Source organism: Oryzias latipes, chromosome 1 (genome assembly GCF_002234675.1).
Source record: "Oryzias latipes chromosome 1, ASM223467v1".
Lineage (NCBI taxonomy): Eukaryota > Metazoa > Chordata > Actinopteri > Beloniformes > Adrianichthyidae > Oryzias > Oryzias latipes.
In genome coordinates, this window is record NC_019859.2 from 9,454,156 (window position 1) to 9,598,334 (window position 144,179).

The window sequence follows — 144,179 nt, forward strand, 5'->3', positions numbered from 1 at the left end:
TGAATTACTTATCGCGTGAGTTGGTTTGTATTTGTTTGTATCATTATTATTTAATAGAAACTGTTTAATAGAAAAGTTTTTTATTTTTACATTTCTATAATTTGGATAAAGTTTTGCGCATATGTATAATGGAAATACAGCTAATGACATTTGAAAAATTATTTCTTTAACCTAAATTTCACAGAAAGAACAAATTAACAACTTCTTATTTGCTTTTTTAGGAGAGTAAGTCCAAGAGAACACATAATGGATGATGTGTATTAAGAAGAAAAAGAGATCCAATTCCACACTATCAGAATCGTGATAATTATAATCTTCATTCCCGTCAATTTGCATCTTTTTTTATTCTCCTCCTATTCCCCTCTTCTTACGTCTAAGAAATCAATTTTTATTTTTTTTATGTACACTATGAGCGGGCACATACTCCCACGCATACATGCATCACAGCTTCACTCTCTTTGTAACTCATAGTCTAACATAGGGAACATGCAGCTTAATATTATTAAATGTTAGCTCAGCCAGCTAATATTTAATTTAGGGAGGCAATGTGCTCCTGCATACACGGGGCTCACACAGTCTGTTGTGGGGTTTGGCTCTGTTGGTGCCATTCTGAGTATGGGGTGCTTGGTGGCATGGGGTGATTAGCCCCCTGGACTTCCCACTTAGACCCACATGGGTCTACTCCTTCAGGCACCTCAGAATGGTTGAGGCTCAACCTTAACTCTCTTTGGAGGCTCTTGGTTGAGGGGTGGGGCTCCGTCTGCTGATGAGGTGATGGTACTACCCCATTTTAGCTGCTTCCATTCACAGATAATTGTTACTTTTACTCTTGTTACTAAATGATTCGCTTCAAAGACATTTTTTTTCTGACCTGTGCAATAATAGAACCCAAGGTCCAATTATCAATTAACATTTTTTGAATGAAATATATGATATATTTTGTAATTTTATTTTTTTAATTGTAAATATTGTATTCCTTTGTTCCCCTATTTAAGTGTAATGCTTCAACATGGAACATTCCTAATATGGGAGCAAACAAAGGGTTATCCTGTCTTCACTTATCTTCAGAAAGTGAACAAGAGTACATTGCAGCAGCTTTGAGAAAGTCCTAGTATTAACCTTTATGTGTTTCCATCAGCTTGACGATCACCTTCTTGTTTGTGTAGGTCACTTTACGTGTCTTGCAGATATCAAACAAACATTAAGAAGAAATATCGAACTGCGAGAATGAGATTTATTCAAACATGATATGTGGTTTTTCTTGTGGTTGCATCAACTGAAGTTTTTTGACACTTTTCTTCTTTATATGTATTCTTTTCTTCTGGGTTGCAGACCTGTTTTTTATTCATTTTCTGAACTTTTATTATAAGTCTACTTGTGCAATTAAAAAAGTAAAAAAAAAAAAGTAATTACATGTAGCATGAGTTTAGAGTGAATATTTATCAATTTACTGAATATATTTTAAGTTTTGGCATTCATTATTTAACAAGGTGAAAACCCGATGAATGTTGTTTCCTGTCCACCACCAGGGGGCGGCATTTGACAACAACCAGTCAGTTGTTTGGAACTGTCAGTTCCCTTTTACAGAAAACAAAATCACAGAATCGCTGGAAAAAACGTTAAACTAAAACATTAATGTTTAATAATAATAATAATAATAATAATAATAATAATAATAATAATAATAATAATAATAATAATAATAATAATAATAATAATAATAATAATAATTTAAAAAATGTAACACCTTAATCATATTATCACTTGTGATTTTTTTAAACGGAATCGGATAAAAAAGTAAAAATAAAAAACAGGCCTGAATTTGAAAAGTTTTGAAAAAATGTGATCACATAATGCGTCCTCTAATTAGTATCAGGTGTTTTTAAACTTGTAATCAGTGCCTCTTTAACTCTGAAAATAACGTGTTTGGTGACTTAGTGACTGGTGAATATAGACTGCCAAAAGAGGACATTGATCTCTTAGAAATTAGAAAAATGAATCAATGGATGAGCATATTAAAGGTAAATTTTAGTCGCTTTGATTTTCTTTTTTTTGGGGGGGGGGGGCATTACTCATGTTTTTTCACTGACTGTTGTGGGTTTTCTTATATCAGACATATATCAGAAGTTGTTTTTTTATTTTATTTTTTTACCAGAAATAAAGCAAATTCTGTAGTAAGAAGTGACTGGAAATGTATTTTACTAATAAAACTTTTAAAAAGGATAAATTAATACTTTAAAATTTTTATTTTAGATTCCTGTTTATTTTGTAAACCGCAGTTTAAACACACAGTATTTTCAAATTTTTCTTCTTGTTTGATATTGAATGCGTCATTTGGATTCACAGCTGAGAGTTTGTCTTTGGATGATTTGGCCGCTGTAAGACAATTAAGGACATTCCAACACCAGAAACATTAATTTATTTTGCAATCATAAATGCTGAATATTTTAAATGAATTCTTGCATTCAAATTCCAGCAGTTTGCATATGAATTCTGGCTTCTTTTTTTTTCAATAGCTGCCAAACCAGGTGACCCAACGATATGAAATGTGTGCTGAAAAGTGTCACTGGCATCCCAACACCAAACACTAGATGACACACGTTTTATTTTAATTTTTATATTTAGATTTCAGAGGTCTGCACATGAATTCTGGCATTTCTTTTAAATAACTTCCAAACCAGGTGACCCAATGAATCCAACTGTGTCCCGAATTGTGGCACTGACACCCCAACATCAGACACACCACTTTATTTTGCAATCTAAATGATACAAATTTCATCTGAATTTTTGTTTTAAATTTCCAGAGGTTCCCACCTGAATTCTGGCCATTTTTTTCTTCAATAGCTCCCAACCATCTGACCCAACAAGTCCAAATGCATCTCATTGATCAAGAGTGAGATTTGACTGAAGAAAACCATAAAATCTGAATGACACTATTTTGTGTTTCTTTCCTCCAGCTATTTGCCAGAAATTGCAGCTCTTATGTTTCTGACCTTTTTGGGAGCACCCCATCTTTGTCAATATTGGGACAACCCACTTTGATACATAACCTAAGGATGAGACAAATGAGCTAAGTTATCTACAAGCTGTTCGTCGTGTATGATTGCAAAATAAAGCAATGTGTCTGATGTTGGGATGTCAGTGCACAATTTGTTGGGTCACATGGTAAATGGTAAATGGCGTATACTTGGATACATTTTCCACCTTTTTCAAAGGCCCAAAGCGCTTTACAGTCATAGTCCCATTCACCCATGCACATTCACACACTTGGTGGCGGCTCCGCTGCCAAACACTGGCGCCAACCTCCCACCAGAGGCAAGGTGGGGTTCAGTGTCTTGCCCAAGGACACTTTGACACAAGGGCGTGCAAGGCAGGAATCGAACCTGCAATCTTACGTTCGACCGCCCCACTGGTTTGAGAGTTATTAAAAAATAATTGCCAGAATTTGTCTGCGATACAATCCTAAAATGTTCAGCATATATGATTGCAAAATATTGTGCATGGTGTTGGTATGCCGGGGCCATAATTCTGCATATATTTGGAATCCTAAGGTCACATGGTCACATGAAAAAAATTACAAAATAAATAAGATCATTCAAACACAACCTCAGGAAATGTTTCATTATAATTATTTCTTTTTGCAAATCATTTAGCCAAGGCTTTGATCTAGAATCTTCGCCATCCTCTGCACTTCTTCATTTGTTGATGGTCCCTTAGTGTAACCACTGGGCATCCGCGCTGAATGTAGGATATCCAACCTAACTCCAACTTCACCGCAGTCTTTACGTTATGCATTTCGCATCGGAAAATTGTGTATGTGCTGTTGTGTTTGTAGGTAAGACCTTATTTTATTTTGTTTTAAACCAGTATTGCATGTTTTGTTTGGTTTTCAGAAGTTTATAGTGGTTAAAAAAACTCACATTGAACGCGGCATTTTATTTTTATTGGAAAGGTAGGCAATAAAACAGGCATCCAACCTCTGGATAGCCCATCTGGCCACCTCCTCCGTGCGTAAAAGCGCGTCATCGGCGCGCTGCACACGCCCCCTTCACGAGCTCACATTTTTCTCCTTGCAGTCTCACATCCTCGAAATCTTTAGCATCCCTGCAAAGTGCACATCACTGAGCCCGACTGACTTCTGGGCTCCTCTCTGCTCTCACAGGAAACAACTGCGCAAGAAGAAAGGAGGGAAGGGCAGAAAACCTGATCCAAGTTTCACCTGAGGACCAAAGGCTGACAGCTGAGAGAAGCGGATCGGCGGCAAAGCCAGAGCATGATGAAGAAGACGATGAATTCGGGTATAGCTCCTTTTTAAAAAAGTTTTGAGAGAAACGTTTTTTTTTTTTTTTAATTATTATTTTGTTGGATGAGAAACGTTCAGAAAAATCATTAAGTTAAATTTAAAAAGGAAAAATAGGATCTAAAAATATTGCTTTTCAGCATAATGTTCTATAGCTTGTTAATCAGTACCAATAATTAGTATTCTATCGCACAGCCTGAGCAGGCACGTCTTTTATCTATTAGAACAAACCAAGTCCAGTCTTTTTTACTTTGAAGAAATTAACCTGGATGAATGAGAATCCACACAGACATCTGTTATAACACGTTTCCATATGCAAATGAAACTCTGTCCATCCTTGAGCTGACTTTTTGTGGTTCGCTACCTTGTCAGACTCACTCAGACTTCATCACCTCTATAGTTTAGCCTCGTGTTTCTTGGGGGAGCTCTCAGCCCCTGAGGGGAGCATCTCAGGCTCTGCTGGGCTGATGTGCATCGTCTTGCCCTTCCCCACCTGACCTTCAGTTGGGCTCCGCCGGCCCCTTTGGGCTGTGTTGCGTGTGTTGACTCACTATTTCGCATGTTTGTGCAAAGATATGGTCCATATGCAGTTTGTGAACATTTGGCAATATTATTTGCTTGTATCAGATCACGAGATCTCTTATATTCTAACTAACTGGTGTCTAAAATGTTTTGCTGCGAAAACACAGCCTTTTGCATTTCTGACCCTCAAAATGAATGTAAAAAATATTACTTTACATATCATTTGAAAAATGCAGTAAACATCCACTACTGTATTTAATGAACGCTTATAAATTTATCTTACTTTAATTCTCTAAATTTCATCTAAATATACGTGGGCTGGTGTTATAAGAACAGTGACAGAGGTTTTGATGAAGAGAACAGACACAGAAGTCTTTGGAAATGTTTTAATACACCAGAACAATTAAGCTTTTTTAGATTATGACCACTTTGCAAATACAAGAATATATGTAAATAACTTTTATTGTTGAAGCTTAAAGTTAACAAACAAGTCAAACACCTTTTAGATGCAATAAGATGTTAGGGATAATCGATGATGCACTCGTTAATAAGAAGTAACTGCAGGTGAGATCAATTTGTTTACGGTCAGTGCTACTTGTAGATTAGCCTTGTTTTCATATTTTTCATTGATAAATCTAAACCGATATTACATTTTTCCCCAAAATTAATAAAGACGTGTTTTGGTCAAACAAAAAGTAAACTAAACACATTAACTGTTTAAATAAAAAGGGGAAAAAATATTTATCATAAGATTTTTTTTGTTTCCTCTTTTGAAGAAAATGTTTTACCTGAAGGATAATGTATAGATGTTGACATCAAAGTCAAGGTTTGAGATTTAGATATTTAGCCAAAAAGGGTCTAAAAACCTTTTAAAATTTGTTCAGGCTGTTGTAATAAAAATGAATTGATAAAGACATGTAAGAAAAGTCAAATTTTGACATCCACAGAGTTTCTGCTTTTGGGGGAAAAAAAGACTGTTGATGTTAGACTTGAAAATGTTACAGAAGCATTTCCAAAGTCTGAACTCCACCCGTCCTTGTTTGAGTTCAGATTAACCAATGCACAGCTTTAGGACTCTGACATTCTATGTCCTTTGTGGCGACATCTTTCAAGATGCTAAGTCTTTTTATGGTTCAACATTTAAAACAAGCAAACAAAAAAAAGGTGTACCAGGACTGAAAAAGCATTTTTCTTGGATAAATAAATGAACAGATTACAGCTTATACACTTTACACTTGTAAGTAAAATTGCATTGGTTCAAAGAGCTTGATTGCATGCAAACCAGTTCTGTTTGCTTCTCTTTGTTTTTCTTTTTCCAACACATTAGTTTCCCGACATGCCCCACCCTCATTGAGGCTAAGTGTCTTCTGATTGGATGCAACCACTACTGAACTGGTTGGGATGAAACCATTCCAAAAACAAACTTGCATCCAAAGAAACAATAAAACTGCAGTTTTGAATTGGGCTGTATGAAATTTAGTATGACATTTTATGGGTTTGTCTTCAATGTAGAACAGTATGTAACCCTTGTGCTATCCTGGGCACTTTAACATTGCTAGTTGGGTCATCTAGACCCACTAGACAGTGCTCTGAACCTTTTTTCTTCAATAATTTGTGATCTTCACTGTTTTCTATGGATTACATGAAATCTTTCCACCTTTATCCACCTTTGTCGTGGTAGGGAGAACACGTCAATGTAAGGGTGGGGTCATCTAAGATAGCACAAGGGTTAAAACACACTAGCTTCAAAGCCCTGCTTTAAATTTTACTTAGAAATGCCACAAGCCGGCAAAATACACACGATTCTTCCCACAGATAGCAAACAGAAATTGAACGTTCACAGCGGCTGGTATAAATAATCATAGGTAACAAAAAAATTACTGTCATCATTCACAGCCAAAAATGTATTTAGCACCTTGGTAAACCCATACATTTGTAGTTTCTTTGCATAACGGCAAATACTCTTGTCAATTTCACTGGCTGATTGTAGGTGATTGACACTTAACCCCGCTCCTGTCTGTCTTTTCATGGACAACTCTGTTTCTTATAGGCTAAGATTTATTGACATCAAGAGTTTAAAACGTCTTCCTTGAAGAACATTTTTAAATAAAACAAGAATTTCTGGGGTTTGTTGTAAAAGCTGTTATACAGTCAATCTCATAAATTTGGCAATTCAGATGTTTGTTTGTTTTTTAGCAAGTCTGTTCTGAAAATGTAACCTAAGTGATAGTCCAACAGAAATTTGATTATGACAGATCTGTAAACAGAATTTAAATGACTTTTTTTAGATTCAAGGCCAAATTCCTGACATTAGATCAACAAATGTTTGGCATTAACTTGTTTACAGTATCTTTTCTTCCTTAAACACTGTCATCTTTGGCTGCAGCCACACAGTTACTTATCGCAATCATTGTGTACTTTGTGTACCAATTGTCCAAGATTTGTTGACGGTCACCGCTGGTTGGCATGGTGTGGGCGGAAAGCTGCTTTCAATGAGGTTTTCCAGACAGAAAGTCCAGTTACAAATTAGCTTTCAAGGAATTTTGGTATCACTTCTGAGAGAACAAAGCAAATATTTGAACTTAAATCTCTTTTCTACTCTTTGATCATTACTGTGTCTGATCTTTCTACTGTAGAAAGATAAGCAAAACAACCTATAGTAACCACATGTCTCAATCCTGCTTTTTCTCTGCACTTTTGAGACCTGAAGGTGTCTGATTATGTAAGGAATGAAAATGTTATGGTTGAGCTGAAACTGAAAATGTTGTTCCTTAATTTGGTAACCTTTCAGGGGTTGGTTTTACGTTTAGTTGTCTCCCGGTGTGATAATGTAGGAGTTTGTAGATGTCTAAAGTTAAAAAACCAGTGGTGTGAAATTCCCTTTTGAACGGCAAATCCGTTTTGACTTCAAGAACCATCATCATGTGGGCTCTCATTTAGTGGCGTTCCAGTGGGACCTGAAGCTTGTTGGGCTCAATGAACTGGATGTGCTCATGTTGTTCCGCAGATTTGTGTAATGTGACCCTGAATGAGCAGAGAGACCCAGAGGAGTAAATGTGTCCTGTTATTCTTCTCTCCCCCCACATTTTTATTTCTCTGTTCTCTTTCTATGCATGAGAGATCCCAGTCAGATGGGATCGGCAGCGCAACAAGAATTTGATAAAAGCTTGTAGTATAAATATACCAAAATAGGTTTTAAGGCTACTACTGATTAAATTTTGTGTAAACGCAGTCTCACAGCAGAAAAAAAAAAAAAGATCTTACAAAAATATTTATATGGGTAGAAGGAAAAATGGATAAAATTTAAGTATAATGTTTGCAATTATTTCTAAAAGTTTTCTTTTCAGTTCATGAATTCATCTTCTGCTGTAATTTTCAGTTGTATCTTTTTTTTAATATTTGGATTAATCTGGGTTGAGTCAGGCTGTATCTAAGGCCAAAACGTGTGTCATGTGGTAATCATAGTGGGAGCAGCAAAACATTCTGCCCTTAAAAAAAGATGAAGCTGTCAATCATCTGATCCCCAAGAATCTTTGTAAATATGCCCCTATTTAAAAAAAAAAAAAATAATACACTCATTTACTCTTGCAAATACAATTTAACTGCTCCAATGAAAAAATCTCCTCACAATTTGTTGTATTTGTTCCAGTTTATTTATGGCGTATTCATATGAATGGTCTCTTTTTTTTTCTCTCTCTCTCTCTTTCATCGTTGCTCTTGTATGGTTTAAAAATGCTAATAAATGACAACATTGTTGTTCACCTTTTGGCTTATCCCTTCAGCGTTCGCCTCAGTGAATCAGCTTTCACTGATGCACATAGGTGGTTTGGCAGAGATTTTTACGCCTGATGCCCTACTTGGCACAACCCTGTATTATAGGCCGGTTTGCCGGCACCCATACTTGGGCTATATAGTTGGGCAGTAACATGAAGGGTCTTGCCCAAAGACCCACACTGGATGAAGCTTATCACGCCCCTTGGGAAACGAACCCTGGTTTCCCATGTGTCAGTCCTGCATGCAGCCAACAGAACCATCCAGTTGCTTAGTAAATAATTAAGTATTTATGGTTGTTTACTACATGTTGAACAGACTTGACCACATGAGTGTAGCCTCTGGTGTGGCAAATTACAGATTGGCATCTTGGAGTTTGTAACTTTGTAGGTTTTAATATAACGTAGACATAAAATAACCTAAAATGTAATGCGTTCATTTTAATATAGTAATCTTCCTAAATTTTAACCTGAAATTTTGGGTTCAAACTGCATTTCTGACATAATTGGGCTCTACTTTAAACAAATATTTAACATTATAGAAATTACCCTGTCAGAACACTAGTAGATTGTACAACTCTCTTGTCTAATCAAAGCCAGGTGTTTTTTTTTCTTTGAGTAGTTCGTGCCCCTTACTGTACTAAAGGATCTGCATAGTTTCTTAGAAAAAAAACAGCTGCATCAATCAGTCCATCCATCCTCCCACTAAACCCCATCAGTAGGTCCCACAGAGAGAAAAGTCGAGAGAAGTCAATACTGCTCTTTATTCCTCCTTAACAATGGACCTTCAATGACAGCTAAGCTGGATTCCCCTCAGTCTGAGTCATACTTTGGCCTGGATTGCCAACGCTTATGCTACAACTCCCTGTGATAATGAAAGTCCTCAGAGGTGGTTCTATTCTGATACTGTTTAATCCACTGTCTTAAAGTTGAGCCGCCAAACTGGAATTCTTTGTCAAACTAAAACCCTACTTAAAAATTGGACCACCTTTATCAGCGTTGATAGCCAAGTAGGAAAACTCTTATCTCTCAAAGCTGCATTAAATAAAAGTTCAACCAAACTTTCTGTGTTTGAACTTTTTCCTCCTCAGATAAATCTTCCTAGAGCTGAACGGCTAACTCTTTACCTCCCATTATGAGAGAAAACGATGTATAGTCTTTGTTCTGTCTCCAGGTTTTCTATCAGTTTTTTTCCTTCTGTAATTTCAGTCTTGATTAAATAAGTGAGATGCTGAGCCATGCCTGAGATGCTCTACTCACACAAAAGGGACTTTTCTCTCACTGAACAGTTCCATAGTTGTTCTGATTTTAGGCGTGCAGTCAAAGCACACGAGTATGACATCATCTGCTACCCTGTGAGGATAAAAATAGTGAGGGTTGACGGTGACGTCTCGGCTTAACAAAGCCCCCCAGTGAATAACAGAAGGGCAAAAATGGGCCACTGACGCTTTTCATGGTGATCAGTCAGCCATTTTGAAATGATTCGTCTGTTTGTAAAAAAAAACACCTGATGTTATGACCAGATGCTCACAAAATCAGGGCTTGATGCTAATGACTTTGTTAGACAGTTGTCAAGGTCAATGTGTGTTCCCTGTACCATCCATCTGTGAGTTTTAAACAATTCATTGCCAAAGACTTTACTCCAAATAAAATACTTAAATTTATTCATCTATTATTGCTACTGGGCCTCAACAAATTGATGTGGCACTTGTCCTTGGCTACTGTTTGCCTAAAGATCCACGTTTTTAATGTTTTTTTCTTTCTTTCTTTTATCATATTCTTGAAGACTTTTTTTTTCTCATAAGGACATAAAAGAAAAAAAAAAGATTAAAACTGCATTTCTAAGTATTTATTGAAATTGTTGTGAGCAGAGGAAAAAATGCAGTTTAAAAAAGCTTTTTGTTGTTGTAAAAATCTACAATTGGCAGGCCAGAAGTTCCCTGTTCTGCTCCATTCTGATGCATCCACTTGCAGGTATTTGTAGCTATATTTCAGATTTTATTTTTATTTTTTATTCTATGTATGAAATTGTAATTGTAGAAAAATAACATTTAACCCTAAGTTTTTGGAACTTTGAGATGTGAACTGCATAAAGTACTATGCAGGGCTTGGCACTAAACACAAGACTATGTTTTGTTTTTATGATAAAAAGCCCTCTATTCTAAACCAAAATATAAATGAAGAGAGATTACTGAGGTGTCAAATGACATTGACTTTGTGTGCAGTTGTTGCTCTCCTCTGAGCATGTGTGTGCTCTCAGTTTTGGGTTTCGGCATCAGCAGCTTGGCATGCTGATTATAGAGGTCCGAAGCAATAACGAACCACTGGAACTTTCTCCTGTTTCTTTTTCTAGCATCATCCCTCCATCAGCTCAGGACTACTTTGCAGATATTTTTTTGGAAAGCAAACTTTTGAGACAGGAAAAAAAGAACAATTTTAGGATTTTAATTTTCCCCATCCTTACTTTTCTACTTGCCGTGCAGTTCAGGTTGTGGAATCAAATGAAATGAGACGGCGAGAAATGTTAGAAGGGTTTTTTCTTTTTTTGGGTTATCCAATGTCCTCGCATTTATCAACTACTGAAACCGGCCTCTTATAAAAAACTTCAAGGATATTCCATTTTATATCAAATGCTGCCAATCCCCACTCATGTTTAATGATTACCTTATGCTGAGGAGGAAATAACCAGTTGTGTTACCGCGGTCGTGTAGGAAAAGGCAGAAACAAAGACTGCACTACTTGCACTTTTACAGCCTCTGACAGCCCAAATGACCTGAGAATGGGATTTAAATTGCTAGAGGACTGGAAGAAGAGAGCCTGTGTGAGTTATTCCTCAGACGAATTGGGATTTCTGCAAACTGGCTTTGAACGATGTGTTCCTCATATGTGTTTGAGTTTGCTCAGTGTGTGTTATTGTAAAGGGGTCATGTGTTATTTATTGCAGTCATTTTGCTGTTGGAGTGTTGGTCCAATGGGTGTCAGCACTTTGTATCAGTTTCTCGCTCAGGATCACCTCTGACTTTGGCAATGAGTTCAGCTCTGTGTTTGGACTAGTGATTTTATGAGCTGTGAAACATCTCCTGTGGTTGAGGATTTGTGATCAACTGTGAGTAATTATAAAGGTCAGTGCTTCTGTGTGTGGATTTTCCATTTACGTTTTGGTCTGTTTGTTTTCCTCCGCTTTAGTTTCTACTTTTGATGCTCTACTACAGAAAGTACTCGCTGTCCTTGGTAACTTCTGCAAGCTTTTACCTTCAACTTGGATTAATCAAATGATTCACTACTATCCCGTAAATTCAGGTTACTGGTTTGAATCCCAGCTAGGACTTTAAGATGTTAATTTTTTTATGCAGTTTGTGTTCCCTCCTTTTCCCTAAACCCAAATGACAAGTTTCTGTAACTTTTACAATACATAAAAGGAGCAAATGGACGAAACTACAGGTTTGAAAGCATCAATTTTTTATTTATTTTTTATTCCTTTTACAGGATAAAAATAATTGTAATGTGTTTTTCATGTTTGATACATGCAGAAGTTAATTTCCTTAAGCCTTACTCCCATGAACCTGTAGGGTGTTTTTGGGTTGTCCGGGCACGTAGAGGGTTGTAGACGGGAGGGGCTACATCGTAAGGGAAGCACAGGTTGGTAAGGAGAAGGAAGGACATGGTCAGAGGGACCGTAGGCACGAACTGGCAGCCATGCCCCTACCATTACCAAGTATGAATGAAGAATGAACTTTGAGTGCCTGGAAAAGCGCAGATAAATCCAATCCATTATTATTAAAGGGTCCATACCATGCAAAATACTACATTTTTATTTTTTATTTTTTTGCTTTTAAGTACATTTCATTCTTCAGAAAAAGGAACCCCAAAAGCGGTATTTTGATCCATCCATTTATGCATATCAGAGAATTCCTCTAAAAACCTGCTCTCTAAGCACCAGCCCCTCCCAACCCATGAAAACAAGCGGGTTCTCACATGCTGACTTAGACCAGTGAGAACAGCCCCTTCCAGGAAGAGCCTGCACTGCCAGCGCCACCTAATGCACATCTATTTTTGCAAAAATATTGATGTCATGATGATGTCATGAAATAGGTGGCACCCACACGGAGGGAAAGGTGGTGCCTCAGATCAAGTTGTTTTACTTCCAGTGTAAGAAGAGTTTGGTATAGGCCCTTTTAAGGGAGGTCATGAAAACGGAACGTACGTGTGTTGTGAAGTATTTGTAAAAATAATGCTCTAAAATCTAACATTTCGGGAGGGCCACCTGCATACACCATATAGATTTGCCTTTTTTTTTTTGCCCTCAAACAGGCTGTATCCACCCTTAAGGGTAGTTGTGACTTGGGCAATGTCCGAGTTTCCTCCCTACTCCCTAACAACTTAAAAAAAACATATAGTGCGGGACTATAGGGCCCTGAATTTTTAAAAGTAATTCGGACACCATGCTCACTTATTCATTTTGTTTATTTATTTTTTATTGGTAAATATGACCTCACAGATTTCACAAATTAAAAACCTAATAAATACGAGCATTTGAAGTCTGCTTATGAATCCACTATGTTCTGATTATGAAAATGTTGTTTTATTAAAATACATTAGAAACCCCATTTATTTATTTTTCACAAAAATTGTTCAGGCGCATTGCATTGTAGACTTTATTCCCCAGTCTAGCGAGCATCAATGCACACTAGTTTTTTTTTTAGAGACTTCTGGGAAATTTCTTGTGCACTCTAATTTGGAAATTGTAGATCTGGACAGCCCTATAAAATGGTGAATAGACTATATAGAGCACTGCAGAGTAAAGAAATCCGGACACAACCTACGGGATTAGACAGTTCACTTTATTTGGGCACCGTCTACAACGGATTACCTGATCTCTGATGTAGATCAGAGTGTCTTAGTAGAGTTGCAAGTCAACCATCTGAGGTTTGGGAACATAATGAATGCAGATTGACATTCTAGGGAAGGAATGCTTGTAAAATTATAAACAAATGTTTTAAAATGTAAATGGGGGCACATTGGGTCAATCTGAAAAAGCAATAATCCAAAATAAAATCTTCTGTAAAAAGGGAGTAGTTAGGAGATGAGTATGCTTCTCAATATTAACAGACTATTAAATGAGTTTTTCTGGGCCTTTTTTTCTTTTCTTGCCCTTTGAAGTTCATTTCACCCTAAACGAGCAGCTGAAGAGCCCTATGGGTCATTTTTGAACCTTCCATTAAAAGTTAAACATTATTTTTTAGAAGTTACTTTCACTCATTTCATATTTGTTAGCATTTTAAACCTTTCAAAGCAGGATTGTCTGACTTCACGTCTGTGTTTGCTTCAACAAATCACATACATTATAGTAAAATCTCCCAGAAGAAAGTATTTTCAGATCTTTTATTTAAAAATATTTTCATCCAAAGATTACATAATCGCCCAACATCCAGTTTGGCTTTGCTTCTGCAGATGATGTGATGTGATGAGTTGTGTCTTCTCTGTACACGCCCCAGGTTTGATCCTGTTAGCTGGAGAAGGGATGGAGTCAGACTTGCATGACAACAAGCTGATCCCTTTCTACCCCTCATGTGGGATTGGGTCGTTAAGCCCATGTATCTCTGAGGCAATTTGCCTCACGGCACCAGATCATAAGCTAAGCGTTACTTTTATGTCACTGTCAAGTCCAGTTTATTTTTTATTTTTTTAGCAGCTTGTTTCTATACTTGTGCAGTGAAAGTAGAAGTGGCAATCTCCTTTATTTATTGTTTTTACTCTTATTTTGTATTCCTTTCTCCAACAGGCTTCCGAAATGATGCTGTCTTTTCCTCTCCATCTAGATCTTCAAAAAACAAACAAAAGCAGGATTTTTAGTGCTGAAGTACTGAATTCTGTATTAAAAATGTGCTTAGATTTTCTTATATCTCTATTGTTAGATTCAAAAGTTTGTGCTCATATTGCTTAACAAGTCCTTATCCTCTCTGTAGAGAAGCTCTGACAAAGTCATACAAAAAGACAAGGAAAGCAATGAATATTGAAAAAGTAGAAGGGCCAGGATGAGAGAACCTTTGCATAACTGCTTCAAAGTGAAAACATTTGATTTGATTCTATTTATGGGTTTATTTCAAGCATTAACTGCAGATAATGTAACAGTAAAATCATAAAGATATACAAAATTCATTAAAATTTATAAGGAAATGCATTGATTAAAAAAATAAACAAAAATAAACTAATGTAAGATGCCCTTTTCTTAACTTTAGTTACTTTAACTATGGATATTTTTGAAGTGACGCATACAATACACACTTGGGTCATATTAGTTTCCTTACATACAATAATTATGAACTAAAGTCAAGTAGAGAGTTTTATTTTTTAAAAAGGAGGGGAAATAAGCGAACTTGCATAACCTTATATACATTCTCACATAATACAAAAACAATTGCCACAAATTGCAGATCAAATAAAGTAAATTGATGGCTTATTGATTGTCATTAAAAAACACACACATTGTTTCAGTAAACATTACATCACAAGCTAATTAAAAAAAATGTAGTGCTCATAGGTTGTAAAAAATTTTTTTTTTACAGTATTCACACATCCACTTATATAGAATTTGTTTTAAATTCCCGTTTTTAATATCTCTCATCTTCATATTGTGACACTAGTCACAAAACAATAGTTTTAAAAAAAATATATTTTTATTTATAGATATTTGAAAATGTTAAAATGAAGAGCAAAATGCAAGTATGTGCCTTTTTTTTTTAGAACTAAATACATTTTCAGTTTTGTTTCATTTCCAACATTTTAAACACTTTTATAGCTCCACTGTAGTCCTTTTCAGTTTTTGTATGAAGAATTGCTTTAAGAAAATACAGTAATATAAGTTAACAGACATATACTTTCATAAAAATCTTAAGTTAGCCCAATATCTGCAAAAATCAAACTAAGTTTAAGCTTTAATTTCTCAAAGGGCAGGATTCCGTTTCAGCTCTGGGTTGGAGAGTAAATCCACAGAAGAGGCAAAGATGTGAGATCATGTCTTCAGATTAGCATTCTCTTTTCTCTCCTGCAGCAAAAGAAGCTTTCAATCCATTTACCTCTTTCTCCTCCTCTTCTTTTCATCTTCCTCGTACTTGTTCTTTCCCCATCATTGTGCATCGCTGACCCTCCGGCATCCCTTTAGTGCTGGCTGGCATGAACTGGTGAGTTCTCTGCCTGACCGTAATTTAACTAAATTTAGCTCGTTTGAGTCACGTGTTTGGTCCTAGGTCGTGCTCTGAAATGACAGTTTACATTAATGGACACCCTGAGGCTCAACATCCTCTCTTAGTCACCGTAAGAAAAGATATTTAATTTTTTTGCTTTGCTCTGTATGGGGGCTGTGTTTTTCTTGCATGAGTGATCCAGCGCACGTGCCTGTGTTCGCCTCCGACCATCTGCATCATCGAATATAAATATAGACTACATGTGTAAAGAGTGTGTGTACGAGAGACTTTCAGCTTCTGTTTCAGTGTGTGCATGTATGTTAAAATAGGGGTAAAGGTTGTGCCTGCCTTAAAACTTTGCATGAAGAATAGTAGAATAAGCAAAAGGTGTTAGCGGGGGAACACCCTCATTTCTTCTTTTGGAGGCATCTCTGCCCAGAATTATGTGGCAGGCTCTAAATACACAGCTTTTGTCATTTCTGCACAAGAACACGTTTATATTAATCAATACTGTATAAAGCAGGGATGTGCACTTGAGTAGTGGCTAGCACTCTCGCCTCATGGTAAGAAGGCCCTGCCTCAACTCCCTGCTGGGACACCCCCCCCATGTGGAGCCTGCACACTGCAAAAAATGAATTTTAAGAAGGTAAAAAGATCCTCGTTTCAAGAAAGATTGTCATATTTTCTTACTTACAAATAATGTTGCCCCATTAGCAGAATTCTTTTATCTTTTATTTTTTGGTGTTAACATTTTCATGTGGTATCTTTCTCCATGATGGGGGACATATATTCAGAACATTTAAGATTAAATTTGCATTTCTGAGAATTTCAACTAATTGTTAAATGCTGCTGGAAAAGCTTGTAGGAGTGACATAGAACCTACAAGCGAAAGACACAAGGTCCCTGCTCCGTTCCACTGTGATGAATCCTCTTGTAGATGACTAGATCCAGCTGTGTCGTCATTTTCCTCGTCTGAGCTGGCGTTTGGATCAAAACTTTACAGCTGGATAGCTCCAAATATTGCTAGCTGTTTTTGTTGCACTGCTACGTTAGGTTGAGGTTGTGAGGAGGTTAAGGCTAATGAGAGATTGCAAACAGAGGGGGGGCGGGGAAAGGGGGCGGACTTACCCTGCCCAAACAGTTCTGCCCACTAGCGAATTTCTAATGAGCTCCTGCTGGTCTGTAGAAACTGTTCTAGAAAACACTGGTTTTCTGATAGGGTAAAAAATTAAAAAAGCATAATCATAATAAACAAAACAAAAGTTAAAATGGATCAAATGTTTATCGGCGTGAAGCTTTTTTAAAGATTTAATTTATTTTTAACTTTTTTGGAGTGCATGTTCTCCTTGTGCATGCGTAGGTTTTCTCCGGAAACTCCAGGTTCCTCCCACCGTCCAAAAACATGATTCATAGGTTAAATGATAATTCTCGATTGTCCCTATAGGGTGATTAGATGACTGTGCATGTGTTTTCCTGCAACAGCCTGGGGACCTGTCCAGGGCAGCACAGGCCCCAACAGCCCATGATTCCAAAAGGGATTCTGTGGGTTCTGAATATCCCTTGTGCTATCTTAGATGACCCCACCCTGACATTAACGTGTTCTCCCTACCATGACAAAGGTGGATAAAGGTGGAAAGATTTCATGTAATCCATGGACACCAGTGAAGATCACAAATCATTGAAGAAAAAAGGTTCAGCGCACTGTTTTGTGGGTCTAGTTGACCCAACTCCCAATGTCAAAGTGCCTAGGATAGCACAAGGGTTACGGATGAATATTTAATAAAAGGGGTTTCACATTTCTGCCAGCTTAGCTGCATCATTACCATGAGACGCCAATTTTTATGAAAGTGTAAGTTACTAACCACAGTTGGAAGGAAATCCCCCTATGAAATGTGTGCAGAGGGTTTGTGTTCTTGGTTTAAATGACGGGATCCAGTGGAAAAAACATTCTAATTTAATCAATCTCATCAATGATATTTTAGAGCACTTTAATATATGCTCCTGAGGTTTGTACATTCTCTAGACGCTCCACTTTTTTTTAACCACATAAAACTTTTCACAAATCTTCATGTCTCCTCTGTTAATATTACTCAGACATGAATCTTATTCTTTAAGTGTTTAAGGAAGGAACTAATTTTTCATGAAGCCCACTTGATGAGGTAAGCAGCTTTAAGAGGCTAAAACCGCTTCTGCTCTGCATCAGTTTGAAGCTCTCGATTTCACCCGAAGCCTCTGCAGACACTTTTACCTTTCTTAGTTTTATGTCTGGGATGAGTGCAGATTTGTCTGGGTGCCCTCAGAGCAGTTATTTTTGTGGATTGCTTTACGTGCTGTGTGACGGCTTTCCCGATGCTTCTGTAAGCTCTCTTGTCGTCACTCTCGCATCAGCGGGCGCCCAAACGGTTTTCTCCCTGCAGCTGCTTCTTCACCAAACACACACAAAAACAGATGCACTGACCCACTTTGCCCACATGCATACACCAACGTGGACTATTTTTCACAGTTGACTATATCTTTTGAAATACCTTGACCAGCACGTCATTTGGTGTGTTTATGTGTATTATTTTGTGATCACTCATAGAAGCTTATGAGCGGCAATTTTTCTGGAGAAATTCTGCTGCTTTAGCTGGCGTCCATGGAATTGTTCCTTTTATATTTAATTAAAATAAAAAAACCAAAAGCTCCAGATATCAAAAAGGTTTCTGCTTTCTTTCGCAATATGAAAGCATTAAAATCAAAACCAGTGCTGGACTTAAATGTGATGCAATTTCATAATCAGACAGATGTTTCTCTGAAAAAGTGGAAGTCTGTTGTCATTCCACTTTTTTTTCTTTCTGAAAAGTGAGTAAAATGCAAATGTTTCCTTGTTTCTGCATCTGACCTTAACGCCACTGACTGACGAGTGGAAAACTATGTACACGCCAGGCATGTGACACATGGACAAAACACATGTACATTTAGGAGGGGTGGGCGGATCGACCTGAGGATCGAAGGCGAAGCGTTGATATTAGCGTGATGAGATGTTTTTCTTTAATAGAAATTACAAGCTATTTACTTATGGAGTTCATGCAAGCATAGTGGTGTTGCCAGATTGGTAAAAAAAACAAGCCCAATCTGACAACACTGTCTTTCTACGTAAACAACCCCCTCCACGCTGCTGCTCAGACCTTGCCCCTCCCATTGCTGTATCGGGAAGCGGAGAGATTCATTAAAGAGCCACATATTTGCACTTTTCGCTATGTTCTTTGCAATCTGTACTTAAACCACCAAATGGTTTCTGACCTGCTATGTCTGCAGCTCATTGCTCCATCAGGGGAGGGGTCAAACATTTCACACACCTGATGTGACAATTAATGGGACTTTAAGTAAACAGTGTTGCTTTTGACTTTTTTTTTAGTAGTGACTTTATGATTTTATTTCTGATTTTATTTTTAAAATATTTGTGGTGCTGTTTTTTATTTTCATTTTTGTAATAGCTTTTTAAAAACTTTGCTCTCGTTACCGTTGCTTTAATATTGTGTTACGCCATTATTAGTGTACTTGTTCTATATTTGATGCATGTTCAGTACAGATTGTTATAATTGGTTAACATTTTTATTTACCGAAAATTCTCATTCCTGTGTTTTGTTATACACTTAATTGGAAAAAAAATCACATATTTTCAAAAATGTTTGTAATGTCTTATCTAAGTAATCAAACACTTTAAGAAAAAGTATCTGTATCGACATTGATGCCCTATAATTTCTTGGTATTGGATTGATACCCAAACTCCAAGTATTGCCCACCCCTAACATTTAGCCCATGGAGTTCACACTGGACAAGCAGGTAGGGGCTTCTTCTTCTTTTTCTTTTCCTACTGTTAACTAGCGCATGTCCGCCACCTACAGTTGGAAAAAGTTTGGTGCGAAATGTCAAAGTGGTGCAAATCTCACAAATCTTGTTCCAGGCCTTTTCTTTTTCACGGCTCTATTCCAATTTATGACTTGATGTCATATAATTCCAGCTGGGCACAAACTGCAACTATTAATTTCTCCTTCATGATCAAGTTTCAAACGGTTGGCACTTGTGTGAATTAAAAGGGACGCCATCCATATGTCACTACAAAATCAGAGTCCCTGATTGGTCAAAGTTCAACCTGGTTTAACTTTAACACATGTTCAATGACCATGCTTAAAAGCGGTCTTCAAAATGTGCGTAGGCCCGAAAGGTGCATTTGTGCGCACTTACATTGACTTTTCGTTGGGAGGGGCTGCTTGACCGTGGGTTGCTGGTCTACAAGAGGTCGACAAGCTTTTGAAGCAGGATCTTATTGTGGTCTTCTGAAGAGGCCTTTTAATTGATGCACCAGCACTGACGACTGAGGTGGTTTTGGGCAGAAAGTTCAAACATCTCCTGTAAAACCTGGTTCTGTTGGTCCAGGGATGATGGCATGAGTGAGGAAGTTTGCGGTGAACCAGTTACTCCCTGTTGGCAAAAGGACTTATAAAAACACGGCAGCACTTCAGTTTCACCAGAGCTGGCATGAAGAAAGCTTTAACATCAAGGGGACAGAAAATGCTAGTAGGAAGAAAAAAAAGACGGAAGATCTGGTGGACTTTGGATAAGAGTCCCCTTAAGAGACCGAGAGCGGAGCAGCGCTCCAGATGACCTGCACATGGCTGTGGGTGTCTGCTCCGCTCTCCTCTTTATTCTGACAGACTGAAGACATTAAAAGTTGGAGGAAGTACGAGCTGGAGAGACAGAGGGAGGAAAAGGAGGGAGGGTTAGAAGAGAGGAACAGGGTGACTAAGTCTGCAGAAAAGGGGAAGTCTCCGCACAGGAAAAAAAGGGGAGGGAAGGAAAGGAGAGAAAATCAAGAGGTTACATGTGGTTCCTTGAGGTAGCTGTTGAGGTATGGAGCGAGACAGAATAGCTGGTAAGTTGCAGCACTTTCAAACCTTTTTCACTCCTTTCTTTGTGAGGCTGCAGAGGAGGCACCCTGCTTGCATTTGGTTTTATTTGGGAGCACCCATTTGGAAACGTAAGCTCAGGTCAACCTAACCTTTGTGATTTGTTGTTATGCGTCATCAGAACTACAAAGCATTTGAAATTTTCCTGTTGGTTGAACTGAAAGTTGTGGCAAACTCCTAAAAAGAGTTTTGAATGTGTCTGACTCAGTGAACCTCATGTGATGAGCTGCAGTAGAGGACTTTGCTGAGCGACAAAGCCAAATCTCCGAGGGCGAAGTGCCTCTGTAATTGGCGAGCTTGGATACTGATTTACTGCTGACCCATTTACAAAACAGTAATCCATTGATAGACGGACACAGATTAATCTTAATTCTGCCATCAAGCTTTGCTGCCTGAAGATACGACCTGTCAGATTAAGTTTGACAGACACTGTTGGTTTATTTTAGGCTGCGCTCGATCCAGCGAGGAGCTCACGTCTTCTGATGCGATTTCATTTAAGTTAAGGAAGCATCACACTAGACGAGCTCTTCTGGCGTTCCTCTGGACTGCAGTTGCTCTTCATGAAATATTTCAAAAGAATGTCTTTAACGAACTCTCTGGTCTCTTTTTGGACAGAAACTGACAACATAGAATTTACCTCATGTTCTTTCCACTTGATGGCACTGTTGCAGCTAATTTGACCATTTTCAAAGCGGCCACCATTTCCCTTCATTCTGTAAAATGTTTCAGGTGCAGCACTTGAGCACAGAGTAATAACTGGTTTGAGGTATGCGGGGGAATGCTGTGGACTGATAACGGATGGGGGGGGGGGGTTGGGGCAGAAAGCTTACTTTGCAAAAGATCACTTTTTTGCCATCCCGACTAAGCAGTTTGTCCGAGAGAGAAAATACTTCCTCAAATGAGAGGAGCAAAGTCAGCCTGGTCAGTTGCTGCTTCCTGGTTTTCAACTTGCTCTTTCAAATTTGTGTTTGAACCCGTTGCCTTGACAGCAACAGGCCCATTCTCAACCCCACCCCTTGATCTTCTCTGCTATGACAGATGAAACACTGAACGAGGTTCTTTGACCCCTTTTATCGTTCAAACATGTGTCACTCTTACCAACACGATTCATCAGCATCCACATTCTCATCTGCTTAGGATCCGAATAATAATTTCAACATGGCACTCCATCTGTCATGTGGACACCACATTGTCTTGCTCCATTCAAGTGTTGATGCGTTTCTTTTCAAGAGAGAGATCAGGCATTTTTCCAGCTTTGAGTTTGCTGAACTAGTAATGAATAAGGGATTTGTGTGGTCTGCTTAACACTGGTTTGGCCAAAAATAAGAAGAAAGAAATTTAGTTGTTGGCTTTAAATGTTATTTTTGAGCATGTACTTAAAAGCAGGAACCACAGAGGACATGGTTTCATGATTTTAAGCCACACTTTCACATGATGACAAGTTTTTTTTTGTTTGTTTTTTTGGTTCTGTTTTTATAATTAATTTTTAATTTTTGTTTGTTAAAACAAAAAAACAACAATGCTACTAGTCAACATACTTGGACTGATGATTCATTGTTCCCACATCTCTCTCTGTACTTGCACAAGGACCACAGACCAACCAGATGGTCTGCTCCAAAACAAAAAAGTCAACATGATGGGCCACATATGGAAGATTATATAAGGGATGTCTAAATAAAAATCTGCCTCCAATACAAATTCATTTCCGTGCAAAATCATCAAACGTTTGAATAAAACAAACATGGTTTCATCTCATTTAAAACCTTACTCTTTTCACTTGATGATATTTCTTTTAAATTGAGCTATTTTAATTGGCTTTCTTCTTCTTAATTTAAATAAACTTTTTTTAAAGCAATAATTCATTTTTGTACAATAAAATGCAGTAGAAGACTTTCTTAAATTCATTTCATTTTCTGGAATTCAGCCTGTTAACCCCTTTCGATAAATTTAAACTAGAGGGAAAAAAACGTTGATCTGTGTGACATTTGTTCTATATTCTGTTGAAAGTGAAACCATGACATGCGGATATTTAGGTTCCAGTTTATTCATTTTTATTCATCCATTTTTTAATGGAATTTTGACCTGCATTGAGTGTCTATTGTTTTTTATTTCCCCTCAAATCCTGACTTTGGTTCATTAACTGTACAAGAGACATGGACTGAGTGACCCCCCCCCCCCCCCCCCCCCCCCCCCCTGCATTCCAAACAGGAAGTACCTGCTGGCTCCAAGAAGGCAAAATCCCAAAGACTTCCATAGAGAAATAAACAGCTATTACTCAGTCATTAGATTTGTTAGAATAGCCATTCTTGCTCTATTACCTTTTTTTTTCTTCATGTTCTTGATAATAACAGTTATTTTGTGATACTTTATTGCAAGTTCTTCAAGTTATAAACTGGCCAATCAGAAGGTTAAATTAAAGGATGCGGTCTCATGTCAAACATTCAAAACATTTAATTGATGGATTCTCCCAAACCCCCTTTCAAGTAATAGGTATGTGGACTTTCAACAAGCTCACTTCTATTTGGAGACGGTGGTTGCCACAGAAACAATAACTTGGATCAATCACTGCTTACTGACGATTTCTGGTTCCAACATGGCATCATGAACTAACAACTGAGTTGACTTCATTTTGTTGGAACCCAACAAAACTGGATCCCCTCTGTTCAGTTGGTTTTGTTACTGTACCAAACCTGGTGGTTCTGTGACTGATCTAGGCATTGTACAGGTTTCCCAGCCACATATTTACCTTTTCCGTGTTTGGATGTGTGTTTTTTTTGTCTTTTCTTCTTTTTTTGTTTAAACATTTAATTGGTCAACTTGTGTTTCCTTCTATGGCTAATTTGCTTTTGTTTTTATCGTCCCATTTCTTAGTATGTCGCATCCCAATTTAAATGTTTTTCTTACGTATTTGTTCTCTTTTGTCCAAGCGTTGTTGCACTTTGGTTACATTTCATTTGAAATTTGCCATTTCCCACCTTGCAGAAATTAGGAATTTGTGTCACATTTTTTTCCTTCTTAGTTCTGTTTCTCTCCTCCTTCACTATAATTTGACAGTTTTATTTAAAAACAAAATACAGAACAAACAGAAGGACATGATAGGAAAAGTATATGGCGTGGAACTAAGTTTAAGTTCCTGCTTTCTCCTTAACTTCACTCCTGTGTGTCATAGGTGCTGGTATGATGCAACCACCCTGAGCCCTTTACACTCCCATCATAAAGTATGCAACCCAGCCAACTTCCACAAATACACAAATCCTGATCCAGAGGAAATTAAGGAAATCGCTCAGCTCCCCATGTTCCATAAAAGAAGTGTACAGGATATCCTCAATGAGTGAACGCCTTCTTAGTTCCCCTCCCTGAATCTCACCTCATATTGTTACTCAGATTATTATGTTGTAATGACAGATGAGGCAGCAATGAAAGCAGCCACCAAAGGGAGTAAAGGAAACTGACCAAAGCCCCTCCTGCCATCCCCAGAGGGAGGATTTCTGACGGGTAATGTTACTGAAGATGATTGAAAGCCAGGTCAGTCAGGGGTAACATTGCAAGGATAGACGGGCTCCTCTGTGACGATATCGCCCACAAATGCCTTTGCTCTGTAAGTAAAGTGCAAAAAGCAAATTGACTTGTGTCAAAAACATAAAAATTCCCTCGACTGCAAAGCTTTCCATAACTAAGAAAAAAACACCAAAGTCCATACTTTGGAGTCAAACAACAAAACTGCAGGAATTGTTTTATCGGTTTCATGATGTATTTTCCAAACAAATCAACATTTAAAGGTGTTTTCACTGAGACACCACACATTAGGTGTGAACACTTCTAAACAAAAATGACCACAAAAAAAAAAAAAAAAACAAAGGGGGAAAGAAAAAAACCTCCAAACTACCAAGAAATTATTGTGATTTGTTTTTAATTTGTTTTCACAGCACATTGATGGAGCACCAAGTGTCACATCTGATAACTCAGAAATCGATGAAGAAGTCAGATTTAGTTCCTTTAAAAAATAAATTTAAAAAAGGCTTGAAAGGTAGCATTTTTCTTTCATCAAGTCCTCAAATAATTTCCCTGAGAATCAATATGCTAAAATGAATTTCTTTTATATTCAGCCTATTACCTCTATATTGATACCAACCAGTAAAAAACGGTGTTTGCCCCACAACCCTTCATGCTCCCTCATGGTGTATTCTAATGTCATTTGACTTTATTTAGTCATGCATGTACAGCTGATTTTTTGTCTTCTGTTTTTTTTTTTGCATGCATTTTTTTCTACAAATCTTAGTGTGCAGTCAATTTTTTGCATCTACTTTCAAGGAACTTTTTTGGCGCAGTTTAGCATAAGCAGAAAGAGTGAATGCTGACTTTTCTTTTTTCAGGCATTGATGTGATCTGACGGTTTCCCTTTTTTGCATAGGAAAAAGTGTGCTTTTAGAAACTGTTTGGTTACATTAGGAGGTAGGGCTGACACTTCGCCTAATTCAAAAACTATTACAGAAAATACTAAATGAATTTGAAATGTTCAATTTTTTTGAGAGGCAAACTGTACAAACAGTGGCCTCTTTTTGCAAAAGGACATGTAGAACACCAGACCTTTACATTAAGACCCACTCCAATGAAAATTGTGTTTTTGGTGTTTTTAACATGTTCATGTAGCATTTTTCTGATGGAGGACACATAAAAAGAAAATTAAGCTCAAACTTTTTAATTCTGTGTTTCTAAATCAAATAGTTGTAAATCGGGAGCAGACAAAAGAATGCAGTTGGAAAAAGAGCATATCTGTGATGAAGAAAATATGCTGGGCCTGCCAATTTCCCTGCTCCACTCCACTCTGATGTATCCACTTGCAGACAAATGGATCCATGTACGTCCTTGTTTTCCTTGTCTGTACTGGCATCTGGTTCAGAACTGTACAGCTGGATAGCTCCGATCTGGTTGCCATTTTTGTTGCACCCCTAATGTTAGGTTGGTGGTGTGAGTGGCTATAACCGGCAGAGGATGTAAACGAAGGACTCTCTGTTATAGGCACCATGCCAAAAGTCCTACTAAAACCTCAGATGTAGAATTCTGATAAACTATTGCCGCTCTGTAGATAGCATGTCCCTAAAAAAATGACAAAAGGATTTTGATTTTGGCCTAAAACATCAAAATCGTAGTTAAAAGACAACTGGGAACACTTTTGCAATAGATCAAAAGGTGATGGGAGTGGGACTTTTAGGGAAATTAGCAAAGATTGAAAAATCTGTCAAGTCGAGAAAAGCTAAAGTGGCTTTTTTTGTCTAAACGTGGTTTAAAAAAAAAGGTGACAAAATGGTGCAAAAGCAAAGCAAACAGATTTGCCTGAATCACAGCTTTAACAGCAACTTTCCTTTCTGTGACATTTTTAAACAGATTGTCTTTCTATGAGTGATTTTTACTTTTTTTTTTTTTGGTCATTGCACCATTTATTCCAATAAATCCAGGTTAATATTAGTATGGTATTTTTCCAAATAATTTAGCATGTTTAGTGTAGCTTATATAGCACAAATTCTAGAATTGATAGACATTATATAGCAAATGCAGCTGTAATTTTGCATTTATTTAAATATTGTCACCTTCAGCGGGTTTACCTGAAAATTTGGCATTTAAACGATAAATAACTAACTTATTTTGCTAATTGAGAAATAAAAACCAAGAAATACTAGACTAGTCTGGTTTTTAGTGCTCATTTTTTACAGTTGCTGACTGTTTCTTGATTTATTTTACAGGCGAGCCACACATTTACTGGTACCTGTGAGACATAGACAGTAGCTCAGACAGACAAATTGCCTTTTTGGATCATGCATAAAGCTCCACTGAGTTTGAAGGCACTTTAAATTGAGAAATTCTTTTCGAGCCCAATAAGTTTTGTTGGTATCAAAGCTTTAAGACTTAAGTTGTCTCAATTTACCCCCAGAAGAACATTTTAAATGCGTAACAGTTTCAGCTACCAGCCTCTAGTGGTTCTAGAGGGTCAGATTGCTGTAAAATTCATTATTGCTATTAAAAGCATTCGGCTCTGGTCTTCGTCAAGACTCACTTTTACTGCAGTTGTATTGAGTCTGCATTTGTAGGCACACAGTGTTTATTCTGTTTCCAAAGCCCCTTCAGGTGTTAGGGTTAGGGGCCACTGGGCGTGCCTGGAATCCTGTTAGCTCCCCCTCATGTACACTTTTTACTCAAAGCTGCGCAGAGTGGCCTGAAAGCCTCTGTTTTCGCCAGATGTTGTTTGGTGCCTTTTTTTAAAACTTTATTTCAGCTAAAAAAACGAAAAAGTGCGATTTGATATATGACATCTGACATGCTACACTTCAGCCGTGCAGAAATGGAAATATAAACTCCCTGTAGTGCATATTTAAGAGCTACATTTCCTTTGAGTGTTTTGTGGGGATCAGCTTTTACCTTCACTTGCACGACCTTCACTATTAGTACGGAAATGGTGACAGAAACCTGGAATCAGGGTTTATTAGTCATAAATGTCACTGGCAGTCATGAGTGGCTGCAAACGGGAGGCTGCAAACTGCTGCTCACTGGAGACCAATCAGCGTTTACAGTGATGGTATCATGGTGTCACTGTTTCTGAGGTTGTGTTGCACATCCCAGTGGTGGAGAAACTTTAACGTTTCATCACATTAATTGACTTTATCAACATCTATCATCAATGTTCCTTTGTGAATGCTTACATCCCTCACTACAGTGGCCAAACGGGCTTTAAAAACGACATTTGAGGCTAGCTTTTAACAGGATTCCAGCTAATATTCCATGCTTCTTCCTAACATTGGACTAAAACGTGTGGGTTGATGAGATGACCGGTTGATTGCACAGAAATGGTGCATCACTGTTTAAACCTTCATCCAGCTTATTTCCTGTTATAGCCTTGTTATGATGGCCTTATTCTTCATCATGCACACTTGTGGCGTCAAATACGGTGTGATGACATGAAGGTATTAAAACTGGCAGCATGGCCTGCTGTGGAATTTCCTCCTTCAGAGAAGGAAATCAGACCTGAAAGCCACTCCAGTTGAAGTGTGGAGAACAGTGACAGTGTCTGCTTTTTACACAAATGCACATACAGGAGTGGGGAGGGCAGGGACACGTGCACAAATGTATACACACACAGGCCATTAGAGGAAGGGTGTGTGTGTGTTAACTATAGGGAGGAGTAGAGGGGAGGAGGCTCAGCTTTTGCCTAACTCTACAGTCTGAATGCAGCAAAACAGGGAGGTTAGTGGCAAACCAGTGAAAATAAGTTGCTCTTCTCAGAAAGTTGTGGCTCACACTTTTTGCCTCGGGTCTATTTTGGAGTTTGTTTAGAATTAACAGGAAACTGCTTCGAATAAAGACATTTTGTGAAATTCAAGGCCAGGAAAAAATGTCAGAGTCTGGAGTCAATCCACATTTGGAGGGGATTATTTCTGATTTTGAAGGTTGGTCTTTCACTTTCTACCTGATATCTAGCTTTTGTTCAAAATATCATCTGCTGTTATTGAACTGTTCCACTTCTAATTGTTTCTGTATGCTGTGAGGATATTGTATGCTATCCTACGTGCTTTCACTTATACTGGTGTGCCTGTCATCTGTTCCTGATTATGAAGCAGCTCTGTCTGTAACAGAAACAAACACCGCTCAATTCCAGCACCTGACAGCGGAACCGTCATAAAGCTGGGATGGAAACTTCACATCTGAGATGCAACATCTGTGTGATTTCACATAAAATCATTGCTAGATCTGTTTTGTTTTTCAAGGCTGAGAGGAACTTGCATCAACTTCTTTTGTCCTCCTCTTCCTCCATGACTGTATCTGTCTTCCTTCCTCACTCTGTCCCTTCCCGATCCTCCTCCCTGCACTGGTTTCTCCAGCTGTTATCCAGCCTGCTGCTTTCTGTTAGTCATCACAAGCACCTACTAGGAACTGAGGTCACTACAACTGACTAAAAGTAATCAGATTTACGTTGAATTCTTTATTTTCTTTTTGTAATTTTTTTCTCACATTCACAGCAAATCTTCAGTGCTTACGTCAAACCAGCAATGTAAATATCTTCAGGAAAAAATAAAACCTATCTGAAACCAGGGTTAGATTTAGGTCAAACATATGTGTCTTTGTTGGCCAAAGTTTGGCAATGAACAGAAAATCAACAAAGCTTGTTTTATCCCAAAAACGCTGTTCTTGGTGCTGAATTTTGGAACAAACTATTTCTATCTGGCAGCTGAACAAAAAAATCCAGTTTTTTATACATTTATTAAACACATTTGTTTTAATATAAAACTAAAAGTTGTTTTTCTGCCGCTTGCCTCTTTCCATCAGCTTCTTGTTTTATTATTTTTTTATTATTATTATTTTTTTCAGAATTCAATTTAAGCTGTTATTATTGTTTGAATCATTATGACATGACACCACCCTAAATTTCTGAGTTACTACATGTCCACACCCCCACAAGAGCACTGAGGTCAGCCACACAGATGCTGGCGTCCAGTTGTGGCGCTGAAGCTGTGGAATAAGCTGCATGATTGAGCAGCACTTGATCATTTCGAATCCCAGTTGAAGACAATTCTTTATTCACTGGTTTTCGGCTAACTTCTGATGTTAACCAATTGATTTTCTGTATATTTATTTTAAATTTGATCTATTTTAATTGTTTTTATGCTTGGGTGTGGCTCTTTTTTGGGTGGGTGGGTGGATTGTTCAGGTCCAAATTAACTAATTATTTTTTTTTCATCCCTTCCTTAAAGATTTGGGTTCTGATTGACTCAGTGATCAAGAACAAACCCAGGCCATAATTTCTGCATTACCGTGCTTTAGAATAGGTGTTTGTGCTGATTTGATTTCTCATGTTAACTTTGGTCTTGGGCTGTTGTTACCTCAGAATATAAATAAAGAACTTTGTCTAAACAGATTTCATATTGGAGATCTTGGAGATGAGGTCAGAGGCCAGACTGAGATTGTTTGGACACGTCCAGATGAGAGATGGTGAATATATTGATGTAAGGATGATGAGTGTAGAGCTGCCAGGCAAGAGATCTGGAGGAAAACCAAAGAGGAGGTTTAGAGAAGGAGGGTCTAAGGGCAGGGATGTCCAGGGTCTGTCTTGTTTAGCAATTAGCTTTTGTTCATATTTTATGACTGTTTTTATAAAATGATTGAAGTGAAGCCTGTTAAGACAACTGCATTGTAATATTAATAATGTATTTAATCGATTTATGGATGAAGAGAACAAAGACATGAAGGTAGCTGGTGTTAGAGTAGATTCACTGTGGCAACCCCTGAAGGGAAAAGCCAAAAGGAAAAGAAGAATTATTATATCAAGCATGACTTATGGGAAATGACGGAATATATTGCGACATTTTTATGTAATCGTAACAAAGGTGCTGCTTCAATAATGGGAAGAAATTTCTTATCTAAACACACGCATTTGAGGTTTTACAGTTCCTATTTGTTCCTAGACCTTTGTCTATTTTGTCTATATATCCAATTGAAGAAAAAACATATCTTTGGTTTTAAGGACATCTCAAAACTTAACTGATCACAGGTCTTTTAAATGGGCCAGAACAGTCTTAAAAGTGTAGGCAGGGAATAGTCCCACCTGTTGGGTGCAGTGTAATATGACATCAATAGTGTCAAAGCAGAAAACAGTCACAGCTCCATCAAAAAAGTCTGAAAGCAATGATTAACTGTAAATGCTCCTGTAACTTCAATTAGATCAGAAGAAGGTTATTTATCCAAAAAACAGTTAAGAAATGCACTAAATGTTATTTAGTCATAAATAACATTTATAGTAAACACGTCATAGAAGACGTGTTTACTTCAAAAACAAGTATTTGGTCAGAGATCAGACTTGGTCAACTTAGGCTTTTAAATAAGAACTTATGATATTTGGTTACATAATTTAAAATATGTATAGCTGTTGTGGAATTTAAATGTAATTTGAAGTTTTAGGTTAATGCTTGTCTGAACATCAAGAAGCTTGTAGGGGGTTAGTATTTTTGTTGTTCCTCTGATTCTGGCTGTGTTTTGGGATGTGAAAGTTCTTGAAGTCACAGTAAGGTGCTGGTGGTTTGTTTCCACATTACTCCACAAAGCTGTGATATAGAGTTGTGAGAAAAGCTCACTCGACTGGACTTAAAGGCTTGTTTGTTTTTTGTCTTGACAGTGCTCTGCTGCTCCACACACAGTGGCGAGTCTAACAAGAAACTCTTTCGTTTTTTGGGTTGAGTCCATTATAGAAAACAAAGATCATCAGACAAAATCACATATCATTTTTCAACTTTTATTTTTTGTTGTTGTTCTGTCTGCTTAAGATCTCTGGACCCATAAAGCTACCTCACTCCTTCCCAGGATAAATGGTTGGAATGTACAGTTGAGCCAAATATGACATGCATCAACCATTGAATGAATTGGCCCTAAAGGTGGTGAATAATGGACTTCCTTTCACAATTTCCTGAAGTTCTAATGACATGTCTGGACCACTCACAGCAAAGCCCTTTCCTGGTTGAACTGTCTTAGTTCTTCATCTGTCTTTGCAAAGCAGTGAGTGCCTCTTAAGATCAGTTTAGGGCATGAGTTGCTTGTTCAAGAACGTGGTGAAGGAGGGTTCTTGGAAACGCTTTTTTTTTCATATGGTGTTCACACTGGACTGCCACTACCTGATACAACCGTATGTATTTACAACTGGAAGGGGTTTGGTGTGAAATGTCACAGCGGTGCAAATCCCACTGTCCTTGCTCCTGGCTTTTTCTTTCAAAGCTCTATTCCGATAACTTATCATATAATTCCATTCGAGCACAAACCGCATTTATTAATTTCTCTTGTCATAGGTGGGTATAACTTACACTAGTGTAGTGTAAGTTATCCGCATTTATTAATTTCTCTTGTCATAGGTGGGTATAACTTACACTATCGTTATAAATACTTCATGATAAACTTACTATACGTACTACAATCGTACGTTCCAATTTAACGGCTTCCCCTACGGCAGCAATAGCAGCTAGGCCGCCAAGCAAAGTGGTACACAGGCAGTTAGGACCCATGTTTGGTTTTGTCCAAAAACACTAAGACACACAGGCAGGCAGAGCAGGGACCAAACTTGCAACCTGTCGATAATGCCTTAGTCATGTGCAACTTTTTTTTTTTTTTAATGCGTTCCCTTGACAAAACTATGTCACATTTGATAATTGACTGAAATTATCACAAAGAAGCAGCTGCCTACATCACCACATGCTGGTGTGTAGTAATTATCTGCAGACAGAGGTGATCGTCTTGCTCCTCATCCAGTGCTGTGTGATTCATCCTGTAAAATGGGCTGGGTTTAAATATTGTCGTTTCTGCTAAGAGGTCAGCGAGCTCCAGTTAATCACTCTGGATATTTTCTGCATCCCTCGTTGTTGCTAGGTACTCTCTGCCAACACGCATTCACTTCCTGCCAGAAGTGGGTTTCTTCATCAGTCCCAAAGTTTCCCCTTCATTGTGATGAAGGTTCCTGTCGTCTGTACATGCAAAGTTTTACGAGAACATTGCAGCTTAAAAAAAGGAGAACTTGTTTCACTCAACCTCTGATTTTACTTCTCATTTGTGTCGACTTCAGCAAACAGCCACAGCCCTCCCTCCCTCCCTCCTTCCAGTTCATTTTGCACAGATTATCAGCCAAACCATTCGGGAAGCCTGCAGTAAATCTAAGACGGTGAACTGCACTGCTGCTGGGCAGCACGAGTAAACTTGACACCATCAGTGGGCAGCAGAAGGAAATGTGTGTTTGACAGCATAGCATTAGGGTTTTTCTTACCAAGCAAAATACCAGAGTTTGAAATTTCACTCTTTGTTTTTTGGCCTTGTGCTGTCAGTTGAGAGGTTTGGTCATGTTTTTCCCTGAATGACCGTGTCCACTTATGTTCTGTGGTCACAGAAAGCAGTTGGATTTCTCTGATATATATATATTTTTTCACATTTGCTTAATGTTAGACTTAATTAATTGTTCATAGAGTGAAATATGAGTTTATATTGTGCACCCTTTTCTACATAGCTTGATTTACATGAAAATGATAACTTTAACATGCTGTCACACTCTTTTAGTTTTGGCTTTTTGATGTTACAATGCAAATTTTTCATCTGCTTTCCTACAAAACCTTTAAGGAAATCCATAAAATCGATCAAACGTTTGTTGAAGGTTGATTTACTTTAATATACAGAAAAGTACCTGGAGTTTTTGGGTCTCTGTGTTTGATATGCTGCACCACCTACACTTTTCCTGTTATAATTCTGATTTTTTTTCTTCACATAATTATTTCTTTGTTTTAATAAAGCTAAAGCCCCTTGCCTTGCCTTTACATCGAGCCCTAACTTCCGTTATTTTCCTTGTGCAATTCATTTCACAATACATTCTTTTTCATTGTTTGCATTTGCAGATTATTTGCTGCGACTGCAAATTTAACACATCAGTCATATGTTCCTCATTTGAAGTTGTATGATGCAAGGAATCTTTTATTTCTTCATCATCCCTTGTCAGAGCTGCTAACTGGTAATTTTACAGCCTAAAAGATCAATGCTAATCAAAGCTAATAAAACAGCAGCAAAACAAGGCTGTAATATGTCACATATGTATTTCTAACTTGGCTGATCTATCTTAGGAACTGCAGTTGCGCATTATATGTGCTCTCTGTGATTGCACCACCAAATGCTACATGGTGGAACAATGTAAACGTTTTTTTACTTCTTTAGGTTTAAAATTGGAAATTCACACCACACCAGCGGAAGACATCATTTTTTTAATTTTAGAATTCACTTTAAAATCTCCGTTTTTCTTTTTGGGGCTCCACATCAGGCTTCATATTATATTTTTGAGCTTGCTAGATTCCACAAACCTTCTTGTACTCTTAGATCATCAGGTCAGTTTTTTATTGGTTGTCCCTCACACACATTTTAAAACCAGAGGGAATTGAACCTTCCATGCAATGGGGCCCAAATTCTGGAAAGCTCTGCTTCTGTCCCTTCAGGCTTCACTGATTCAGCCAAGATTTTAAAAACGCACCTGAAGATCATTTTATTTTAACATGGTTTTTGCTAATCTGTGTTTTCTTTTCTTTCTTTCTTTCTTTTTTCTTTTTTTTGGAGCAGTCTAAGTTTTAAGAAACCAATATTTCCACTAGATAGATGTGTTTGCACTGTTTTGAGGACAAAGAGCACCAAAGTTGTGATGTATATAAAAAGTCTGGTTTATAAGGGTTTTGTTACACCCAAAATCAAAGTTATTACAACTATACAATAATTTGACTTGAAAGTAATGTAAAGCTATAAAGCTCATACACCCATTTAAAGAATTATTAAATTCTCAAATACATTTATGGGGGTAAATAATTCAGTGTACAGCAGTCAAAAAACAAAGTTTTTTCTCCATATTTCTATCCTTTTTCTTCATCTCCCAGCCCCCCCCCCCCCCCCCCCCCCCCTTCCAAACTCATGGCAACTCCCTCATTAGTGCATCTGGTTTAAAAATGATACTGGGTGTTTGTGTCCTTGAGGGTAAACGGTGACACCAATGATAAAGAGGCAGCTTGACCCGGCACCTGGTCTGCATTTGGGCAAACTGTGAACAAACAAAAACTGTGTTTTCTGTGGTCAGTAATCATGAGTTGCATTGTGTGAGCTGTCTTATCATCCGCACTGGAGGCACGGCAAGATATTGCCCGCTGAGCAGTGATATGCAGTGAAGGAATGTGGGGAGATGAGGCTTCAGTTTGCTGTTCTTTTTTGTGATTTTCCACTTTCAAGTCTATAAAAATAAAGGTGGAAGGAGTTATTCTCCATGTTTTTATTAGTCTAGCACACATGTATACCTATGATATTGTACTGTATAAAAGGACAATGTTCCTATTTATCTGGCACAACTGAACATTATCGAATGAACACTGTCCAGATGTTTATAAAAGACAAAAAAAATGATGACTACCTGATTTGGAATTTTTCCAAATGCTTTTTTTAATCAAATCAAATCAAAACAAATAAAAGTTCAAATTTCCTTGTAGAGTTTCAACAAATAGCCTTGACTGCATAACCAAACTGGAAAGAAATCTAAAGGCCTTTAACAGCAGATCTACAATTAGATTGTTCATTTTTTTCAAAACATGTCCCATGTAGGAGTTGTAGCATAATCCTAAAAGAAATGTGATGAGAAATGTGAATGTACAAAGATGGCTAAAGGCTAAGCAGGTGCATGAGCTGTATTTCAAATGTAGCACCTGTCTTCATAGATGTGATGTTTTTATTAAATCATTGGTTTTCTCGTGACTCTCCAAGATTAAAAAAGCTCAGATTTTTTATTCTGTTACGCTATGTGCTGTATTTCCGCTTTCTTCAAAGGCCCAAAAAGATTTGATCTCATTTACACTCATTGGCACAGTTGGTACCAGTGTCAGTGGGTTCAGTGTCTTGCCAAAGGACACTTCAACACATGGGGGTGCAGAGTAGGAAGCACACCTCTTACTTAATTTCTAAGTTACTCATATTCATATTGTCATTTTGGCACTTGGAAATCAACCACTTGTCTGGCTTTAAGTGTAAACAACTCTCACAGGAAAATCTTAGTAAAAACTCCAGGAGACTCATTTGCTCAGAACACCGAGCCATGCAGCTCCTGTCAGGTTATTAGAAAGCAGTGTAAATGAGACTTGATTCTACTGGCTACTCAGCCAAAATTAATTGGTGTCTCTGAGCCAAATCCACCAAGAACAATTCTGACCCCCCGTGAAATATAGAACCGTTCTGAGGCAGACAGGTTTGTTGTACTAACAGATTGGGTTTTAAAATTTTTGTCCAAGCAGAGTTATAGTATAAAGGAGGGGATGCTGGATTACAGTCCCCTCCTATTGGACAAAGATTCTTAAAAATAAGCCCATAGTTGTGCGACACATGCTTAGAGCTTTTTAATAGCATTATGAACTCAACCACTAAGAGTTGCATGGAAACAGACTGTAACCCACCTCAACCCACAAGCGGCTCACATAATCAACACTGTGTCCTGAACTGAAGGAAGCATTCTTTTGGGTGTGCGTTGGTGGACTTATCCGCTTTGTGTGGTGTTGGGATGCCCGTTCTTGGCCACTGGCTTTGGTGCTTGGCTCAGTGGAAATCAAATTCAAGTTGACTTTCAGCCAAGTGTGTTCAGTCCCAGGAGGCGATTCTGTCCCTCAGTATTTTCATCTTTACTCGTTCTATTTCCAAACATTCAAACTGCTTAAGGGCGATGTGCCCCAATCTAATTACTCATTTTGTCAAATTAACAGCAACAAAAAAAAAAAAAAAAGCAGAGGTCATGAAACATCTCTGCCCAAAACCATGATCAAATTAGCTTGACTGATTTCTTGGTACACACAAATCAACTGCAGGTGTGAAATCCTACTTTTTATTTTTTTTAAAGAAATAATGCATGTGCTGAAGTTTGTTTCGTACTCTGTGCATTTCTGTGCAACCACAGTCGCTGCTGCTCCACCGCGTCCACCCACAGTTTACCATTTTATTTTGTTTTCCCAAAAACTTGAAAGTGGTTGCACTACTCATAAAGTCAGCATAATCTTTTGATTATTGTTTTATGAAGCTGTTCTTTCTTTATAGAATGAACTGTCTCGACACATAAACTTGTCTGTGAAGAGAGAAAATTTAACAGTACACAACAAATTAAGTTGTTTTTTTTTTAATTGTGGTTTTAAACCTTTTTTTTGGGGGGGGGTGACTTAGAGTTGTTTATCATCTTCTGTTAGAGCCAAAGTAAATCTGCAATACTAAAATAACTGTAGATTATTTAAATGCTGAAATTGGACAAAACAAAAATACAAACAAGAATCTCTGAAGTGATATTAATATTTTCAATTGTTCATGTTGTTTCTTTGTTTTCCATGCAGCCCTGAAGAGGTCTTTTGAGGTGGAAGATGTTGAGACTTCTTCTCACTCTTCACCCGGCTCCCGTCGGACTACCAACTCGCCTCACCGAAACGCCATGTCTCCAACCAGCATCTATTACCGTGACCTGGGCACTGCCAGCACTGCCACCAACAACAACAACCTTAACTACACCCAGCCACGCTCCATCATGGGAGGAGGCGGCTCCAAAACTCCTGAGCCTGTGTCGCGCCGATCTGAGCTCTCCATTGACATCTCATCCCCCAGCAAGCAGGTGGACAACGTCACCAGCCCCGCCTCCACACGCTTTGGGAGCAGCGGCGCCCTGAAACGCCCTGAAGTCCTTGGGCACTCCAAAACTGCAGAGACGAGCCACAAAAGGGAGGTAACGTTTGCCAAAACCCCATCTGACTCCCCAGTGATCCGTCGCAGTGAGGCCAACAACAACAACAACGGGATCAACAGGACCCACGAGCAGAACCACTCTCGCAAACTGGAACCTCCCAGTCCAGCAGATCTCCGCAAACCTGACATTAGCATCACCAGGGCTCCTCTAGAGAACAACGGTCACCACACAGCTGTCCACCATCCACATCACCCCAACCCTCACCACAACACCATTGTCACCACCATTCGCTGCTCCTCGCCCAACCATGCTGGACGCAAGTCTCCCAACCCTGACAGTAAGCCTACCTTAATAGGTGTTTGTTCCAAATTATTTTTTTACATAAAAGCTTATTAGTCGAGTTACAAAAAATAGGGCTTGGATGAAATTGTCTAAGAATTAGAAGTAGGAAAATAACTAAACCCATTCTTAACCCAGTCAGACAACGACACACATTGTGAATCAGCTGATTCTGATGTGGAGAAAATCGACTCTGCATATTGCATATTCACAACACAGTAAAGTAGCTTTTTTCTGCGTCAGAATACGCTGGAATAATGTTTTTTGCGTAAATGGTTAAAGAGTTATGGTAAGAATGTGAACACTGAAGCTAAACTTCTGGTGTTAAAGGGAAAAGGTGAGTTGGTCTGCACTGAAAAGTGATGTTTTAAAGCTAACCAGGTCAAACAGATGTGGGGTTTTAGCATTTTTTGTTCTTATTCTTATAAAGCTGATTACAGTTTCCATCAAGTAAATCTTCTATTAAAACTTTGAAATGACATAAGGGTGAAGTTGAGATGCTCAAGGTGCCTTTTGTGTTTCCACAGCAGCAATAAGGTGCATCTCAAATATGCTCCTTTTAAATTTGTTCATCTTAGTAAACTCACAAGATATCCAGCTCTGATATATGAAGACAAACAATGCTTCCATAAAACACGTGGACAGCCACCACAGGCTCATTTTTGTCAGGCTCTCTGGCTGATTTAGTCTCGGTGTTTGGGAGCTGTGGTCCTTAGTTAAATACATATGGTTGAATATTTGTTGTAATTTGTCATTGAAGGTGTTCTTAATATATTCTTCACTTCTTCAGGTGGCTTAATTCGTTGTCTGCATCATATCAAGATTCATAATCCACTGAGAAAGTGTTTTCTCTTACGCTCTAAGCTTCAGAAGCCGTTTTAGCTTTTGCTCCTGATTATTATGATGTGGCAACGTCAGAGCTGGACAGGAAGTTCATTTGAGTCCAAGTACCTTCTGGCAAAATAAAATGACATTTTCCTTTGTGAGAAAAGGCCACATTATTTCGAACGCACATTTTTTCCATAATTCGTTTGGATTTTCTCTGTCTGCTCTGTCTGATCAAACCACCGAAACAGACCGAAGCGAGTCTTGGGTCTCTCACCAAGAGACAAGCCAGCAACAAGAACAGCTTGTTTGATTAATATGATGTATGTATGCCTGCCAGTAATAGAAGTAGCTGTGTCCTTGGAGGCCTGGCTGGCGGTAGAAAAAGCTGACCGCCTGTGTTTGTGGTTGTCTTGTTAGTGCCGTATTGGTGCCCGAGAGGTTTGTGTGATGTGATGGAAGTCGAACCTTAGTGCACCAATTTTAAATGGCACATCAACAGTAATTAGTGTTACATTAGATGGGAAACTATGCGCAAGAGGGGAGGATGGTTTTGTTTCTAACAAGGTTACATTAGTATTCTATGATTCCCAAGAGGACCTGGTCAAGTTACATATGGAATATGTCCAGGTTCAGAGTTCAGTTAAAGGTGTAATGGAAGCCTATCAACAGAAACATCTTTAAAAGATTTGTTGTTTTCCACTTTTCACAAATTTGTGCCTAGATTGATTTGTTTCCATTACTTTGTGGTTAAATTTTTGTTTCTACCCAACCTAATTTACACACACATTCATATTGTTTAAATAAGCCATACTGTGTGGTGTTTTAAGGTAATCAGATCTTTAGAATATAAACTTTTACAACTTATCCCATTTGCTTTTCATGCCCTCATGCATCAGTCACCTGCATTGTAGAACAGATCTCTGGATTGAAGATGATCCCTGTATTTTGGTTCTCTGGCTTTGAAGGAAAGTGCCAACAATTTAATTAAATTGTCTTAGTGATAAAAAAAATGCAACGTTTGACTTTCTTGCATTTTTAATTCAGTAAATCTGCTGCAGCAAAATTTGACACAGGGTGTATTTTATTTTGAAAGAACTTGGATGTGCTTATGTCAAAAGTAAGTTAAAACTGTTAAATAAAGTCAAATCTAGCACATTTTACTAATACTGTAAATAATTAATAGTTAGAATTTATAAAGGAATGGCTTAATGACCACAAAAACTTGAATAAGGGGAATATTTCTGAACAGTGAAGTGGTTCTTGGCAGCAAGAACGTGGAGCAAATTGGTCCAGTTTCACATTAAATGTTGCAGACCTCTGATTTAAAGGATTTGTTTACTGTTTTCACAATTCTTAAGAATGCAAATAGATCAAGGGAGGCATGTACAAAGACCAGAAGACTGTTGTGTTGCTCTGATGACTCCACTCCGTTAAATCTGTACGCAGTCTGCCCAATGCAAAGCCTCAGGACTTGCAATAAAAATGTAACCTAGCTGCTTCCCTGTGGAGGTGGTTCTATGTTTAGGCGGGTCACAGTGAGAAAATTCTACAAAAAATGTCTTTCTGACTAAATTGAATTAATTTACCTGCTTTTATTTTTAGTGTTTTTAATGTGCAACCTTTTTGAGTCTTCTATGAGAGACACATTAAATAACATTTGCAGGCTTAAGCCATATGGATATGCATCTTTTAAGCACAATGTTTGTACATCATTGGAAATTTACTTTATTTATTTATGTTTTTTCTAAATAACCTCATCCACTTAATTTATCTCACATTTTTTAATGGCAACTGTAGTTTTGGTCAGCAGTGGAACTACTATTAAAATGTTTTGTTTAAAACAAATAAAAATGTCAAGCTATGTTGATAAAGTTAAATAGGATGTTCAAAATTAACAGCCTAATTAGGCTATTTGTTTCCTCACTACAATGATCAAACAGGAAGTCAAAAGATTAAGTTTTCATTAGAGCTTGACAACTTTTTTACAAAGAACTGTAGAGTTCCTTTTTTTCATCTTAACTTGTCTTCTATTTGTGAAAAGTCTATTTACACAAGTTTAATACCCATATTATTGACAAAAGAAAAAACTGCCAAAAGAATGAAAGTACAAGACAGTTGTTTGGTTGAAAGGGTTGTTGGAAAATTCAATTATAGTTCTTGGAAATTGAAAGAAAAGGCATTGGATGCGTAAACTGAGGCAAAGCCTTCAGCTCTTTAATGTGTTCTTCTGGAACCAGTTTCCTTTTGGAGCTCAAGAACCAGCTATTTTCTTTACAGTGACTCTGTGGATTTGACCACAGTTTCTTCTTTCATCATGACCAGCGGTTCCACAATCTAAGCTTTCTAATAAGCTTTTGTTTTTCCAAAATCTGTTCAGTTTAATCTCAATTTGCCCTCAAATGAACGTAAATAGCTGCCAATAAAATGTTTAGTAATTTTCATATTACAGTAACATGCTTCTATGATTTTTGCTATATTCAGTGTTTTTACTCAAACATTGTTGCATTGATCTGTTTCCAACTCCATCAACACAATTCTATCTGAAGTTTTTGAGTGACCATTCTTGTAATCAAATAAACTTTTTTTATATTGGATACAAAAATATCTGTCATGGCTGACTCAGATGGGACAAAGACTTGCCATATACATTGGCAAAATAAAATCCAAGTATGGCTTACCAGCTTTATGCGGCTCAATGATATGTTCCAGTATCTACAGTAAGTACAGACACAACCCCACTGTCTGCAACCATGAGTAGAACCTTGGTTACCTTCACCGGCGCTGTGTAAGTGATGTGATGTGCCCTAAATCTAGGCTAAAATTCCTCAAAGAGATCTTTTATATGCAAACCTTTACAATTTTGGGTCAATTGGCACTCCAAAATGTCCAATAAGCACCCCTAAAATTAAAATGATGGATTACAAAGACTTTTGACGGCATAATTTTTTAAATGATCATGCTGTGAATTTCAAATAAATGCAGCTATATTTTAGAGAAGGCCAACTAAATGAATAATGCAGAATGAGTGAATCAAATGTGTCTGTTTGGCAGAAGAGCTGAATGTGAATTCAAACCTCAATCTACTGAACGTATAAACAGTATGTCTGGCCTGCAGAAACCTTTTAATCAGAAACTGAAGCAGTAAGCAGTAATTTGTTTTCATGTCTGTCTTGTTTTGATAATGTGAAAGCATGCTTAAAAACTTCAGTTTAATTCAGGATAAGGGTGCTCATTTGTTGCTTGAATTTATCGCAAATCTGTTTTCCTAATGGCGTTTATAAAAGGACCTAAAAGGCCTGATGCAATAATTTATTTCCCTTTTTGTTTTGTTTTTGTTTTATACTGAAATCTCTCTGCTTGTTTCAAATTATGTGAAGATGGTGTCTGCAATTTTCTCCTGAGAAAATGATTGTTTTATTTTAATATCAAAATGAATAAACTTATTTCCTACAACAAATAATCAAAGCCAAAACAGATGTTGTTGAAACAATCAGCTTACCGAAAAAGAGAAAAGTACGACAACAAAAATGACAAAGGCACGGAAGTACCAGTGAAATTGGCAGTTATTTAGACACAGCTCCCACAGTAGATGGTGAACCTCACCGTACTGGGAGAATTTCTGAAGGATCTCATGAACCCAGACATGGATGTGGTAACCGATGCTTTTGTAGAGCTCTTCAAAATACACCTATCCACATAATCATGCACTGTAAACGAGATGTACCCAAACACCACTCCAAAAAGCGATCAGGCTAATAACATCCGGTAGCTCCTCCCCCATGCACAAGTCAAGTTTAGGAACACATTTTTGGACAATCGTCGAGCTGCAAATTCACTGCGGGTCCAAATAGAGGCGTGTTATTGTTTGGTGTGAACGCAGCAAAACACTGATGCTAACCTATAACCACAATGAGCAATGTGGGGTTCAGTGTCTTGCCTAAGGACACTTTGACACGTGGACTGGCAAGGCGGGAACCAAACCTTCAATCTTCCAATGAGAGATCAACTGCCTTACCTCTGCACCATGGCCGCTATAAGCTAATGGATATTGAAATTAGGACTGTGACCAATACCCATTAGCTTATCGTATAATGGGTACTGATTGCAGTCCTAATTAAAATACCCATTCACTTAGTGTTATGGCTCCATGCTCAACAAGAAAAACTGTATTGGTAAAGTCAGTATTCCAGGTATTCTGTCATTTTATTTTGATAAGATATAATCTCCAGTTGACTTTAGGCCATGTGATGTGATATTGTTCTGGCAGGTTTTCATGGTTGTTCAAGCCTTAAGATGAAAATACTGCAGTTCATCATTTAGGAGATGTTTTCCTGTCAGAAATAGAACAATGTCCCAGTGTCTGTGTGTGTGTCCCTGTGTGCCTTTAGTGCACTTTGTCACATTTTTCCTAAAGTGTTTTTGCAGCATGTAACTATTTATCTCTCATCTACATCTGTCCTGCGGATTTTGCACGGTTCTTCTCTGCGAGTGGGGGTTGCAGCCCATCATTTGTTCACAAGGAGAGGCCCTAATAGGGGTCTAAATGAGGGGGTGACCTGCCTGGAAGTCTCTGAGGCTGAAGCTGCACGTACTTCACTTTGCTTCAACCTATCATCAAAAAAAAGTGAGACGAAAAAAATTCTAATCAGACAGAAAATGTTGGTGCTCGAGGTTAAATTGTGTCCAAGAGTGAACAGGCTTACTAATCAGTCTAAAAATTAGTCTGAAATGTTTGGTTATTTCCCAGCATTACCCTTGTCTGTGGAAGTTTGGTCAGTGAGCTGCTTTCCTGCCCATTTAGTTTTTCCAGAAGGAAACGACTGTTCACATCAGTTGTGTTCACACACACAAATGCTCATGGAGTCCACAGTGCTTCCTTCCACGTTCTGTCAACTGTGATCATTTCCCCCCGCAGTGCGACCTCACTGCAGGGCACTTCCTCCTCCTGAGGTCATGTGATACAAGTCAGTCAGCCTCCCAGCACATGTTCCTCTGTACTTTGATCTGAGCATAACAAAGAATATAGATAGACCAGGATGTTTACAAGAGAGGACTTTATGGAAAAAAAGCAGGGAATCCGCATCCACTTTGTGTGCGGTGTGGTTCCTGCTGCTGAACAAATGCGTCATTTTGGGGGGACTGGAGTCCACTGACATCACACTCTTTAAATCACTTTGATTCTCAAAGCAGCAAGGAACATTGTATCTAATTAAAGTAACTTTTGGATCCAGTCCACCATAAATTGAGTAAAACGTTCCGTATTATAACCAAAATCATAGCCAAAATGATTCTCCTATCATATTTGATATGATGGGAGAAGAAGATCAAAAACTAGATTCTATCAAGGAAAACACTCTGACAATTTTTTTTATATTATTTGTAAGGATGACATAAGTTCTGCAGTCAGGGATGTGAAGTTGTTCAGAATTTCCATGTGAACTGAAAAACTGTTGTGTGGTACAATACGGGCCAAAATAAATGCAAAAAAAAGAACAAATGGTTGATGTATTTAAATGAAGTGCAATTCAGACACTTAATCTGCTGAATGCCAAAGGATTTTATTCAACCATAAAACAATCCAGTTTAAAGACCCCATGTTTTTATGGCAAAAGCAACGCAACATTTGGACGAGAGTGTTCACAAAAAAGAACACACACTAAAAACAATAGTTTTCAATTAAAAGAGCCCATAATTTTGTTTGTACTATATCTAATTGACAATCCAAAAAATACAAAAAAATTGGAAATGAGTAAAACAAAATACAAAAATGCACATAAAACCCAAAGAAAAGTTGATTAAATGACAAAAAATCATCCCCTCAATCTGCATTTTAAAGCTAAGGATTAAAATGTGGGACTCAAAGTAGCATCAACACGAAGTTTTTGTACCTAAAAAAGATGCAAAAGAGGCTGATCATGTAAGTAAATTTCAATGTCTGTCCACATAGATTTAGAGAACAAAAAGGACTGTAAATTACCTGAAGCCTAAAATTTCACTGCATATTTGGAGACAGCATTTAGAGCTGAGAGCAAAACACCCGTCAGATTCAGATATGAAGGAAAAAAACTAGAAGTTCTTACATATGGATGAGTCCCTAAAAGAAGCTGTCCAACCTGGTAATTTAGATCTTACTGATAAGTCCAAGGTTTAATCTCCAGTAAAAAAAAAAAAAAAAGACTCCAGAAGAACTTTTTTAGGTTACGTTTTCTGCTATCGCTTTCCTGAATTAAAACTGAGTAGCAGCAAAACACAAAACACTCAATGTGAAGCTGTTAATTTCATCGATAAGTGACTGGATATGAAGCCTGTACAAATATTTGAGAAACTAAATATTTTCAAAAGTTAACAACTTTAATGTTCTCCAGTTGTAAAACTCTGCAGCTATTGATTTGTAGAGAGCGATACAACCTATGATTTAGCTTTTATTTTCAAGTATTTCATTACTTGACGGCTTCAAATATAAAGAAAAAAACAAAACAAAGCTTGTTAAAATAAAATTGAAGTTTACAGTGCTGAAACAAATTTGACTTTTGTCCCAAGTCAAAAATGCTGATTTTTATTTTTTAATATTTATTCAATTGTTGTGGTTTTTTAAAACTTTTTAATATTTTCGCATTGTTTCTTCCGACCACTGTTCTTTTTTTCCTGTCAATGATTTTTGCACTTTACACTATTTGTGACCTGATTAAAGGGGGAATTTAGCCAAATTGGGTTGAATATGGTTTCTGTAATGGTTTAAAAAACAGGCTAAACTCTGCCCCGTATAGACTGACAGACCAGTTTAACCCACAATTGCTTAGAAGAAGCTCAAAGAACACCAAAGGGAGTCAAAGGCCTTGACCTGCCCTTTAAATGACTCAATTCTCGTTCCAATAGAGATTCTTAAGGATGTGCAGGAACAAGCCTGATCCATAAAAACCCAATAAATCCTAAGTTTCCACCACTTAAGATCTGTATTCAGACTCGTAGTGACAGCCGAGAATCATTTTTCAGTGCTGTGACAGGAACTGACGGCATGAGTTAATTACAAGCACACAGTGACACAGAAAATCTGGCACATCTTTAAACCAGGAGTGGCTTTTGATGGTTAACTGTCTAAATCTTCCTCTTACTGGTTTCTGAGTTATGCACAGAAGAAGCAGAAGACGTGCAGAACAACTGTCCCACATATCATCTTGGAGATGGCAGGATTAAATAAACATCAATCCAGATGCCTTTTGTGACCATTTGTCCTTGCAGAAAAACTGTTCCAGCTTCTTTTTATATTGCAAACTAGTGGCAGAAAGATTTGTAAATGAAAAGAGTGAGAAAACAAGTGTTCTCATTAGTATGAATGCTTGACAGACAGATTAGAGCTTGGAGACAGAGAGTTGCTTTCATGTTTGGACTAAAGACGGACTTCCTCCCTTTTCACAAGAGCTTGACAGTGGAGGGTTGAGTCAACAGAGCAGATAGGACACATAAATTGTGTCCTTATCACTAGGGTGATGGGACCACTGGGTTATCACTGAAATCAGTTTCAGTGAGTCCGTTTGGTGGATGCCCCGCTGTTATAACGATGAGGGAGAAAAATGTGTAAAACATCAGAGATGGATTTGGGTTATCAGCTTCATTGGTTTTGCAGCAGTGACTAATGTGGAGAGGAAATCACAGTTATGGCTAGAGCTGTTTGTGAAGAACAAATGTGTACGTAAAGGGACCCCTTTCATGTAACGCCGCCATTGTCAAGTCTTCCTGTCATTATGATGTAGAACAAAGCAGAGATTCCCATTTGAACCAAGGAGAAGCTTCATGAAGATTTGTCATATTTTTCATTTTGGCTTGAAGAGCAAGTAAAATCATTAGTCTTTAATTGCCACTGACCATCCAAGAATGGGAATGGAGGGTTATTAGTTTCTTCATCTACGGGAAAAAGAGGAACGCACACTTTCCTTATCTTAGATGTTTTCTTTTTTGTCTTTTTCTTTGTTGCTCATTAACACGCACATACACACAGACATACACGCATACGCGAACCCTCAGGCAGAGGCCTATACGGGGTCAATCCTCTCCCAGCGTAATTACTCTGGTCTGATCCCAGACCATTACTCAGTGTGACCTCTCGGCTAATTACCCCGAAAAAAATATTCAGAGGCTAAGAGATTTTTGTCTACATGCATGTGAGGAGAAGCATCACACTTCAATGTTAAAAGTAACCTTTATATTCATCTCTGATTACAGGTTAAAAAGTAATTTTAGTCAGAGAACACAGGTTTCAATTCATTTAAACATTAAAACCAATCGGGTAATGCTTCTTAGGGCCCCTTCCCATTACACTGCTTTGATTTGGACCTCTGAGGGTGTCCTGTGGCGTTTGGCACCCGGGTGCTGCCTTGTGGGATTACATGGTGGCTTGTTCTGGCGCATCTTGTAGATGTTGTACTGAATTAGGATCTGGAGAGCAGGTCAGTGCCTTGGCGGTCCTGCTGTGAGGGGTAACTGCGGCAGTCAGGGCCATGCCGTCACCATGTGGAAACGTTTAGGTTAGACTTACGATTTCCCAGCAGAACACTGCATTGTTGGGAGATGACCGACATGATTCACTTTACCTGTCAGCGGTTTCTGGAACAGGAGCTCAACAAAATAAAACTTGGAAGTTGTTGATATTTAATATACTCTGACCATTTTTTTTTTTTCACGTTCATGAGCTCAGCCTTTCATGAGGTCAAAGGGGATGAGACTGTTGTGCCTCAAGAAGCTGCTGCTCCTTCTGCAGTGGAGCAAAAACTAAAGCAATGAGCTGCCATGTTTCTTTCAAATCAGTGAGCTTTTCATCTGTTACATCTATCTTCTGGTCTAAAATGTCCTGCAGTGATAAAACAGACTTCTCATAACAGCTTTCACTGTTATTGCGTCTTTCTTACACGCCACTAGGAGGCAGTATGTGACAGATGAAAGCTACTTCCAAGGACTGTCAGCTTAGTTAGACAGAGTTTTTGCCAAATATTGTTTACAAAGATTTAATATGGTTAAGGGAAAAAACATATAATGACTCCAGGGGGCAGAAAAAAGAAATAAATCAGTGTGGAAATGTCATCTTTTCTGTGATTAAAGGTTTCAGCACTCCTTAAATCAATGTGATAGTTATTTACAAAACTCTTTAAAGTGTGCAGACACAGACAAGACTTCAGATGAAACACTAAAGAACATCATTCTGACGTGAAGGAGTGGATCTCACTAATGGGAAAAGGGGGCAGCCCTTGGTTTTTGTCATAAAAGCACACACAAAGACTTCCCCTGCCTGCCAGATATGGACTTTCGGAAGTTGAAGTTTACTTTGAGCATCTGGGGGAAGTCAATGGTTAAAGAAGTTTCCCACCACTGCAGAAAGACCTTTGTCCTTTTCAGTCATTATCCGAAATCCCCAAACTGCAGGAGTCAAACCCCTCCCCCCTCTTCATTCAGCTTCTTGGGCTTACTACCAAACCCAACATTAGTCCCCGAAATGTCTTTTGCAATGTCATCAAAACATAACACATTATAGGACATGAACCACCAGTGTGTACAAGATAAGCTAAGATAATGTTTATTCAGTTGACTTTTATCATCGTATATCTAATTATTTTTGCACAAATCAGTTTTTTGTCCCTGCTTCCCTCAAACGTTTTGCTAGACATTATACTGTTTACATCCAAGATGTCTTTAACTTAACTATTAGTTGTTTTTAATTTTTTAAAGTGTATTTTTAGTGGTATTTAATGAAGCTATACAAGGTATACCAATAAAGTTTTATTACCTCCCATTATTAAATGTTTTTTTTTGAAAACAAAAAGACCTTTAAAAATAATTGATTCATAAAAATTTGGACTTCTCCTAATGCAGAGAATCTGAAGTTTAAAGTGAGTTAAAGGTTTAACAAATGATGCAAACTATGTCTAGCCAGGTGTTTCCCAACATTATCTGCCAATTAAGTTGTGACTGTTTGTTGATTGAGACTAAACACACTGAAAAAGTGATTGTGGAGTGTGTGTAAATTTTATCTGTATGTGTAGAAAGACAGATGGTCTACTGAGTCACATTCCTGCCATCTGCTGAAACAGTAGTTGTTAGACAGAAGGGGTTCATGTGTGAGGCGTTTACTTTCTTAAAGTGGAAAAAAGATCGGTTCAAAGCCTCAGGTTCTTTAATTCTACCTGAACTTAACGATGCAACAGCAAAAGGAGATTTGGTATTGAAGAAACTCTCAATTCAGTGATTGCCATTGTTGACATGGTTTGTGCTCTTTCTAATGATGAACCTAACTTTTCCCAACTCGTGGATTAGTGTAACAGCAAGTAATATCAAATTACTGAAATTAAACCTGAGCACTTAAAGAAAAAAACTTTAAAAATGAAACAAAAATCGCCTTTTGAATTGTAAAAGCGTTCCAGATGATCTTTTGATTATGCTTATGCCATTTTTAGCCAAAATCCAAAAACCTGTGTTGCTTTCTAGGAACATTGTTTCTGCAGAGCAGCAATTGTCCATCAGATATTTTCCTCTGAGTTGAGGATGCTTGCACGTAGTTAACTGCAAGAGAGACAAAAATATTATGTTCTCGTGGCATTTTCAGATAATGGAGGACATAAATAAATTAGGCTTTAATTTGCATTTCTGAAAATGTCGGTATTATATGTAAATCAAAAGCAGAGGAAAAAATGCCATTTGAACAAGATTGTAGCTTTGACATAGAAGCTACGATGGGCGGGCCACAAGCTCCTTGCTCTGTTCCATTCTGATGCATCCACTTGCAGATGGATAGATTCATGTACGTCTTTTTTTGCTTCGTCCGAGCTGACATCTGGCTCAGAATTGTACAGTTGGACAGCTCCAATAATGTTCACTATTTTTGTTCTAAGCTCTATTGTGTTGCATGAAAGACTGTCATAATTCCAGGTACAAACTGCAATTATTAATTTCTCCCTTATGAGCAACTTTTGAATGGTTGGTACTTCCGTGTTTTGAAATGCACGCTACCATATGTCACAAAAAAATCAGTCTCTGATTGATCAAAGTTCAACTGGTTCAACTTCGAAAGCAGGTCAATGGCGGAAATAGTGGAAACCCGTAACGTGCATGTACGCGCGTTTACATAGACTTTTCATTAAAAGTGCCCGCCATTTCCAAGCCCAGAGTGAACGTAGCATGAGGCAAATTTCTCATGAACTGTTGCTAAGCAATGTGTCTGTCACTCTGCGGACCCTATGTCTGAGAAATCAACAATTGTTTTGATTTTGGCTAAAAAATGCAAAATCACAATTAAAAGAAAACTGAACTCTTTTACAATAGATTAAAAGATGATTGGGGAGAGACTTTAAATAAAAAAAGACACCACCAGAAGAACTAGATTCTTTATCAATAACTTTAATTAATTATTTTACATTATATCTAAATACATTTTGAGCTCTAACTTTTGTCTGATCAAAGGTGGTTCAGTAGAGCTTAGGAGGAACTCGGGGTGAACTTTCACCTTCAGTCTGTATGGTGTGAAGGAGTCGGTGAGTTTACACAGAAGACCACACATCAAGATCACTCCAAAGAAATGCGACAGATGGATAAAGAATTCATGACTAAAGGGAAAAAGGCCAATTAAACCTAACAGGAGTTCAGTGAAAGGATGGCTCATGGTTCTAAAAACAGTTTCTTAATTGAGACTTTCCTGGTCTCTGTAATTTAGTGACTTTGGGGTATAATTAACATCAAAACTTGGTTGGATGTTTCGGGAAGACGTGAAGAAACTGCATAAATACTTTAGATCTTCTTCAGTTTTCCCTCTTTTTTACCTCAAGTTCATTCATCTACACTCCCAACGCCGTAGTGAGAGGGCCAGGGATTCCCATGGAATCACTCTGTTTATTGTTCATGGGGGAAAGCTTTGGCTCCGAAACGTCCTGAGATAGCCGTTGGTGTGCGTGCAAACTGGACAGTTATTTCGATTTGCTCTCCCTCGACTGCAGACCTGTGAAACTTACCAGAGCAGCTGGAATTCTTGTAAAAAAGCAGGAATTTTACTGGAAGCAGGAGACCGACGAAACAGTGAGAGGTCCACAGCAGATATGGCTTCTATTTGCAGCAACTGCAACCCTGAGGTTGACACCTTTTGTGAGTATCTATTTGGCCTTTGTGTACGCTTGGGATATAATTTATTTGTTTTACTTTTTAACTACATTGAAGTAAAGTGAATTTGGGTCTTCATCAACCAATCGTTAGGTCATATCATTGAGGCCATGCTGTGACAAATGTCCTCCTAGAGAGATTTATGGTGCGGGATTTAAACATTGTTTTCTTTGTTTTATACTTGTTTGGGACTGAATTGCACAAAAAAGACATTTACATACATTTTCTGGAACTGACTCAAACTTTTAACATGAACCATTTTAGATGTTCTGTCACTTTAGCTGAACTGTAGCATCACATGTAGACACCCTTCATAGGCAAACACTAGAAACTTTAGATGTGGTACCAGAAATGTTTACACCCTGTCAAATAAAACAACTAATTTGGTAAAATAAATTTTAAAAAAGCTGTTGGAGAAGCTCAGACACATCCATGAACTGATTCATTCAGCACAAATTGAGGGAGTTCTGCCAAACAGGAAGAAGCTGAGGCCTGGGGGGGCACTGTGGAGTGTCCTCACTCATCGCACATGCTGTCTCCATTTGTACCTTGGGAGACCAGAGCAAGCACAGCAGAAAACACAACAGGAAGTCTCTAACAGCCCATGCTATCTACCCTGTAGATATCCAAGTCAAGCCAGATGTTCTTCCTCTTTCCTTTGCTCTCTCAACCACCCCCATGCTTGTCTCCTCTTCCCTTTGCTTTATCTCTTTCTTCCTGTGCCCTCTTTCCCTTACATCCTTCCTTCTGCTGGCGTTCCTTGCCATCCCATCTCCTCTGCAGTAAAGGTTATGTCATTTGGGCTGTTAAGTCGCAGAGGTGACTCGCCTAATCAGTTCCTTATGTGCTCGGCACTGATTGTGTCGCCCTTCGCAATTAGCCCTGACCTTTGGGCCAATCACAGGTTCCCATCACGCATTATTAAGTTTTGTCTTAGACCTTTGGGATTTGATGAACTGATATTTTGAGCTGAATTAATCTTGAGTTTATTTTTAGAGAAAACGACTAAGGAATATTTAAGCAAATCTCAAAGTAAACATCTGATGTGTGAAAATGTATAAAACCGTCTGTAACGCTTTGCTATGAAATAAAGGGATGTCCTTATGCTCTTGCAACTATATTTCAATTTCAATTTCAATTTTATTTGTATAGCCCAAAATCACAACAACAGTCGTCTCGATGGGCTTCAGCTAATCTGGACCACTTTATAGAAAACTACTGGATCAAAAGTGCTATTTCATTCTGTTTTGATTGTAAGTAAACTTCTGAAAATTTAATTTTTTGTCTTTTTTACTACATATTTAAAGGCTCACTTGTTGTGGCATATTTCTCATGATGGATGACATGTATAAGCTTACACAAATTAACCTTAAAATAGCATTTCTGAGTATTTCTTTATTCCAATTGAATTGGGAGCAGATAAAATAGTGCAGTTTAGACTAAGCTTGTAGCAGTGACGTAGGTGCAACAGTCTGTGGGCCACAAGCTCCCTATTCCTCTCCATTCCGATGCATCCACTTGTAGACGAATAGATCCATGTACGTCTTCATTTTCCTCGTCCGAGCTGGAATCTGGCTCAAAACTGGAGTACTGATAGCTCCATTTTTGTTCCATATATTGTTGTTGTAATATCAGGTTGGGGTTGTGAGAGGCTGTAAGATAGCGGGATTGCGTGTTTGATTGTGCGATTGATTATGAGAAATGGAAGATGGCTTACTCTGCACCAACAGTTCTGCCCACAACTCAGAGGCAAACTGCCACTCTGTGTGTCCTTTTTTTTTTTTTCCGCTAAAAACAGAATAATCATAACTAAAAGAACACTGGGAACACTTTTACAATAGATTAAAAGGCGATTGGAGTGGGACTTAAAGAAAATAACATGAACGTACATGCAAATCTCCAAAGTATTTGAATGTGTATGTGTTTAGGGGATTTTCTTAAACTTATATGGATCACTAGTTTTTAAGAGTGTTAGTTCACTTACTTTGTCGATTTCTGAGAATTTGTTGGTTTTTTCTCTCTCTCTTTTTTTTTTAAATACAAGTATGATTTATAAGTCAGGCTCAAATACCTGTAAACAAAAAAAAAATAAAAATCACAAATCTTATGTTGAAAGACATGTTCAAAAAGCCTCCAGGAGGAACCATTGCTGATATTGTTTACACAGACACACATGTGGCACTTCTCCTATCTGGACTCAAAGCTGCTTTTTAGCCTTTTTCTGGTTTATCTGGCCAAACAGCTGACTTTTCGTTTGATCTTTGGTTCCCACCAGAGGAAATGGCAGTTTCAGCTGCTGGTCTGGTCTGTCGTGAGGTTAGCGGTGAAAACATTGTTCATTGCCTGGTGACAGCTTCATGGAAAATATTTTTCTTTGATTAAAAGACGCATACTGCAAAGGAGCCTTAGGCTTGTTTATCCCTCTGAAGAAGTTTGCCTTCATACAGGGGGGACAGTGAAAACATCAGGTCTTGTCTTGCTTGCTGTGAGATGTTTGGTATCCTGATTTCAAGAAAAACAAATGGAGGGAGGAAGGCTGTTCTATCTGATGAAACAACAAGTTACTGAAGATAAGTTGTAGATGAAGAACTGCTGCTCAAACGCAGGTCACAAGAAAAGGTTATGGTAAGCTGTTTTTGCATTGTAGGCTGGTGCTGTGGTGTTCTGGATCAGTTAAACCCACACTTACACTGCTCTAAGCAAAGCATGTTAGGATTTCATTAGTGGCTACTTCTCGCCTTAGCAGTTAAAATCAACCTGCATGTACGGTAGTTTTAAAAGTGTTACAATTAATATCAAACAGTGGCATAGCAATACCACAGCTCAGATCTAGGTTAAATACTGAGGAGCCAGTTCTAATTAGTTAAAATTGCTGGTATAGTAACTAAAAAATCAGCAGCAACTTAAAAGCAATTGGGAAAATATCACTTCTAGTTCAAGTTTTTATTTTTTGTTTACTTAAAAAATGTGTTGCTAAAAATGTTTTCTAAAACAAGCACCACTAAAGTAGAGTTCCAGGGATCTTCAATGATTTTAAAACCGGTTTCATTTGTTTTGTTGCCAGAATTGAATGTATGTTATGTCACTGAGTCAGACGTTATGTTAAATTTTTATGAAGTCCTTCTTTTGAGGAAATTAGTTAACGAGATTTAGGAATGACGATTTATGTCTTACAAATTTACTTTGGTTACCAAATAAGTTATAGTTATGTTAAAAAATCATTGGCATGGATCGGAAGACACAGAGGCCTTTGCAGGTATTTTCTGAAGTATAAATTGCCCCAGAGTATATGTCGCAGGAGCCAAAAATTGCATTATGAATAAGAAAAAAACAAATATAAGTCGCACTTTTAAGAGGAAAGTCCAACACAAATGAACAAATTCACCAAGCCCAGCGTAATTTCGCGATTCAAACTTCAAATTTGATTTGAGAACAATCCGATTCTTTGTGTTGGACGGCGCTTCTTCTTCTGCGTTGCTGTCAGCAGCAAATACTGACACATGCATCTACAACGCCCTCTAGTGGTTGCTAGTGGGAAACAACTGCTAAAGGGTAACTGCTTGTTAGTGGGAAAATAATGACTATACAAGCCTATTTATGTTGTAAAAAAAATAAAAACAAATCCCAAATAAGTCCCTACAGACTGTAAGTCGCCCCCCTGGCCAATCTATAAAAAAAAAACGCAGTTTATACTCTTGTTAATACTAAAATGGAGCCACACATTCACAATCTGAATCTTGTCTGCAATATTTTTCTTTTTACTTAGGCTAAATTTCTCCATTGAAGAGGAAGAATGTTTTTATTTGGGTAACAGAAATGGCATTGTTGCTATAGTTTACCTTTTTTTCATTGAAATACATCTTTCTGTTTGCTTTCAACTGTTTCAAATTTCTCATAGTGCAGATTAAGCAGTTGGAAATTGTTGTTTTGAGGGCAGCATTGCTTAAAAATATTGAATGCTACTTGACACTAGTGTTTGTTGTTTTTGATTAGTTTAGGAGAACAGTCTTCTTGTGTTTCCAGTTTTTTTGCTGTGCTAATCTAACAGCTGAGCATTTTGAGCATCACACTTATAGGAAAATAATCATCTCTCAATTCCTTAACTAGTGTGGAATATAACTCAGAACCTATAGACATCAATAATTTTTTAAAGAGTTTGATAAAGCTATATTCAAGTAGTCTAAAGAGCGTTTTTGTTTGCTCCTTTTAGACTTGATTCCTTGGGGCCTATTTGTCAAGTTTCTGTTTGACTGATAGTACGACTGCTGTTTCCAGCTAGTCACGTGAAGGTAGTAAAATTTACCAACTAGCGCTGATTCCATTTTTTTCCTTGCACAATACTTTGCTTTAAAACAGAAAAGCATTAGTCATGGGTCAGCGATAGCTTGGGGACAGTGGCACATATCTTAGTGTGTCTGTGGGTGGGAAGGAGATGACTAACTCTTCTCTGTGTCCACACACACACACACACACATATAATTTAACACCCTCCTCCATGAGCTAAAGCAGTGGGGGGCGTGGGGGCAGATGGGACACTCAAGGGGAAAGGAGCAGGAGAATCATATTTAAGATAATCAGAGGAGCAGAGTAAAAAAAAAAACAGATTTTTGATTTTATTTTGTCAGCCAACTCTTTCCTCTGCGACTTTGGTCAACATCAGATATCACCAAATCTCCACTGACTTTCTCTGAATGAGGGGTGTGACTGCTGAATGCCTTCCAAGCCACTTGGGAGGATGGTCACGTGATCCCTTGGTGGGCGTGGTTAGAGGAGCAGCAGCCCAGCCTCACCAGCTGGAGCTGTGATTGAGAGAGGAAGAGAGTGGGAGAAGAAGTAGAAATAGTGGGAGAGGAAAGGGTTGGGTGAGTTCTTCAATCTTAATGCTTTCTGTGTGCTTTTCTGTCTTGGAGTAAAAGTTGGGAGTTATTTGAGGGAAAAGAGGGAAAAGAAGGAGGTGTAAAGGAGAGGTGGAGGGAGAAACAGTTAAGCAAAGGAGAATTTGGTTTGTTTTCAGTGTAAGTTTGCCAGGTGTCTCACCTTTTAGAGAGCATTCGATTCTGAGGTGCAGAATCCAGATTTGGCTTGTTTTTGTGTAGAAAACCCTGGTATGAGGGTCTTAAATCTCTTCGTTTCTTTCCTCATTGTTCAGCCATTGTGGAGAGTTTGGGGGGTCAGACATTCCCGTTCTCCCCCCTCTTTCTCAACTTTCCTCCTCCCCTCTCCTCATCTTTCTCCCCTTCCCTCCCATTGTCTCTTTAACGCATGTCTCGATGGTCATTTTTGAAAAATGGTTTCGACCAATCACAGTTTATCCTTTTAAGTAACACGTGGATCCCAGAAGTGCAGCTTTGTTGGTAGCCTCAGCTCTCATCACATCTCACTGAGGATCAGCCTCTGTTTGAAGCGGTGTAATGAATTATCTGCACCAGCAGAGCCAAGCTGCTTCAGTGCCATTTAGGAAATGTGTCTTCCTGTGAAAAAGTTGTTCAAATTGAAAGGTTTTACAGGCAAACCAATGTTCTTCACAAGCTACATTGCCTAAATTTGAGAAATTCTTGAACTTGTTCTCTTTAGAAGAAGTTAGGTTGTGCTTTTGAAAATGTTATCCCATGTTTTTGGTGTGTCACATGAGTTACTTTAATCCAGTTTGTGGTCCTCTTCCTCACTGTTGCACACTACATTCAAAAGCCCCTGTCAAGTTTTACCAAACACAAAAAGCAGGAATTTATCTTGTTCACTTTGCAAACTGGCAGAGTTTTGGAGAATGTTATTTATTAAAGGTTCAGCCTGGTCTCAACAGTTGCCATGTTACCATGACAACATGACATGTTTAGTTTGATGCATTAGATGAACTAACTTGACATTTAAACGACTGATCCTGACTGCCAATATTTGCTCAACCCAGAGACTAATTTACAGGTTAAAGTCACTCAGCTGCCTGGGTCCTGATAAAACCTGATTCAATCAGCGGTGGAAAAAACTTTAAGGTAAACTCTTTACTGTCAGCCGCTTAAATACCCACTCAGATGAAAGTTGTGTTTTTAACATGTTCTGGTGGTACTTTTTTTTATTTTTAGGACGCATTTAAAGAAAATGAAGCTTAAATTTTAAATTAAGTTTCATTTTTAAGTGTTTCTATCCAAATCGTTGTGAATCCGGAGCAGTTGAACAAATGCTGTTTTGAAAAAGGCTGTAGCTGTAATGTAGAAGCTACTAAAGAAAACCACAAGCTCTCTGCTCCAGTCTATTAATGCATCCACTTGTTGACAAATAAATCCATGTACATCCTTGTTTTCCTCATCTAAACTGGTATTTGAATCATAACTGTAAAGCTGGATGGCTCCGATATTGCTCCCCATTTTTGTTGTACCGGTAATGTTAGGTTAGTGTTGTGAGAGGCTGTAAGCTAGCAGGAGAGCATGTAAACACATGGATGATGGGAAATTGGGGCAGGCTTAGTCTGTGCCCACAACTCAAAGGTGAATTTCTAATGAAATTAGAAATGCTGAAACTATGTCCTAGAAAATTTTACATTTTTTTTTAAATTTTGGCTAAAAATTGCATGATCCTAATTAAACAAACAATGGGAACGCTTTTCAAAAACTGATTGGAGTTAGACTTTAAAATAAATCCATGGGTTTCCGTTTTCTTGCACGATTCAAAGTCCTAATCATTTTCTCACTTCTGACCTGTTTAGTCCTGTTATTATAGAGATTTGAGGAGGGTTTGCTTCCCTTTGGACATTAGACTTTAAGTGTTTTTGGAGCAAAGCATTTGCCTGCAGGCAGACGAGCTGAGGTTGAGGAGAGGTGTGAACATGTTCAACAATAAACATGACTGAGCAAACCATTCTCCACACACGTTAGTCACTCCTGGAAAGACTCAAAAAAGACGAAATATCTCTAACCTTTCTTTGCTGTGAGAGTCACAAGCTAGAAAATGTGGATTTCTTTTGTTAAATGTGATGCACATCTGTGGCCCCTCTGTTTGACTCGTTGGCTGCCTCTGGAGACATTTTCTGCTCCACATGTATGTCATGGCTGGGAGGAAATGAGACATGTCATGTCCTTTTAGAGGTGACAGTTTGATGGGGTGCCATCGCTGGGGGAGAGCTGGCAGATCGTCACAATTTGTGACGGTCTGCTCCACATCTCTGTGGCAGAATAACAAAGTAAATATGGGTCATTGATCCGTTTGGGATTTAGGGAATGTGACTGCAGAAAAATACATGTTCTCTGAGAAGACAACATGAACTCTTAACCTTGAATATATCATTTAATTAAGACAGCTAAACTGGTGGAAAAACAGATGTGTAAATGGGTCATTTTAAACAGATTTGCCTTTGTTTCTGCTTACAACTTTAGCAACACACTTGCTGGGGGCAGGTTCAGCAGAACATGGGCTCTTTATGAAAAGAAAAGGCTTCTGTAGGACAGCAGGCTTACTTGGCGGCATGTTCTATAATGTGAATATAGGAATGGGAACTGTTTTCAATGAGATGAGTCACACTTCCTGTTCCCTCACATGTAAAACTGTTAAATATTGAACAGAAGGAAGTGCTTGTTTGCTAGATTTAGTGACTGGTTGGCCCTTTACTAGTTCCCCTGCTTCATCCATTAGCTGGTTTTGCGGTGGCAACTTCCTTGTTTCTCCTCCATGTTTTTCTTGTAGAAGGACGTGAGTTAAATGTAGTTGAGTTTAGTTAGTTTCGTCTCTGGCTGCTGCCCTTACCTCTGTGACCTCTCCTCTTTTTGTAGCCTCTCATTCTTTCAGGCTGTGGGTGGTGTTTTGAGACGGGTCATTATCTATTCTCCCCGACGTTTCTGAGCGAAAGGTTGCTTTTGAATGCTGAGGGGCACCATCTGCTTTGCTCCCCATTAAGCCAGGAGTTGCATTCTCCAGAGGCCAACTCAAATGACACGACTGAGGGATGAGTCTGCCAGCAGCATTTTTCCAACCCCCGTTTTGTAGTGCGAGACTCACAAGAAAATATGTGAAATGTACGGTGTACGTCAAAAATGTGCCATAATCTATGGGAGCCGTCATGAGATTTATTGTTGGGTTTGCCGTTTGTCATTTGGAAGAAATTTGCGATTTTCTTCTGCACTTAGCGTCGCAAACCCTCAGCCCTTTAAGCACCAACATGAACTTTAATGTATGTCCAAGAGCAGAACGCTCATTTCATTCAAAACCATTCAGACTATTCTCCCAAAAAACACATATCTTGGAAAAATTTAAGGTAATAAGAAAGTTCAGTAACATGAAAACATGGGCGGGGCCAAACATTTTATTGGGGGTGGTGGCGCAGGAGACTTTGGGAGGGGGCAAAAGAGAACAGCAGAGTGGAAGGCTATTATTAATAAATGATTAAAAAAAAATACAAATATCAAACAGTTACATTAACGTTATCAATATTAGAACAGCACTTCTTTCAGCTGAGATGCTAAGACTAATGTAAAGCAGTGGCAATAAAACAACAAGGAGGTTGTGTTTTGACATTATTGTGATCATAATAACCCATTACATCTTTTTGCAATGAAGGTTAATAGTCAATAACAAATAAGGATATATTTTGGTGAATATTACATTTTTGTGAATTAACATACCTGTTTTGTATTTAAAAAAAAAAAGGTTAGTTAATGATAGATCTGCTTGTTCTTGCTAAGTTTGCTGCATTTGTCTTTAGCAGACACGCCTGTTTATAGATTTATTCCAAAATCTATTTTTCTTTTAAATGTGGCTTTGTCAGAGTAAAAGCAGTTTATTGTTAATTTCTTTTTTGGTCTTGTTGTCTTGTACTGAGCCTTTTTTTGTTTTTGTTTGAAAAGGGCGGTTTAGAGGAAAATCAGATTATCTCTTTGTTGGTGCTTATTTACATCAGCAATAGAAAACTCACACTTAACCCCAGAACCGTATTTTGTCTCCAAATGAAGCTCTTTTTTTTCCCCGCTGCATGCTTATTTAGACAAACACCAACTCATGCCGACTCACTTATTGCTCAGCAGTCTATCTGTAAGCAAACAAAGCCCCGCGGCTCTGTCTCTGTCCCTAGAAAAAAAAAAAAAAAAGTTGCAGTGATTCTCAAGATGGCGCTCCAAAGTCCTGGGATCTTTTATTTTGACCACCAGATCTGGTCAATAATTAAAATCACGGCAAGATATTGAAGAAATTTAATAGAAATATAAAAGTAATGCAATTTCCAGTTTTAAAAAGGAGTGATTTCTGAAGCACTGACTGTTGTTTGGCTACTGTTGAAGTTGCATCATACACATTTAGAAAAAAAAAGGTTTCAGTTGTCTGGTAAAATGTAACTACAGACAGAGGTGCGGCGCTTTGTTTATTCATCAGTTTGTCATTAGATTTTTCTAATGACCCACTCCAAAGGAAATCATGTTTTTGGTGTTTTAAACATGTTCTTGCAGCATTGTTTTCCCATGATTGAGGACATGTATAAGGAAAATTAAGCTTGGCATTGCGTTTCTGAGTATTTCTATATTTAAGTATTTGTGAATCTGGAACAGACAAAAGATGCAGTTTAAAATGAAGCTTGTTTGTGACATAGAAAGTACACTGGGTGGGGCAAGGGCTCCCTGCTTTGTTCCACAGCACAACAGAGAGGGGAAGAGGGGCGGGGTTGCTCTGTGCCACCATTCCCACCCACAACTCGGAGGTGAATTTCTAACAAACCCCCGCCGCTCTGCAGAAACTGTCCTAGAAAACAGCACAGCTTTTCTGATTTTGGCTAAAAACAGCAAAATCCTAATTCAATGACCACTGGAACCGCTTTTAATATAAATTTAAAAGATGATTTGAGTGGGTCTTTAACCTTAAACTAAACTAATTGCTGGTTAGCTAATTTGCTGATGGCAGGTTATTTGGCTGACAATGGGGTAAGAAAGACCCAATTTGACTAACTGCTAATTTAGTAAGTTAAATGACACATTTGTTTCTTCCTTTCTCTGTTGTACCAGTAACCACAGAGTATTTATTGTTCTTGGACCAAAGATTAAGTTCATTCCTAAGTAATGATCAACCAACTGGTAGTTACTGTTGTGTTCTCACTTAAACAAATGTTTCTGCAGCCTTTTGTTAAGAGTTACTTGTAAAAGCAGTAGTGGGAAGCAGCCATTGGAAGACTTTGTTTTGCATGATTTGAGAGCACAACTGCAAGCAGACAAACCTCAGAGCTAAAGCACTAAGAGGAATCAGATGTGTGCGGCTGTTGCCGTGAATCACAACCTGGATCTCTGCCGCATTGTAAGTTGTCATGCTATTACTCACATCCAACTTATCAGGAGAACAGCTATAACTGCTGGTCTCTGCTTTTGTTATTCTGGCTGCCATTTCATCCACAATCACTGTAACAATTGTCTGATTATTAATGGGTACAGATAATTTTTTTTTTTTTAGGTCTTTAAAAGGTTTATTTTTCTGGGAATGGGGCTGATTGGCAGGATTACACACACAAAAAACAGACAAAAACAACACAACTTTTTCCAGTTGGTGTTCAGTATTGGGACAGGGGAAGGTATACCAAAACTGTGGGCAGAAATGATAGAAACGAAAAAAGATAACATTTTGTCTAAATAAGATGATCCTCTTTAATTATTTTCTGACGGTACCCATATAACAGGCCCATAAAGTGAAAAGAGGAAAATAAATGACAGGTTCTCATCCCAAACTCTAGTGACACACTCATGACTGTCAGTCAACTGTGTGTCTGCCTTTCTCCGCCTGGACTTTCCATCCACCTCCAGACAGAAGCATAAAACGTCATTATCTCTTCATCCTGAGGGGGAGTCGCCAAAGACCAGCTGGGCTTGTCATCATTTCCAGTTTAGTGAAAAAAAACAGAACAAAAGCAATTTAAATGGCTCCCAGTTTGATGTTTCCAACTCACGACAATCTTTTATTTTTTTTATGTGCCACAACCCACCGAGACAACCGCCAATACCAGAGTTTGAATGAAAGAAATGACAAATGATTAAGGATGACTTTTAGATCACTTTACTAAAACGTTTAGGTCAAACACAAAGGTGGTTTACCTGCTGGTAATAACTACATCTGTCAGCTAATAAATTAAAGACCCAACAGGTACTTGAACAAGATAACAGTCATATGCAGACATCTGTTTTACTTCTATGATGGCAACAATCTGTTTTTTTAGCACACTAACCAGATTTTGCGCAATGGTAGACATAGACTGACAAGTGGTATCTTTATTATTCTTAAAGGAAATTATTTTATTCAACAACACTCTTAAGTTAATTAAAAATACAATAACACAATAAAAAATTGAAAAATTAAAATGTGTGGGTTTTGTATGCATTTTATACATATACATATTTTATATATATTTTGTACTTCATTTGTCAACATTTTAACAGCATTCATATTTTGTTTTTTGCCTGCTAAATGTTAGCGTTTCTGTGTTCGGCATCAAATGTTTTCCAATCATTTCAGGCAGGGCCAAAAATAACAGTAACTGGCTTTTGTGGATCAATGGGAGCACAGCATCTATGGTTTCACTAGTCTCTATTGCAACACAATGATGGGTTTGTTTTTGATGGCCGCCTGATCAAGTTTCAGTCAGGTTTTACTAAGCATGAGGTTGGATGTGATCTGCTTGGTGGTACTTTGATGAAGGCCTTGTGAGCAGACCGTTGGCTTGTTGATGGGGAATGTGGGTCAAGTTTTTTCCTTTAATACAACAGAAAGGTTTATATGATTGAAAGGGAAGACTGTGTGCAAGTTGTACACCTGGGTTAAATTTTAAATCCATGGTTGAAAGTGGGTTTTGAGCCTGAAACATTGGTTAAGATCTGTCAACTGAATTTTCGTGTGACTGTCAAAGAAAATAATAAAAAGTCCCATTATAGTTGAAATAGAGAAAATATAAAGACGCCACTTTAATTATTGTTGGGCTTCAAAAAGAATAGACCCAGTATATTAAGGTGAAAACCTTTTGAAGTTAAACTGCATGTTTATACTTTTGTTTTTCAAATATGTGAATTATTATAGTGCAGGATACTCATTCAGAAGTTTAGCTTTACTCCATGAAAGACTAGTTAAGATAACTTTGAATGAACATGTTGCTTTCTGGAAGAACAATAATGGTAAATGGCCTATGCTTATATAGAACCTTTCTACCTTCCTTGAAAGGCCCAAAGCGCTTTGCATTCACAGGCCTATTCACCCATTCACACACTGATGGTGGCTCCGCTGCCAAACACTGGCGCCAACCTTCCACCAGAGGCACGGTGGGGTTCAATGTCTTGCCCAAGGACAATTCCACAAATGAGCGAAATCAAACCTGCAATCTTCTGATCAGAGGTCGACAACCGTACCACTGCACCATGGTCCCCCCAATGACAAAATGAGTCCAAGAATTCATGATCAGATTCTAAATTTTGACCACATCTGCATCGTGCCCACATTTAAATGACAGCACATAGTCGTATTATGGTCCAATTAACCAAAATTCTGTTTAGCTTTGCCTAAATGCCAGCTAATGTTTTCAGCTCATGTTACTTCACTGTACATGCTGTATTTATAAACCTTCGACACGCCTTCATTTACTGGAATTAGATGATAAATCGCCTTATCATGTTATAATGATTATAATAAAATTATGGAAAAAAATGTTAGTGGATTAGTTTGGTCTCTAACCTGAATGAAGTTTCCTAAACAGGAAACATTTTCTTCTAACTTAAAGCCAGACACAAAACACGATTTTCTATTGTCTTTATGTGAATAGTTAAATGTGATAAATAAAGGCATGAGACTTGACTTTATGTTTTGCACAAATCCACAAAGTAGCCCTTTTTCAAGTCAAAATAGAGCCAGCAGAAAGTGAGCTAAGCCTGCTAACTGTTAAGATTTGCATCGGTTGGAACACAAGGAAGTGTGCCAACAGTTGGTTCTGGTCCAAATCCCCCATCCCAGTGTGGGAGGGAGCATTCCATGCATTTTAGCAGCCAAATTTCAAAACCTTTTAGAAAGGAACTCAATGTTTGGCAAAAAAACCAACAAAAAAACTTTTTCTTATGACTCAGCTCCTTTCTGGAACAAATAGTAAACTAATTATGATCAAGAGCAAGCTAAGCACATTGTCCAAACTTGATTGAGTCTGTATAATAATAAACGGACGCTGAATATACTTCCGCTGAAGTATGAACAGAAATGCTGTGGTTTGTTTTCTTGAAACTCTTGGTGACAAACAGGAAACCAAGCAACTGCCGGATGAAGCCCCCAAAAGAAACAAATGACTGACGGACAAACCTACAATAATGTCTAATTCCACCAACAGAACTCATCTTTTTGCCGTGTTAGGCAGACGCACTTTTCTTTGAAAGTGATCCTTTTGAAGGGATCTGTCCGTTCATGCAAAGAAACAATCTGAACTCATTTATTCTGCAAAGCTAATCTTATGAAGTCAGCTTTGTTTTGAAGTGGTGCTTTTGTGTGCCACGAGGCGAATAAAAAAGCTCTTTTTTTTCTTTTTTAATCGACGTTTCAAAGGCAAAATGAGTCATCCGACCTAGCTAGTGTTTTTATCTTTCAGTGCGAGCAGCTTCCAATAGTGCACCTGTTTAGTACAGTTTCCCATGTCTGCTTCACATGTCTAACACTTTGTCGCGCTTGGATGCAGCTGCTGAATTTGTCTCACTGAGGAGCCGTTTGGATTAAACGGCTGAGGCAGCCAGCTCTCCTCCTGGCTTTCACTTTTGTGAGAATTTCTGGGACCTGTAGTTTGCTATAACAGTGTTTTTTTGTGTTCAGATTGAGAAGACAAACGCTTCTGAAAGAAGCTTTTTTTACACTACACGAGAAAGGGAAGGAAATGTTAGAGCAGCAGGGAAGTTGTCACAACATCTGTGTTCTGACAAATGTGTGGCTGGTGTGGGTCCAGGGATGTGAACCCCCAAAGGTACCAAAGCTGCAGACCTGCATCCTTCATCTCTCACAGGTTTTTAGCATCTTTCAGTCTGTTATACTGGACAAACCTTTCTAGATAAATGGATGTAAATACCTTAGACATTTCACATCCAATACACGACAGCTCTGTCCTGCAGTCCTTGAAGACAACGTTGGTGCTCTAAATCATTCTGAATGTTCTTTAAAGATCATTGAAAATTGTAGTTTTGGCGTTTTTGAAATGTCCTTGTGGCCTTTCTCTCATGATGGAGGACATATTTAAAGCTCAAAATGGCTTTTAAATTGTTATGAATTAAGAGCCTATGATGAAAATGCAGTTAGACTAAGCTTGTAGCAGTGACGTAGGTGCAACAGCCTGTGGGCCTCAAGCTCCCTATTCCTCTCTATTCCGATGCATCCACTTGTAGACGACTAGATCCATGTACATCTTTGTTTTCCTTGTCCGATCTGACATCTGGCTCAAAACTGTATGGCTGGATGGCTCCAATATCGCTCGAAAATTAGGCTGGGGTTGTGATAGGCTGTGGGCTAGTGGGAGTGATACAAAACCAACTGAACTGTAAAAGCTGAATTATTAGGATTTATGAAAAAGGTGGGAATGGTTGTCGTCTTAAAGAAGTTTAAGGATGGTGAAGTTTAGGTATTTGGGTGTGAATATTAAAGGTGGGCTGGGATTGTGATGTCGCTGGATATTTATGTGATTTCTGGGGGAGGTACAGCAGTAAGCAGTGATGGGACACATGAAAGAATCATGCTGTTTTACAAAGGAGTCACTTAACTCTAATTTTAAAAAATAGCTGCAGAACATTAGCGCCAACATTTAGACCCATTTCAACCATGTTTTCGTTGGAATGCTACACATAATCAATTTAGTTTTTGGTACGTATTTTCACATTAAATGTTCTTCTGATGCCGTCGCAGCAAACCAAACCGATCAGATCTGCAGTTAAGTGTGTTCAGGTGCTTGCCTGCGGTTTGTCTGTAAGCTGCAAAGCTCTCGCAAACGCAGCCATTGGGTTCTGTCACAACACAGGAAGTGTTGCCTCTTCCTCCCACTTTCAGATGGTTGAAGCTTCTGCTGCAAACACACGCTCACACGGTGGCTTCAGCTGAGCTGTGTTCTAGTGTGCTTTGCTGCAGCGTTGCTTTGGCTTGCAGCTTTCATCTGCTAACAACAAATCCTCCTGAAGGTGAGGTAAGCTGCCATTTGCACTTGGCTGCTGCTTTGACTCCCAACAAGTTCTGCCTGTTTTGCTTTGGTTTGTTTCTCATTTCATATCACAAGAAAAATCAGCATAGCGGCATTGTTCCTGTCAGGCTTCCAACTTATATGGTTGTTTTTTTGAAAAGTTTCCAAACGTGTGCAGAAATGAGGGTAGTAACATTTGTCAATGCCACAGACATTTGCCTTAAAAGGATTTGAAAACTGCCACTCTAATTTCAGACTTGATGCAGTGCAGGCTCACGTAAATGTCGTTTTGAGTCCTGAATGCAGTTCTCAAATAGGAGCTGTTGGGGTTTTATAACACGACTCAAAGTTCCTTTACTTTCTATTTCCTGTTGAAATTGTTTTGCTCAGCAGTTTAGTATCCGTTTCTTTACATTATACGTTCTTCGTGTCCCCTCAGGGTCAGAGGTGAGCCTGAGCCACAGCAACATGTCCGAGTCCGCCAAGCCTCACCCTCCCAGCTCTCAAGCCAAGGGGGAGAAGAGCCATGCAGGTGAATTTGGCTACGTGGGCATCGATGCCATCCTGGAGCAGATGAGGAGGAAGGCCATGAAGCAAGGCTTTGAGCTAAACATCATGGTTGTGGGTAAGCTGGGAATGCAATCATTCAAGCAAAAGCACAAGTCCAATCAAAGACAAATATTCCAACCAAGAATGTTTGTCAAATTGAAAGTAAAAAAAAGCTGGTAAAACTTGATATAAGACACTATTCTTTGACATACTATTTCACTGAGATAGAATGACTGTTAAAATATGTTATTTTCTTCTTAAATCAATTAATTTTTTAATTTAAGATTTAGTTTTGCAGTGTTCCATTAACTACATGAAGATGATTTCTGTTCTCTTCTGTTCTGTAATAATGGTTAAAGGGGTTTTTCTTAGTTTCCTCGTGTTGCATTTGGATTAAACTGTTTTCAGATCCGAACTGACTTGACTGCATCCGAGAGGGACGGAGACCATAATTGCGCACAAATGTGATGCGTTTAGACTGACTCAGAATCAAATTGAGCAAAAGCCAATTAGATTTCCAATTTTGTGCACTAGCAGCTGCAAGTTGGGGATGCGATGTTTCATCCCGGTCAGCAGCACACTTTTCATGCACATCAGACGGTCACCGTTAAGCCGGTCGATAAGCATAGATTCATTTTCTGCACCGGATATCCTGTTTATATTTATTTATTTTTTTATAGATGAATTTTGCGTTTCAAAAAAAAAAAAAAAAGAAGTGTCTGTCATGCTGACACAGATAATGGAGATTACTCTGACAGACGGACAGACTTAAACTTCTTTAAACTTTAGACAGCTTCCCTACCAGTTTCTCCCCTTCTCTAGTTTTATTTACACTGAACTTTTCAGGGTAAATATGAGCTGCATTTTCAAAAATACAGTTTTAGGATCACTTTGAAATAATGAAGCTTTTCAAAAAATTTATTTTATAATTACATTTATCCTTAGTTTTAGAAACGGTAAAGCCTGGTGGTTCTAGGGGTGTCTGATCTTTATCATGGTTTTTGTAGGTGTTTGCTTGAGCTCTGCACATCCTGTTGCTTTGGGTTTTTCATTTTTTATTCACGGACACCCGTGAAAAAGTACATTTTAAAACACACATTCTCAAATGCACACAATATCTAGGTGTTTCCAGTTACATATGTTGAGTTGTTTTTTAAAATCAATTTCACCAACTAACCACTTGCTATCCTAACAAAGCTAGTCCCTATGTAAGACTACAAAATGAACACATTTATAGGAGCTTGTTTTCAAAAAGGTTTTTCTTTGTAGCTAGTTTCAGTTTATTTACTATAAATGTTAATATTTGATCTGCTGATCCAGGGTAACTTGGATAAATGTGCATCACCTCTGGAACACAGTTAAAGTTTACATGACGATGGGGTCCTGTTGTTTGTGCTTTAGTCTTTGTCCCCATAATTAATCATTGTTTGGTATCTAACTCTTCACTTTAAAAAACGAGTTGATTCGTGTCATAATTTGTGTTTACTGATATAATTCATGGTCGATGTTGGTTCATTTCTGTTAATCAGATTTGATCAGATTTACTGACCTAAAATCGATGAAGGACATCTTTAGACAAAAATTCAACCAGTGGGAGTTAGAGATAAAAACCTGGGCACTGAACAGTTCAGGTGAAGTTTACTAGATTTCCTTAGATTTCATGCAAGATAATAGTGTAAAATAAATATGTGTGCAAACAAATAGCAAACACAGTGGCCATCACATGTGTGATGCTATGGTACTTGGTCGTTTTTACATCATAGTAAAATAAATCTACTGTGCCTCAATCCAAATGTTTTTCAATATCGATTATCAACTTATCTCATTTTGAAATGGTTGTATAATAGTTTAGTTTGATTTGATTAACAACTTGCCTCAGACAGATCGATCAGAAATCGATTCATTGATTAAGTCAATCATACATCACACCCCTAATCATTTTACTGCCAAATACTATAAAGTGTAGCTTTGACTGTAAGTAAACTGTAAATCAAATATGTCAAAATGTGATGCAACTGGGGGTAAGATTTTTTGATTCACAAATGACGGGGTTGTGTATTTAACTTTATTCAAGGCCTGTTTAAAAACTGTCATCACTCATTATAAGAAAGCAAGCCATATAGTGACACATCCTGCTCCAATAGCGAAGGCTTAGAGACTAGCTTTAAGTTTACTCAATGCAAACCATTCAGTTATGATCACACCTCTTGTCCAACTCTGTTGCAGTTTTGGGTGGAAATCTGTTGAAGTTCTTCAAAATGTTCAATTTCTATTTAGTATTTGTGGTTTTGCTTTATTTGTCACTCCTTTTCAAACCTTTTGAATCATATCCTTTTGTTCAACAGAGTAAAATCTCAAAATATCAGAAGATAAGAAAGCAACGCCCCTGTAGCTAGAGCGCCTGGTCAGGTTTTAATGAACCTCCGTTGTTACAGTAAAAATGTCAGTCTTTGCACAACTGGTGGACAGGACAAAAAATAAAAAAAGCAATAGAAGCCGTTCCCCCTCCAAAAGTCGTAAAATAAATGCCAGTAGTAACTCCCTAATGGACAAGTAGGATTTTTTTTTTATCTCAAACTGAGAAAGACCATTGCACATGCTGAGCTAAGGATGAAATACAGAAAGGCTGATTTAGTAATTCAATACCTTAGCTACATTCCATTTGCATTATTTCATGTTTGCCTTAGTTCACACTGGAAGTTCTTTCAAAATTCTGCTTCACTGAGCCCTTCAGGGCAGTGATTCATGGACTCAGATAGGAAAAAGGAACACTGATTTACAGATGGACCAGAAACAGATAGGTGTGTAAAACGTTTTCCCATTGATAAAACGGCAGCAGGTTAGCCTCCGTGTAAATGTTTGTTGGTGAGAACAGACATAGAAAACTGGCAAGTTCAACAGAAAAACTATAAACTTGAAAACTTCTCCATTTTTATTGTTGCTGAAGGCAAACTGCACTGTTCTCTAAGATTACTTGTATCCACTTGCAGCGCTCTGACACGTCAGGCTTAAATGAAACTTGAGTAATAAAATCACAGATTATGCAATGCAACCAACGTTTCCGTCAAACTGCAGCTGATAACTGAAAAGAACAGATTTTTTACCGTCTTCTTATAGCTTTTTTCTGATGATGGCGAACATATATGAAGACAAAAATGCTTAAAATTAAATTTAAATTAAGTGTTTTTTTTTTGTTTTTGTTTTGTTCAAATTGTTAATCAGACACAAGCTCCCTGCTCCAAGCTCTCAGCAATGGGGAAGGGGGGGGTGGGGTTGCTCCGAGCCAAATGTCCCGCCAACAACTTAAAGCCAAATTTCGAATAAACTTTTGCCGCTCTGCAGAGACTATGTCCTAGAAAACAACAAAAGACCGCTGGGAACTCTTTGTAAATGGATCAAAAGATGATCAGAGAGGGAGTTTAATGTCTCTGCTCACCACTGAAGTCCAGCTTCTTGCCTCTCAGATCAGTTCCAGCTTGCATAGAACTTTTTTTTCCCATCTAACAGCAAGGTATTTAATGTAGATGCTTGACATCAAAACCCCAGGTTGTGCTCGTTCCTCTTGTGTTACAAAGGAAAGAGCTGACAAAGAGCGGTAAGATAATACAGGAAATGAAAAAAATATGCGAGTTTCCACAAAGGTTTTTCAAGACTAACGTCATGAGAGTGAGTGTGAGAAGCCTGAACAGCTGCTGTCTTGGCCATTTCCACTGTGGCATTGGCAAAGTGTATGAAAGGGAATGAATGTAAAGTTTGTGTGACAGGAGCCCTGACAGCTAAAAGTGGTGGGTGCTGATCACTGCAGCTACTGCAGACAGAGCCCTTTTCTTTTGTTTTTTTGTTAAAGGACTTTAGTTTTCACTGGTTGTTTTACCATGCTTTTAAAAAATGCTTTCTCATGTAACACAAATGTGATGTAAACCGGAAACTTGGTTGCCATTGATGCAAATGTGAATCTCATTTTGTGGGAAAGTCTGTTCAACCAGATTAAGTATTCAACTGTAAATTGTGCATCAAGATAAATTGCAACACATGTCAAATTAAACATAAGTGCAGCGTTTTGCTCTGAGTACAGCTGTAAGTTCATAAAAAAAACTTTATTTAAACTCGTGCACTCATGCGGTACCTATTCCTCCATCATGTGGAAATGGTTTATTGCACAATGTATCAAACAGACACCCACAGGAAAATGCATTAATATAGACACGACTCTAGAGAGTTCATCTGCTGGTGGGTGATGAATCTCACGTGTGGTCCGAGAATGCATCTTTCCTCCAAGCCCCCACCGGCTGCACGTCTGACCCCCATTTTATTGCAAGGCTTGTTGTCCTAAATCTGCACTCACAGGAACATGTAGAGGGTAATGTCATCTCCATGTGTCTGGAAAGTCTTTTACACTGCCTGTTGGCTGCATGTACGGCTTAGCAGCTCAGTTATTGTTGTATTTAAAGAACATGTTCTGCACTGAAATCAAAGGAACGCAGTATTCATTTGTAGTTCTCAGATTTTTCTGTTTAAAAACCTTTTACCACCTCAATAAAGGAAAAAGGTTCAAGAAACTGCTCCCTATCTAATGAAAAAATTATATAGTGTGGGACTATGTAGTGCCCTGAATTTCAAAAATTTGGACACCACAACTTTTCTTTTTAAAGTCAGGTAAGACGTCACCAACCTCCCGAAGTCAAAACTAAATAAAATTGAACATTTCGTGAAAGTGATTTATGAATGCACTGATGAACCATTGATGGCTTATAAAAACAAATTAATAATTCATTTTTTTCACATGAAAAATTGTTCAAGCACAATGCATTGTGGTCTATATTTGCCAATGCAGTGAAAATTGACTCACACCAATTTTATGCAGAGATGTCTGGGGAATTTCTAGGACTCTGGGTTTTGTAAATTTGGACAGCATTATACAGTGCATTAAGTAGTGAGTGAAGGGATTCGGACACAACCTCAGTGATCTGAAAACATTTTCCACAACTCAATCGTTTGTGTTGTTTTCTCAAAAAGGACAAACAAGGCAGATCTTTTTCTGCTATTTTAACTAGGAGCTTCTTTTTCATGCAAAGCAAATATACGCTTGATATACAGTAAGAGTCTGCATTTCCCCTTTGATTATTAGCCTTATTTATTGTCCTAGACAATAGATCTAAAAGCATTTCAGATTTTATGGGGCTTATTTCGAGTTCAACCTCTGTACCCAACCATTTTTAAAATAATTATTCTGCTCTGGTAAAAACTATATAAAGATTTTAAAATGAACAATTACAAAGTAAACGGGTAGTTATTTTAATTGCGTTCAGTCATTTTTCTTTTAGTGTTTTGGCGCTCTTGGACAGTTTTTCTGTGTTTTCACTCGGTTTACATGTTTTGCTTTGTGTTTTTCTGTTTAGGACAAAGCGGCCTGGGGAAGTCCACTCTGATGAACACTCTCTTCAAATCCAAAGTTAGCCGTAAGTCGGCGCAACCCAATCCAGAAGAGAGGATCCCCAAGACAATCGAGATCAAGTCCATCAGTCACGGTTGGCCTACATTCACGTTTGTTAGCCTGCAGCCTGTACACAGCGCATATGGTACCATTAATGATGCAGCATGTGTTTCCTCTCTGCTCTGCCATCGCAATTATTTGTTTCCAAAAAAGTTTTTTAAAAAGATGAATTACATTGTTTTCTTTATGCAGACATTGAGGAGAAAGGAGTGAGGATGAAACTGACAGTCATCGATACTCCTGGGTTTGGGGATCATATCAATAATGAGAACTGGTGAGTGTTTTCTTTGGGCACGCAGTTTATGGATTATTAATGGATTAGTAATGGATTATTATGGATTTGTTAGTATGTAAATTTTACAGTTTTTGCAACACCTACAAGTTGTTAAATATGTGAAGAATTTAAACTATGACCAATAAATAAAAGCCATCTTGAAATATTAGGGACCCGCTCAGATGATATTTTAATTAAATTGTTTTTAGCCAAAATAAAAAATAAAAAACTTGTCGTTATCTAGGACAATGTTGCGAAAGTAGTTCATTCGAAATTCGCGTCTGAGTGTAGCAGCAATGTTGGCACAGAGCAGACTCGCCCCCCCTTTCCCGTCCTGTAGCTGAGAGCTCTGAGCAGGAAGCTTGTGGCCCACCTATTGTATTTTCTACATCATATGTGTATCCTTAGTCCACAAAAGCACCAAAAATGACATTTTTATCAGCGTGTCTTTAAAGAACCTATAGCATGCTAATCTTTAGCCTTTTATAGTAAGCAATATTCATGTATATGATGATATATTACCTGTGGTGCACAAAGAACAGTTTCTAATGAAATATTAGTTATTTTTGCAGCTAACTTTCCTATCCAGATGTAAGATCTGGATAGGAATCTGTTACATCCAAAGATGGATGTGCATATTGTGCATATAGAAGGAAGGAGCATTTGCCAAACACTGTAAGCTCCGTCAAGAAAGTCTGTGTTTGTGTTAGCTTGGGGGGCGGTGCCGGCAGAGCAGACTCTTCCTAGAAGGGGTTGTTCTCACTGGTCTACATCACAAGGTGAGGAGGGACTGGTGCTCAGAGCACAGGTTTTCAGAGGAATACTCAGAAATGCATGAACTGATATCGCTTTGAGGTTTCTTTTTGGGAGGAAAAATCAGTCCATAAATCAAATTAAACATGTGGACATATAAAAACTACTTAAAAGCTATGCTAAAAGATGAGTTATTGCTAAGATTTTCCACAGTGGATGAAGCCCTCACATCCTCAGGCAGGCAATTCCACAGGCGAGGCCCACGGTGCTGAAATGTGGCCTAGCAGTGGGTTTTTGTTCTGAACTGATGGCGAAAAATTGCTTTTCCATCTTGATAAAGGCCCATGGCTCTTTATAGTCACACACTGATAGTGGCTCTACTGCCATGTTTGGTGATCCAGGAGCAAAGTGGGCTTTGGCGTCTTGACACTTCGACTCATGAGGAGGCAAACTGGGAATTGGACCTGCAACCGTCCGATCAGTGGTTGAATGCTGGGATCTCTGCCCCACAGCCGCCCCCATTGCTAACAGACTGTGTTTCCCCTGTGCTATTTCTGTACCTGCTACATCCTGTCTTGGTAGGTGTTGGGGGTGTGGCCTTTGGCCATCTGTTATGTGAAGAGGCAGAATAAACAAAGCACAGCTTTACAGTCCATCATAGCTCTTGATAAAGTGGGCTGACTCACTAATGCTAAAGGCTGTACAGTTGTTTGTTTGGGGTTCTTCTTTGATTCATTACAGGCACCATGTTAAATAACAGGAGGCAATAAACAACTTCTTCTCCTTTCTCAGTTGGCAGCCTATCATGAAGTTCATCAATGACCAGTATGAGGCCTACCTGCAGGAAGAAATCAACATCAACAGGAAGAAAAAGATTCCAGACTCCAGGGTCCACTGCTGCATATACTTCATTCCTCCCACTGGTCACTGGTAAGATCTTTACTTCCAAATACACACCTGTCAGCAATAAACTATCGCCTCCCACTAGCACCAACATGAGTCAAGATTTCAGAGCATCTCCTCTGTTACTTCAAGTTTTAATTTTCACCCCCTGCAAAAAATAATTGCATGTGAGACTCATTATCTCCTTAATGACTCTAATTGATTCCTCTCTTTATTTATCATCACTTTTTTTAAGAGTTAAAAAGTGAAGGGACCCCAAGTGGTCTCCATATCCTGTTTTGATCAAATTCAGGACAAGACTGATAAGAAAAAAAAAAAAAATCCACATTCCAGTGTTTGACTGAACCTGCATTCATGTGCACCAAATGCGAACATCTGCAAAGCTCCTCCATATGTTGCCGTGACAGACCTGTCCTCTGTGGCTTCAGGTCTCTGTGCAGCAGTAACTCAACAGTTGTCCACGTCTTGGCGTGAGTGGGGGATGACATGTTGTGTGACAGACCCCCTCATCATCTGCTCACGGCTCCACAGCTGCTCCTTCAGAGTATGTTTGTGAGCTCCTTGTTCCTGCAGACGCGGTGGGCAGCAGGCATGCCCACACTCGTGTGGCTGCACACTTCAGCCGCTCTCAGCTCCTCAGCCACAGATCTGTGTTGCTGATCTAATAAACAGAAAGGACTCATGACATCCAAATCTATTCCAGAGCCTGGGCACAGAAGGATATTGTATTTGATTGGATACACTAGTGTTAAAGCGATTGTTATAGCCGCCATTCTTGGCATGAAACATCGCTGAAACATGTAGGTTTCAGAGTAAAACCTGGTATCGTCCCTATGAGTTCGTTCCATCAGACTTTCAGTCGTTTAAAACAAAACTTCGCAAAGTGACCTGTTTGTTGAAAAGGTGCCGCATTTTTAAAGACACAAGTTTTTTTTAGTATAAGACCTAGTATAAGCAGAGAGTTAAACACTAAAAATCTTGCCAAGCTTGCTCTGTTGTTGTTACTGACTCTTATTTAATGCGCCTGGTACCCTAAGGGGCTGGAAAGGTCAAGCACCTGATCATCAGCACTTAGCACCTGTGAGCATGGGCCCCATGCGCCAAAACACTAGGTTCAAAGTCATGCTGTGGAGAAGATTAAGAGAAAGACTTTGCTGTGGGTGAAGACAGGGTGATGGTGGAAAATAGCATCTGAGAAAAGCAAACTCATAATATTTGGAGGCAACAATACAAGGCTGTGTACGGAGTAAGCGCTACCTCATTTCCCATCATCCATCTGTTTAGATGCACTCCTGCTGGCTTACAGCCACTCACACCCCCGATCTGACATAACCGGTGTATATAAATTGTGAGCAATACTGAAGCTATCCAGCCATACTATGTTAATCCAGATGCTAGCTTGGAGTTGTGGGTTGCCGTAGTAACTCAAACATCAAGGCTACAAGCTTTATGAAATTAGATATTTTGTCTGCTTCTGATTCTCTACTAATTGAATGAAGAAATGCACAGAAATACAATTGTAGCTTAATTTTCTTTATACATCTCCTCCATCATGAAAAAAAGGCCAAAAGAACATGTTAAAAACTCCAAGAATATCATTTTCATTGGGGTGGATCTTTAAAGTTTTTTTTTTTTTTAATTCCAATTTAGTTACCCTATAGCTATAAACCTCAAGGTTAATGGTTGTTTTCATTTTACAAAGTTTTTTTTATATGTAAAGTAATAGTTGATGGGAGTTTAAATACGTGGAGGCATGTTGCTGTTTTCAATGATTTTAGTATATTTGTTGACTCTGGAATGAATTTTGTGAGAAAGTTGCTGCCAGTTTGCCTGTGTGGACTTCAAAAGCAGAGCAAAAGCAAAACTGTCTCTGCATCAGGGGCTGTTCCCGTTGATTTACGGACATGCTGCCGCTCCTGCTGCCAGTCATGCCATTTCTTATTTTATGCATATTTAAGGCAAGAGAAAGAAGCTGAACTTAAGCTATCATTAAGTCAGAATTGATGTACCACTAAACGGGAGGACAGGGGAAAGGAGTGCATAGTGTCAGGAAGTCCTCTGCACATTTATGCAGACAACTTACTTAGAAAATGCATGTGAATGTAAATAGACACATGCAATGCTGAAGAATATTTTATGTATTTTTTAAAAATTGTATTTCCATATGTTGAGTGAATGTTCAGTCACATATGCCTGCTGTGGCATGCATATACTCATTCCATGTATGTGATTCCATGAATACATTAAAATGATTACTGACCCAGAAAGTGTTACTCACATCCTGTGATCATCTTTTCTTTGGCATTTTTTTTTTTTTTTGTCTAGCCTTTGATCTTTTGGCCCTCTCTTCTTTACCGGCATGCTTCTGTGTTTCTCCTGTCCACTCTTTTTTTGATTTTTGTAAGACACACCATGGTTTTGTATCATGTTTCATTAGAAAAGCGCCTGTCATTTTCAAAGGAGAAAAAGCCAGGATTCCCCTCCAGTCGCCCCTGGGAGTCTGAACCGGGCCCGCTTGGCTAACACTAATTGGAGGGCAGCGTAGGCTGCTGTCTGTGCAGATGATTTTCCTGAGGCTAATCTAAGCCAAAGGAATAAGGAAAAAAAAAATAACAAAAATAAGTACGGTACACGTGGAAACAGAGGAAAGCCTTTTTCAGTGTAGAGGTCCTGAACAGCTGTGGCCTTTTCTGCAATGGAAATAATTACAAACTCTTGAGTTTGAAACCTAAAAAAAAAAAAATCAATAAATATTTACATCCAAATCAAATAGAAATCAAAGATCTGTCCAATCAGTTGTGGATGTTACTGTGGCAGCTGAGTGATCCCACTTCACTGTAAAGAGAATGACTGCCCTCTGGTGGTTATTCTGTTTTATCACACCCATGCATCTCTGGAGTCTTTCTGCTCCTGCAGGAAATTATTTTTTCGGTATAACACCAAAAAGATTTTTTTTACATTTTTGTTGTTGATATTTTACAGTCTTAGGCCTTTGGATGTGGAGTTCATGCGCCGTCTCAGCAAAGTGGTTAACATCGTCCCTGTGATCGCCAAGGCCGATACACTCACCCTTGAGGAGAGGGACTACTTCAAGCAGAAGGTGAGAAGAGTGGACACATGTTATTATGAGTGATTGAATAGCTAATAGTATCGTTAAAAAAAAAAAAAAAATCTTCACGAAGTTCTGTTGTACAGAAACTCTGATTGAAATCTTCTAGGCTGCCAAATAAAATTTTGTATAAGAAAAACTGCCTGGATTCTGGTCCAGATGTCACATTTGGTTCCACAGCTACATTTTTTAAGTTCAAATTTTCACACAAATACAATATGTAGGTAGATTTATTTTAGTGAAATTTGTCCCTTTTTTCTAATTCTCCCATTGGGTAGTTTGAGCACAAAGCCACTTCATTACCCAAAGTGACCTTAAGGTCACCTCTCTGTACAGGGTGACGCAACAGAGCAGCCAAGCTCAGCAAGGTCAAGTGTATTCACAAAGACATGAGCAGAATTACAGCACCTTAAAGAGAACTTTTTAAACAAATGTTCCCTCTTGAAAAAGTTATGAAGATGACAGCAAGCTTAAGTGAATGTGTGTTTTATAAGAAAGCCTTGATTTGATCAATAAAAGATGATCTTGTTGAGAATTTAGATGCTTTTCATAAACAAAACTGTAAATTATGTTTTTCACTTCAGAGTCACAACAAAGGAAATCATCCATAAGTCAAATCTGCATGAACAAAGACAAACAAATCTGAAATGACGTTTTTAATCGTTGTCACATAAGATATTACTGTCATCACCACCCCCATGTCTGTACAGCTTTACACACAAAAACAAAAGGTCGCATTTGATGAATAACCATAAAAGAAAACTTCTTCCATCATTCCAAAGTAAAATTCTCTAGTCCAATGTTCATCATTCAATCATCTGCACACTTTTGTTGTTACAATTGTTAAACACATTTTAATAAAAAAACAGTCTCTCCTCGTATTCTGTTGTTTAAAGACCCACTCCAATGAAAATCACATTTTTGTCATGTACTTGTGGGATTTTTATGATGACGCAGGACACGTATGAAGAAAATGGAATTCCTAAATTCCTTTTCTTGGTGTTTTTTTTTTTTTAAATTGAAATCATTGTGATTCAGAAGGAGACGGAAAAATGCAGTCAAACAGTTTGTGATGTAAAAATTAGCTGGGCAAACCACAAGCTTCCTGCTCTGATCAACAGGGCGAATTTCAAAGGCGAATTTCTAATAAACTGCTGCCGCTCTGCAGAAAGTATGTCCTAGAAAATCCCACACATTTGTTGATTTTTGCTGAAAATCCTAATTAAAAGACCGCTGGGAAGGCTTTTAAAAGAGCTCAAAAGATGATTGGAGTAGGATTGTAACATCCCTTTTTCCTTTTGCTAGTTGTATGTCTGTTGGTGGTTCAATTCCTGCATTAACAATTCATTCAAATAGGTATGCAAAAAATGTAGACAGATTATTGAGGCTCAACTCCCAACTGATTGATTACTCGAAGACTTACTCTCCAGATAACAATTTTAGTTCCTAAGCCGTTTTTCTTAAAGGTTTTTCAAATTCCTTGATGCAAATGTGTTTGAACCACAACTAACGGCAGGTGATGTGACTGTAGATGGGATTTCTGGTCCCTGAACAAGCTTATCAGACACAGCATAATAAGTCTGCAGATGTTTTATCAGTTTATGACTGTTTTGAACATCTTAGCACCTCCTGTGTGTTTTTCTTCTATGCCATTTATTAAAGTAATCTCGTTCTTATCCATCGTCCAATATTACTTCAGAGTCTGACAGTGCAACCTCACAGCAGAAACCTTCTTATCAGGGCTTTCCTCGCTACAACAGATCTTTGCTCCTCCTGCTTCCAGCCTTTACCAGTCTATGTTTAATCCCTCTTTTTTCTGGGTTTCTCTTATTCCTGACCCACAGGAGGCAGCCTACCCGTCACCTGCAATCCTCCAACATTCCCTTATCTTCCCAAATGCTCCCGTAGAATACAGTCCTCCTGCTTCCCAGTGGGAGTTTTGGCTAACACATTCCTGCCTTCTGATGCCTTCGGCGTCGTTCTGAGAGAACAAATCGGCAGTTGGCCCGGGTTGTGGCAGAGAATAAAAAGCTGCAGCAGGGCTTGTAGTTATTTTGTTTTAGTTGGCCGCACACGCTCAGTATGACCCTGAAGATTATTGACCAAAAACTTCTCATGCCAAACAATTTTCTCTTTTTTTTTTTTCTTCAGCTTCGCCTTTCCATTTTCTCTTGAAGCGGCTACTCATTTTCAAAATCAAACATTGTGCTTCAGAGCCTCCAGCTGGGAGTTCCTCAAACACAGACTTAAAGTGTTTTGTTGTTGAAATTCACCAATTTGATTCAGAAGCAAATTTTCAAACTAGTAATTGGGGAAGTGAGGAGTCATTCTGACAAGCAGAGACTGTAAACAATGGAAAGCAGTGTAGCAGATGGTGTACCCGATGACAACTGTGGACATGGCTGTTTAACTGTTTTCCCCATCAGAGATGGGATGTGCATTCATATGCCAATATACCATGTGTCAATTAAATGCTATTGAAAGTGCTTGCAGTTATGCTTTTTTTATTTCATCAAACACAACTCAGCAATTTTTTTCTTTGCAGATCAGGGAAGAACTGCGAGCCAATGAGATTGACGTTTACCCTCAGAAAGAATTTGATGAGGATGCAGAGGACAGGATGATCAATGACAAAATCCGGGTGAGTTAAAAAATAAAAAGAATGTATTCTGTCCAGCAGCTTTGCAAACAGATGAGTCGAAGGCAATTTAACTGTTACAATAGGAGGTAATGACTCTTTGGACACACAAATAGTCTTGCATCTCAGATCATTCACGTATGTTTTTTTACATTAATGGTTTTGTTCCCAAGAAAACTGTTAGAAGGCGGTGGTCTACACACTCAAGTGGCTGCAATATTCATCTCACACCGAGAACACAATCAACCAAATTCTTGAATTTCATCTGTAGATTTATCCGTCCAAAATGTCAATAATAAACTCAATCAATACTGAACAAAGTTGTTTCTGTCAAAATAAAACCTGTCAAAATCAAAGCATTTCCTCCATGGAGAACAGAAGAAACCAAGAAATCTAAAAGAAACTGCAGGAGTGCAGAAGGAAAATGGCACAAAACCAAATTGAGATAAATTGATACAGTACAGCAACTCTGTTAAACACACAAAATATTTACCAAAAATTATTAGTGGACAAATATTCCAAACCCAACATTATTTTCTCTACTATTGACTGGTTAATAAATCCAGTCTCTTGTACAGTACAAAATGTGAGGAGTTTGCAGTCAACTTCACCAATAAGACAAATATTTTTGGATTTAATATCTGATGCATTCCTCTTCATTTTGGAATGTTCTTGCAGGGTATTTATGTGTGATGACCTTTTATTTATAGTAATTATTACAATTGCATACATTTCTTTTTGGACCGGACGGAAAAGAGAAATTGAGAGTTTTTTTTTCTTTTTTTGGAATGCTTAAGAATGAAGGATCCTCGCACAAAACGACAACAACAAAGCGCACCGTTTCAGAAAATGTTGCCAACCCTAAAAGGGAATCTTGTTTGCTTCCATCAGGAGATGATTCCTTTCGCTGTGGTGGGCAGTGACCAGGAATATCAGGTGAACGGGAAGCGAATCCTGGGAAGGAAGACCAAATGGGGCACCATAGAAGGTAATGCATTTGGACCTGATTATATACACTCCAGTTGACACTTTCCTTTACCGTTTTTGTGAATAAGAGATCCAAAGGTTTGGACATGTCAGTCAGTGGGGTTCTGTCTGTCATAGCAGCAGAGAATTAGAGATTCTGTTTAGACTTAAACCCCAAAGAACTGCCAGGAAAGTGAGTCAGAGTGAAAGGAAAGCTGCTAGACTGATTGGACTGAAACGCACCTGAAGACCTTTTTATTTCAGCAGGCTTTTATGTTTATTTTATCTATATTTTTATTTCATTTTTTTGTTTTGTTTTATCCTTTTTATAGTGTTTGACCTGTGTGACTCATCCTGGGAAGAGTAAACTTTACTTTCTCTGTCCTGAAATGTTTTATGAAGCAACCTTGACGGTCTATAATCTTGCATCACGACAGTAAATGTTACAGACTTATGCATAAAACCACGACTAAACACGAAACAGCTCTGCAGGAGACAACAGAGGTTAATCATTCAAGTTTATTTTTTCCTTTTGACGCTTAGGTTAAACATGCGGTCAACCAGTTTAGCCATTTGTTGTTTGGTTACTAGGAGCCTGTTTGCTGGTTTCTGTCTGTAGCCATGGAGGTTCATAAAACATGTGGAAAAGGTTTACAGTGACTCCAGTCAGAAACTTAAGAGGCATGCACTGTGCCTTTACATTTGTTTGGCATGTGCACAATGTGTGCACTGATGTCACCTAATGTGCGTTTGGAGAAAAGCGGGGGACATCTGTCTGGTCAAGCTGTAAAAAGACCATAAAGCAGCTGCAGAGGCCTGAAAGGATGGTAACTAGAAAAGAATTTAAATCTCAATATTGTCACATTTACGTCTTTGTATTTTTAAAGGCAAAAAAAAAAAAGAAACATCCAGTTTTCCATGAAAGTGTGAAAATTAAATAGTGGAGTAAAAGCAGAGCAATTGAAATGTGAATAGCAAATCTGCACTGCAGACACAAAATCTTTCATTTCATTTTTTAGCTTCTAATATTTTTTTTAAACCCAATATGAGACAAAACTACCTCACTAGTAATTTTAATCAGATGGGACAACTTGTTTCAAGTAAATCTTAAATATCTTGTTGAGTCATCTGATCTTGAAAACATCTTATTTTTAATATTCCTAATGGCATTCATTTTTTTACTCAGAATTTTCATTTATTTTGATAACTTTATCCTACAACGTGTAATTCTAGTCTTTCAGTGGTATAGTAACTAGGATAGATGGACTGTTGTAGGGTTTAAAAAATATATTTTTGGAGGAACAATTATAAGCATGTATGTATATAAAGACTTTAAAGATATAAAACTTTTTTGTAATGATACAAATGTATTTTAAGACATAATATTTCTAATTACCAGAGCAATAGACCTTAATATGAGTGTCCATGATTATTTTTAGAACTAAATTTAGTCTTAAAAAAACAAAAATACAAAAAAATATATATATACTTCACAAGTTTTTTAAAGATATCTCACCTAGAAAAAATTGTTCTTCTTCCAATGGTGGATTTTTTTTTTTCACTTTTAAGAAGAAAAAATATGTTTTGTATTCTATAGGTTTTTTCAGTGTGTATTGACAAGGACATTTTTTCTGGTGTGGATTTAAGAAGGCAGACTTTTCTGCTCACCAAGTGTGGACAAGCCGTTTACTTTGTTCAGAAGGGGTGGGGGTGGGGGGTGCATTAAGCATTTGCTTGAACTCATGTAGGAGCTTCTAAAGCTTCTGGAGGATCCGACACACCAGTAGTCCAGCTCATTAGTTACATACGCGTGCTCCCCTGATGCAACTAATCAGCGCTCACAAGCCCAGCATCCCCCCCCCCCCCCCCCATTTCAAGAGGTATTTAATTTCCTGCCCTTGATTTCAAAGCTTTGCCTCAACTGCATCCTCCTTTGTGTCATTTCCTGCCTTTGACATAAATTTTAATTTAAGCATGTGTTGGTACTGTTGGAGGTGCTGGTTGACATGTCATGGTGAGTTTATTCATATGACTTACTTAAAGTTCTCCAGTTCAGACGAAGAGAGCTAAGGTGTGACAAATGACTGCAAAGAGGTGGATGAGTGTGTTATCTTGCTTTAAGAAAATTGCTACACCTGTCATGTTGGAGGATGAGCGTTAGATGGCTGGTGGCCAACACTGCCATCTGGTGGTAGTTTAGGGAATAGCAAAAAATGGTGGCATTGTAAAAACCTTTCTACCTTTCTTCTCTCTTTACAGTTGAAAACATTGCACATTGCGAGTTTGCTTACTTGCGGGATCTCCTGATCAGGTAAGATAAGGGTTTTATTTATTTAGTTTTCTCTTATGACAGATGATGTGCTAAATTGCATTCACTCTTTAAAGTCCCACTCCAATGAAAATCGTACTTTTGGTGATTTCAGCATGTTCTTGTAGCATTTTTTTCATGATGGAGGATACATTTAAAAAAAATTAAGAGTAAAATTGCATTTCTGGTTATTTCTTTATTTAAATTGTAGTGAATTAGGAGCAGACAAAAAAAATTGCACTTTGAAAACCCTGTGGCTTTGCTTTAGAGGCTGGCAACAAGCTCCCTGCTCCGCTCCATTCTGATGCATTCACTTGCAGACAAATAAATACATTTATGTCTTTGTTTTCCTTGTTCGAGCTGACATCTGACTCAAACTGTACAGCTGGATAGCTCCAATATTGCTCGCCATTTTTGTTGTACCACTGATGTTAGCTTGGGGTTGTGAGTGCCTGTAAGCTAGCAGGAGAGCGTGTAAACAGAGGGATGATGGGAAATGAGGATGGTCTTACTCCCCACCAACAGTCCTGCCCACAATTCAAAGGCCAAATTCTGCTAAACTACTGCAGAAACTTTATCCTAGAAAACAACACAGGATTTTTTTATTTTGCCTAAAAATGGTATAATCATAAACAAAAGGCAGCTGGGACTTTTAGAATTGCACAACCAGATTATAAATTGTTAATTGATGCTACTTAAATTCCTTCAAATTGTCCGAGTGATTTCTCGTACACAAATTAATAAGATTGGAGTTCACTGGAACTGGAACCTGTTTGCATTTGCAGAACACATATGCAGAACATCAAGGACATCACCAGCAGCATTCACTTTGAGACGTACCGCGTCCGCCGGCTAAACGAGTCAAACGGCCTTCCCCACCATCACCTGCCAGACGACCTCTCCGCTGATCCCAAAGCCAACGGTCAGCTGGAGGAGCAGCCCAGTGCCCCACAGACCAACGGAGCGGCTGCTCAGCACGAAGCCTTGTCCCATGAGATGTAAAAGAGTCTGAAAGCAGGACACAACCAGGCACAAAACACACACATTCTGCTTACATGCACACATTACCTAAACATTCATGCTGTGAAAACCACAAACTCCAAACACACAATAATAAATCTTGACATTCTCCCTGCATGGGCTCTCTTTAATCTGTTCCTGCATCTTTACTGTTCAGTCCTTGTTTCAATCTGCATTTGACCGTCCAGTTCAGTGATTGTCTTTCTAACAAAAATAAAACACAAAAGTGGTCAAAAAAGGATCCTTAAAAAAGTTGGTTGACTGAAATTTAGTAAGATGTTGCTCTCCAGGTGAGGAGATTTGCAGTGAAGTATGACATGGGACGGGTTGAACTGGGTAAAACGGTGCCGGCTGCCCGCTCTGCTTTGTGTTGTGATGTATAGTGTTGTATAGTCACTAGAGTTATGTAGGGAGAATTAGATTAACTGTGTAATGGAGGTTTCTGTTGACAACTCCACATTGATAAAGAACAATGCAACAGCTATACGGAGCTATCAGACGGCATTTGTCCCGCTGAGTTACGTTGTTTTAAAACCCTTTTTGTCAAACCGCTCTGCATCTTTTCATGTAACGCCAGCTGTGTTGTGTAGTACAAACATACGTTTTCTCTCTTGCTGATGTATTTTTATTGCTAATCTTAATATTATAGTGTATGTTGAAAGTGCAGCTGTTGTTCCATGCATTTGTTTTTAGACCTTTTTTCATACCTTACACCAAATCTTCCAAGTTTTCTTTTTTTTTTTGTCTCATTGTTCTGAATAGAAGCACATGCAGTATATGGAGTTGATTTGTGTATTTATGTTTGTTTGATGCCATCTGTTTACTTTCATTCCAGCTGTTAGTTTCTCAAGATTTGTGATTTAAAAGAAAGAAAAAAAAAAGTGTAGGTTTAAATATTTTTGTATTTCCCGCAGAACCTTAAACCTGTTTGAGAGACTGCACTATAGCTAGCACGACTTCACTCTTCCTGCTTGGGAACACAACCGGTCCCATCAACACGTGACATTTACAGCACTAAAAAAAGCAATAAATGTGCAGCGTTAATCCAAGGATTTTTAAATAAAATAAATGCAGAAAATATTTCAGCTGCAACTAAAAAGTCTGACACTTCTGCAAAGGTTTATTCAAAATTCAAAAAAGTTTTAGCAAAACCAAAAAAATAAATAAATTGAAAGCAAAAACTGTTGTCTAAAAAAAAGTTATTGGGTAACACTTTGTTTACTGTTGTATAGTTCTTGTGTAATTTGTCATGCTACTATAGATTAAGGTTTTATCTTTGATATATTTCCAAAATAAAGATTGATATTTTTATTGTTTGACATTGAGTTGATATTTTTTTTTGAGTGTTTTAGAGAAGAAACACATGTTGGCATTTTCACAACATGATCTGACCAAGGCTTCCACTTGTTTCTCAAACTACGTTCACTTGGCAAACACTCAAGCAGCCACTTCCAATGTAAAGTCTGCGTTCAAAACTCTTGCGTTCACCTGTAGCCACGCAGGTTCTACAACCATTTTCAGTCGTTGAAAGTGTGATGAAGGTTAAACCGGGTCAAACTTTAACCAATTAGTGAATCGGATACTTGATGGTGGATGGCTTCCCAACAGCTTAAAAACTGATGGAGGAGAAATTAATAACTCCTGGAATAGAGCATTGAAAGGAAAAGCCTGGAGCAAGACTTGCACCGCTTTAACATTTCACACCAAGCCTCTTCCAACTGTGTAGTAAACTGGAAAAGCAATCCCTCTGATTCTAGACGTTTTTTTTACATTCTTTAAAAGGACTAACGAACCAGCTGGTGAGGTCGCTATTAGTTAACAGATGAGGTGTAATATTAATAGCCAAACTTTGCAGCACAAATCCACCCAAGAGGAAATGTGGCTCTTCAGCAGCAGCATCACACATTACCCACTTCACAGTGCTTTAACAGGCCTCCTCATTTGCACCTCCTGTCACACTTTCTCTCAAGTTGCCTGCAGAGTTATGTGTTGACAGCAATGCTCGCCGAAGGTCATTGTCATCGCTTCCTGCAACGGAGTTCCTGCTGTGGCTTCAGCTGCCAGCTCTCAGTCATCAGCCAGAAGTCTCTGTGTGCTCTGGACGACACGGCTACGGTGACAAATGACCAGTGTGAAGAAGGTGAGAAACAAGAAACTTACAGGAATATCAGTATCTTCTGAAAACTCACCTGACACTGACATCTTTGTATAAACATCCTGCCATGCAGCTGTACTAAAGTGTTGAGCTGAGTGATGAAGACCTCGCTGGCACCAGTGTGACAGTGCTAGATCCAAGTCTGGCAGTGCCATAAAACCAATTTACAAGGGAGCAAGATGGGACACCTGTGCGTTCTTCCCAGAGCTGTAGATCCATCAGCAGAATTTCAGCAAGGACTCCAAAGTGGCATTTAAAAGATATTTCAATGGATTTAATTGTTGACTAAATAGAAAAAAAATGAAATGACTAATGTTTGTTTTTGGAAAACATGATGGAAATATTTCTTAAGAGTAACTGGTCCTGAATAAACTGGTCATTAAAAAAAAATAAACCATAGAAAAGTAGTAATTTTTGGCTTTCTAAGGAATCCTTTAAACTAGTATTGGCACAGTTAAAAAACTTCCATGTAAGACATAACATGTGCGTTGACCTTTTTTGTTTGATAATAAAAGACAAACAGGTTCCACTGAAGTTTACAAGTATAACATTGAAATTAGGAGTAATTAATTTTATTATACTTGGTCTTTACTAAATGTAAGGCAGTACTCTTGAAGTTTTCTTTCATACGTTAAGTTGTTCCATTTTAGTCTGAAGTACATATTTAGTGTATTCCCTACACTAATAGTGGTATATTTGCTTATATTCCAGTATAAAGCAAACTTCAAGTGTACTACTTTTTTGCTAAGACGTTAAACAAACCGACTTAATTGTTGCTTATTACTCCACATTACCACAAAATTGAAAAGCTTTTGAAAATAAATCTCCCACTCTGACCAAGAAGATATTTGGCTATGTTTAGAAGGTCAAACATTAGTTAAAGCCAGAGTGAGACTAGTTCTGCAGATGTTGGTAACTTTTTAGGCAGACATTTTTTTTTAGGTTTAAACAGGAACACTTTTCTTTTTTGTAGCCAAACACACCTGATCTGGTGTGAGATTCAGCAGCACCAATCATGCATTTGCATATTAGTCTACTTTAGATCCACAAAGACACCCTCTATCTCCATCTGCAGCTTTTTTTATCTAATCAAAGGCTGTTAATTCTGTGAACAATTATTTGTCATATCCTTATGGATTTCTGATGACTGAATGACAGCCAGCAAGCAGTGTCAAAAACAAATGTGTACAAAGTGACGGCACACAACATCCTCTGCCAGATTCAGCCCTGGACATGAGGTAGGACACCCATTTGTTGTTGGGGTATGCAAATGTGGTGCTCCCATCTGTTTGTCGGGCTCCTGCTTGTTTCCAGCCATGTTCTTGCTCCCCTATACCCTCCTGTTGCCCCTTCAGCTCCTCCCCACTCCCATATGCAATATGCAAATTGCACTTGTTTTGATTAAAAGACGACTACATGTTTCATTAAAGTTGTCATTGGAGATGTGCGGAAGGTAAAGGCATGGCCCTCTGGAGAGGTGAAGGTTGTTTGGCTGGCATCAGCATTGCAGGAGCTGCTGTTTAGTGTCACCGAAGGGAACAAACAAAAGTGCGAAGCGCTGCCGAGGGACTGCTTTGCTCTTAATAGGGCTGACTGAGAGGCACATCAGTTACAGCTCACGCTGGTGGAGATGATGAGTGAAGGTGCACAGCATGAGAACTGAAGCAGTTGACAATAAAATATAGACCATATCACTTTCAAGGGGTTTTGACAGTTGTATAGCTTCCCACTGCTGTCAGACTATTGTGAAAGAAAGATTTTTCTGTGAAATGAAAAGATCACAGGTGGCCATCTGTCTTTTCCTTTGCTGAAACCTCAGAAGCTCTAGAAATACGGGGTGCGTTCAGGACATCTCCAAACCCATTTCAGTCAAGCTTTTTTTCTTGAACTGGACATCTGTCTTTGTGCTTGTGATTGGGTCGTCTGACTGAGGTTGACCTGTCCGTGACACATCAAAATAACTTGCAAGCAAGTAGCCTGGTTACAAGGGACAGACGGGAATGGGTTTACAGGAATGACTTTCTCTCGATTGTCTCTGCTTTGTCTAGGCAGCTGACAATGCATAACCAGAACACAACTATCTCAATGTAAACCCATCCATGATATGTCACACTCCCTTAAACGATATATCTGACCAAGTGTCTAAATGACATTCCTGGATCGCTTTTAAGCACTCGTGGGAAAACTTTTCTGAGCACTGGATTGAAATTTACTCTTAAACATTGCAGAAAAAGATGGATGAAAGGTGGAAGCTACTTGAACCTCAGGTGCTGTCTATAAAGCCAACTTGAAAGTTGCTTTTAAATGTTCTGGTACTCCCCATCCAGGCTGGTTATAATTTAAACAATCCCATGTTTCTTAGAATGGATCAATTGGGTGAAACATAGATCCATCCATTAAATCTAAAGTCACTCCTTTTGTTGTAAAGTTAGAATTTGCACACTGGAGTCAAAATATAGCAACTTTTGTAACCTTAGCGTGTACTGAAGGAATTGGTCTTCCCCCCCAGTTTGCTTTATTTTCAGTTTAGAAGCCAAAGAAATTGTTTGGATCAACTCTGAGCAAAAAGTAGTCTATTTAGGTGTACTACAAGTATTCGTAGTCTATAATAAAAGTGAGAAAGCATACGTAAGGATTACTTTTTACATACTATATCTATATTGTAAACTTAAAATTTTCCAGATTAGTCTGAAGAAGTATTCGGTTAGTATTCTTCCTACTCTACACGCACATAGTCTACAGCAGTGGTCAGCAACCTTTAATGCTACAAGACCTATTTGGTCCAGATTCTTACCCACCAAAACCCAGCGAGAGCCGCAAAGTCTCACCTCACCATTTAGAAAAATATACTTCATTTATGTTTCTGTGGCCATTCTTTTACAAGTCACCTTTTTATATTTTCATAACGATGTTATATTTTTGTTTATTCCAATTTTATGACTTATGGCAGTAGCCCCCTTCAAAATATAATGCATCCTGTGTTAAATAAGGTCCCGCTGCTGTAGGTTTACTTGCAAACTTATTCTATTAATAAACACTCTGACAATATCGCCAAAAAAGAGAGAAAAAAATAGGTAATTTTTATTCACGTAAGATCATCTCAGTTTAAAAATTTGAAAGAGCTTTACTAACAAACCTATTATTTATCCAGATTGTTAGCCTTTTCCCCCTAAACACAGAAGAGCCATAGATGCATGTGCCACCAGAGTTTTAGATTGCAGACCCCTGATCCATTTTACACTTGTACTAAAGTTTATTTACTAAAATAAACTTCAAGTGTAAAACGTCTTGCTAAGGGACGCCTTTCTCATGAAGAGAGGAACACGTATGGCAAATTAGCCAGTTTTGGTCCAGTGCATGCATGTAATTGGACCAGTAGGAAACAAGGTGGTTTTTTTCTCTTTTTTTAAATGTGGATCTCTTTCTTTTTCCAGTTTCTCTGAAGAATTTAAAAACATGTTGTTGCCGCCCTCCACAATATATTTTTTATGTGACTGAACCCACTGCCCCCTCAAAAAATGTGCTTATAAAAAAAGATTTTCTGCATGTTTTTTTGGTACATGGACGAAATGTTTTTATTTAAAAGGATCCATTTGTAAATTACTAAAGGAGATCCATTTCCTTTTCCTGCATGTTTTCTTTTATTGGTTGGGGATAACCATAAGTGGGAGACAGTGAGGTATTGGTGGGTGGACATGCTACACAGTGAAGGGGTGGGGGCAGAAAGGATGGGGGAGGGTCAGCTGGCACTGAGCCAACGCCAGTTGAATTCAAAGACATGAGAAAATATGAGACGATAAAGAAAAGGCTGCTCTGCATAATCAATCAGAGACAATAGGGGAAGACGGCTGGCAGTCCTGCTTTCTTGACGGGACTGATTATATTTATGCAAAAATGGAAGTAAGACGGGGAGGCATTAAAAGGGATTGGCTAGTGCGATGGTAGCAGGTACAGGGAGCACTGTAATGAGTGGTCCCCGCCGCAAAAGCAAGGACATATACCCTGGAGGAACTGATTGAATGCTGTGCCAATAAAAGGAGGCAGTTTCATGCACCATTGACCGAGTTGGCATCCTCAGAGTCGCAGAGTGATGAAACCCCTTCGAGGTCATGATAATATGAAATACATTTTGCTCCTTTGTGTCTTTACCGCTCAGAGAAAGAATCAAACAATTCCCTTAAGCTGGATGTTTTTTGTCTTTGTTCCGCAGTTTAAGTAGTTTGTGGTTTGTACGTGATTTTTATTTTTTATTCCAACTGAAGAAAAGCAGATGGAGTGTTTGTTTGCAATGAGCGGATCAAATTCCAGTTCACAATAGGAAGGGAAAATAATCAGATTTGAGCCTGCAGAGTCACAGTCAAAGAGATTGTCCCTTCATTTTCTCTGCAGGTAGAGCTGCATGTCCCCAAGCGGGCTAATAGAATGCTTGTCTTGTGTCTTCTCAGCTATGAACCTTGCTCTGTCTCAATTACATTCAGTCTGGAAGCAAGTGTGCCTTGAAGCCAAATACAGTATATTAGTTAAAATAAAGCTCAGTCTGTGGCTTGTGTGGATCTCACAGAGGATGTTCTGTGGTATTTCATCAGGAAAAGTGCAGAGTTTGCTGTCTGGGGAAAAAAAACAATAACACTCAATTCCAAAGCACATATTTATTCAGGTGTGGAGCACATTAGTTTTTCTTAATCTTTCATGTTCTTATCAATGAGAGAGACCAGGAACATCTTAGTTTAATGAGTTTTCAGAGATTTGCTGTCATGGAGATTTTTTCTATCTTTTTTTTGTCAATGCATTCACATTATTTTAGCGTTTCATTGCCTTTTCCACATAACCATTTTTATCAGTGCTGCACCATAAGAATAAAAGAAAGCAAACTTGACTTATTTTTTTTTAATCTTGCTATTAAGTTGGGCATGATTTTGCGGCCACTACTCTCCTACCATTTATCCAAGAACACCTCATCTGGATTTTGCCCATTTTTTAAAAGTTGCTCAGGGCTTCTGACAGCCTGAGTACTGTGCTTTTATGGAATTTGAACTTTTGTTTCAAACTCCATACTTAAACTAGGCAGCAGTGGATGCAGTTTATTTTCCTGTCTGAAAAAAAAAGCTGTAAAGATTCGGTTTGTTTGTAATACCAGTACTTTATTAAAGAGGACATGATGATTTCAAAATTAAGTGCAAATTTTTAAGCGCTACTTTTCTAACTCAGAGAGATGTTGCTGACCAGGAGTTTGCTGAAGAAAAATCTCTGTATTTGTGTCACAGTGTTTATATAGTTTTCCATGATGTAGGCACGGTGTGGCTGGAGTACATGGACTTATACAGGTCAAGTAGACAGAAATTGAGGGATAAATATGGGCAGTCAGTTTTGGTGTAACAGCTTTCGCTTGAGTGAACGCTAACTGCGTTTTTCATATGCTATTATCTTCTTGGATTAATCAAGTTGTTCAAGACATGTGTTTTTGGATGTAAAGGACAAAACTTTTGTTTCCGATTCTCACTCATTTTTAGCTACAATACTGACATTCTTTGGAATACTGCAGTTCTTCAACCGTTAAGACACTTAACACAATTTTAGTGGGTTGTGAAGTGGACAAAAGCAGCACAGATATGTAACTTTGCGGCGTTATCATCATGCATAGGTGCTTTTCTCCAAATCAGCATCAGAGGATTCAAAACGGTTGAAGAGTTACTGTATTACCAAGACCGTGAGTTATTTAGGTGCTGTCAGCGACATCTCCGGTGTTAATGGGTTAAACCAGGCAGCAGTGGATGCAGTTTGTTTTTCCTGTCTGAAAAAAGGCTGTAAAGATTCTGATTGTTTGTAATACTTTGTTAAATATGATATTATGATGTTGTCAATTTGAAGTAACATTTTCCAAAAATCTGCTTCTTAACTTAGTTGTTGCTGACCAGGAATTTGCAGAAGAAATCCTTTTATTTGTACTAGACAATGTTTTTTTATACTGAACGTATGGCGTGGAGGTAAACATACATCATTTGAATAGTTTTATTACTTTACCTCAAACTCTGATGAACTAAATACCCTCATGTGTGTCTTGAACAGCTGTATGCAGATTAGTTTGGCTAGGGGTTCAACTCCCAGGATTTGCAGTAATTGTTCCCATTTAGTAAATGAAACAAAAGCTTTAATCTAGAATGCTAGATACAGTTGTTTGCAGCAATTGCGATTACTCTCGCTGTGTTTCTTTGAAAGAACAGATCTACAACAAACAGATGTTCTTCAGTGTGCCAACTTTAACACAGCGTCCACAAAGATTAAATAGTTTCACTTAAAACTGCAATCTAACTTTAGAAACCAAGGGAGTTTTCTGTGCAGTCATAATTTTCCCTTCACTTGTCTTTATAAGGTTTATTAATGGTTGCGGATTTGACTTTTGAGCAATTTAAGACAATTTAGAGGATCCCTTCAAATTAGACAGGAGAGGTGAGATGGGTCGACCCCTAACAAAAATATAATTATTGTTGTAACAGTATAGATAAAGCATCATGATATGCCTTCTATGAAAAATGTAGACACAACACACAATTGTGTTGCACACACACACACAAAAACAAATCTATTTTGTGCTTGTTTATCCTTAAAGAACAATATTTTGTTAAAAGAAGGTGTCTCACACGGAGGACTTTGTCTGCTTGCCAGCTGCTAATGTTGCAGTGCTCCCTCCTGCGGTTTGTCTACATGTGCAACATTTTAAGTCAGGGCAAGAGTGTAGGAAAAAAAACATATTTTCTGTGGTTAGTCTCTGACATTAATGCATATGCTGATCCACAGATATGTCTGTGGTGGAGCTATTTCCTCTTCATCCATCATTCCTTCTCTGCATGCTGCTCACCTCTTTTTTTATCAGTTTACTGTTTTCTCTAGAAAAATACAAGTTAAGCTCACCTTATTTACATTTATATGATAAGATGTTCTTGCTATTGGAAGGTATGCAAATTTGCCCTTTTTCTTAAGTCATAGAGCAATGGAGTGAGTAGATTTGTTGCAGGGCAAGAAGGAAAAATAATAACATTGCCCTCCAGGAGGAAAAGCAGGGTTTCTGGACCTCATGAATTTTGTAATGATTGGTTTTGTTTTCCGCACCTTCTTCGAAACGTATCAAGACATTTTAGCTGTTGGGATATTTATACATAACATCAGACTGACTCCAAATGTCTCTCTTTTTTTCCCCCCTTCTCTCCATCCACCCTCAGTTGCTGCCCCTGCAGTGTTCAGATTATCATCTTTCATTTTCTTCATTTCTTTTTCCATCTGATAGCCTCTAAATTCCTCCATCAGTTTTTGTGAAATGTGGGAGGGGAATGCTCTCAGGCATTGGTCATGTCGTAAAAAAAACGAGTGCTGGCTGCATGGGGGCAGGGAGTGTTTTTGTGTATGTGAAGTAAGTGCTCAACCAAAGTGAAACTCTTGAACTCTTGTGAAATAAATGGACCTGTTTTGCACTTCTTTAGTGTGTGTGTGTGTGTGTGTACATGCACGAGTGCGTGGAGGTCCCCTGAATGCCGAAGACGGCATAGCACTCAGACAAATTGCTTTCTGCAAGCATATTGCTAGTGCCGGTCTTGATTCCTCAGGATGGTCCGAATTTGTGCTCTTTCTGATGCTTGTAGTCTAACATGCACCCGTCTACCTTGCTGCAAACATGCTGATGAAATGCTGGCGTGTGACATTTAACTGACACTCCAAAAGAAGCCCAATAATCATCAGGTAGTAAGAAATTAATTTTCCCCATGGCTGCACTTTGGCTGGGGCGTTCCAGCCAGCAGAACTCGAGGGGCAAAATGTTGAATGTTGCTGCTTCTCCCTCCTTCTCCTTTTCTTTTTTTTTTTTCCTTTTTTTTTCTGTGGGCATCAACATTACTCATGACACACTCTGGTGATTTGAAAGCCACCCCTCTCACATTGCACACACCTAATGCTCATGTGCACATACAATTTTGCAGAAACTGGCATAATGACAAGGAAGGCAGCCTCTCCACACCACTGAACCGTAAATGAACATACCTAGAAAGCACGGACAGGTGTTGTTGTGGTCTGCGTTTCATATGAGGGAAGATTCTCGCACTGCAGTTGTGTTTCGGTCCGGTTTTCTTTCTTTACCCTTCATCTCCCCCTTCTGCTTTCAATCTCTGCCATTGTCCTGTATGTAGTTAATTAGGAAGCAGAAGTCCATTGGTGTCAGAGATCTGGAGCTTTATTGTTCCTTCCTCTTGCCCCCCTCCCAGCCCTTCAAAGTGCAGATATCATTAACCCTCCCCCACAGCACACAGGCACGTACACCCACAGTTCATGCCAGAGTGTGCAGAGCCCTGCCTGCTCTTGCCTGGCATGGCCATCCATCTCTCACATGCACACACCCCCTCCCCCATGCTGCACCTCAATCCCGTCCTATCGCCCCTCCACCTGAGAGCATTTGTCTTCCTGTCGCTCTCTGAGCTGCTGCAATGAAAAAATAAAAAAGATAGACTGGGGGAAGGGGGGGGGGGGCATATGCAAAAATGTGCAAAGGTAGATGCTGGTCGCCCTGGTAACGGCTCTGAGGTTATTTCCTAGCGCTGATGGAAATCAATGTCATGTGCCAGGCTCGCAGGCACCTCCGTCCTCAGGAAAATTAAAGGGAGAGAGGAAGGGAGGGAGGGGAGAAGAGTGTTGGCAGCACAAAGAAATATGCAGAGAAACAGAAATCCTTTTTTGTTTCCTTCCTTCTACAGGAATGCTGCTGTGCAGGTCACTTTTCTTTATTTCTGCGTCTGCATCAGATTCCCTGTAAACACTGCCCTATATTTGCACTCTTCAACTCTGCCTTTTTTTTAAGGAAAAAAAACAAATATTTTGATGTAAAGATAATAAAGTTTAAAAAAAAAAACAAGGCAGGTGCTGGTCGGGCAATAGTTTGTGCCTCAGGTGATTGCGAGAGCTTGTATTTACGATTGACTGGACTCGACCTCTAATGCACTGAATAAATAATCCAAAAACAAAACATTTCCCTCCTTTTGAGAAATTTTTATTTACCTGAATGTAAAAACTTTTTCAACTTTGAACAAATGCAGTAGACAAAAGTCTGGATTGAAAGTCCAAAACAGCCAAACTAATTTTCTGTTGCAGCTAATCCTGAATTTGTGATTCTTCAGAAGTTAAACAGATGGGAGAAATAAAAGAAAAAGAAAACGTCTTGACAACAGACAGATGCTATAAAGGGAGATCAGAACATGACAGGAACGCAGGGAAGTCTAAGTCTAATCACATAGATAAATGCAAAAACAACAGCATGACAAAAAACAACTGTTTGAAAATGTCTATAACATCGCTAAAGCATGAACTAAAACCCAAACAGAAGGTAAATAAAGATGTAACATAAAAAGATCGTGTATTTTCATAACTGCTGCCTGCAATTTTATTTTTAAAAAAGTTTAAACGGATTTTTTGTTTTGACATTACAAAATATTTCCTTACTGCAAGAAGGAATTAAAAATGTGTATTTATTTAAAAAAAACGTGTTCATAGTAGAAACATATTCTTTTACAATTATCCATACAACCTTTGTTTTTTGTATATAATTTTCAACTATAAACATCCACATTGGTTCAAACCAAGTCTATGTAAAGAAATGTAAATTCTAAAATTTGATAATTTGTATTTGAATGAAATGACTCATTTAAATTAAGAAATATTGTTCTCCTATTTTGATTGGCCCAAATGGTAAATATGTATGGTAAATGTTTAAAATGTGTTTTTTTAAGAGTATATTTGGCCAAAAACACGGTAAACTGAATTTCTTGTTGCCTCAGAGCAAACTGGACTCAAACATGATGTCTAAACAAACCAAGACGTCCGCTTTCCCTCATTTGGATAGTCATTCGGATAGCTTATCATTCGGATAAATTTTGCATCCCATGCACCACTTCCTCTATAACTGGCTGTCCCTGCTTACAGCATTGTCTCCTGGGTTGGCTCCTTTCCTTCCAGCTCATTTTCCAAACACAGAACAGTGAAAGGCTGCATGACTGAACCACACCTGGACACCACCATGCTGGCACAGTGAGAAAAAGAACAGCAACAAAACCCCACGAAAGACTGAACAGAGGATTATAAACCCTTTGTTTTTATAAATATCTCACTCGGGAAAACAGGACAAAACAAGAAGAGCAGTATTTTTGTCTTTCTAACATTTAGCTCATGCACACTGGATGCACTGTTTTTTTCCAAATAGATCACAGTTATGGTCATTTTACAACCAACACTTGATGTCCTAATTTGCCCAAAACTCTGCTGTTGGGCAGTGTTTTAACCCTTTAACACCAGAGATGTTGCCAGTGACACCTAAATGACATAATGCAATTATTTTATTCTGATGTGAATATTTGACGATTTTAATATCGACTTTGCACCAACATGCAACACTTTAGGTGTTTATTTCAAGAGTTTATTCAAGACAAGGGAAAATTCACAGAAGAACATGATCACATTAAAAATGAAAAGATGCATTATGTCAGATTATAGCAAATTGTTCAAATTTCCAGCTGTAGTCCCTACGAAAGTAAAAACAAGTAAGAGAATTACAGCTTTTATTATAAATTCTGCGCCGATATGCAAACCTTTATTTTGCCGTTATGCAATACTTAACGTTAGTAAAGCCGCTCTTCTTTGCAACAGAATCATGTGATATTCGTTGTCTGTGTAAGAACTACTGTTAAGTGTTGCATGTCAACACAAGGTGGCTTTTCTCCACTTCAGAATGCGGTGGATTTTCATTAATTGTGGAGAGCCACAGTAGTATGTAAAAGATTGGAGTCAAAGCTCCGGTGTTAAAGGGTTAGCTGGACAGGAGTCTGCTGAAGAAATATTCACTGCATGTGTTACAACTGTGCCTTAACCCTTGTGCTATCCTATGACAGCACCCTTACATTGACGTGTTCTCCCTACCGTGAAAAAGGTAGGTAAAGGTGAAGAGGATTTCATGTAATCCATGGACACCAGTGAAGATCCGAAATCATTGACGAAAAAAGGTCTAGCGCACTGTCTTGTGGGGTCTAGATGACCCAACTCCCAATGTTAAAGTGCCTAGGATAGCGCAAGGGTACAACACAAAAAGTAGAGAGTTAAGTGTTTAACAAAAGTGTGGGGTAGGGATACTTTTTTTTTTTTTTATTTGAATACTATTCTATATATAGTTGATACTACAGAAGAACGAGCACATGTATACTAACAAATTGATCTGTAACAGGAGATACTAAAGGAAAAGTATTTAAGCCTGCCAAAACTGAAGCTTCTGGGAAAACTGGGACTTTGTCCCAATGTGGGTGGAAAATCCCCCAAAAATGCTCATATTAGAGGGAAAAGACACACGGCAAGCAACACAAATCGGTTTTCAAAACATATGAGCTTTTTGAATGCAGGCAAAAGTGTTTAATGTTCATTTGAGAGACACAATGAAAGACTTCTCAGTGGCCTACTCACTCGTGCACCACGTTTCCTAATGCTCTATGTGTTTTGAGAGTTTCTAATGCGAGGCTAATTTGTCATTAACATTTCATTTTTGTCTGTGTCTTTGTTCTGGATGTTTAATTTCATTCTTAAATAAACTCTCCTGACCCTGCAGCCATTTTCCCTTCATTTCCTCTTCTCCCTTCCCCCCTTTTTCTCTGTTGCACACTCCCCTTTGTATTTTCAGAGGGCAGCATTAGGCGGTAAGTGAGGCACGTTTCCTCCGGCAACAAAAAGGGAACATGTATTAATGCTGAGAGATGAGTTACCTTGTTCACCTTTAGTTTCGCTGCAAGACACTGTCTGTCATTGTCCCTCGCAGCAACAGCAGCATTTGATTTGTCGCAGAATGGAAGAGTCGGAGAATGTTGGTCTAATGCAAGTCTGTCATAGTTTCATGATTTGTACAGCAGGGGGTCCTAGTGTTGCTCCAGAAAATACACATGACATTTCTGCTAACTTCTGTTCCCAAACGTCTTCCACCAACACTATGAACTCAGTGCACTTGAAATCACAGAGCAGATTCTGCACTATAGAGGACTGCAGCCAAGCGCTGCATGTCACCCTCTAATTTTCTGATAAGATCGTTTTCCCATCCTGCACATTTATTTTTTGATACGCTGTGCTTCCGAGGCATGGGAAGAAATGAATATTCATTACTGTGAAGAAAACCTATATGTTTCCTCTGATGCCATGAAGCAATGTAAATGACTTCCTCACATCTCCCTTTTCTCCTTAATTAATGATGCTTAAAAGCAGCTTTTTCCAAGGAGAAAGGCAGAACTGGAACAGATAATAATGGCATGGGATAATTCAGCACTTGTTTGGGTTTGATGGGTAGAAGAGCTACACATTTTTCAATAATTAGACTTTTCTACTTCAGCCTTAATTTAATAACCCGGCAATGTATCATTGTTTTATTGTAAAATCCAGTACAATTGTTGGAAAAGTATAACATATATTAATGTTCAGCTTGCATAAACTGACAAGTGAGCAAAAAATAATAATTGCATGTTAAATTCTGTCCTACAATAGCATCTTTTGTTGTTGTTTTTCTGGAACAAGCCAGGCAAAAGAACACTGCTGTAATCCATGAACTCTAATTTCTCAGAATATGCAACTTCAGATTTCTGGTCCAAAAATCTGCAAACCTGACAAGCACCTTAAAGAACCTATATCATGTTTTCCCAAGCCTTTCAGAGTAAACTACATCCATACATATGATAATATGTCACCTCTGGAACAACAAAGAACCTTTTTTTTTTTAAGAAATTAGTTATTTTTGCAGCTAAGGGAGCCAGTTAAGCTCGTGCTGGTTTGCGGCGCCTTCCGTCCGTGAAACCAGGGTTCGAATCCGGGCTGCTCCCTGTTCCCTTCTCTACTTCTGTGCCGGTCCCAAGCCCGGTTGCTTTGAGAGGGTTGCGTCAGGAAGGGCATCCGGTGTAAAACATTGCCAAGTTTACCATGCGACTTGTTCGATGTGGCGACCCCTGATGAGAAAAAGCCGAAAGAGAAAGAGAGTTATTTTTGCAGCTAAAGGCACAGGCCTTCACACCGTGTGTGTGCCGCCCTTTCATGATGTCAACCTAGAGTCAGCCTCGGCAGTGTGTCTGCGTTTCGCCCACAAAAACAAACAACATCCAAACTTTTGCAAAGATGGATAAAAGCGTTTTTTGCCGATCACCGCTTGCCATGCGTAGAAAGTGTGTGTGTGTGTTAGCTTGGGGTGGTGTTGGCAGCGATGACTTTTCCGGGAAGGGGCGGTTCCTCACTTTTCTACGTCACAATGTGAGAATCTGCTCATTTTTGTGGGTTGGGTGGGGCTGGTGCTCACAGTGCAGATTTTTAGAGGAACACTAAGAAATACGTAAATGGATTAAAATACTTCTTTGGGGGGTAACATAATACATTTAAAAGCACCCAAAAAATATTTTGCATGGCATAGGCCCTTAAAGCTTGGTGATAAAAATGCTAACCATGATGTTTTTCTAGTGGTTTCAAACATCAGGACTGTCTCCCTAAAAATGTCCTGAGTTACTGAAAAATCTTTTTCTTTAAAAAACATCTACATGCATGCATGTGAGTATACCATTAAATTACAAGTATATTCTTGCCTAACCTTTGACTTTCAACAAGGGCACTATCTACAGTCAAAGTATGATGCAGAATTTTATTACATCAATTAAAGGGGAAAAAAATAACTTTTACTGATTACCAAAATCTTTAGCGGTAGACATTGAAGATCCAGTACAGTGAGGCTTTTTAGTTTGGTTCTTGGTCTTGTTCTTTTGCTGTATTCCTTCTGTCAGACACACCAGGTTTAGGTTGCAAATTATCCACAATAAATGGGTGACAGGAAGAGTTGTGGGGTTCCCACAACTTAGAGGAAAAATTTCGAAAATTTATTTTGCTGCTCTGCAGAAACTATGTCCTTAAAAATAACTCGGGTTTTTTGATTTTGGCTAAAAATGGCATAGTGATAATTAAGACCATTGGGAACACTTTTACAGTAGTTTAAAAGATGATTGAAGTGGGACTTTGAGAATGCCTTTGACCTTTCTCTCTTGTGAAAAAAGCTTACATCACCCAGGTTTTCATCAGAGTAAAGACCTTTAAACAGCTGCCAAGTCATTAGTCTGTCACACTTCCCCTTTAGTGTGTTGAATTTAAAAGTACCATATTTTTGGGACTATAAGTCGCACTGGAGTACAAGTTGCAACAGCCAAAAAGTGCATAATAAATAAGAAGAAATCATATATTAGGCGCACTTTTAGGATAAAAGTGCATTTTTTTGCTCCATTCACACAAAATGCTATTTTCGTGTCAAATTTGCATCCGCTGCCTATTTTTCAAAGCGTGTCACATTACATTCTTAATTCTTGTCCACAAATGTGTTCATAAACTGCACTGCAGTCATGTGTGTTAGAAGCTAACGCCACATTTTTAACCTTAGTGCTACATGGAAGCATTGACCGTACATCTTATTAACAATTTACAGAAGACACAAATGACGAGAGATCGGGTTTATTTCTTTTGAAGTGCGCTGCAAAAACAAAATGGTGATAATGTCTCCATTTGGGTGTTCATGAGATCATTTAGGTTTTGTTTTTTGTTTTTTTGGTGAGGTCCCCCGTTTTTTGTCTTGCTGTGTTGCAATAGTCCAAAAACGGGAAAGAAAATAATGTTAATGTCTTTATTCAAATAAGAAAAAGATCACACTGTTGAGGAGAAAATAATCACTTTCTCTTTTCATGTTTGTTTTTCTTCTGCATTGATGCCATTCACAAATACTGATTCATTGTCCTCTAGTAGTTGTCAGTGGTAAACAACCGCTACAGGGCAACCAGGTCTCTTATAACAAATATATGAGCCAATATTTATTCATTTTTTAATCACATACAAGTTTCTTCTGAATAGAAGTCACAACCCTGGTCAAACTATGCAAAAAATGGTGACTTTTACTGAAAATAAAAAATATGATGACCGTCCGGATATGACACTCATGTAGCCTTGTAATAAAAAATCAAACATAGATCATGTTCTGACACTCTTAAACTTTTACAATAATATCCTGGTTAAAGCGAAACAATGATTTAAATTCATCATCTATACATAAAGGGAGCTGTTTTGTGCTTGTATGTTATGCAGGATTCTTCTCATACGTTTGATCACCTTTGTTCTGTCAGAATCAAAGGCTGAAAAAAATCCTTTCGTTTTGCTTGATAAAACACTCCTGATCTTATAAATTACGAAAGCTTTGGGCAGCAAATGTCTTTTTCGTTTTAACAGATGAAGAAGAAGAAGATGGAGCGTAATTCATAAAGAAGAAGAGAGGGGGTGAGCGGTAAAGCTGACATTGGGGTCAAGTGCTTATCTGGCATCACATTTCCCTTTCAGATCTATCTATATGCATATGCTTGCACATTAGACTCTTTAGCTGTGTGTGTGTGAAAAAGAAGACTATTGGGTCAAACCGAGCAAAAGCAAACTGATAAAATCCGATGAGTGAATGAGAGAACGGCGTATTAGTCTCATGTGTGCTCATCCACCTGCATGCCAATGGGCTTTAGAGAGGACTATTTTTTTTCAGGACTCAGGTAGTAGCTCATTGATGGGCTGGACTGCCACGCTCAGCCACTTCATTGCTGTCATTCCTTACTCCTTTTGACATTTTCAATTATGTTTTTTCACATGTGACTAGGCTCTTGCCCCCCACCCACCCACCATCCACTCCTTATCATTCTATGCGTCGCTCTCACTCTTTTTTTTCTCACACCTTCCTATTCCATTTTCTCACCTCATTCATTCCATTTCCTTTTTAACTGTCTGCTCCTGTCCTGCTTTGTGAGTCAGACCAGTCTGTATGTGGGGGTCAGGTAACCCAGGAATCCCATTACTTTCTTAATCTGTGCTGTATGGTGCAGGCAAGTTGACAAAGCAGCAGATATGTTAAAGGGGAGCGGCTTTGATACATCAGGAGCCCTTTTCAATTGATCGGAGCAACACTTCTTTTTTTCCCTCCACTTTACATCCTTCTTGTTGGTCAGTCACCTGACCAATGTGACATTCATGGCTGCACCTATTAGCTGTTGTTTTTGATCCAGCAACCTATATGCTGCTGGTTTGTGTGGGATCTTTTACTTTCATTCAGGGGTATCGGTTTGCCATTAAAAGTCATTTTTATTGTTTGCTATTCATACCAAGTGCTGATATATTTGCCAATGCAAACATTAATCTTTGATCTTAGGCCGCTTTCATATGTATTCATTGGAGTTTTCTTTAGAAACCAGAAAATCAGGAGTGTTATAAATGTATAAACTGCAGACTTTATAAACTTGAAAGAGGGAATCCAGTACCAGTTTCTATGCCATCCCTGCTGAATACAGCGATTAAAATGAATGAGGTAAAGTGTTGAACATTTTTTAACCCTTGTACTATCCTAGGCACTTTAACTTTGGGAGTGGGGTCATCTGGACCCCATAAGACAGTGGGCTAAACCTTTTCTCTTCAATGATTTGTGATCTTCACTGGTGTCCATGGATTACATGAAATCGTTTTCACCTTTATCCACCTTTGTCATGGTAGGGATAACACATCAATGTAAGGATCGGGTCATCTGGACCCCATGGGATTGCACAAGGGTTAAAACTATTACGACTCTATTGGAAAGATCCACATAACAGGCATTTCCTGCAAAACTCTTTTTCTTTACCAGCAGGAACAAAATATACAAATGAACAATGCCATTCTGGAGGACTTATTTAAAACCTTTTTGCAAATTTTTGAGTTTGTTGGTGTTAGGTTTAAATTTGTTATGAGGCTCATAACTCCAATTGTAAATAGTTCTCTTGAATACAAAGAAGTAATTACCAAATTGCAGGGAGATGAGGCTACGTCACAGATGTACGGTGGCACTGAAGTGCAAACTACATCAACAAATTACTCAATGCCAAACCTTAATAAAGACGACAATAAAAAAACTAAACAAGTCTTAAAATAACAACATGACATTTTAAAAATCAAAACAAAATTCCAATAACCAAAACAAAAAACCTCTAGAAATTAAAATGAAATGTTAAAAATGAATCAAAATAAGAAACCAGAAAGGTACCTATCGGGGGACATGATGACGGCTGTAGGCAAAAGATCAAAGAAATATTGTCTTTCAGAGGAATTTGCTATGCCGGTTGAAAAGGTGAACAATATTCATCATTCAGTCTTTGATGTTACATGATAGAAGAAGAAGAATTGATCTCACTAGGAAATAATAAAAAACAATGATAAAACAATAGCATTACAATACAATCATTTACAACAATAATAACACTAATGTCTACTTTTCCCAGTTTTTTTTAGTTTCATTTTTCAACATTCCATTTTGATTACTGTAAATAACTTTGTTTTCCAAAGCTTTTTATTCTGTTTCCTTTTTTTCTTTTTTCTTTTTTCAAAATTATCTTTTGGTTTCTTTAATTTTGGTTAGATTTTTTAAATGTCATTTTGTTTTTTCCTTTTTTTAATCGTCATAATGATCTTGAAATTGTCTTTGTGTTGAGTGATTTGTTTGTGGGAGTTGCCCTTCTGGGCCACCATACAGGTTCATGTCTACATGGCTAATAGCTTGTTAATTAGTAATAACATCTATTAAAAAGTGGTTAGTGGTGAACCGTCTGATAGAAGCTCATTAAGTCAAAGTGTTTTGCTTTTATAAATTGTTGTCTTGAATGTTAGGACTCAATTTTGCAACCTCAAAAGAAACAAGAAGAACTTTAATTGTATTTTAGCTAAAGTGTCAAATAATTAAAACTCATTTGTCTGAAGGAGTTTATTTATTAAAACAAAATACTGTGATCAGAAGTCCAGGAGTGCGTCCATGATTAACATAAAGCTATTAAATCCTGTGTCCTGTTATTCAGCACTGCTGCTTATTTGCAGTTCATAGTGAAGTGTCGTTTTTTCATTGTGGACTCACCATTGGCCTCGTTTTTAGTTCAGAAAACCTGCCCACCTGAATTCAAAACAACAAGATAGTTGCACATTTTCTGAAGCTGAGAGCTTCTTTTAAAAAAAAGAAGAAAAAAAAGCACTCTTATGGAAAGAAAAACTATTTTCTCCCACTGCGAGATGTGATTCCTCTGCCACAGGCGGTTTACATGCCGTTAATTGCACTGCAGGAATGCATTATTTTCAAAGATGACTTACAAACATGATAACAAAAGACAGGAAGCTAATCATTTCAACAGTCATCGTGTCAGCAACAGCAAACAGAAAATGTGACTATGTATTCAATTATTGTCTAAATGAATAATTAGGTTATGATGTAAACAAAAGGCTTTTTCTCTGAGGAAGAACAACACAATGGGCTGATGGATGTACAGACTGAGTGATCAGCTGACTGACTAATTGATGGGCTTGTAATGAGGAGGAAACGTGTTTTTCTGCAGGTGTACTGCAGGAGGGAGGTGGGGGTTCCAGTTGCTGGCAGCTATGATGTAATATGAAGGATCTAATGACCTCAGCATAATCACCACCATTATGAAACAGCCACTCAGCTCCCCGAAGCACTTCATCATCAAAGGGTTACCTGCCAGCCATCGCTCTTTCACTTCTTCTTTAACTCAGTCAACAGACGAGCTTCTGCCAAGATGGTCTTCTGCCAAGACACTCCGCGGAGTGTCTGCTCCGCGGATGGTCCACGAGGTGCCAGGGAATGTGTTCGCGTGGTATCACCACTTTCATCGGGAGGCGTTCATGGAGGTGGGCGCCAGATATCCATTTTTCTTAGTCAATTGCCAGGTCTTCTCCTCTTTTATCCCCCCACCTTGCCTCTCCTGCTTAGTCCTGACCCTTCAGCAGGGGACCCTCACTTGGCAACATGAAAGCAGAGAAACGCTGGAAACAGTGGGTGAGGGGGGAGACTGGAAAAGTCAGTGGTCCAGGCTGAACAAGAGAAATGGGGGAGTCACGGTCAAGAGCTGATTAATGAGCATTTAATTTAATCAGCTATTCCCATCTCAACAGGACCCCTCCACGTGCCTCTGAAGCAGCTTATTATTTTAAAAGGTCTGTGATCTTCCGTTCCCCCCCTCTCTCTTCCTGCCTCTTTTTGTCTTTTCCAGGCCTTTTTTTTACACAAAGCCCTTATCTGTGTTGGCATGGGGGACGTGAATGGAGGGGAAATGATTAATTGAGATTGGAGGACGATGAAGGATGCCTCACTGAGCCACGTTTGTCTCAGACCTTGTCCTCACTTATCCCTACAAGAGCTAATAACTTTGCCCTTTGTAGCATAATTGTGGGTTGTAGAGCACATAATCGTCCTTCAAAAACATTATTAATTAGGTTAATGATTAAACAATAAGCATCAGGCTTTTGGAATCATCATCCTGCTCCTCTTGTTAAAGTTTTTTTTTAAATGTTATTATGCAAAATTAATAAAGAAAGGCCACCTGAGAGCCCATTCACCAGTAAGGACACTGGTGTACAACAGGGAAGGTTAAGGACATAAATCCATGGTAGAACAGTGATAAACCACCATATAATTACAATTTTTGAAACTGTACTTCTTTCCATTTAAAATTGAATTAAAAATACATTTTTTTCAATGTTAAAATGTTACACTTTGAACCTTTTTTTTTTAGATAAATTAAGATGAAACCCACCCAAACAAAACATAGTGTTGTTATTGCTGCGATTGATGCTCTGCATTCAGAATGTAGTTTGTCTGTAAACTCTGTTTGGGTTTATCAAAGGAAATGCAAAAAAGAAATGACTGAGTGGTCAATAAAAATAAAAATTTCCCCAGTTAACTTTTTTGGTATAAGCTAATATACAATGACACACTTAAAAACCCCTAATAAACCTCGAGTTATAAAATCTTTGAGTATATATGTTTTCTTTTCAGCCCATTGTTAACCTTTCCTGAAAGGCTTTTTTTAGCTAAATTAAGTCTGTTATGACGTTTTGATTGATCTCACATCGTCTTCCTTTTGCAGAAGTTCCCTAACCCACATATTCACATTATATTTGATACACAGATTTTGTAGAGCCCTATCTCATTAACATTATCCAGATTTTCCTAAACAACCCATTGTAGTTGGTCTCTGCCCTGTAGTACATCACCATTCCACTAGGGGCAGTAGAAGGGCTTTTCCGTGAAATCTTAAAAACACTTTTGAGTTTAGCTCATTTTCTTTCTGGTGGGAATAAATCGTGTATTACTTTTCATTTTTAAATGACCACTTGCTGTACTGAAAAAATGATAAATTGATTGGTAGTTAATTCTTTATAATGCAGTGACATCATGTCAAAGAATCTGGATCAAATTTGAGACAGTGGGAAAATAAGATGTTTTCTTTAAGCTGAGCACTCATGTCAATATTTTTACCGCTTAAATTAACATTGTTGTGAGCAAAAACTCAGCAAATCACCCAAACTATCATAGTTTATGCTATTTATATCTATATTCTATTGAATTTCCTCAAAGGGTTTAATAAACATCTTAATTCCAAAACAAACAAAAAAGTCAGTCAGTTCTTTGATATAGTGGGCTTTATTGAGTCAACTTCCAGTCACTGGTTTTTTTTTTTTTTACTATCCAGCTTCACTTTAAATGCATGACATATTTTTAATCCAAAATATTGTGCTAAAAGCAAGAGTTATAAAAAGTTATAGAGAAGAAAATGACCAAGTTGTTTTATCATGATTTAAAAAAAAGTGTCTAAGGGACATAACTAAGGTTGGTTAGGCTATGTGTGCACATACTGCAGTAATTTATCTGAAAAAAAACCAACAGCTTCTAATAAACTGTAAGTTTGTTATTACAATAACAGTAAAAAGGAGACAACAAAACTAACAGCTGATAGTACTGGTTTTAGAATTCTGACTTTTTTGAAGCTTATACAAATATTTTCCTGATCTCTAAAAGAAGATTTCCTTTATTTAAGCATTGTGTTTACAGTAAATACTAGGGATGCCACAACTCCCAGTTAAAAACTGAACCGTATCACTGTATCATAAAACTGTGCCGTATTACCACTGAACCAAATCGTGGGTAAGGTGCATCGTTGCATCCCTACTAGACATTACTATTTATTGTTTTATTACATTACATCAGTCTTAGTATAAGCCAACTGGATGTTTTTTCTTCATTGCTATTTGCTTACTAGCAAACTTAAAAAAAGGATTTTTCTGATTTTTTTTTTTTTTGTTGTTGTTGATGTTGTTTTGTTAAACACAAATCGTGAAGAAAGTGCCTCCTTTGTAAAAACCTTTAAGAAACTAAATCCAAAAGAGCTGACTGAGCACAGTTAGCTTGGTTTTTCACCATCACAAACTATTTTTAAGTTAAAGCCTTGGGGATTTCTTATGTGTGATTGCATTTTTATTGTGAAGCTAATACATAATGAGCACTTGCACAGTGCTCACTCTTCCACGGTTTAACAGTTATTTCTTCCAATGTTAAAGAGTAATATAAATGACTTTGTAGCCCCACACTGGTGTTCAAAGGCATCCTTTGAAAAGAAACTCTCTATATGTGCGTTTCTGAACCCCGCTAGCTGCTTTGCAGACCGTTGATGCCCTCTCTTAAAATGTGGCTGCATGAAACCGCAGACGCAGCACCTTCTGCAAATTCAAAGGGGATTCATTTATCTCCAGGCAATTAGAAAGATGGCAGGTAAGAAAAAAGGAGGAGTGATGGAAAACGAAAAGCTTTGTAGTGACTCAGAATAGAGATGAGAGAGGCTCTTTAATTCCACCTATGATTGCTAAGTGGCTTCGTCCATTATCTTTACACAGTGAAAAGCAGAACACCATAAAGGTAAAATGTGACTCATCCATCCCTGCCTGTTATCAGACTCAGTGCCGCACTAGAAGCCCCCCCACCCCCACCCGTCAACACCCCAACAGATTGACAGAGTCTGCTCATCATGGCCTGGAGAGTGATCATGTCCGTGTGTGTTTGTCCAGCTCATGTTTGTACACATTTTTTCATTTTACACCTGTCCAGGTGTATTTGTGCATCTTTAAAAAGTGTGTGTGCGTAGAAACATTCTTGGTAAGAATGGGTTTTGGTGTCAGGTCATGTTTTCCTTCCAATCTGAGATGAGGGGGGAAGTGCAGCTTCTTTCCTCCATCCTCTGCTGCGGTGTTCAAAGAGGTATTGCCTCCCTTATTGCTGCTGAAAAGTCCCATCAGTGCGCAGCCCCCTGATTTATGCTTCTGATCCCCACCACCTCCAGCTCTTTTCCATTAGACTTTACAATATCCCCCCATTGTTCTGCTTACCGCGTTATCGGCCGTGCCCAGGCATGTCAGCAGGACTGGCCCTGCGCACAACACCGCAGAGGACCGGCGCAGGGAGATCTCGCGGAGGTAGAAACATAAAGCGGTTTGAGGGGAGGGAGTGCCTAGATAATGAAGAAGATATAGAAAAGTGGCAGCAGGAATGGATGGAAAAAGAGGAAGGAAAAAAGGAAGAGTGTGTGGAAGAGCAGAAATGGAATATGTCCATCGAAGCTGTGCTATTATTGTCTCTAAAATCCAGGAGAGGGTAATGACTCAAGGGGGAGGGATAAGGTGAGGAAATCAGTAAGGTAGATCATTGCAATGATGTATGGGGGAGACACCATTTAGATGCATTACAGAGGGACATTCTCAGGGAACGTCCAATAGGTTTTATTGCTTCAGAATGGGCTGAAGGTTTTTGTGCACTATATAAGATGTTGGTTCTGATGCTACGGAAAAAGCTTTTTGATATGGACTCCGATCTGTCATTATCTGTCTCCTTTACTGCCTTGCAGAGAGTTTGGAAGTAAAGCTGATGAACTTGCTAAAATGACGGTGCAGACGGAGGTTTAACGACAGAGTCCGGGTGCATGCAACAAAGTTGTAAGCTGGAGCACAATGAAGGCTTGAAGGGCAGCCTTGAGAGAGACTGGGAGCTCTGCATGAGTGGAATGAGAATGAAGGACTACTAAAAGAGATTCAGGATCAATGCTTGAGTTGAAGGTGAGCGAGCAAAGATGCAGCACAGTAAAGTTGTTTGTGAGGCTGAAGCACTGAATTTTAAGTGGATTTTGCAGCTTTTTTTGGTTTAAATTCTTGCATACCAAACTAAACTTTGATGAAGTGTCACCCCAATATATTAAAAGTAAGCAGCTGCCCCTTCAAATCAATTAAAAATACCATGTATTCCACACTTACACAGATCATACTGGATTATAAAGTGCACCAACAATAAATGGTCTATTTTCGAAATCATGTTATATCTAAGGTGCGCAGAACTATAAGGCACATTAAGTCAGTCAGACTTTAGTAGGTGTGTTCACAGTAAAACTACAACTTGTTTTTTAGCACATGTTAGCTTATTCGTTGGCTTATTCACAATACCTGTAAACTCCCGATCTTGTATGCAACTTGTAAAAACAGACGGTTTAAACAAACATTACTTTGTCTTTGCTAATCCCAACCATGTTAGTAACACGTAAAAAAAAATCATGTCTGACCCTGCTACACGTTAGCTGCATTAGTGAATTTTCAAAATACTCAACCTTGTTTGCAACTCATAAAAAAACAGTGATACCGCTGAAACAAATGTAATCTGATTATAAGGCATACTTTTGTTTTTGTTTTTTATAAAAAAATAAGGCTTTTAGGTGCGCCTTATGCCGTGGAAAATACGATAAATGACACAGATTGACACATTTTTCTGTTTTCTTGCAGTTCTGCGTGCACAGAAAACCCATATGATAAATTTGAAAAAAATTGCAAATCAACCTCATTTCATATGCAAGAGCTTCTCGCTTCTTCTAGAGCTGTCCTCTGACATACACCTTTTAAGAACCAAAAAATGAGAAAAACTGGATGAAAAGAGAAAGCAAAAAAGTGGTGGGAAAAGGGGGAGTGAAGAAGGTGGCCGATAGGCTTGCTTGCTTTCAACTCTGTGGAGGATAAGGGAAAAGAAGTTTTAATATCTCTAAATCAGCTGCATGATATTGAAAGTGTCATCTAATTGAAAATGATTTAGGACACCGGGCCCGCTTGGCAATCATATATAAATTCACTCCTGACACCAGCTCCAAAGTCTCTCTATTTCTACTTTATGAGTCATTTGCATGGTGGGGGCCTTGGAGAATATAAACCATGCAAATGATATGGAGCGCTGCACAAGGTGATGCATCCCCTCCCCTTCTTCATCCCACCATCTCGCTCTCATTCCCCCTCTTAGCCTCAGGAGAAATGCTTTCTGCTTTGCTGCTGCCTTTGTCCAGAAAGTCATTTATTTCTCTCGTTGTTTGCTCGCTTGCTATTTTACAGCTTGCCGCATAGGTTAGGCGTAAAAAGCCGGCTGCCACCCCATTCAGCTGAATGACTGTCATCTTCCATTTGCAGCCCCATGTTGTACGTGGAAGTTATTTTCCTGTTTTGTACAAAGAGAGAGAGAGAAAAAGAAGAATAGACATCCACAAAAGAAGTTGTTGTGTACATAACAATAAATATACAGGTGCTTTAATGAAGTCCTGAAAGCTTTAAAGCACCACTTTGCACTTCAGGCCATAATATGAAGCAATACCTGTGCTGTCTGCACCTTGAGGCCGAATAAAGAATTGCATTTCTATTATTCAATGTGCTCTCTTCTTCTTTTGGGGTGCTGTCATTTATTGCAAGGCTGCTCTGACGTGACAATCACACACTCACACTTGGCGGTAGGAGTGTAGAATCAGAAGCACTGAAACAGTTTGAAGTAAAACAGCAAAAACATTCAAGGGAATGGAGTAAAGAAGAAAAACTCTGGGCTGAGGGGACATTTTTTTCACATGCATTCTTTCCCTAACAGAAAACCCTGTCTTTCAGATAGAATGAAGAGTGACAGAGAAGAGCTGGATGTGCACGTTTACTCTATACAACTCTTTTCAACTTGTGGGGATGAGAGGATGCAACAGAAACACAAAAAGTAACCAGAAATGGAAAACATTGCTCCTATTGTTCCGCTTTAAACAAACTTTGTAGATGCTGTTGGTTTACAAAGCCACTGTCCCCAGGACAGCTGTTGTGGATGTGTCAGTAGCTGCACTAACAGTGCTGTGTAATCTTAGCGCGGATCACCTTTTGCAATAGAAACGAAGCTAAGTGATTCCACAGGGTGTAATTTGTGTTTAAACATGTGTTCCCTTGTTTTCCCCCCGGATCGTGGTTTTGGTCCATTTACCAAGAAGCGCTGTAGTGTTCCCTTCTTTATGTGCGTAAGCAAATATGCTTTTCTGTTTAAAATTTGACAGTATTTCAACCTTTCGGATATAGACATGTATGTATGCACTATAATGTGTCTTTTTTTTTCATTTGTTTGATTTGTGCATATATGCATGGATAATTATATGCAAATGCTGGGTTTGCATTTACGAGTGTGCGTTCAGGAGCTGGTGAATGAATGACTGCAACACTCTCAAGTGTTGCCTGGGGAGCTCCTGCATGCAGTGGCGGTCTTGTTTGCCTACCACCGCTGTTCAAACAATGGCTCCCCACGGGCCCACTGTGAGGGGAAGAAGGGATAAGGCCACACTTACGCCCGCTCAATTACACACGAGCATGTACAAACCCACCCACCACTTCCACAGATACACAAGTAAACACCAAAACATAGCGGCAGCTGCATGAAACTAAACTGATGACTCACCGGGTTTTAATGGCTGTGAGAACGTCCTTAATCCAGTAGTCCAGAAGGCAAAAGGACCCACTGGTCAGCAAGAGTTGTAATTTAACTAAGAAAACTAAAACAACTCTCTAATACAGGAACTTAAAAGGATGTGAAAGAAAGCAGATGCAAACATTTCTACTTAATTCTGTCGCATGACTATACGTAAACAGTTTTTTCCAGACTTTATTTATAATTTTTGGTTCGCCTTGAAATACAAATTCAAGAGAAGTTCCACCCAAATTACAACGTGTTGACTTGCACATGTTAGAGCGGGCGAGGCACCCCAACTGTTTACATGCTCTTCAGCATCCATTTAGAGTCCTAAATGTTTGGTGAGTATCCAGTTTTTTCAGCTGTTATTAAAGTAGTTTCCGACTCAGTTTGAGATGTTTGATGGTTACAGAACCATTAAGAACTACAAAGGTTGTCTTTTCCTAGCTGGATTAAAACAGGGGACATCACAGATCTGCCTGTGGCCACTGAGCCACTCCACTGGAGCGATTCAGGTCAAGGGCCTTGTTCAAGGGTACTACAGTGGTCTCAAACATCTTAAATCGTGTCAAGACCAAGCCTTGAACCAGCAACACTCAAGCCAGAGGTGTATGTCACTAACCACTGAGATATTTAGCCAAAATGAGATGACTTAGATACATTTCTTAACTGATGTTGGTATTTAAACTGTCTTCAGTTGTCAAACTCTGGTGTGTCTTGAAATTATGATGTTAATGACCTATTCCAATACAAATTGTGTTTTGGGCTTTTGGTGTTTTTGTGGCATTTTCTTATGATGGACGGCATATATATATAAAGACGATTAAGATTAAAGTTGTATTTCTGAGTATTTCTTTATTCAAATCGTTGGGAATCAGGAGCAGACAAAAAAATGCAGTTTCAAAAAGAGTTTATTTGTGACGTAGAAAATATACTGGGTGGGCCTTAAGCTTCCTGCTCCACTCTATTTTGAGGCATCCACTTGTAGATGACTAGAACCATGTACGTCTTTGTTTTCCACATCAGAGCTGGCATCTGAATCAAAATTGTATGGCCGGATGGAAACTGCATTTTGTGAAAAATAAACTTTATGAAAAATCTAACTGAAAATAAGAGTTAAAAAAATACAGAAACAAGGCTTTATTGAAAGTTCGGTGTCTTTGTTGTGACTATTTTACAGTTAGTTTCACAACTGTATGATCCTGACTGCTCTGCTCTGTTTCATTCAGCTCCTCAGTGAAGTCCTCGCCTGCTTTTGAGTTTGTAATAATCTCAGGTACTGCTTGTTTTCTATTTATCCTTCAGTGAACATACATTTATCTTTGCTTTACTTGTTTTTTTCCCTAATTGCTCATCAGATTTTGTTAATATTATTGTTGATTTACATTTTTTTGTTGAACTTCGTTTCTGCTACCTGTCGCCTGCATTTAGGTAAGCCAAAACCAACACCTCTGACAGAAATGTGTTACTTAACTGCAATAAGTATTTAATTAAAAATAAATGTATCAGCATTCTATATGCTTCTTTGAATTATTTTGTAATTATTTCTATGATAAGAATAAATTGCCTTAAAAAATCTATTTTTAATTACTGGTAATATTTATTGGTGGAGTAATTGTAACCTCAAAGCTTTCTGCCTTTACAAGCTCAAACTGCAGATAAATATATGAAGAGTATGTATTTATAGACTGAACAACACATATGAAACAAAATGCTTTTTTGTGCTTTCCAAGAACAAATGAAAAGCAAATTACAGTAAGAAAACGAAACAAAGGAAGAGACAAAGTAGCACATGCAGTACTTGTTGGTGACTATGATGTGAACCTTTTGGACCCATTAAAATGCTACAGCTGGGGAACTACTGGGAGAATAGACTGCAGAAACAAGTGGATTGGGGCTTTAATAAGGACAGGCAATGCCTCTTGATGGATGACAGGCTTCATACTGCACTGCTGTGCTTATAGGCTGTGGGTTCTGTGTGTGATTAATTCAGGGTATGTTCTAGTTTTCATTCTTCATGTCTTCATGCTAGGACTGTTTGTATCTCAGATTATGTTTAGAAAAAGGGCATTTTTTTACTATTTCAATCCAAAGAAACCAGCTTTTTTTTTTCTTAAATGGTTACTACAACTGCTTGTGTTGAGGCTGTTGTAAATGTTGAGCAGTAATGAATGCATTGAGAGAAGGAAGGGGTGAGAGGCGTAATGGGTCAAGTCAGCTGTGCTCATCCACTCTCATTGACACATTCACTTAGTGGCACAAAGGAGTCCAAAGTGAGGAGCTCTGAAGTGTTGGCTGCTTGTGTAGTCAATGGGAGCCTTTCATGAGCTATTTAGGAGGATAAAAAGCATGTCTTTTTCAGCGCAACATTGGTGTCAGGCTGCTTCAAAGGTGCTCCGGGACCGTTTAGGAGTGGAGACAGTGGAGCTCGCTTTGATTAAAGCACTACAGTGCAGAAAGGAGGAGGCATCACACGGTTAAGTGAATATGGAAATGACCCCCACTATCCTCCTCTGCGCTCATGTCAGCCTCTTGTAACACATCTCATAGCATGTTAATTATGAGAATGTCCAGCTTATGGTGTCTGTATGTTAGCAGTGACTAAATAGCAGACAAGGCAATGTTTGTTGCCTTGCTTCAGAAGCTTCTGTTGACTTGATGTTGGTGTTGTTGTCAGGGATTTTAGCTGGTTAAGCTTTGGAGCTTCTAGAGCCCAGGTCTGGTTCTACATGTCCAAGTTTGGTCATTTAATATGTCATTATGAAACTCAAGGGTGTCCTAACTTCTTGCAACGAGGGCCAGATTTGGAGCGGTGAAAATGTGCGAGTGCCAACCATTTGGTATAATTGTTATAACATAAAAGGCAATTGAAGGATTCAATGAATTGTTCTGGCAAATTTAATTTCTTCACATAGAACAGAAATATATTTAAAGACCTTTTAACCAAAATTACCGGTACTGTGAATTGCTGATTTAAGGACCAGAAATAAAATAAACGCCTTCTGGAAAAAAAACCTTTTGTCAACATCTGGGTTCATATGAAATGTTACACCGTAGTCATAGTTCTTAGAAAGTGCCACATGTTGATTTTTTTTTTTTTTTCAGGAACTTGTGGATCGAATGCAGGCCACGACTTTGGACATGCCTTATGTAACTGAAAAGGCAGCCTGCCAGGGTGTGACAGAGAACTGAATTTAAAACCATGTGGATTTACTATGGGGTCATCAGTGTGTCCCAAGTTTTTTTTTCTACAGATGCCAAAAATGGCCTACCTTGCCTTTTATTTTTATTTTTTATTTTTTTTTGGTGCCAGTTTTCTCGTTATAACAACATCTACTATCTCATTGTCACAAGAAAACTTTTTTCTCATTACAGAGCAAATCCAGAGTGACATGCAGTCTTTACAGTGAGCACCTCTCGTGCATCACTCTGGAACCTTGTAGATGGCCTGGTCCCCTCATCTGATCACTGATGAAACTGACAACAACCGCAGGTTTCCTGAACTGCAGCCGCCTACACAGCTGCAGCCAAACCAACCTTCTCCTCAAATAATTACTGATTTTGGGCGTTGTTCATGAGGCAAATTAAAAAGCAAGGTAGGTAGTTATCGGCTTCTGTATTTTGTCTGGGCTCAAAAAAGGACATTGACTTCTCCACTTCTTCACTTCTTTACTTTTTTATTTCTTTGGGACTGCAGCCATACTCTAGATTAGATTCCTGACTGATCCACTCAAATGGAATTCTGAGGTTAGAGCTGTATAACCAATGCAGCACAGTGCTAGTTCTAGTGCAATGAAGCACAGTTTCTAAGTCATGCAAAGCCTGTTTATTATTCTGATCTTTGCCAATTGCAGTTTTAAAATGTCAAATTTCAGTCCTTCACGCCCCCTTTTTGAAGTGTTGGTTTACCCCTCTTTCTTTGACCAGGCGACTCTGCCCCCAGTTATTTAGGAAAACCACGTGGGTTCTTCAGCTCCCACACAGCTGGAATCTGTTTAAGCACCAGAGCTAACGGCCAAAATCTGTCCTTAAAGCTATGTGAAACGAAAAACCCATTGTTGGACCAAGCTCTGTTGGAAAGTAACTGTTCTCCCCTGACATGGTGTCATAATAAGTGTTGGCAGTAACTTGAAGCTTCTGAAGAGTGGACAGCCAGGGGTTTGTGCCAAGCAACCATTACAGTGCCCAGATATGTGTGGACTCCAGAGAACGATTGAGTTGGCTAATGTGGTTTCTTCATTCTATGCTCAGGTACCATTAAGCAAAACCTGCTGGTTTGCAGAAATTGGCCAAAGGACATTCAGTGGTTGGATCTGATGAGATTGATAAACCGGTTGTGGAAGCCCTGCGCATCCAAAGTGCTACATCTACAACAGACTAAGCTTCTCATACATTTGAGTGAGAACATGTTAGTTAAAGGGAAAGATGAAGGAGAAAATAGGAGCGTGGAGAAACTACAACAGGATTCAACTGAAGGGGTTGTGAGCAGCTCCAGTGTTCTAGTTTAGCTTTATCTGTGTGTTTTTAATAGCACATTGAAAAAGAGAACCAAGGCTTCAATCGTCACCTCTTTACTCCTCATCCTTCCTGCATGCTGAGCTGTACTAACACTAAACACCAGAGCCTGATATGCACAAAAATCCCATTTTCTTTCTGTAATCACTTGGATCACACACTTTCACCAAAGCAGCGTGGGCCAGATCATATCCTCATTCATCCTTAGCATTTATGAAAGAGTGATAAATTGCAATGAAACACATATTTCCCCCTTTTTTTCTGTCTCTGGAAGGATGCAAACACATGATCTTAATCCTTATTCATACCAGCATGACTGTGTCCTGTACTGTAGGTGGGCTTATTTGCATGTGCACTCTGTTACATGCCATTGGCCCTCAAATGAATGCGTCTTGGCATAGACGATTCCAGTAATTAACCCGACACAACACAGTCGTCATCCCATAATTGACCTAATTGTTTGCCTTGTCGGCTCCTGTCCTACGTATTTAAGCATTAGATGTGCATGATGTCATTAATCAAATTGTTATCATTCATTCAATCTGGGACAAATGCTCTGGGGCTGTTTTTTTTTGTTTAGCTCTCAAAAATTATTTTCTGTATTTATTTTTCAATACATACTTAATAATATTCTTGCATTTTTACATGCCTCTATTAAATTCTAAACAGTTACTTTACAGTTCAGCAATACTCAGAATCTTTCAGCGGAAGATATTTGTTGCAAATCATTAATCCAAATGTATAATCAATCATTCTTAATGGTTATTGGACTGTTAAACTTCCACTCATAATATCTGAGTGCTGACATCAGCTTAGCAGCCCTGATGGAGGGATTTTTGTGTTTAATTGTGAACAGGAAGATGGGTCGGGTTCAACTCTCTCCTGATTCACAGCCGGAACTCATGTTTTTAAAAGCAGACCGCCTCCAGGTTCCTATAAAAAGGTGTTGAGCTGCTGCTTTTATTGGATTTTCAAAGTGAGGACATTAGATGTTGTATATGTCTAATGGTTCCCCACACAGTGGTCATTCAGTTTTCTCTCTGTCCTCTGGTCAGGTTTTTATATTGTGTGGAGCAAACAAGGAGGGGTATGCTCCCTCTTACTCCACACAATGCATTAATAACAATAACAATGAAAATGTAATCAAATTTTTAAAAACAATATGTACTTAATGCCAGCCAAGGATCCGCTAAAAGCCCACCTCATCAAACTGCAAATTAGTCTCGGGCATAACTTTATTATGGTCTAGCCTGAAGATGAGCACCCATAAATAATTCAATGGGATCATCACAGTGAGCACAGAGATTTAATTCTCAGTGTGTGTGTGTGTGTGTGTGTGTGTGTGTGTGTGAATGTTTATTCCCTGGTTTGGATGCATCTAAGGCTGCGAGAATTTCCGTTAGTCTGTTTGTGAAATTACAAGGCAGCCTGCTCTGCTAAAACCACTCTCTTGCATTCTTCCCTGATCCCTGTGGCAGGCTGGCTCCTTTTCTGGAACATGCTCCATCAGGTAGCACCATGGCAACACACTCAGTCGCATCCATCAGTCAGGTAGCACCTCAGCCCTTCCAGCTACCACCACCCAGAGAGACCGACAGTGGGAGAACTGAAATTCAAAGGCATGGAGTGCATTGATGAATGAAGAAGTACCTGTGGATCAGAGACGAAGAAATATCCTTGGTGAGAGGAAGGTAACACAGCTGAAACATCATGTGGGGTTTGTTTTAAAAAAAAAATCTTTTTAATTACAATTTCTACTCCTCCTTTCCATCGTCTCTGGGAAGCCTATCACCAGCTCACCCAAAAAACTCCAACAGTGAAGCAGTTCCCAATTACAGCATTGTAAGATGGTCGACCTTTACAACAGAAATAAAAATACTAAAGTTAAAAACTGTTTTTTTCTCTGATGTGAAATCGTAATTATTATACTAGCAATCAGTTTTGTAAACCTATCCCCTTTATTCTTGATGTTGAAACTGCACATATACTTAACAAGCTTTGGAGTATTTAGCTCTACAACAACCCATCAGGCTGTTTGTTTCTTCAAACCGCTGTTTGTCACGATCATTTGTGTCATAAACCCGCCAAAATAGCATCATCAGAGAGCCAGAAAAGTGGCTTGAAACAGCATCTATAGAAACCATTACAATAAATGTGAAACACAGAATATGGAAGGTGCAGACTATGCTCTGTTAGAGTAACAGTACAGAAAGTAAACAATCGCTCTGCTAACTATGCTCTTTGCCACCAAGTATGCCTGTTTGAAAAGAAGAGACTGGTTAATTGATATTCATTAGTCGTCGTAACTTATTAGCTACAAGATCGGGGGAAAGTAACCTTTATATGCAAATTAACCCATCCATCAGTCTTCTATTCCTACTGACCTGTTCAGGGTGATGGGTGATGCTGGACCTCAGACTGTATAGGAGAACTGCACTGGGGACTCCTCCCCCCTCACATTCCAAACAGGAATGGCCTGCTGTATCCATAAGCTAAAATCCCATTGACCTCTGCTGAAAAATAAACAGTCCTGTTTGTCAGAATAACCATTTGTGCTATTCCAATTTTTTTTCTGTAGTTTAAGTTATTCAAGGTATACACTGGCCAATTAAATCCCTCAATAAAAGTAGGTGGTCTCATGTCAAACGTTTAAAACACTTACTGTAACAGAATTTGTGTTGCTCGGTTTCAAGCGGTAAGGTTGTGGACTTCCAACAAGCTTACTCCTGGCGAGAGTGGTTGCCATAGAAATGTTGGCTCGATCTACTTGGACCAGTCAATGCTAATTGACGTCATCTGGCTCCATGGTGGCGTCCATGCAAAGAAAAAATGGCGTCTGAGCCAGAAGAAACCATTGAAACCAGTGAAATCACACATACCAGTTCTCATTTACAGTTGATGACTCCTACCCAGTCCTGTGCAGGGTCATGGGGGATCCTGAAGGCAACTTCAGAGTGAGAGCGAAGCACATCCAGGACAACTTGTCTCTGACACAGACACACGCAAGAGGACCCAGACGTAATTTGAACCAGGGCTTTCTCACTTTGAGGTGACTGTGCTAACCATCACAATTCTGAAAGGCTCAAATTGAACCAAATACTTCAATAACTAGCTAATATTTATTACAGTTTATATCATGATGCCATGGGGCCAGTCAATAGGACGCCAGTATTTTCAAATGCTTTAACAAAGTGAAAAAAATGTGCATATTTTTTTTTTCATTGACAGGAACATTTTTTTTTTCTATCAGCCTTAAACCGTTAAAATCTCAGTCATCTGTTTATTTTTGGTGTCTCATTCGGTTTACTTTTCAAATCTCAGAGCAGACAGCCATGGCATGAGCTGCTGCCAGACGATGGACAGAAGGCAGCAGGAAAATGTCATTGCTGCACCTGTGTCATCCATCTTCATCACCGTGGCACAGACAGACATCAGCGGATATGTTTGCCGTTTCATGTGAATGCTCCCGTGTAGACCATTACATTTGGTGTGGGCCACACCAGGCAATTTAAAATCATTGTGTGCACTGGATCAAACTATTAGTGACATTCAACCTTCAGCACTGCCAAGTTTTCCTGATCTGTGTCTGTCTGGAAGCATGACAACAGACAATATGGGTGTGGGGGTGGAGCATATCACCAGGCTGCATCTGTAGCTCAGTTACTGACGGAGGAAAACTGTTTGCTGGATGGAAATATGGGGGCAGGAGTGTAGAGTGCAAGACAGGGGGACACAAGGGAGCCTGAGGTCTAGTAATTTTTGAAGTGGAATGAGACAATATGGACAATAAAACGGACTGGGACAAGCCTGGTGGGGACGTAAAATGTGCCCCCTTCGTTGTAAGTGTTTGGGAGAAATATGCAGACGCAGAAAATCCCCTGTTGACGGTGGCACGGGATGTGGGGGGGGCACGAGATGTCAGTTTTCAGCTGAATTAACAGAAACCTGTCCACACCAAAAGCATTCTTTTGAACTTTAAGTGGTGAACTTTCAGTGGTCTAAAAGGTGGGTTCAGGGGACAGCCTCAGGGGGGAGGGGGGGTCTGTCTCTCATTCAATTGCTGCAATTTTTCTCTCTGATGTCGTGGGGACATAAATCTGGCTTCTTGTGGGGAGATAAGCAACTCCCCATGATGTTCATCCATCCAGTTTTCCATTCCAGCTTCATCCTGTTCAGGGTCATTTGAGGGGAGGGGAGGGGTGGGGTTGTGTGTTAGCCAGCAGGCTTTCAGTGTCAGTGGAATAGGATGCGTCTTAGACAGATTACCACTCAGTCACAAGGATCATATTTGTGGAAGTCATAACATACTCAGATGCAGGTTTTTTTACGCCTCTACCATGTTATATCTTGAACCTTTTATAGTAAACAACATCCATGCATGTGATCATTACAATAGATGACTCGATCTCTGAGGCACCGGTTTTTTGCTTTGTGTGGTTGCCGCCCATACCGGCCTCTGCAGCATGTCAGTGTCTCACCCATGAAAACAAATAACATCCGAACTTTTGCGAAGATGGATGTGCATATTGTGGAGAAAGTGGATGTGTGTGTTATCCTGGGGCGGGGCTTGCAGCGTAGACTCTTCCTGGAAGGTGCTGTTCCTCACTTGTCTACGTCATCCACTCGTTTTTGTGGGTAGGGAGTGACTGGTGCTCAGAGCGCAGGTTTTTACAGGAGTACTGTAGTCAGTAATGCGTTAATGGATCAAAATACCGCTTTGGAGTTATTTATAGAGAGGAATGAATATTATAAATCACTTAAAATCTCAAAACATTTATTTTGCATGGTATAGTTTCTTAAATTACCAAAGCTACGTTCACACGGCAACGTGCGTTCAAGTCACCTGAAAAGTCTATATAAATGTTCGTAGCCTATACAGAATATCTTCCAACAGTGTCTGTTCTCTAATTGACGCAGGTCTCCATTAAATGCAGGGGCTACTATTGAAAGATATACGGTATGTGCGTTTTGGGCTTCCATGTTTGTAGCATTTTTCTGATGATATAGGACGTATATAAGAACAAGAATTAAGCTCAAAATTGCTGTCTTTCTGATTGTTTTATTCTAATTTCGAATCAGGAGCAAATGATAACATTTCATTTTTAAAAAGGCTTATTTGTGACGTCTAAAATGCACTGGGCAGGGCACAAGCTCGCTGCTCCTTGCTCTCAGCATAGTGAGCTAAAAACTCTCCTGGTTGTCATGGTTTTAGTTGGACATGGAATTGAAACCATTGTTTGATGTTCTGAACAAAAACCCCAACTTTTATTTGTGCTTGACTCTAATTAAGGAACAGCTCTGAGGCTGGAAAGCACAGACGCTTTCTCCAACATGACATTCAACCAACACTTACACCCCTCGCTCCCCCTCCTGCCCCGTCCTGCTGCTCACAGGGTCTTGACATGGATGGAGTAGAGCGAGTGATAAGACCAATATTACTTGGGGATAAGGCCAGTATTAGCTGCCTGCTGAGAAACCAGGCTCTGCAAGCCATTACAGAGGCAGCCGGAGCATTTCAGAGAGGAGGGACACAAAATTACTCTTTTTGTGGGGGGCTCTGATTGTACTGGATTGCAGAGAGAAAAACGATCACCGGCTTTCGCTCAGACACACTGTAATAGGTTCTTGATTCTGTTAAACTTCTGAAAAAAAAACCTCAGTAGCAAAGTTGTTTGAGAGAAAACACTATTAGTACAGTAATTCAAACAGCTACTCAGTCTAATTGATTCCGCTTGCCTAGAGAATCTCCTTTTCTCTCTTTGGGTGTCTTTGTTCATGCAGTTTGGTCAGAGCACAAATGAGATGATATTTTCTGACGAATGAAGCAGAAATTCAAATTTATCACGAACATCTGACCTTGGAACCGCCAAAGCTCGCCTTTGCTTAATCATGCTGACCCATAATGAACAGAACTGCATTGTGGCGACGTGGCTTCATAAGCATGGTTTCTTTAGTAACACACAGCAAGTGCAAGCAAAACACGCCAGATTTAATTTGTAATGAAGCTTTGAGTGTTGTGGATTTAGGGTAAGTAGATGCTTGGATTCATTTTGTGTGGTAATGGAGAGTTGAGGTCTTCTGCCAACACCTGCCTCACATTTCAGTTGGCAGTTTAACAAACCTTCACCAGAGACAGCTGCTGCAGCTGATCAGAGCCAGAAAGCATGTGTTCATCCCTACTAAGATGTATGTGACTGGACAGGAGGCCATGTGGACGTCAAAGCAGGACATAGTAGAACAGAAGTTTGCAGTTGGCCCATATATGGTTAAAGACCCATTCCGGTTAACATTTGATCTAATGTTTTATTTATAATTGTGCTTTTCTTAGCCAAAATATTTTTATTTATTTTTTTAAAAACCTGAGTCGTTTTCTAGGACATACTCTCCGCAGAGCGGTAGACGTTTGTTAGAAATTCAACTTTGAGTTGTGGGCAGGACTGTGGCTCTCAAACTGTGGAACAAACTTTCACTTTCCCTGTGTTCACTGAATGAACTCTGTCGACTCTAAAGAAAGGCAACTTGAATGTACATACTTACTTGCTAACAATTAGTGCGGAGTAAGCCAGCCACCACTTTCTGTGATCTGTTTACACACCCTCCTATTAGCTTACACAACTATAATATAACAGCTTCATGCAACTATAATTATTTTCAAAACAGAATTTTTTTGTCTGGTTCTGATTCACAACAATTTCACTAAATATTCAGAAGTGCACTTTTGAGCTTAATTTTCTTCATAAATCTCCTCCATCGTCAGAAAAATGCAACAAGAATCTATTAAAATCATGATTTTCATCAAAGTGGATCTTTAAACCATACCTAATGACTTATTTGACTCTAAATTTTCCTTGACTTTAAAATACAGTCTGGTTTTGAGGGTACCCATGGGGCTTCAAAATTCCCCAAACTTTCACCACCAAGGAGAATCAAACGTGCTGTAGGTCCTTTTTTTTCCACAGCTCAACTCTGAACACATTCCACACTTAAGGAATGAAAAGCCATAAATACAATGCTGTGCTGTCATTTTCTTGATATAAGAAAAGACCAAATAAAGAAAGTGAGCTGTAATATTGATGAGGGCTCAGAAAGGAGCCTGAGGGTGTGTGGCTTAGCTACTGTGAAGTACTTTATCTTTCTGTGCTGTAATTGAGCAGTAGGAGAGACACCCGCAGGGCAGGTTGCAAGACCCAGCAGCCACACTAGTGCTCCGACACTGACCTCCCAAGATGCCTTCCACACTGCACTGAAACCAAGAAATGTGGGGACTCAAGTTTCCCATCTCACATTAATTGGATGTCATTTATTCTCCATCTCTGCTAAGACGTTTTTTTTTCTCTCCACTCAGCAAACGAGGTGAATCTTACTTATCTCAAATTTACCTAATCAGATCTAACATGACTGTTAGGTAGAGCAAAATAGAGGTTTCACTTCAGCTTCTGAGATATGGACATTTAGAATAATATTGCTGCTCTTGCTTTAAAACTCCTGGATGTAGAACTCTTCATCCAGGTTGTTTTATTGTATTTGTTACACAAGATTCCTTGAGACTTGAATTTTGCATTTATTAAAATAATGGTTTATTTTCCTTTCATGTGGTTTGCCACGCTCTCCGTACGGCTCTGATTTGAATATTTAGAGCTAGCCTTCCCTGTGGAGCTGGCTATGGTGATGAACATGTTGTGAAGCGATTGGCCAGTGCCCTTTACAGCAGGCCATGTGGGCTCAGGGGCAAGGTGGCATGCCAGTTGGCAGAGTAAAAAAGGCTGCGCGGGTGGTTAATTGTAATCAGATACATGAGAGGATGTGTTGCATGGAAAAAAAGGAGCTGAACAAGTTTCAGAGGAGTAGATCCTCAAGAAAAAAAAATAGCATGACAAATCTGATGGAGGTTTTTCATAAATATTAGGCAGTTCAGGTCTGGCATTCGTGCCTGTGTCACTACGCTACACAGGCCCATTTATAGTGGTTAATTAGTCCGGCCCAACATGCAGGGAGATTGACGAGCGAGTTGCCATGAGACGACTTGGCTCCTAATTAAGACGAGCTCTGGGAGGACAAGCGATGACTGTGTGGGGAAACGAGCGCTCACACATGAATACCTTTTGCATAAATATGTGTGGGGGTTTTTTGTGTGTATTTGTGTGTTTAGTCTCGCAGTGGTAAGATATATTGAAGTCTATGTTTAAGGAGTTTCACGTTTGCACAGGAGAGGAGGGGTTAATGGGGGTTATTTTCTTCTGTGGGGCACCAGTGTAAGATGGATACAAAAGGTGAAAACGAAAAATCTATTATTTTACCTAATTATCTCATAATTGTCCCTCTAACTGTCCATGATTACATTATTTAACAATGAGAAAGGTCAATGAACTCGCGATGGTTGGATTTGCACCTTCACATCCCACAGTTGTCTCTTTTTGTCAGTTTGTGTATTGATATCCGCTTTAAGTTTTGTGTTTTTGCCATTATTTCTTCTATTTTTGTTGATTTCATCCAAGAATACATCCTATTATTACCCCCAAAACACTGTCTGACATCATAAAACACTTATAAGCTGTGACAATTAATAAAAATAATCCTGCCAATGTCCACACAAACTATTTAACACAACATTAAACCATGTTCACATAACAGACGTGGGGGCTAACCAATGGCCATGCAATCGGGGCTAAGCATGCGGTGATGCAAGTGTTCAGTATGTATTGGGTCGACTCAACCTCAGTGTTTCAGATCTATGGTTATAAGCAGCTTGCTTGAAGTTGATATGAAGTCCCACTTGTTACCACACACTGGAGTCTTCCTTTGGGAGTTTGACCCCACAAAACCCTAAGTGCACTGCATCTTGGAGTCATTGACTGATTGAGAGACTGGATACAAGTCTGTAACCCTTGTGCTATCCTAGGCACTTTAACATTGTGAGTTCGGTCATCTAGACCCACTAGACAGTGCTCTGAACCTGAAAATGATTTGTGATCTTCACTGGTGTCCATGGATTACATGAAAACCTCTTCACCTTTATCCACCTTTGTCATGGTAGGGATAACACGTCAATGTCAGGGTGGGGTCATAGGATAGCACAAGGGTTAAATTGACCCTACTGTTGATTGAACCAATGATCTCCTAGTCTGAGACACTGTATCACTACTCCACTGAGCTGGTATGAAGGGTGCCTTTATGAAAATGGTTAGCTAGGCAGGACAAACAGACAAGTGTGCAGTAACCAGAGGTTCAATGTCATGTGTCAACAAAAAGGCTGAGTGGCTGTTTGAGTGTGTTTTTGAATACAAACATAAAATGCATTGTTCTGTTCACATAAAATTCACCCATTGTGGATGTGTAATGGATGCTAAAATGAGAGTTAAAAAAATACTTTAAACTGAACTGTTTTTATTTTTGCTGTAAAGTTGGACGATTTCACATTGAGGTTGGCTGTTAAAGACTCATTCTGATGAAAATTGTGTTTTTGTTTTTTTAAACGTGTTCTTGTGACGTTTTTCTGATGGTGGAGGACATGTATTTTTATATATGAAGAAAATTAAACTGAAAACTGCATTTCTGTTGCACCTTAAGTCGTTATGAATCAGGAGCAGATGAAAACAAGTTGTTGGAAAATGCATGATCAATTCTGATGTGTCCACTTGTGCATCTTTGCTTTTCCTCGTCTGAGCTGACATTTGGCTCAAAACTGTACAGTTGGATGGTTTCAATGTTGCTCGCCATTTTTGTTGCACAGCTAATATTAGGTTGGGGTTGTGAGGAGCTGTAAGCTAGCGGGAAAGCATGTAAACAGATGGATGATGGGAAGGGAGCGGGCTTACTCCACACCAACAGTCCCACTCATAACCAACCCACAAGTTCTAATGAATTCCTGCCACTCTGGAGAAACTGTCCTAGAAAACCCTTTTTTAAATTATGGCTAAAAGCTTAATAATCATAATTAAAAGACCACTGGGAATGCTTTGAAAATAGATTAAAAGATGATTAGAGTGGGACTTTAAATCAGCTCTAAATCAAAAGGCAATAATCTTTTTGGACATAGTCATGGTCCTTTTCATGAGCAAACCGGTACTCGCTTTTATCAATATATAAAATATATGAAACTATAAGACAGCAGGACAGTCTAGGCTGTATCAAAGTTAAATTGAGATCAATAAATGTAATATGATTCCATATTACAGCTTAATCATCAAATCCATTTTGGGACCAAAATATCCCAACATATTATTTACCTGATTACATATGAAGATCTAATCTCTTTCAGAGACCTTCTGTAATTTCTACCTAGGAAAAAAGCCCTCAGCCAGTGCTGCTGAGCCACAGTGGATCATTTGCATTTGGGTTTATTTCCCCTCATATTTAAGAGTTCATTTTCTGTGCCCACAGTGTGCTAAAGATCTGGAGAAATGATTCATTCCATCTCTGCAGCATCCAACTGAGACAGATCATAAGACATCCTGGGACTTGGATTGTTAAGGGTTGTGCAATATTTCCATGTTATTTTTACCTGTAGACCACTGACATTCTCCTTTTGTCATCACTGTCACAGCAGCAACTGGAGCTCCACTGTGCAGCTCAAGCGGTTACACAAAGCGTGTGCAATGAAAATGTGCATCTTTAAATTTGCCGTACCGGGAAGTGAGGTGTGTTTTCACTGCTTTATTGTCTCTGCAGCTGCAGTAAGCATGCAGAGCTCTCAAACGGCTTAGATTTGTGTTTGTGGTGACAAACATGCAGATAAAACATGGTATCCCTGTCTTTGGGATGTGCAAGGCAAAGAAGAAAAACCCTTCTGCCTTCACATAAACCTTTGTGCCGGAAGATCAACTTAATTTGATTTTCATCTGTTGTTTGCTTTGTGTGTTTTCTCCCTCATCTTATTGGCTTCTTTTCCCCACAGTCAGATCTGCACAAAGCAAAAGCACCAAATGACCTTCAGTTGTCTTTTTCCTTCACTTTGCTTTACCTCTTTCTGCTGTCTTCTAAAAATAGCAATCTGCCTCCCCCTCAGTCGTCTGCAGAGTATGTCCGTCTGGCCCTGTGGGCACGAGTTTTGGAAAAAAGGGTACAGACGATGAGCCTAATTAACTCAATGAACAGGACACACGGCAAAGGAGGAAAAGGTAGAAGAAGAGGATTGGATGGAGAGAAGAGGATGAATAATGACAGAGATGGAGAGCACAAAAGATGGAGTGGTGCAAAGAAGAAGAGACGACAGAAAGAGGTAGATAATGAGAAGGAGGGTCAGAGACGGATAGTATAGGCAAAACAAGGTCTCAGGGGCAAGGATGTGGTCATGAAGAAGGCAGAGGGAGAGTGATAGAGAGGAGCACTAATTAGACATATGACCCAAGCCCCTTCTGGCTTTACATTGCAATGAAGGAGGAGTGAATGAGAAAAGGAATGGAGCTAGATGAGTGGTGCGGCTGCAGCGGCGAGATATGAAAAGGAAATACGGAGGAAGAAAACCCAGTGACGGCAATCTAGCCGAGTCAATTAGCCCATGTCTATAAAACAAACTGCTCTTAATAGGTTCTGCCAAGAACTCAGAGGCAAATGAATCGAAGAAGAGGGAAAAACCGGAGAGGGGGTATCAGCAAAGCTAAAGACACTCAGCTTTGTTCCCCTTCTTATCTGACGCTCACTTGTTCTCAGCCAGGCTGCCCATATATCATCTCATGTGCTATCACCATCTTTTATTCCCCCTTTGTCACCTCATTTTGTGGTCAGTCCACCTCCTCCACACTGAAGTGACACACTTCTCTTTGAGAAATGTCTGCAAACATATTTCTTTACTCCTTCTTTGCTATAGCCAAAGATATTTAGTAAAATGTTGCCAGGAGAACGATACATTTCTGATTGCATTCTGCCGAGTGTGAAATTTGGAGGAGGAATTATGGTGTGGGGTTGGTTTTCAGGACTTGGGCTTGGCCCCTTAGTTCCAGTGAAAGGAACCCCCTAATGCTAATGCTGACCTGACCCCGATAGGACACCTTTGGGATGAATTAGAGCAGAGACTGAGAGCCAGGCCTTCTCCACCAACATGGGTGTGTGACTTAATCAGTGCACTTCTGGAAGAATGGCCAAAATTTTCGATAAACACTCTCCTCAACCTTGTGGACAGCCTTCCCTGAAGAGTTAAACCTGTAATAGCTGCAAAAGGTGGACCGACATCATAATTGATCTCTGTGTTAAGAATAGCGTGGCACTTCAGTTCATAAGTGAGTCAAGGCAGGTCAGTCAATACTTTTGTGAATGTGTATGCATGGCATCCCCTTTAATTCACAGTAGTGCAAACCTTTTTAAAAATTGAACATGGAGGAGAAATTCATAATCGTGGTTTCTGTCCTTCAAAACTAGAATGTAGCTGTGAAAGAAAAAGCCTGGAGCAAGATTTGTGAAGTTTGCATCACTTCAACGTTTTGCTAAAAGCCTCTTTCAATTGTAGCGGATATGCGCTAGTAAACAGTAGCAAAAGGAAAAAGAAGCCCCTCCTTGCTTATCCACTTTGAACACTATGCTAAAAGGTTCTTGAACGTGTGTCACATGCCTGGTAGCTTTATTGTAAAATCATGTAGCTGCACAGGTTCTAAGTTAAGTCAAATGCTGTTTACATATTTAATTTAATGCAATTTGTTTGCCGCACACACTGCTTTCAAATAAATAATAATTAGATGCTTCCCAATATTCTAGGTGAATTAAATTTCACTGCAGATGTCCATGTCCCTGTTGTTTCCATGTAAACGGAGAACTTTAACAGCAGACATCAATTCAACCTTCCTTTTGACATCCTAAGTCGTTGATCTAATACAGCACAGATCTCTGAAATGAATCCCTGCTCCAAATGGATTACCGCCATGTGCTATTGTAGCACTGACATAAATTTATTCAGTCTTTGTGGCCATGGAAAGGAGGCCAATGGCTTTTCTGGAACTATACAGAGAAAAAAAGGTTTAAGAACCTAATGCATCAGGCAGGAAGGTTACAGTTCAATCCTCATACCAGCCAGCTAAATCTGGGCTGGGGAAGTGAAGGACCATTGTTAGCCCTTCCGTCATTACGCCGTCTAAGATGCCCTTGAGCAAGGATCCTAAACCCCAAGCAGTGCAGCATTCATCAAATCCAGATGTGATTGTGGGCACAGGTTAAATTGGGCTGGGGCTCTCTAAAGCTTGGCCCAGAACATTGTTCGTTATGGGATGCTTAACCTCACACATGTTTAAAATGACACAAACATATGTTATGGTAAATTAATTCTGGATATCTGGAGGTTTTCAGTAAAGAACTGAAACAAAACGTTAGGATAGAGATGTTCAGTGAGATGTGGAGACTGTTTAGAGAGCTTTTTGGACCCTGTCAGTTATGCAATGAGTTTATTATTCAAATTAAGTTGTACATTATAGATACTTACTATATTATTTCTTTTGAAAACTCACCTCGAACATCTTTTGATCTTTTTAAAGTGTTTCCAGTGGTCTTTCAATTATGATAATGCTTTTTTTAGGCTACCGTTAAATCAAAAGCCCTGTGTCATTTTCAAGGACATAGTTTCTACAGAGCAGCAGTAGTTCATCACAACTTCACCTCTAAGTCTTTCTCTGGAGCTGAACGAACAGTGGGCTTGTGACCCGCCCAGCTTGTTTTCGATGTCACAATTGGGCTCTTTTTCAAAAGGCATTTTTTCTTCTGCTCCTGATTCACAACGATTTGAATAAAGTTTTACGCAGAAATGACATTTTATGCTTAATTATCTTTATACACACAAAAAAGATTTTCAGCAGAGTGGATCTGTAATGTTTAAAATGGATAATTGCTACAATGTCAAGGTTGGAATTTGAAGCATTTTGTGTTGTATCTGTTCTGCATACTTTCAAATTTGACAGGAATTATTGGATAGTATGCAGATTAAATTTATGTTTTTTAACATTTTTAACAAATCTACATTACAATCTTGAAGCTACATTACTCTTCTACAAAACCAAATTCCTAATTCTAACCAAGGAATGTTGATAAATGTGAATTGGAACCATCTCTTCTTTGTGGAGAACTCTTTTTTTTTTTTTTTTTTTTAAAAAGGTGTCCTTTTGCCCAATTGCCAAAGTATTTACCAAGATGATTTAGTGAGGGTGTAAACATAGCAAAAGCTATGATGGCTGTTTTTCTTTTTTAATGTGATCTGGCTATTTTCTTACATCTTATTGTATGTCCGTGCACCTTTGTAACAGGCTGCAGTCTGTTGTGAATTCATGCTTCACATACCTCCTCTGCCATATGTCACTGTGCTTACCCTGTCTTGCACTCAGTGGCCCCTGATGAGCGGCTTGGCCCGGCTGACTGTAATTACCAAACAGGAGAAGCAAGTAGCCTAATTAATACATTAACAAGCAGCAGCCAGCCGACAGGGCCCTACGGCACCGCTGAGTAGGGGTATGACAACTTCATCCTCCATCTGTCACCATTGGCAGACAAACACATGGCCTAAGTGTACATTTGTGTGCCCTCCTTAACATATGAAACATTTTTCCCCTCCTGTAAAGAAGAGTCAAACAGAGATGTTATGGTAAAACTCTAAAGTGTCTCTTCTTCCTCGTTTTTCTTTTCCTTTGCTGATACTTCTGTGTCACTACGTAGGAACCCTGCCAAGGCAACAACACCCATCACTGCTGGCAGCAGCCGGGTGCTTTAGCTTTTGTGCTAAGCCTGGGCAACCTAAACCCCTGTAATGGTTGTGCCAATATTCTTAAAAGACAAAATTTTGCAGAAACAGCAAAAAACAAATAATGAAATTCTCCAAAAACAAAGTTGTCCTGAATTTTGCAACAAATGTCTTGGTCTCTTAATTCACAAGTGGGTTCCATTTTTGTTATTTAATCCTTTGTAATAGTTACATTTTTGTAGGGGGATCATTTAAAATTGCAATAGGGACTGCCTTGTCTGCCTTGAGGGAGGATGGTCAAGTTTTCCTATTAGATTGGTGGTGATCATCATTGATCATCAGATAGGTCTTTATGGCTCAAACATGCTGGGATTTCCTGATGCGACACAAAAAACGAATAGACATCAAAGCAATAGTAGGGATGTTACAGTCAGTTTTTGTCACACAAGGATACAGTAAATGAGTGAACCAGCAGGTGAATGTGGTTAGAAGATCAACTTTCACAGAAATCATCTGAAAGCGAACATTGAAGTGTTGTGCATTGACTCGATCATTTAAAAGCAATGACATGTGGCTACAGTTCGTAAACATCAATGTATGCATGAAACAGAAATACATTTTCATATTTTATATCATCTTTGTGTCAGAACTACTATTAAAGCTGATTTAAACCCTCTAAATCTAGCATAAGAAACAGGGAAACACTGGACCCTGACTTCCAGGCTCTTGCAGGTTGTTTCAACCGTGAGATGCCAATACTTACAAAGGTTAATCACCAACAGCTGAAGGGACTCGCAGCAGACACACAGCTGAACTGTGAAGTATTGATGCTTCCAACGCGTAAAGATCCAGTGGATCTGGATGTGCTCCTCTGACGGTTGGTATGAATCCAGATTATAAATCAGTGTGTGGTGCAATTCCACTCAATCTGCGTAAGAATTACTCATCGTGACACAGAGTCTCATGTGGGGGCTCTTGCTGTACTATGATTAGGATATTACAGCAATTAAAGATAATGGCCAATTTTGGGTGCATCACTGGTAGCTCGTAAGGAGTTCTTAGAGTAGTCACAGGAGAGTAATTAATGTACACTGTACGAAGTGTTTTGTTTATGGTAAAATATTGAAAGGAGTTTTTTCATGTAGGATATAAAATGGAGATGAATCCCCACACAGGCTAATATTGGAGCACACGCACTTTTGAATGTTTTATTCGTTTATTGGGAGCAATTTTTCCAGCAACCTCTTCTCATGTCTTATTATCCATCCATGCTGAGAGTCCAAGGCATTGTCATCTGTTGTCAAGACAACCACGCATGGTTACTTTGCCTGTGTCCATTCGTCTGACTGCTAGTGTCCGTCTGTCTATCTTAATTCGTCTGGTAGATAGCCAAGTTCTTTGCCAACCAAGAGTAATTTTCCAGTCACTGACAAGCAGCAACAACAGTTTGACTGATCACCAAAAGACTGTGAGGGAAATGTGCTGATGCTCACGCAGACAGAATTTCTGCGTCTTTCTTTTTACGCTGCAAAAGCAAACTTAAATTCCCATTTTTCTACAATGCTGTTGTTGTCTAATCAGCATCTTGTAGCATTGTTGCCTGAAGTGTGTGGCATCTCGCCGTCTCAGCACACAGGCTCTCCTCAGCATACACAGCATTGCTTCGTATCTAATCGGCTAATTTTACTGTGCAGGAATAGAAAATACATCCTCCTCCCCTCTTGTGTCCTGAAGTGTGGCAGATAGCCTTTTCATGCAGTGTAGCCACAGCACTCTCCTCATTCATCAGCTTGTGTTTTTGCATTTTCAATTAATTGCCATAGTCTCAAGCAGCAACTCACCGCGCAGCCCCAGCTTTGTGTGTGACTTCTAATTGCAATCATTACGCAATGCATGTAACCCGCCTTCGAGTGTTCAATTGTGCACTGGGTTTAATTATGGGAATGGAGTTAAAGCATTACTCATCAGCCTAATAGAGCAGATATTGAAGCTGTTTGTTCTGAAACTGAATGAAGTGATGGTAGAATACACAGCTTGTAATTGCTCACAGTTGTTGTTGCAGAGTTACACATTTTACAAACAGTGGTGGCAAACCAAACACTTGTTTACTTTGTTGAAATTTGGAGATTCTGCTATGACACAATGAAACATTATAAATATCCACCTTTTGGTCGTATTTCGCTTTTTTTTTTCACCAAGATCGGCAAAATGCTTCCTTTTTACTTCGGTCAACTAAGGAGGTTTCGACATCCCTCTGCTTTTGTTTTTATGCATATGTCATAGATAAACTGATGCAATTTCTAGATCAGGGTAAAACATATTTATTGAGAATTTATTCAAACTAGTGCTGTCGTGTGATTCATTTTTTTGTCCAATTAAATAATCGTGACCTGTAATTAATTAATCTATTTTTATTTGTAGTTGTTTTTACCCTATAATAATTGCTGTAATAAGCCTCATTTTGAGATATGTAAATTTAAATTTTTGACATTGCGGCCTAATTAAAGATCAAATTACAACTGAAAAACTGGTTTTATGAAGTTTTCTTAATATAACAGACCTTTTACTTTTACGCCAACAAAGTTTTATTTTTATTTATTTTCAATCTCGGACAATTAGAAAAAAAAAACAGGACAACAAAACTTCAGGTCCAGAGTTCTTAAATTTTAACAAATAAAAACAGGAACACTTTTCTGAGCAATCCAAAAATATTGACCACAAACTTCTTATTAACACCAAAATACATGTTCCACATGCATCCGCCCTCCACGTAGCCCATTAATTTATGATAACGGACACCTTATTGTCATTATCCCTTACATAATGGATATATATTCATGTTACTTCTGTGAAGTACTACAAAGTTGCACATTGACGACGTCACAGCAGCACGGCGCATGCCAAATATGTACACTGGCAGCAAAAAAAGATTTTCAGCTTTTCGTTTTCAGCTGTCTCCAAATAAAATGTTTGTGCAAGGAAACAGTTGGACCTCTGTTTTGTTCATATCTGAGAACATGACAATAGTTATAGATTAAAAATGAAGAATATAAAAATGAAAAAGAAAAACGCGCTAATTTGTCTGTAACTAATTAATTGATAACATGATAATTTGACACCCCTGATTTAACTAAGACTTCATGACTGAATTTAATTGGAAAGTTACAAATACCCAGCAAGTGTTAGTCTATCAGTGTTAGTCTTTTACATGCTAAAAAAATACAAAGAAGCCTGACAACATTGAATGAATGAATGAATGAATGAATGAATGAATGAATGAATGAATGAATGAATGAATGAATGAATGAATGAATGAATGAATGAATGAATTTTTTAAAGACCCATTTTGAGGGGAAAAAATGTTTTTGTTGATGTTTTTAAAATGTTGTGGCATTTTCCTGATGAAGGGGAACAAAAATTGTGAAAATTGAGCTAAAAATTACATGTTGTTACTGTTTCTTTATTTAAATTGTTTTGAATCAGGAGCAGACAAAAAAATTGCAGTGTGAAATTATTTTTTTCCTTTAAACAGCATAACTATAATTAAAAGATCTCAAAAGATAATCGGAGTGAGAATTTGAAGTCTTAAGTTTCCACCATTAAGTGCAGTCTCTTGCATTTATGGTCCAGCACTACTGGTTTGTGACAGGTGTCCGTGAAGTGCCTTACCTGCAGAAGTATCCAGAATTAAATGTATAATTTTTAAAATATTTGAAAAACTGATATGTCCACTATAGAGGAGCCAAATGAATTGCCGGGTCTCAGGAGGATATAGAGATTTATTCAGAGTTTTCATATTAATTTAGATGCACATACTAAATCAGACCCACCGACTCTTATTTATCAATTTGCATGCGAACACATTCTCACCCAATAATAGATTTCCCTTCTTGCATGTGAGCGGTCAGGAACAAAGAGGCTGTTTGATGCAGGAATGATGAAAAAAGCAATTATTCTGTGTGGGACTCTGTACCTGGGGTTACAGCCTCGCCTCTGGAGTAAATAAGTCACTGCAAGCCTGTGTGCTCACGTCGCACATCTGAGGAAGGTACACACAGACATGCACACGCCACCAAGAGCACACCAGAAATTCAATCTCGCATCGTCCTGCAAATGTAGATCACACACATCTATGCCCTCTCATGCGCTCTCACTCCCCATCCTTCTTCCTGTCACACAGATAGCCATTGCTCTCCGGTAATGAAGCTCCGTGTGCTGCGTTCACACTTGACCACCGAGGCAATAATGCAAAAGCTGCAGCAGCAAGCCCTCCCTTCTCCTCAACTCACCTCCTCTTTCCCACCTTTTCCTTTACTTACAGATCATGTTTTTGTCGCAAACTCTTCTCTGCCGTCGCTCTGCTTAAGAATCCTCCACTGCAAAAGAGGCAAAGCCAGGAGGGAAAGAAAACAGGAAAACAGAAGGAAGACGGGGAGGTAACGTGTTGTCAGCGTAAAACTGGAGTCTGACATAAATCTTAAAATCCTATTTAAAGCTTTTCTTCATCAGGAGCTTTGATTTATTGGAGGGCTTCCCTTTCCATTTATCAAAATAAACCATGAGCTCAGGGTCATTGCGAGAAGTCAAATTAAACAAACAAAAGAGAGGCTGGAAAGAGGACCACCACGTCCTTCTGTCTTTGCTTCTCCTCCGTCAATCACCATCAGTGGCTCAATGAGGGACAGCAGAGGATAAGTCTGGGATCCAGAGCCGCAAAATTGCAGACAAGATGGGTGTTGGATCTACTCCACCAGGGAGAGCTTTGTAGAGAAGCTGGATAAATTTGTTTAGGGATCTCCAGAGTATCTGTTTCTGTGGAAGAAAAATCCACTCAATTAGATCTCTTTGCATTTCTTGGGTGTGTGTGCGCCCAAAGTGGAGGGGAAAGTGTGTACACACCCTTGCTAGTGAGGATGTGTGAATATGGTAATTGTTTCCAGCTCTTAAGTCTGTTTCATGTTTGGCTACCTTTTATGAATGCAGTCTCTACATGCCGAAAGTAGACTCTTTGATTGTGCACAAGACTTCTGTCAGTGTGAAATCACATTTAACTAACAGAGAAAGACCAAGACAACCAGAAAGCCATTTTTCTTGGCATTCAGTTGAAAGGAAAGCTCTCTCCAATGAGAAATAACCAAGTAAATGTTTGCCAGCTTCTTATTTGTTGTGGTGTGCAAGATGTATCCTCTTGTTAAATTGCAACTAGCTTTAATTTTGCTCAAAAGACATTTCTGTCTGATTATTCTTACTTAAGCTAAATAGGTTTAGAAACTCAATTAGATGTCACAGCATATAGGAAGGCATGAATTAAAGGAATATTTCAGAAATGTTTTACTGTTGTCTTTATACAGAAGATCAAGCAGATTTTGATTTGCAACCCAAACATAATCACTGTTGTTCTATCTTTTAATTAGGACCATTTTTATGTGATGTAAATAAAAGCATGAGCCCAATGGAATTACATTTATGTTGCTCTTGTACTATAAACTAATTGCACATAAACATTAAGTCTAAAAGATGCTTCTCTGCTCTTTATCTGATCATTCTACCTCCAAATTGCAAACTAATGAGGCATGCCATATCAGCTCAAATGAATTTTGTGGGGTATTTACTTTTAATCCACATGTTTTCTTTTGATAAATCTGAATTAAACTGCAAATCTACTGAGGTGAAGTCATCATTTAAAGGGGAATTTAGAAAAATTGCAATGAGACAACACTTTTGCCTTTTCCAATGCTGGCGTTAGCTTTTATGATTCAGTATATTCAATATTTGAATGTTATGTTGTGTTGTTTTTACAATATTTTAGTGTGTCTGTGAGTTGCAAATTGACTGTGGCTGCCTCTTGGCCTTGCAAAAGAGGTATTTAATGAATTTTCTGGAAAAATAAAAGGCTAAAAATGATAAATGCAACCCAAAGGCTGCCTCTGCAGTAAATCATTTTCATATAATGTTATGCAGGGTTACTAAGATGTTTTATATGGTATTTAGGGAATAATATGTTGATATGTAAGAAAAAAAATTAAACTCTTGTGTGCAATTCAACAGAAAATATAAAGTCGTAGCCTGATTTCTGGCGATTAACACAGTTTAAAAATTCTGCTATTTAAAAAGCTTGCTTAAATTGTGCAAATATAAAAAAGCTTCACAGATGGGTTTATGTCTAAAATAGCAAAAACATTTAACTAAATAGCTTCAAAAATGGGACTGACTGCATTTAGGATTTTTTTCCTAAACTCTTTTTTCTATTTAGTAAAAGTTTATAAATGCATTTATATAGATATATTTATCCATTGTTTTTTTTTATTTCCCTCTTTTGTACTTTCAGTTTTAAAAGATGTGGTTGTATCTAAGATTAAAAAAAATGCTGCAAATGCAGTAGGAACAAACTGGAACTTTTTTGAGAATATATTATTGTGTTGCTACTGAATGTGCGGTCTTCTTATCAGGAAAAACAACTATTTCACTTTGAGCAACTCAGTAAAACAAACAGGCTTTAGCCAGAGCTCAAACAGCAAAGAGAGGGTTAATGCATGACAAGCAATAAAGCTGGAAAGCCAAAAGAAAGAGATGGAAGGATGGTAGATGGGTCTTGACTGACGGTGGAAAGGAGGGCAAAAGATTTAAATTAAGCACTTAATAAAAAGCAAAAATTCTAAATTGGAATATTTTATTTTAAAGTTTTAACCACTGTGTGAAACCACTGGGTAAAACCTTCTTTTTTGAGCATCTTTCTCGGAAGAACAGAGTTCTTTGGCCAATATTTCACCTGAAGCGAGACACTGCATCGACCCAGCCCATCAGTCAGTAAAGACGTTAGGCAACGGATCTCTGCTCAGTGGGGAAAGGGTGAGAAGAGGTCACAACCTTGCTCGTCTTGACTTGACCACTGACCTCAAAGCGTGGTTTGGCGTGAGCCTGGCGTGGGGACGCCAGATTAATCGATAGCAGAAGCAGTGTGTAATAAAACAGGGGCTCCCCAGAGAGTTTCAGACAAGCTGTCTGTGTTCAGAATGAGAAGGCTGCCTGTCCATCATCTGATGTGGGTTTTCTACAGAAGCAGGCTTTTTCTTTACAGCCCGAAGACTAGAATATCATTTTATTATGATTTTTCAGCTATGTCTTATACTTGTACAAACATGTTCCATGTACTTTCATATGTTAATATCAAATAACTTCAAATTGGTTGTTAAAATGCTCCATTCACCCATTTTCCTTTACTTTCCCCTCTTTCACTGAGAGGTTAACAAGGATAATATCCTTCCTAAGAGACGACACTGGTGGAGATTATCTCAAGATTAGCACTGAGATCAATTCAAATGTTCTTTTATATGGAATGTGACAGCCAGGGGAAAAAAATCCAAGACAAGGATTGAGTTAAATCAAAACGCGGCAATTGAAGTGGAAACCATGTGCTTGACATTTATCACTTAACAAATTTTGGATGAACAACCAAGAAGCATAGACTGTCAATCTTTTCTTCCAACTGCTATCAAACGACGGTTTCTCGGTTGATTTGTCTTCACACTGACACTTTCTCAGCTACATTCCTCCCTGCAGTCGTCTATATTTTTCCACTGAAGACGCAGCGCTGCTTGTTTCATTTCCTACGCTCCTCCTGATCAAACCTGGGGTCCAGCCCTCCACCTCATCTTTTTCTGTCTCTCTGGCCACCTCTTCCTTCATCTATCTTTCATCTTGGTCTCATTGAGGTTTCTGGCAGGAGCAGGAATGTGGCAGGCGTGTGTCTGCCTTTTTAATGAGCCTAAAACATGGGGGGTCAGCTTATTATATAGATGAGAAAATCCGGGCGGGCCAAAAGGTGATGGACCTTGCTAATAAGGGCCCTTGCTCTTTCTCCACCCTCCCACTTCTGTTCGGTGTAACTCTTTTGTCATCTCTTCCTATTTTTTCTCCTGTTCCTGTCCTCCACCTATTGACAAGTTTCTCATTCTCCGCTCCCATCTGTGACTTCTTCCATGTTCTTCTGCTATTCCCCCTTTTTTCTTTACTTTCTCATCCCCATAGTTGTTTGCTGATCAATTGAAATCGTTTTATCAAAAGCAACATTTTTCCCATTAGATTTGGACACACCTTCTCATTCAAAGAGTTTTCTTTATTGTCATGACTATGAAAATTGCAGAGTCACACTGAAGGCATCAAAGCTGTGAATTAACACAATAATTTAAAAAGTTTGAAACAACTGAAAATATGTCATGTTGTAGGTTCTTCATGCATGCTATTCCAGCCGGTTTGCATTTAATTGGACCATCATTTATTTTTCAACATGGCAATGACCCCAAACACACCTCCAGGCTGTGTAAGGGCTATTTGAGGTCCCTGACCCTAACCCACACGCGTCTGGGGCGTCAAGTTTATTCAATTCACTTTTAATTTTATTTGTACAGCCCCAAATTTACAACAACAGTCGTCTCAATCGGCTTCGTTCCGGTAATTGTAAGGTAAACACACAACCAAAAAGGATCATAAATGCATAATATTCAATAGGATAATACTAAAACTTTAAGTAAACAGACTAAAAAAAACCGGAATTGCTGCCCTCAGACCCTCCTTCTTCCTTATAAACACATATGGAAAAGCGTCGAGCAGAGAATTTAACTGGCGTCAAAAGAGAGGCGTCCAACATGAATTTGATGTGCAAATTAGTTTTCCTTCAACATAATTTTTTTTCCGATTATACTTTGATTTTTGCACTTCATGGAGGGAGCAGAAAGTTTTACTTTAGGTAAACAAAAAGCTTTGATAGTTAAATATTTAGTCATCTTTAATGAATCCGTGAGGGTGTTATGAACAGACCTGGCTCAGTGTTAAGCAGCAGGGTAGCCCTCACCGACAGGGGACAGGGATTTGGGGTGGGGTTGCTCATTGAATAAAACTGTTAAACAAAGCTGTCTTGTTAGAGCTTTTTATGAACATTTGATCTTGTGAGCTTTTTTTGCAGACGTTTTTACAGTCTATCAGTCAAAAGCGCCCTGGGAGCCTTTGGTTAGCGGGTCAATTAAACTGATTAAACAGGAAGCCATTTATTGAACAGGTGATGTGAGATGCAGATTTCAGATGGCGTGCTGCTCCAAAGCCTGGCAAAAGCAAATGTCTCACGCAGGGAAGATTTGAAGGTGGCAGCTGCCAGAGGAACTTTTGAAGTTTGGGGAGCTGTAATATTTTAATGAACATACCTGCATCAATGTGGAACAGACTTTGCGTATCAAAAGCTATGAAAGCGCTTTCCTAATCCAGGACAAAACACTGTGATTATCCAGGCTTGCTACCAGACTGAAAAATTACAGGCAATAGAGGAAAAACACTAATTATTAGTAGAGACAAAGGAAATGTTAGCAGTTCTTAGCCATTCAAGTGTCTAATCACATTACACACACTACAGCAAGTTCAAATATTTGAGACAATTTATTGAAATTTTATTACAAAAGTGCTCCAGGCTGCTGTAATTACCTGATTGCCAGTGCCTGAGGTTTCTGCCTCCGAGGGATATTTAGTGTCATAGCTGAACTCGCAGCAAGAGGTGGTCCTGATGATTAGCTCCTGTTAGCGTCAGGTCTCATCCACTTTCCATTGTTATCCCTTAGCATTAGTTTAATGGCCCAGGAAACACAGATAATGACTCTCAGCACGGATTAGCATCTGCTGCTGCTGTTGCTGGACAGCGTGCACACGCATTTAAGTGGACACTTTCAGATACAGGCTGTGCATTTGCTCCTAATGGCACACATAGCTGCACACATGTTAAAAGGATATCATAGGTCAAGAAATAACTTTTTTTTCTATAACTGTGCTTAAAAAGGTCAAAGAAAAAACTCAAATATGAACTGCTAAAACACAATTTTGTGCTAATTTAATTTTTGGACCATTCTAAGCACACAGTTTGACCTTTTTAATAAAATGAAACTGCACAGTGTCTCAATGGATGCTAGCAATTTGCAGACAAATCCCAAATGTGAGGTTGTAGAAGACCCAATGTTTCATCTGTGATGTTTCCAGACAGTTAAACCGACAAAACAAATCAGCATGTGTTTTTCCTGAGCAGATTTCCATGTGCTGCTTGTTTGCACCCAGAACATTGAGTGTGTCTCCATGGTGGGTGTTTGCATCAATGCCGGCCCCTGTGTGCCGTCCCCCCTGTGGGGAGGTGGAGTGGGCTGGGGGGGGGGGAAGCTGTCTGAAGCCTGGATGTCTATGAAGAGGCCCCTTCATGTGCAGCTTACTGGTGATAGATTGTCACTTATGCTGCAGCTGACATCCAATCTGGCATCAGTGGTTTTCAAAGCCCTTACCTCAGTGTAGCCACAGGACCCCCCTCTGCTCAAACACAGAAATCCCATTTAGTGTCAGAGGGCAGTGAAACAAGACGGTGTCTGGGTATGTCTGAGTTTCTGAAGCTTTTGTGATAAGGCGCAAGTCTGACTGTTCCATTTTTCTCCTCCTGAAATTGTTTTTGTATTTTTTTTTCTTTCCAGCAACTGCAATCACAGTGTTCCTACCTCATCACCTTCTGTCTCTTGGCTGTTTTCACAAAAAGGCACCTGCTGAATTTTCCCCATTTGTTTGCAGTCTGAACAAGCTTTCATCCACATGCCCCCACCCTCCCCCATGTCTTGTCCTCACAATAACTTCTTCCAACCTAAGTCGCCCTGTTGCTTCCCTGCAGCAGAGCCTTTGTGTGACAGCAGGACCAAATCATGCACACGCTTGTTTAACATTCAGTCAGAAACTAGAAGCCCGACGTGACAACTCCTCTGGGACAGAAAACTGTCCAGCATGGCATTGTACATGTGCATTCATGTGTGGGAATATGTCTTTGACGTGTTGCTAATATTTGTGAGAGTGTAGCTTGAAACTTTTTTCAAACCATTGACCAGATGGTGCATAAAAACCAACTGAGCATCATTACAACTTTCCATCAGAAGAGACTTTACATAAATAATGGTTAGGCAAGACACAGCCTGTTCCAGATGCAGGACGAACATAAAAATTGGTTCACATTATGTATGAGTATTATCAGTTTACTTTACATTATTTATCTGATTTTCTGTTTTTGGCTGCCTCAATTATAATACGTTTCTGGGATCGTACACTTTAGATTACATTAGTGAATTATCACCAAGGTTCCTTTTCAATGAAACCAAGTTTTCTCATCTTAATGTGGAGCAGAACCTTCTTGTTTGGTTGCTTCAGAAGAGCTTTAGTATAGGCCCAAACAAGTACAATTCTTGTTGAGAACAAATGCCCTGATGCAAGTGTGCTTTTACACACCTGATGTGCAAAGACTTACTTTAATTTTGAACCTGAAGTAGCTGAAGTATTGACATTGTCACTAGTACAGTGAAATAAGAGAAGTCTTACCTAGTCTTTGCAACACTTAGACATTAAAACAATGCATGTTAGTGTGTCAGTATACTTTCTATTGTGGGATGGTAAAAAAAAAAAAAAGTTCCACAACTAAATTTTGACTTGCAGGCTAAAATCAGATGCAATGACATTGTGACAGTCAAAATAGGATAATTCTGCATATAGATTAAATGTGTTCCATATGTCTTTTGACACTTGAATTTTTGCACAGGTTCTGCATTTTGGACAAAAAAAGTTTGAATGTGTGCAGACTGAATTTCCAGTGTTTTCAAAGCTCTCTTATGCAGACTGTTCAAATCTGATTCTCCTTTGTGGGACCTTGATAACAGCATACCAGAAGCAGACATGTCCACGCAACATAATACCATACAAGCTCCAAAACATGCACTTCCTTAAAACCAAGATGACAGCTAATTATAAGACTTCATGGCATTTTAAGGAGAGGGTAAAAATGGTTTTTAATACCCTTTGCTATGTCCATTACAGAAGCTTCTTCACTTTTCCTCTTTTATGCCATAGTTTGAAGCTCACTTAAAAAGAAAATGCCAAAGAGACAAAAAAGTCAAAGCTTGGGATATTGTGTGCTTAAGAAGCAAGTGATAATGATGCTGCATTCAGCCACTAATGGATTTTTCAAAAAGCTTTTGTATGCCTAGAAACAGCTTGACCTTCTTTTCAGCATACCTTTTATCAGACAAAGTGTGTGCTGCATTTCTTACATTTCTTAAAAATGACCAGACTATTGCACGCGTCACCCTGATGATTTTCCTAGAACACTTCAGAAAAAGTCAAATTTCTGGTGGTTTATTTTTCAATGTTTCTCAGCTTTTCAGGTTTTTTTTTCTAGACTGAGTTGCTGTTTGTTTGTTTTTTGTTTTTAAATTACTGCAAACTGTTTGCTTGGCAGAAATTATTTCTGTCTCTGAAAACACAACTTTTGCTTTACAGAGTTTTGAAAGGTTTGGAGGCTGACAGTGTTATTATTCATCACGTTGATTGAGTCATCGTTTCTAAATCAGTCATATGCAAAAGGGGTGAATCAATATAACATAAAAATGCTGTCTTACATTAGTTAAAAACCCATTAATATTCTCAGAAATTAATTGAATGCATTTTTTTTATATTTGTGTAACCTGTATTGTCACACCAACCAGTATTGTCAATTTTTATCTCATTTAAACAAGTGTCATAAACCTGCTTCAGAATCCTCTAGTGATTGTTTTCATAGCTTTGATATGCAAGTGCTGCTTCGAGGAACAGTTACAAAATATGCAGTAATTTCTACCTATCTATGTTGTTTTTAAAAGGGTTCTTCAGTTTTGCATGCAAGACTGATGAAAAAAGTGTATTTTAAAGTTCTCTGTCTGTAAAATGTGACAACCTTAGTAAACTCCCAGAACAGGACTTCACAAAAACACCCCGTCCGATCATATTTTGATCCATTTTAAAAGCATTACTGATGGTCTTTTAATTATAAATATGCAGTTTTAAGGCAAAATAAAAACCTGTGACGTTTTCCAGGGACTGCTTTCTGCGGAGGGACAGTACTTCATTAAAAATTCCCTTTTAAATTTGTGGGCGGAACTGCTGGCGTAGAGCTACGGTCTATGGGAGCAAACCGTACCGACCCTTCCACTCTCCCCTCCAGAGGATGGAGCTTGTAACCTGCCAAACATATTTTCTACATCAAAAAGAAGTTTCATTTCAAATTGCATTTTTGGATTCACAACAATTTAAATAAAGAAATACTGAGAAAAATGCCACAAGAAGATGTTAAAAACGCTAAAAACACGATTTTTATCTGAGTGGGTCTTTAAGCTAAACCTTCACTGCTGTTTTTAACCACTTAGAAATCAATTCTCTACTGTTTGTCAGTATGCTGACAAGGCATAAACTGAGATGACAGACAAACCCTTGTTTTTTATTTTCGATGGCATGTTGCTTTTGTCCTCTGCAGGGTTACAGATTTGATTAAAGCTCTGGTTAATTGCAGCTACGAGAGTCTTGCTTTGCTCACGTGCACATTCTTGCAGAAGGAACCAATTTTAAAATCGGTTGGAACGTGTGAACATTGTTTTTGTGATTTTGCATGATACGTTGAGAACGATTAAAAAGATTCAATATTGCTTCTTTATCCTGTAGGAACACAGTCTGCTAGTTTGAAAAAGTCCAGTGTTTCAGTTCAGATGTGAAAAAAGCTACACATTTATCTGAAAAATGGACACCGCTATAAAACCCTCCCATTTGTCTGATGCCATTTCTGTTTTTCCGTAGATGTTGCTTGGACACAGGGAATCAGTAGAATGAGCCTCAAAAGCAGATTGAATGGTTTATGACAGACCTATTTGTTCTGAATAGAAAGCTTTTTTT

The 144,179-nt window shown here is 38.7% G+C and overlaps 1 protein-coding gene across 9 annotated transcripts; it reads left to right on the forward strand.

Annotated features, from left to right (window-relative positions):
• The first annotated feature begins 4,120 nt into the window (after positions 1 to 4,120).
• On the forward strand, positions 4,121 to 84,727 carry LOC101157110 (septin-9). 9 transcript variants are annotated; one of them, XM_023955394.1, is made up of 11 exons: positions 4,121 to 4,298; positions 36,622 to 37,302; positions 65,834 to 66,019; positions 71,343 to 71,471; positions 71,630 to 71,711; positions 73,257 to 73,394; positions 76,350 to 76,467; positions 79,022 to 79,117; positions 80,006 to 80,102; positions 82,340 to 82,391; positions 83,174 to 84,727. In XM_023955394.1, exons 1-11 carry the CDS (start codon positions 4,274 to 4,276, stop codon positions 83,388 to 83,390), a joined length of 1,821 nt encoding a protein of 606 aa, XP_023811162.1. In that variant the 5' UTR covers positions 4,121 to 4,273; the 3' UTR covers positions 83,391 to 84,727. The 9 variants fall into 9 exon arrangements, with proteins under 9 accessions (XP_023811162.1, XP_023811163.1, XP_023811160.1 ...); XM_023955395.1 differs by lacking the exon at positions 4,121 to 4,298 and adding an exon at positions 20,573 to 20,691; XM_023955392.1 differs by lacking the exon at positions 4,121 to 4,298 and adding an exon at positions 27,956 to 28,164.
• Positions 84,728 to 144,179: the final 59,452 nt, after the last annotated feature.

Coding starts and splice junctions, on each gene's coding strand:
- LOC101157110 (XM_023955392.1), top strand. CDS start 28,110: ATGTCAGAGTCTGGAGTCAATCCACATTTGGAGGGGATTATTTCTGAT. Junction 37,303..65,833: donor CAAGTCTCCCAACCCTGACA/GTAAGCCTACCT, acceptor GTGTCCCCTCAG/GGTCAGAGGTGAGCCTGAGC. Junction 76,468..79,021: donor GGGACTACTTCAAGCAGAAG/GTGAGAAGAGTG, acceptor TTTTCTTTGCAG/ATCAGGGAAGAACTGCGAGC.